The sequence below is a fragment of the Rhipicephalus microplus genome, chromosome 3 (genome assembly GCF_043290135.1).
Source record: "Rhipicephalus microplus isolate Deutch F79 chromosome 3, USDA_Rmic, whole genome shotgun sequence".
Taxonomy (NCBI): Eukaryota; Metazoa; Arthropoda; class Arachnida; order Ixodida; family Ixodidae; genus Rhipicephalus; species Rhipicephalus microplus.
The window spans coordinates 66,577,266-66,721,444 of NC_134702.1; the positions used below are offsets into that span (position 1 = coordinate 66,577,266).

Here is a 144,179-nt window from a genome sequence, read left to right on the forward strand (position 1 = left end):
TTAGCATAGCCTCCTTTAATGACCCACCTTTAACCAAGGGACGTTGTCACGCGATGACGTTATGACGTCATTGCGTGACATCGTGTTCCCTGACGTTATCACGTCATGGCATCCCTGACCTCACAACGTGGCAAATGACGCCATGATGACATCACTTATTGTAGTGATCCGCGACGTCATTACGACGTCTTATGGCTACGTCATAGCGTGAATTTTACATCACTGGTGTTGGCGCCGACCTCTGCGCTCAATCGTCCCTTTTGATGAGGCGTCTCAGGCTTTCACTCTAATAAGGCACAAGTTCACGCACACGCAAATTTGAGAAAGCAAAAATTTCTTTGTGCCTACACAGCGGCTCGACTGGAAGCCTAATGAAGTGGGATCCTTCGCTCGATGGGGCGTCGACAGATGTGGCAGATGGCGATCCGGGCGGCGCACTTGCGGCATGTTGTATGGCCGCACATGAACACCACCTGGCGGTGCCGGTTCATGCAGATGGTGCACGTCAGGGCGTCCTCCATCTCTCGAAGTTTCCGGATGAGTTCGCCGCTCGGGCCGGGATCCTCGGGATTGCCGTTCTCGGAGGCCTCGTTACTTTCTGAAAAGGCGAAAAGAATTTTTTTCTTTAGCGAAATTAATTTGTATGAGTCTTATACGGCAGTTTTTGTTCCGAAAAATTTGTGACCACTCCGTAGGTCCGATAGGACGGGTGTTTTGACGGAGCCTTTTTTTTACGCCTTTCTTGGCGTTCTCTGCAGTGCGTTACCCGAGCTGCTGTAAGAGCAAAGTGTGACGTTTGATAGAAGAGATAGATACTAGCATTGATGACCCGCGCAACGACCAGACGATGTGCAGGGCATCGTCTGGTCGTTGTAACTCAGGACCAGAGATCCCGAATTTTAGTACCACCCTCTCCCTCCACGCATACATTCAGTGTTCAGAGCAAGAGCTAAACTCTTGACAAGAAAACATAAGAGAAAATGAGAAAACTTCAACAAAAAAAAAAAACAACTCCTGTGGAAAGTTAACCACGCTTAGTACAATGTCACAGAGCTTCCTAGCCTTTACGCGATCCTCCAGCCTTCTTTCTACCATAAAAGCAACAGTAGTTCCTTGCAGTTTCAGTAGACTTGTGTTACTGTGTTACGACAATGTTATTGTAATGAAAAAGTAATTGATTAGGTTTCTGCGATTCCTCAGTTATTCTCCTGGGGCTGCGATTGGCCACTGCTGTCAAATACATCTAATGGAAGTAATGTTAATCGTAATCGATTACTTATTTTCTGTAACTTGCACAAGTCTGCCTGGGCCACAGTAACCTATACGCCATGCCGCTTTGCATTTGTCGCTATGTTACCAGCATCGACACTGCCACGGCCATGGCGGACAGTGAGGTGCCGCTCTATGGCATAATACAAGTGACATCACCCGTGATTTTTCTGTTCAGATGACGTGACCCCAAACTCTCAAGGTGCAAATAGGCTCTCCCCCCAAATAAACGTACTGACTAAAGTCAGCTGCGGGCTATACGCTCTTACAAATGACAAATAATAGTTTACAGGTTCGTTAACACAAAAGCCTAAAGGTAAATAAAACTACTTCATCATCATTATTATCATCATCATTCTGACTACGCCTACTGCATCACAAACGCCTCTCTCATGATCCACAAATCAAAACGATAGTTATAGCGCGAGAACAAAACGACGACACAGAGACAAGAAGGACACGAAAGACACGTCGTCGTTTTGTTCTCGAGCTATAACTATCATCATGCCATACCAACTAGCCCAAGCTCCACACCACCAATCAACGCTGTCTTGCGCTTTCTGCTGCCACGTTATACCTGCGAACTTTTTCATCTCATTGGACCACGTAACCTTCAGCCTCCCCTTCGTGCGTTTGACTTCCCTGGGAATCCTGTCAGTTACCCTTAATGACCAGCGGTTGATCTGCCTACGTGCTACGTGCCCGGCCCATGTCCACTACTTCTTGATTTCAACTATGATATCCTCAACACTGGTTTCTTCCCTGACCCATTCTGCCCTCTTCTCGTCTCTTAAGGTTACACCCATCATTTTCATTTCTATCACTCGCCGCGTCGTCCTCGATTCAAACTGAACCCTCTTTGTAAGCCTGTAGGTTTCTCCTTCGTAGGTAAGTACCGGCAAAAGGCAGCTGTTACATAGTTCCCCATTCAGGGTTAGTGGTAGATTCAGAATTTGAGAATGCTTGCCGAATGTGATCCACCCATCTTTATTTTTCTAGTTATTTCACTCACAGTTCGGCTCCGTGGTTATTACCTGTCATAAGTAGACATATTTCTTTACAACTGCCAGTGTCTCTCCACCTATCGCAAAGTGCTCTTTGTGCCAGCACTGTTGCACATTATATGCACACTAATTTTCAGACCTACTCTTTTGTTTCCATGTCCAGTTCAGTTACACATCAAGGCAATATTATCAGCGAATCACAGGTTACTAAGATGCTCTTTATTAACTTTAATTCCTGACTCTTGTCAATCGAAGACCCTGGAAACCTAGTGTAAATCCGTGGAAAAGAGCATTGGAGAGATCCTGTCTTCCTGCCCTACACCTTTATTTATTAGAATCCTGTCGCTTCCTTTGGGTACGTGGCTGTAAATACGCAGTAGATTTCTTCCAGTATGTAGAGTTCGTCCATAACCTGATTCCGTAGTGCCTGCATCACTGCAGACGTCTAGACTGGGTCAAATGCCTTCTCGTAGTCTGTGAAGGCTATGTATAAGGTTTGGTTGTATTCCGCTCATTCTGTACCACGTTATTGATGGTATGAATCTGGTATATTGTAGAGTAGCTTGTACAAAATACTGCTTGTTGATTTGGTTCACTAAACTCCATCACCTCAAATATCCTCTTCGTATTTGTTATGACATTGCCTTCCTTGTTTCTTAATGCATAAGTCCGATTTTTGCTATGCACAAGTTCGCTTTTGCAGATTTAAGTCTTCTGGCGCCTTTGCAGCCTGCTCAATTCTCTCCATGGGGTACCTTTTGATGTCGGCTACCTTACGCCTCTTCATTAACTTTGAAGGCTCTACTAGCTCCATTTGGTCGGTTATATTTGAGGCTTTGAGGATTTGCGTCTTTTTATGAGATTTCTTGTCTCCTGACATAGTATGCCTGAGTCCTGTCTATAGTGACTGTGCCTCCGACTTCCTTTGCACACTCTTTGATGATACTAGTAAGGTTATCGTTCGTTCTGTCAGCGCTTACGTCAGTTACTTCATTTAAAACCACAAATCTATTCTGAAGTAAAACGGTAAATTCCTGTACTTTCCCTCTCATCGATACCTTATTATTGTTTTCTGGCGTATCAGTTTACGCATTGTTTTTTTTTAATTCTGGGAGAATACGACCTCTTACCCTTCTTTGGTCACTGAATCAAATCTAGCCAAATAATGCCTTGGTGTGCACGCAGAATGAAATCTATTTCATTTCTAGTTTCGTCATTAGGACTTCCCTACGTGCACTTACGGTTAGCCTGCTTTCTGAAGAATTTATTCAAGATCTGTAAATTAGTACATTCGGCGAACTTTACCAATAACTCCCATCTGACATTTCTAAAGCCGATGCCATATTCCTCTACTGCATGGTCTCCGGCCCGCTTATTGCCTACTTTGGCATCATCGTGGCTTGATATCATCACGGCTCGTTGTAGGCGCCTAGGCTTGTGCCACCTTCACCTTTACCTTTTGTTAAACCCAATTATGATACCTGTCACCCTCTTACTGATTATGTAGTACTTTTTCACGTTGCCAGGAATATTTTAAGTGCGGATGCCCTTTATAAGCGACCCTGAATCCGTCGTCCGCGATGCGCCTCCTCCTCTCCCCTAGCAACGGCGTGAGGAGCGGAGATGAGCGTCTGTAGCAATGGCGCAGCGACGTCACACACCACGTGATTGCGCGCGCTCCCCCCTCCGCTCCATGGCTGCGCGCGCAGCCACGACTTGCTCGGAATCGGCAAGTCGTCATAGGTATGGATCCATTGCAGGCATCAACTTCGACTGCGATACCTTCAACAACGAGTACAACGCAATCGAATGCGAGCATTGCACGCGTCGCTGATGATGTGGCGCCGGTTGAAGACAAGGCAGCGCGGCGAAGGGCCCGTGATGCCGAGCGCAGGCGGGCGAAGCGGGCCGTGGACATAAACATCATTATAGTGCGAATTTACTTTCACATATACGCGTAAACTCACCAAGATTTCCCGAGAGGGTCTAATGGTTCCTGGAGATCGCAATGTGATCACACGGGGGAGTTAACGTTAACTCACTGGCGAATGCCAACGGATTTTAACTTTCCTTCCCCTCATAGCATCACCCCGTGCATTCGCACTTAACCATGTTCACCCTCGGGGAAATGCTTGTGAGTTTTTGTTCTTTTCTGCCAACTAATCTATGGCAGCATATATGACGTGTCTGTTCTTCCGCATTGTACGAGCCTCCCGTGCCCTAACTTTGTTGAGCCCTATCACATCTCATTTGACACCCTTTAATCCTTTAATTTCTCAAGTAGGAGAGCTAGACCAGCCTCACTAGGTAGTGTTCTACAGTTGAACGTAGCCAAGTTTCTAATCGTGACCTGTCTGAACCCAGAGATTCGTAGCACCCTATGCAGCGTCGCAGGTCTGACCACCACCTTGGACAGATACCTCGCAGCCACTGGGGGCTGAGGGCTTAGGGATAATCGGCACGTTCATTTGGGAGCAATTAAGTTACTATTTTCCCGTAAATAGCAATGCAGTGACTTAGTTATTTTGCAAACACGTATGTTAGGTTTCTTAAAGTGAGCAATTAAAAATTGCTTAAGTTTTTCCCAATCACTTTTGACCAAAATGTAATGTGTTCGCTACCCTTACGGCATAAAAAGTTGGCAAAAATCGAAAACAAACATTAAATGATAAATTGATCCAAGTGCCAAAACAAGGTATGAGAACCATGCAACAAAGGTTTCAGATTTCATGGCATTTGTTTTTCTATACAAAGTAAGAGTTATTGAACGAAATATAAACTTTTGTTAAACATATTTTAATGCAATTTCTTTATATGAAATACTGATAGGAATCTACTGTCCTTGCTTTCAAGAAGTTATAAATTATGACAAAATTCAATTACTTGCCCTTGAAAATATCACACCAATTTCTTGAAAAACAGGCGTGCACGTTTACTTTTACGTTTATATTTGTTTTTAGCCTGTTTAAACGTCACAAAGGCGGTATGTAAAATCTATTTTCAAAAGGCATCCCACACGTGTTACCACAACTGCGAAGTCATTTTTCTCACCCGCATGGTCGTTGCTACTCACAAGCCGAGATGACCCACTGCGCCGAGTGGTGAAGGTCCACCTGCGTCGCGGGAGCTAGAAAAAAAAAAAAGAAAGCGCATAATGCCATTTGTGTGCCTCCTAACGCATAACTTTAGCGAGAACCAGGAGATATTGAAACCAATGAAGGTGTAAGGCCATTATTGAACTGTTTTAAGCATCCTGTAATAATTGTGATATAGAGGGGAAGAAAGCAAAGTCGGCGAAAACACAACTGCCCCCGGCATGGAGCAAACCTGCAACCTTCAGGGTCAGCGAAAGAGCGGCAACGGTGCTCGGCTGCTCACCCAAAAGTCGTGAGCTGGGTCCCGTTCAGGGCAGTCGGGTTTTGATGGAGGCGAACTGATGGTAGAGGCTCGTGTAATGCGCGATGTCAGTGCGCGTTAAAGAACACTATATGATAAAAAGTCCTGGAGCCATTCACTACGGCGTCTTTCAATCGTGCCGTAGTTTTGCGACGTAAGACCCAGTATATTATTCAGCACGCGTCCAAAGTATAGGACGCATACTTGCCGAGTTCCAGCCCGTTTTTTGACAAGCAGTAGTTTTTTCGCTGTGAAAGTTGCTCTAAGCGTGTTCACGCCAAGCGTGTAACCTGGCCTGACGAAGAGGTGCAACTTCTAAAGTGTGGATTACAATAACTTCGCTCAAATTAGTGTGATACAAAGCTATGCTGACGCCGAGCCTAGCGAAACTGACGCCGTGGATCGCTGACGAGAGGAATGCAGCTCAGAAACAGGTTCCCTCTATACACGTGCGCTGCTATGGGTGGCGATGTCGCCGGTCTGCTCTACTTCCTCCTCGATGCGTTGGAGGGCATCTGATTCCTCAGCGATGAGGTATCCGAACTACGCGAAGAAAACGAGCGCCTGCGTAAGTATTAGTTTCGAAGTGTTGAGGAACCGCGCGGCCAGCGTGCCAGTGAATGCAGCTGTAGCCCTCCCAGCGCGGGAGAACGGTGAGCGGTCTTCGATTTCCAAGCAGCCTGCGTACTGCGGACAGCCTCTCTTCTTTATTCTCTCACCGTCGAATTCAACGCAAAATAAAGACACGTTTGAGCGACGCAGCGTGATTCCTGCGACCGCCTATTCTGCAGTTGTGATTCCACCTGAAAGCGCTGCAAAAAAGAAACCTGCCTCGTTTTGTGCAATGACCACTTCGGCTCTTTCTGTTGTTTAACAGTCGCAGCGGCCTCTGGCCATTTTCGTTTCGAAGCTGAGTCCGGACACGACTGCTGCTGACATCAAAGAATATTTTACTTCAATCCATCTCTCTTTCATTTGGTGCTGGCGCCTTTAAACTATATTTCAGTTATTTTTTTATTACATTGAGGTTGACGAGGAAACACTACAGTACTTGAACGACCCTCCGATGTGACCTCTGGGATGCCTCTTGAAGTTTTTTTGCGGGGTGCTGAACGACAATATGTTTCATCCTTCTGAGCTAGTGCCTATAGTATTGAAAGAGCCGTGTAACGTAGACATTCTCTAGCGAATGCCCGTGGTCTACGTAGCAAGACAAACGAATTTTTGTGATTATGTTCTTTCGTCTTCTTTTCCTATTGTCGCTATTTATGAAACCTGGCTGGGCCCTGAAATTCCCTCATCTGACTTTTTCCTTCTGATCTTTTCCACTTTCCGCAGTGACCGAGATTTCAGAACAACTAAACAGAAAGGTGGTGGCGTGCTGAATGACATTGACAGTTCGCTGGAATATGTTAGACGGAAAGACTTGGAATCTTTAGAACAATGAATTTTGGTAGAAATCAGCCTTGAACGCCTTGAAAATTGGATGATTGGATGTTTCTATCTACCACCCAGCATATTCCTTGCCGTGTTTACGATGTCATATCTTTTACTGAACATGCGATATCGTCTCATGCTGGGAACAGAATGATTTTTCTTGGTGAGGTAATTGTACATGGACTGACAAGGGAACGCGTATTTTTTCTCACTCTAATAAATTGTGAAAAAGTGAAGCCTGCTTTTGGATTTTGTGCTGTTTAATTCTCTATTCTAACCTAACACAGTCGTCCATTGCAAGGAATACGTCTTCAACCTTTGTCAGTCAAACGATCAAGCCGTTGAAGTTTCATGCCCCTACATCTCTCTTGTTCGTCCTGACAAATTTCAGAAACCACTTTATGTTAGATTATCTGTATGGGCCGAAACTACGAGCTACGGTAGTTATTTTAACCCATCTCGAAAGCTTGCTTTCAAGAGAGGGGACTAATCGGTTTTTATTATTACTTGTCAGCCGTTGATTGGTCACAGGTTACTGACAAATCAAATGTTGATGACCAAGTTGAGCAGTTTATAGAGCTTGTATTAAACGGCATGCGTAAGTTTATACCGTATACATACATAAAGATTGTAAATATTCCATCTAGTTTTCTCCCTGAACTAATTAGTGCACTGAAGCAAAAAGATCGCGTGCACAAGTGGGCTAAACGTTTTCTGTTCAACATGTGGATTGAAGAGCTCTCTGGAAACGCTTGTATAAAATGAACCACAGTATGTATTGTATGATTCAAAAATCTTTGACGAACCAGCTGAGTTTTGGAAGTATATGCGCAAACGGTTTGGCAAAAGTGGGCAGTACTCCAGGCTACTAGACTCGGATAGTGTCCAAGTGCATGCCGTCGCTGGCTGTTCTGCCACAATTTTTCATCTTCTTACAGGACCTCAGTCTATCAGACTCAAATAGTACAACAGCCCAAGACAGTTAGCACATCTAGTCGTCTCTGCTGGATGAAAAGCTGAACTAATCTTGCTCTTGCAATAAGTGGTTAAAACTATCCTTATCGTGTGACTAAGATGTCATCCTTTCCGCTATGCTTCTGGTGGTATGTTAGCCTGGTGGTATGTTAAAACTGACTACACTATCTAACAACTGTCTGAGCGCTTCCACATATCCGAGCAAGTAGAAAACTGTGCACGTTTTTTTAGTATTTAGGTCGGACTGCAACACTTGTTTCTCAATATCGCTCAATTTATCTATTGTGTGCCACATCAAATATCTTTGAGTTGGCTCTTCACAACATATTGAATTTTAGCGTGCATAACGCACTGATTCTTAATCAACACCGGTCCTTTTTTGCCTGCTCAACTACCACAGATTTTACTCGATCATGACGCAAATCAACCCACATATTTCTCAGAGAGGACAGGTTGACGTAGTCTACTGTCGCCTGAGCAAGGCTTTTGACGTAGTCAGCCACTTACTGTTTTTAGTTAAACTTTCATACTTTCATGTTGACTCGACTGTTGTGAATCTCCTGGAGAGCTATCTGCTCAATAGATCCTGTTATGTTGCCATAAATGGCCAAACGTTATTCTTGTACAAAGTGACTTGAGTATTTCTTCGAGTGTTGGTATCAGGCACACTCTCATTTTTAATTTACGTTAACAATATTTCTTTTGGAATTTGTTATTCTTTTCTCCTGTATGCTGATGACATCAACATATTTAAGTAAATGCATTCAATTAATGACTGTCACTTCCTGCAGTCAGATTTGTGCTTTCTCGGAATGGTATGATAAAAATAACATTTATGTATTTATTTGTTTATTGTACCCTCAGGGCCCCAGGGCATTACAGAGGGGAGTGGAGATATACATAACGGTAGCAATGGGAAACAGCAAGGAAAAAACTCACAGCAGATAAGTAAGTGAAACAAAGTAGGCATAAAGGACAACAATTTGATAAGAAAAAACGTATGCCAACAATAATAACCTTATATATACACACATATGTACTATATATATATATATATATATATATATATATATATATATATATATATATATATATATATATATATATGTACAAACATTTAGAGAAGATTAATATTTTTACGAAACATATTTTATATAAGCGATGTGATGGGGAAGATTATTCCAACTGACACAAGTTCTGGGTATGAATGAGTCATGAAAACATTTGGTGTGACATGATGGAACTTCAACTTTATTGCGGTGATCTATTCGAGCTGATATGTATGATGACCTTGTTAATAATTTCTGTTTCAGATAGCTGTTTGACTGAATACCTGAAATACCGAATTCGTGATTGGGTATATCTCGCAAAACATCCATCATGTCATTTTCATACTGTGTCAATACCATGTCATTATGTTAGGTTTATGAATTCGGTTATGTTGGTGCTCTTTTTGAAAACATGCTATATTTTTTTTGCTCACACTTAACGTGGTGTTATGCGTGGCCTTCGTTCTCTCGGCTGCGTTAATAGAATCTCTCAAAAATTCAGTTCTCCTACAGCCTTCCACAAACTGTACACCACAATATGTCTTGCTCCATTTGAATACGCGTGTGTGATCTAGAATGGCATTGCTAAATCTGGCATTGACGCCATTGAGTGAGCCCAGAAAAGATTCATAAGCATCCACAATCAATCATCGTTCCGCGAGAAACAACTCTGAATCTCGTTCCAACACTGCCAGATTATTATCATTGCCCTCGATTCACTGCCGACGAAATCGCGCTGACCTATTATTTCTTTACGACCTAGTTCACGGCATGATTCTTTCTCTTTTCTTCTGAGTTGTCTTAATTTTTGGATTTCGCGTGCGCGAATGATGAAATACTGCCAACAACTTTCCTGGCAACTACTGCCAAAAACCTGCCTACTACTTCGACACTCTACAGTTCCCAGAATACAAAGTCTCTGTAATGTTGAATTTTATTATCCTTTTTTTTTCACTGTCCACTGTCATTGTTTATATCTCAGCTCGGTACTGTCCTAACAAATTTTTTCACAATGTGGATATTCTTCCCTGTTCCTGCTTTCCGGAACGTTTCAACATATTTGAATATGTGCCCCTTTATTTGTGACTCCCATTCAATAATTGTTGTCTTGTCTTTTACTCTTCCCATTTTGCGCTGATTTCTGTTTGTCCAAATGTTTTTAGTCCTTTTTATTTGAATTTTCGGAAGAGCGTCTGTATTGTATAGATTATTTGTATCGTTTTATTTTCGCGCGCGCCTGCTCTAAGACTTCATGGTTGTTCTAGGAAATGGTAAATAAATGATTGAATTATTATTATTATTAATATTACATTATATTATTGATATTATTATTATTATTATTATTATTGTTATTCTATCTTCAGGTTTTGCATGTTCGGCCGCTGTCTGTGACAGCTGTTTTCTTGCCCAGTTTACCTTCTTCGCATAAACATCACATCCCAATACACTCAAAAAAGTGCAATTCACATCGCCTATACCTTCTTTCACTTCATTACCTGCTTAATTTCATTACAGTTGCGTTGAACAAATAAATTAGCGCTAAAAATTGCCTTTTTTCAGTCCTCGGGCCTAAGGTACGTGTGTAAGTATTGAAATGGTTTTCAAGTGTTATTGTTATTAGATATTTTAAAATATCTCCGTGGCACGTAGAATAGTTTTTCCTCTTGAGCGTGAATACCGTATAGGCCAGAGTAAGGTTTGTACCTTTACTCCTCAGCACCTTGAAAAGCCTGTGTATTGAGCTACTTTGTCGGCTCCCTCCGACTTTGATTCTGAAATGTGCCATATTCCGCAGTATTCCTCCGAGATCGCAAACAAACACCGAATCTTACGCAAGTCTTATCCCAATAATAATTTCTATCCGTCAGGATTGAACACGGGTTGTTATTGGAGCCGATAAGTGGTTCTATTATTTTTTCAAGGGAAAAATAAGAGAGCCCCTGTCAAAACGCTGGCTACATCAGCACTCTGCGTTAACTAATGCCTTTTCAAGTCTCAACTTTTGCCTTGTTTATTGGTTCACACACGGCGTACAATTGACCTGTCTTCGCTATCGCTGATACTCTTGCTAGCACCCGATCTTTCAGCGCAATCGTGAATTTTCTACATAACAGCTATTTGGATTCCGTCTATTTCTGTTTCAGTTTCAGTTTATTATTCACTCAAGATACAAAGGTTCGTCAATATTATTAAGCAGACAAACGTCACAAAGACCAAAGTGACTGCAGTGGGACCCTCGGTTTAGAATAAAAGAAAAAAAATTACTTCGACAGCACGTAAAAAAGAACAAAGTGCAAATGAAGAGAATGTATTGAACACTTTAGAAAACAAAAAATAAACCTTGAATGCTATACAAGTACACAAAAATTAGTTTAGATGCCTGGTGTTATATAGGTCCTGGGAGAGCATCCAGTACTAGAAATATATAATTGGTTTTCGTTTTCAGGCGGATTTTAGGGACGAAGCTCTTTAAGGCGTGTGCTGATCGTCCCGTCGTATGTAGACACCTCTCGTTAGTTCTGGAACCGGCAGTAGAGGGCGGTACTTGTACAAATAACGAAATGCATATACGTTGAAAAATGCAAATCACACTATACTAGAGGTCATTCCTTGTAGTGTGATAACTAATAAAGGTCAGTTTTATGAAACAAGGAACCACGTCACACGCACGGAAGGAAAGAGGCGATCGCACGACGACGATCGCGTGTTCTTCAGCGGCGCCGTACACCAGGTGGCGCTCTATAGTAAAATAAAGGTGACATCAGTGGTCTACAGGCTGCCGATGTAGGTTATAAAAGAAAGACTGCAGACATAGATAGAGGATGTGGGGTGCTGGGGGAACTACAGAGTGGGTTTCGGAAGCACAGGAGGTTGGAAGACAATCTGTTCTCACTGACGCAGTGCATCAAAACGGCAGAAAAAGAACACAGGCCCCTGTGGTTAGCATCTTTGGATATCAAGAGAGCGTACGATAGCGTGGTTCAAGAGGACTTGTGGGGAATACTGGACACACGAGGTGTGGAAGATAGAGTCACTAATCTTTTAAAGGATATCTATAAAGGTAACAAGGTAGTTATAAAGTGGGAAAACAGGTATCCAGGCCCACAGAGGTCAAACCGAGGCTTAGGCAGGGGTGTCCTCTGTCCCCCTTCCTATTCATGATTTACCTACAAGGATTAGAGGCCAAATTAGAGGGGAGTGGACTTGGCTTCAACCTCTCTTTCGTCAAACAAAGAAACTTCATTAAACAGGCACTACCAGCATTGATGTACGGAGATGATATAGTGCTAAGGACCGACAACAAGTAAGATTTGCAGAGATTGATGGACATCTGCGGTAATGAGGGAGATAGGTTATATTTCAGATTCAGTAAGGAAAAATCAGCAGTCATGATTTTTAATAATAATGAAGGTAGTCAGTTTAGAATACAGGAGGTCAAGCTAGAGATAACAGATAAGTAAAAATATCTGGGCGTATGGATAAGCAATGGGACCGAGTACCTAAAGGAACACGAAATATACGTGACGACTAAAGGTAACAGGAATGCAGCAGTGATGAAAAACAGGGCACTGCGGAAATACAATAGGTACGATGTTGTGAGAGGAATATAGAAAGGGGCCATGGTTCCTGGTCTGACGCTCGGCAATGCGATCTTGTGCATGAGATCACAAGTTGAAACAAGATTACAAATGAATCAATGTGGAATATGTAGGTTTGCCCTATAGGAGCTCACGGGAATACACCAAATCAGGGAGTACAAGGTGATATCGGGTGGACATCATTTGAAGACAAAGAAGCTAGCAGCAAAATAAAATTTGAGAAGCGACTGCGAGAAATGGGGGAGGAGCGTTGGGATAGGAAGGTATTCAGCTACTTGAAGTTGAGGAATGTCGATACAAAATGGAGGAAACGAACCAGCAAAATTACTGGTAAATACTTAGAAAACAGCAGGGGGACAAACCAAAAAGACTTATCGGTTAAGAAGAAGGTGAAGGTAGCTAAGACCGATATGTGGAGAATCGGCATGATTAAAAAGTCCACCCTAGAATTATATCGAACTTTCGTAGTACCGCAATCACTTCCAGCTCTAGGGCGACGCCTCCAGCCAGCGGCGACCAACGTGCTTGCTCTCTCTCTCTCATTCCACTTTCCCGCGACTTTCAAGTTTAAAGCTATAGCAGGAAATTGCCAAAGAAAGGATCTATGATAATACTCGGGGTAGTTCTTTACTGTTTGAGGCCAGGACTGGAGTATTGCGAACCAAGACATATCGGGCCAAATACGAATTGGTAGACATGGTATGCAGTGCGTGTGGAGAGTAGGAGTAAACTGCCGAACACTTGATAATGTTCTGTGAAGGGCTTCACCCTATAGTTCAGGATGATAGCGCAGAGTTTTTCAAAGCACTGGGGTTTAGAGACAGGGAAGGCAAAATAGACTTTGAGCGGGTAGAATTAAGTAGAAGGAGGTTATCTGATTGGTGGCTAAAGTCAAGGCACGAGTGAAAATTAAACCCTTTTCTGCAAAGTACCAGTCCTCAACCCCACTATTTAGAGGAAAAAAAATCTAGTTTTTGGTTCACTAAGTATTACGGCTTGGTGGCGTTAGCCACCGCCTGATCTAAATGGTACAGCCATATCAATCAATGCAATCTATCCATTCATCCAAAGTTCCGTTATGGCGCGCGCGCGCATTCAGATGGTGGGCGGATGGACAAAGCTGCTGAGCGGCATGCGCGCATGGTGGCGGCGGCTCGTGCTCAAAGAAGGTCCCAATGTGCGGGTGTGCGAAGCAAAAGCGTGCCGTGAAGCCGCACGGCGGCACCGACAAGATTCCGATGTACGAGCGCGCGAGGCCGAAGCGAAGCGGCAGCGGCGCCAGGCCGCACGAGAAGCTGTACCTGGCGCCAAATCTTCCAATCGAAGACGTCAAAAAGGTCATCCATATGAGCATATACTACAGGTCAAGACTGTTCCTGCTCGTCGGCGGCTTCAACGTCGACGTATCAGACCCGCACAAAAATTTGTTGATGCAATACATGACGAGCAGGTACGGACACAGGTGCATCTTGTTCGATAACCACTATCACAAAAAGAGCATCCGGGGAACGTGCATGGACATCGTGTTTGTAAACTTTAACGTACAACCAGTGCAAGGACCGCTCTCGGTGGATATCACCGACCATAAGGCGGTCATAATGAAAACAAAACTAAAACCGGATGTAATAAATGACATTTCAATGAAATGTTTCTCAGGAGTTTCATTTGAGGTGTGGAACGAGGTGTCTTATATATCAAGAGCTTCGCCCCACTCTTCACCAATAACCCCGTTGATATGCCGTCATTTTTTTCTAGAGTCTGGACTGCCAAGTTGGAGATGTGGTCTCCATGCCAGTCCACACGGAAATCTCCCAAGCACAAGTGTCAAGAGTAAATCAAACAAAATATATGACTACTTAATGAACTTTATCAAGTTACCTTATTGGTAATGATTTTGTAGTAGACATAGATGGGAGTGGACGACTACGGCAAAGCCCTGATGAGTGAACTTTGGCAGTCACGCGGGCGACAAAATTCCGAGCGTTATCATGTTTGTACCCTTCATTCTTTGCGCAAAAAGCCTCGCATATTCTAGCTTCCAAATCGAAACTACTTCAGTGCCTACATTGGTAGGGAGCATTATGCTATGCCGGAAGATTCTTTCCGCGCCTTCAATGCCACTGACTGAATTAACCAACTAAGTACATTACAACACCAATAGTATGCGGTATGACGATCGAGTTACTTGCCTGATTAAAGGTTTATTCGGTTCATTCTGTGCATGCGCGATTACAAATAATAATCGTGGCGAAAATACATGAAAAGTGCTTATGGGTATAGCGCACCTTGCGCGGTGGCGAGCGCGTCGACCACTCGTCGGAAGACTGGCTGCTGCTCGAGCTGCTGCTCAGGTCGCTGCTGATGGTGATGCCGCTGGTGCCTGGGGGAGAAGAACGAGCATTAGCGTGAGTGTACCTAGCCTCTCGCGCAGAATGAATGTGCGAGCCGTGTGTAACTGTTGCAGAATGTTCATAATTTCAACGGGGAAGGAACAAAGCTACTTTGCAAAATATTACAAGACAATGACGAGACAAAACGGTTTTCTAAAATTGTTCGATTCTCTGCTCATCGTATGACATCAGAGAACAAAGCAGTAATATATTACCAAACTGAAGGACCGGTCATGGGTTTTCGTGCGTTTAATAGTGTGCCAAAATTAGCGAATGTCTGAATTTATGGGCGTCGGAACATAAATACTTCAGATGTGCACCTTCGTCCTCGAAAGCATTATACAGCAATATATGCTTCAGTAATATCTATTCTTTTCCTGTTAACGTAATATGTGCTAATCTGCATTTTGCTTTACAGCTACTTAGAATCCAATGACGATACACGTGTCTTTCGGTTAAACATCTTTCCGTTTTTGTAAGTGCATAGTGATTTGTGTAATTCCGTATGGTGCCCCTTCCGTCTAGCGCCTACAGCTGACATGTAAAGACTGAAAAGCTCATCAAGTGATTTAACATTCACTGTCTTCTCTTACTTTTTACTGTTTCTATGTACAAACTGAAATGAATAATTGATAAATTGACTGTGTGTTTACGTTTTTTTAGGCAGCATCTGAAGCACACAGAAAGTCATGTATATCCAAGGTGATGTTATATTTCATTCTTAAATAAATAAATAAATGATCATCATCATCAGCGAAACTATGGCCACTGCAGGACAAAGGCCTCTCCCATGTTCGAGCAGTCAACTCGTTTCCGTGCTTGCTGCCACTTTATACCCACAAACTTCCCAATCTTATCTGCCCACCTAACATTCTGTCTCCCCATAACCCGCTTGCCTTCGCTGGGAATCCAGTCCGTTACGCTTAATGAACAGTGGTTATCCCTCCTACGCGCTACATGTTCAGCCCATGTCCATTTCCTCTTCTTGATTTCAACTATGACATCCTTATCCCCGGTTGGTTCCTTGATCCACTCCACTCTCTTCTTGTGTTTTAAGGTTACACCTATCAGTTTCCTTTCCATCGCTCGCTGTGTTGTCCTCAGTTTAAGCTGTACCTTCTTTGTAAGTCTCCGTCTTTCTGCTCCATAGCTAAGTTCAGGCAAGATGCAGCCGTTATATATCTTCCTCTTGAGAAATAGTGGCAATCTACCAGTCATGATTTGAGAGTGCTTGCCAAAGGTGCTCCACCCCATTCCTATTCTTCTAGTTACTTCCATCTCGTGGTTCGGTTCCACAGTTATTACCTGTCTTAAGTAGACAGTCTTCTACAATTTCAAGTGCACTATTAGCTATCTCGAAGCGCTGTTCTCTTCCGAGGTCGTTGTACATAACTTTAGTTTTCTGCAACTTAATTTTAAGACCTACCTTTCTGATCACCTTACCTAACTCCGTAAGCATGAGTTGCAATTCGTCTCCTCAGTTACTCAGAAACGCAATGTCATCGGCAAAGCACTTGTTACTGAGGTACTCTCTATAACTCTTATCCCTATCTCTTCCCATTATAGTCATTTGAAAACCTCCTATAAGCACGCGGTAAATAGCATCGGCGAGATTGTATCCCCCTGCCTTACACCCTTCTTGATTGGTATTGTGTTGCTTTTCTTATGGAACACTATAGTGGTAGTTGTTTTCCTGCATATTTCTTCCAGAATGTTTATATATGCTTCGTAGATGCCCTGATCCCGCGGTGTCTACACGACTGCTGACATTTCTACTGAATCAAACGCCTTGTCGTAATCTATGAAGGCTATGTGTAGTGGTTGGTTGTATTCCGAGCATTTAATACTGTGAATGAGGTCGATTGTTGAGACCATACCATTCTATGATCACTGCATCGTACTTTTCCAAGCACTTCCCCATCCTGCACAATGGCTGGGTGCACACTCAGTATAAAGTAAATTTCGCTCTTACTTTCATCAATAGGGCTCCTCCTAGTCCACTCACGTTTCCCTCTTTTTTGGGTAGCAGGTACTCAACATCCGTAAATTATTGTGTTCTGCTAATTCTACTAGTAGCTCCCATCTGGTATTTCTAGTAGCGATGCCGCAATCCCTACTGCCTGGTCTCCCGCCTGCTTCTTCCTTACCTTTGCATTGAAGTCTCCCACCAGTATTGTGTACTGTGTTTTTGCCTAATTCATTAACAATGCCACGTCGTCATAGAACCGAGTCTAAACAGGCAAGAAGCATGGGAATACCGACAGCTACAGACGAACTGCTACCCGAACCCTGTGCACCTCCACAGGAGCTACCCAAGCTTATACCTGGACAATATATGTACGCTATGTGTAACAGAAAAGGCGTCTTACAAACATATATTATGGGAATGCGCCAGCTTATCAACAAGTTCTTCTGAGGGCCTCCGGGAGCAGTGTCGACTTGTGCTGCTCAGCTCGGAGGTTCAAGACAAAAAATGGGCTATCCAGCAGGCTAGGGAGGCTGTACAGAGACAAGGTCTCCCGGTACCTCCTTGTGCGGTCTAGCCAGGACCACAAGCATGCGGGATACGAAAATAAAGTTTATTCATCATCATCTTCATAGAAGCTTTCAACTGACGCGTCAGTATGGCTGGATGTAGGCGCGCAAGCCTGTACCATTTTCATCTTGTATGTCTTATCGAGTTTAATTACAATACCTACCACCCTTTCATTTATGCTATAGTATTCTTCTATGTTGCCAGCTATATTTCTATGGATAGGGAACCCCACGCCCAGTTTTCTTCTGTCAGCCTTCTCACAATAGCAAAAAAACGAGTCCATTATTTACCACTTCATAGGTTTCATTTCTCCTCCTAGCCCCACTCAACCATATTACATCCCATTTAACACCCTCTAGCTCACTGAACAGTACAGCTAGACTTGCCTCACTAGATGAGGTTCTAGAGTTAAACATTGCCAAGCTCAGACTCCAATGGCGGCCTGTCTATAGCCAGAGATTCTTAGCACCCTGTACTACGTTGCAGATCTGACCGCCGCCGTGGTCAGTTGCTTCGCAGCCGCTGGGGTGTGAGGGCCGTGAGTTAATTGACGTATGCATGTGGGAGGTAGTGGTCAGATACTGCACCAGGGAAGCCAAACTTTTTTCTGGTGAGGGAGTGCGTTACCGGTGGTGGTCACCGGCTGGGCCGCACCCCAGGTCTCTTAATTCAGTACTAAATAAATAAAATAAATAAATAGGATATGTGGGGTTTAACGTCCCAAAACCACCATATGATTATGAGAGACGCCGTAGTGGAGGGCTCCGGAAATTGTGACCACCTGGGGTTCTTTAACGTGCACCCAAACCTGAGAACATGGGCCTACAACCTTTCCGCATCCATCGGAAATGCAGCCGCCGCAGCCGGGATTTGAACCCGCGACCTGCGGGTCAGAAGCCGAGTTGTTATAAATAAATAAATAAATAAATAAATAAATAAATAAATAAATAAATAAATAAATAAATAAATAAATAAATACTTTTGCTGCATTCGTTATGGACTAAACATTGTAAAATATTAAAGTCAATTCTGAACGCAGAAAGGATCCCTGTACAGTGCCGGGGGGACGTCTAACACTTGAATCCACAAGTGGCATAAATAAAAAAATAATAAAAGAATCGCAATGAAGGAAACGCTCAGGTACATTTGGTGCACTCACACATACAATTGCTGATATTGCATCTTTATGTCATTAGGACTTAATAGTTTTATATTGCAAGCCTGGTGTGAAGGCTTGGTTAGCGTACCTACCAGTGAACCAGTGGTGAGTGAGCACAGTGAAGAGCGTACCTACCAGCGAACCGATGGAGTGCTTGCACGAGCAGCGACCAGTGTGACTTAGCTATGGCGCTCACGATGTACCATGGATCACACACTATACCTGGAGTATTTTACAAACTTAGGTTTCATATATCGATTAGTACTACCCAACTCTATGTTACACCTTGTATGACGATACACTATATTATGTTACAATGTACTATATAATTCACTACGCACTTGATACTTGTAACTTACTGGCACTGGAAAGTGACGTGTTGGAGTGTGATGGGCCAATGGACAATATTGTGGACGTAGCGTCGCTGGCGTCGCTGCTGGAACTTTCACTGGTATTGTCCCTCTAAAGCAATAAAAGCAAATTAACAGCGAGAACATCGTGTCAGAACTACAAGAACCACAGTAAAAAATATTTTCGAAACAATCATTATAGTAAACAAGAATGCAATAAATAAGAATGATCAGGCAGCCTAAAATGTAATAAATTGCCATGGAAAATGAAGCAAAAAGATGAATCACTATTTTCAAGGATTCTCTATATCACGACCGCAAAACGTTTCTTCCACTGAATAATGATCAGCGGTAATAATAATAGTCGGAATCGACGTTCCAAAATTACCACGCGATTACTACAAAAATGCCGTAGTGGAGGTATGCGAAAAATTCAACAACGAAGTTGTTCAACGTACGCTCTAATGTAAACACATGAACGCAAAGCATTTTCGCCTCCATTGAAAAGTCGGCTGCCACGGCAGGAGTCCAAACCCGTGGCCGGCGGGTCCGCAGGGTTGAGCTATTAAGGAATAGAACTTTCTCAGCGTGCAATACTATTGGGCCAGTTATGACATCATTCGACGTGGATGCCCTCACGTTTACACCCACTGCCACATTTACGGTGAGTCTTTCTGTTTGATTTCGTTCCGTTTTCGGGGGCAAACATGCTGGGCATTCATTCGGGCGTCTGACGAGGTCGCACCACGAACCCACTGGGCTGGGACGCGGTCGGGCTCACAAACCTTGACGTGCAGTGCGCTTCGGCAACCTGTCGCCTGCAATCGGCTACTGCAGTGTTGCAGGAACTAATCCCAGGTGGCAGTGCCATCCGTACGCAGTTCTCACTGCACCGCGCCGCGCGGAGATGCTGCCGCCGTTGTTCAGTGTAGTAATCCGCCGTACCACTCGTGAATGGCGGCGCCTCCCGACAAAAGGTAAGCATACAAGACGCGTTCGTGCTAACCAGGTCATTTGCGTCAGTGGCATTGTAAAAACAAATCGCAGCATATTCACGGGGTGAATGATGGAGAGTGGGACGAAGCATAAAGCCGTCCATTCGTTCTTGCTTCCGTCCATCCATGCGTCCATCTGTGAGACCGTCCATGCGTCTATCCACCCGTCCGTGCATGCATCTGTTCGTGCGTCCGCACGTCCATCAATACATCCATCCCTGCGTTTGTCCATGCATCCACCCCTGCGTCCATCCATGCGTCCATCCGTCCGTGCAGCCATCCGTGCATCCATCCATGCATCTGTCTGTGTGTCCGTTCGTCCACCTATTCAACACTCCAAGTACCATCATCTGGCATCTTTTCATCATATATTCCGCATATAGAAGCACCGCCATCGAGCGGACATTCCAAGGACTAAACGAGAGGTGGCACACGCACACTTCCTTACGGCTTGCGCTTCGTGTCTACTTCCCACCTTTAACCACCTTGCGTTCATGGTATATACTACTTCACTGCATTCATGAAACTGTGGCCCAACGCTCGCTAAACCTTTCTAAAACCAAGGAGGTTACGCCTAGCGAGTATAATCTAGCAACCCTTTCTTGACAGATATTGCTCAATACACATGCCAATGGCTGCTAATTGAGACTGAGAGACAGGAGAATTCGGCTTTTAGTTAATGCGCACACTGCGAATTTTTCATTGTTCCACAACGCGCGGGAGTATGTATGTATGTATGTATGTATGTATGTATGTATGTATGTATGTATGTATGTATGTATGTATGTATGTATGTATGTATGTATGTATGTATGTATGTATGTATGTATGTATGTATGTATGTATGTATGTATGTATGTATGAATGTATGTATGTATGTATGTATGTATGTATGTATGTATGTATGTATGTATGTATATATGTATGTATGTATGTATGTATGTATGTATGTATGTATGTATGTAAGTAAGTAAGTAAGTAAGTAAGTAAGTATGTATGTATGTAAGTATGTACGTATGTATGTATGTATGTGTGTGTATGATTGTATGTATATATGTATGTATGTGTATGTATGCATGTGTATGTATGTATGTGTGTGTATGATTGTATGTATATATGCATGTATGTGTATGTATGTATGTGTATGTATGTATGGTAGAGATGCCGGCGAACACTGAAGTGGGTCAAGCTCTCAAGTGTTCTCCAGTGGGTCTACCCAAAAAGGACGCCGCTCGCGCTGGGAGCCCGTGCTTGGCCGTTACTGTCGCCATTTTGTATACTCGCTGTGTGCCTGCTAATAAACGCCATAACAAATTGGTGGAGAGTGCTACGATCCTCTTCGATGCCCTTGGAACTGCGCTCACGTACCCTGCAATCTACCATGTCCCACGACGCCTCTCAGCAAACGCCTCCTCCCAAGCCTCCCCCTTGTCCCGGTGTCTCCAGGATCCGAGATCCACCCATCTTTACGGGCGCCGATGGCACTTACGTGGAGGACTGGCTCGCCATTTACGAGCGCGTGAGCGTCCCAAACAAATTTGACGAGGACGGCAAGTTGACAAACTTGGTGTTCTACCTTGCGGGCGTTGCAGGCTTGTGGTACAACAACCACGCGTCCGATTTCGCAACCTGGTTCGATTTCAAGACCACTATCACCAACGTTTTTGGCCGCCCTGCCGTTCGTAAGCTGCAAGCCGAGCAGCGCTTACGCGAACTTGCTCAGCAGGCCGGTGAATCATTCACCAGTTACATAGAAGATGTCCTGGACCTGTGCAAGAAACACAACGACAGCATGTCCAAATCAGACAAGATCCGGAACGTCATGAAGGGCATAGGCGATGATGCCTTCACGATGCTGCTTGCCAAAAATCCAGGCACAGTAGCTGAGGTCATCACGCTGTGCCAGAGCTACGAGGAGCTCCGCCGGCAGCGTTCGATGACCCGTCGCTCCACACCACGAGATGCAGGGCTTGCAGGCTTGGAGGCGAGCTGTGATCAGGTGGCACTGCTGGCAGACCTCAAGTACTTCGTACGTGAGGAAATTGCGCAACAGTTCTCTCTCCTGCCCTTTGCCCACCCACCGGCTGGTCAACAATCAGCCACTACCATTCTTCCACCCATCCGCCGAGCGATTGAGCAGGAAATAGCGGAGGTCATGCCTGCGTACCAACCACAACAGCTTCCGGCCCCTGTGCCCCCAAGGTACGCCCAAGTGGTGGCCAGGCCGCCTCCAGTCGTTCAACCGCCCGCCCCACTGACTTACGCCGAAGCTGCCGCTCGACCTCCATCCTTTGCAGCGGGTATGCCGGCTACGTATGTTGACGTGACCTCTCAGACTCAGCTCCAGCACCCCCTGCAGCCTTTCCAGCCACCGTTCCGTCTATCGGCTCTTGCGTCATGGACAAGACCTACCTACCCCAGCGAACCGATGGCGCACACCCGACAACCGGCCCATCTGCTTTGCCTGCGGATACGCCGGTTAGCCGGCTTCAATTGCGCTGGACTCTCCTACACAAATGCACTCGTTTCGCCATCCGACCGTGCTTGCCGAAAGAAAGGGTTGCTAGTACCTTTCGCGACAGTGCAAATCGCGCAGAGCAATGCCGCTATTTTTGTGACCAACCCATCCCCGTACACTGTTACCTTGGTTCGAGGGGAATGTCTCGGCAGAGTGGAACCAGTGGATAACGCACAAGTCCTAGACGTACCTGATGACTCGCGTTGTCCCAGTTCGTGTACCATCAGCGCTGTTTCCACTTATGATTCATCATCTCCTGATGTTTTTGGCCCCTACATTGATGACAATCTTACGTCGGTACAGCGTTCCCAGCTTCTGGACCTGCTGCGAGAATATCATTCTTCTTTCGATGTCGGGCGAAGTTCTCTCGGTCGCGCATCCGCTGTTACACATCGTATCGACACTGGTGCCCATCCACCATTACGGCAACGTCCCTACCGCGTGTCGCCTGCTGAACTTCAGGAAATTAACGAGCAGGTTGATGATATGCTCAGACGCGACGTTATTCGGCCCTCGGACAGTCCATGGGCGTCTCCTGTTGTTCTTGTTGCGAAGAAAGATGGTTCGTTGCGGTTCTGTGTGGACTACAGACGGCTCAACAAGATCACTCGCAAGGATGTTTACCCACTGCCGCGCGTCGATGACGCAATTGACAGCCTTCACAGAGCCGAATTTTTTTCTTCTCTCGATCTGCGCTCGGGGTACTGGCAAGTACCCATGGCTGATGACGCTCCACCGAAGACTGCGTTCATCACACCCGACGGCTTGTACGAATTCAACGTCATGCCATTTGGTCTATGTAATGCACCTGCGACCTTTGAGCGCATGATGGACACCGTTCTGCGAAACTTGAACTGGCACACGTGCTTGTGTTACCTCGATGACGTTGTTGTGTTCGCCCCAGATTTCTCCACGCATCTCGAACGTCTGAAAGAAGTTTTCGCACGTGTGAGCAATGGCGGCTTGCAACTAAATCTGAAGAAGTACCGCTTTGCAGCACGGCAACTCACCATCCTAGGGTACGTCGTGTCTAAGGATGGCATTCTTCCTGACCCAGCCAAGCTTCGGGCCGTGGCTGAATTCCCCAAACTTGCGTCCGTCAAAGAACTGCGTAGTTTCGTGGGCCTGTGCTCGTACTTCCGACGCTTCATACGAAACTTTGCTACGATTATATCACCGCTGACGAAGCTCCTTGGAAGTAACGGGCCCCTCAATTCGTGGTCGTCTGAGTGCGACGACGCGTTCGCGAAGCTGCGCCATTTGCTGACGTCTCTTCCCATTCTACGCCACTACGACCCTATGGCCCCGACGGAGGTGCACACAGACGCCAGCGGCGTAGGCCTCGGCGCTTTCCTGGCACAGCGCAAACCCGGATTCCCTGAATATGTCGTAGCACATGCAAGCCGTACGCTCACGAGAGCCGAGACAAACTACACCGTCACGGAGAAAGAGTGCCTGGCGATCGTCTGGGCCCCTACAAAGTTTCGACCTTATTTGTATGGTCGCCCATTCGATGTCGTCACCGACCATCATGCACTATGCTGGCTTTCATCATTGAATGATCCCTCAGGCCGTCTCGCCCGTTGGCCTCTTCGCTTACAAAACTACGACATCCGCGTGCTGTACCGCAACGGACGCCAGCATGCTGACGCCGACGCCCTCTCGCGCTCCCCTCTGCCTGAAGGTGATGTGCTCTGCTCAGTATCCTCGGCTGCTGTTTCTGCCATTGATGTTGACATCATCGCTACCGAACAGCGAAAGGATAATTGTATCGGCCTGCTCATCGACTTGCTCTGTGATCCATCCGCAACGCCATTCACGTGTGCCTTGCGTCGTCAAGCTCGCCATTTCGCCATCCTTGATGGCCTTCTACACCGATGCAATTACGACGCCGATGGCCGGCAGTGGTTACTCGTGATACCCCGCAGTCTGCGGTTAGAGATACGTGGATTCTTCCATTCTGATCCGCAATGCGCGCACTCTGGAGTATTCAAAACCTACCATCACATTCGACAACGCTACTTCTGGCGCGGGATGTACCGCTACGTGCAGCAGTTCGTTCGCTCCTGCCTCGCTTGCCAACGCCGCAAACCGTCCTTGCCGTGAGCGTCCGTTTGGGCGCATAGGTATCGATTTGTATGGACCACTTCTTCTCACGTCGGCTGGTAACCGCTGGGCCATCGTCGCCGTAGATCATTTAACGCGATACGCCGAAACCGCCGCTATCCCTGCGGCTACTGCGCTGATGTTGCGTTGTTCCTACTGCATCGATTCATACTGCGCCATGGTCCACCTCAGGAGCTTCTCAGCGATCGAGGCCGTCTCTTCTTGTCAGAAGTCGTCGAAGCCATTCTCACGGAGTGCCATTCTGTCCACCGCAAAACAACTGCTTACCACCCGCAGACGAATGGTCTGACCGAACGCTTTAACCGCACCCTCGGCGACATGCTTTAGATGTACGTCGCCGCCAACCACACGAATTGGGATACTATACTGCCCTTCGTCACCTACGCGTTCAACACCGCCCCTCAGAGCACGACCAGTTCTTCACCTTTCTTCTTGCTGTACGGAAGGCACTCGTCACACACCATCGACACGATACTCCCGTACACGCCGGATCCATCTGAGTGTGCACCTATTTCTGAGACAGCCAGGCTTGCTGGAGAGTGTCGCGAGCTGGCCAAGACATTTACGACGCATGAGCAAGAGCAGCAAAAAAGTATTCGTGATGGCTCCGCCACTTCTGAACCCACGTTCCTTCCTGGTTTCCTTGTATGGCTCTCAATCCCGACCTCTGTAGCTGGCCTTTTTTCCAAACTACTCCCGAAATCTGAAGGTCCCTATCATGTGATCGAGCGCACATCTCCAGTCAACTATCTTGTCAAGCCAATTGAACAATCTTCGGACATGCGCTGTCGCGGGCGCGACATAGTCAACGTGAAGAGCCTAAAGGCTTACTATGATCTGCTCGTAGTGACGAGCTGTTAGGTCACCAGGCGGCTCCCTCTTCGAGCCCGGGGTAGTTGTAGAGAAGCCGCCGAACACTGAAGTGAGTCAAACTCTCAAGTGTTCTCCAGTGGGTCTACCCAAAAAGGACGCCGCTCGCACTGGGAGTCCGTGCTTGCCCGTTACTGTCGCCATTGTGTAACTCGCTGTGTGCCTGCTAATAAACGCCATAACAGTATGTATGTATGTATGTATGTATGTATGCATGTATGTATGTATGTATGTATGTATGTATGTATGTATGTATGTATGTATGTATGTATGTATGTATGTATGTATGTATGTATGTATGTATGTATGTATGTATGTATGTATGTATGTATGTATGTATGTATGTATGTATGTATGTATGTATGTATGTATGTATGTATGTATGTTTGCACATATATATATATATATATGCATGTATGTATGCATGTATATGTATGTATGTATGTATGTATGTATGTACGTATGTATGCATGTATGTATGTGTTTAGTATGTATGTATGTATATATGTATGTATGTATGCATGTGTGTATGCATGTATGCATGTATGTATGTATGTATGTATGTATGTATGTATGTATGTATGTATGTATGTATGTATGTATGTATGTATGTACGTACGTACGTATGTATGTATGTATGCATGTATGTATGTATGTATGTATGTATGTATGTATGTATGTATGTATGTATGTCAGCCAGCAAAATGCGATGATGGTCGTCTAACAAGGTACTTAGGCAAAAGTTACATGGATGAAATAAAAAAGGCACGTCTTCGGTCTTTATTAAATGTTCGTGCCCGTATAATTTCAGTGCCATTTCGTGACTCACTGTTGCACCACGGCTGATCAGTTACACACATTGCTCAACTCAGCTAGCTGGTAAGCTAAGTGTTGTGACGTGCCCATTACATGATTATTTGGCGACCCTTAGCATTGCAGTAACAGCTGATGCATGTAATAACTGGTATGCGAGCACACATTCTTACGCGACGCTGAGAAATGAATCACGTCTCACCAGGTCAGTCTCGGACCCGTCGGAGCTGTCGCTTGACTGGGCACCATCCGCTGAAAGAAGTGAGCAGGAAGTGCAAGGTTAAAATCGATAAGACAAAAACAAAGACTTCATCTACTGCTTCACTGACTCCGCCGAATAGCTGCACGCGACTGTGTCGAAGATCCACTGAATAGCCGTGAAACGAACGGTGAAGTCAGATTACAGCGCGCATGATCATGCCAAATCAACAAGTACCCCTCTAGGAACATTTTTTTCTCGGTTCCAATTCACCTGTTCTTCTTTCTCATTCCCTAAGTTTGAACTACTTTGAGTTCACAGGTGGCGCTTCACGAATATTTCGTGGTTTTTTAATTTATTTTGGCTGAAAGCATGCCCTTTAACTTTCAGATCATGACATGCAATATCGATAATATTAACGTGTAGTGGTCTTTGTTTACACCGGTAATTATACAGTTCGTAAAAACTAAGCGCACGTCATCGAAGCAGCCATATCGTGTGACCAGTCCGGCGAAAAGACGCCTTTTCTGCAAATACGCTCGTCCTAAAAATGAATATAGAATCCGTGATAAATACTACAATATTGCCACGTTCCATTTCTCAAGTTTTGTTATCGCCCCAATACATTACACATTTCTCAGCGCAAATCGCGCCTGCAGTTTTCGAGAAGCTTCAAGACTGTAGTAGATCATTTCGATAAGATCACGCCCACTCCACGAACTGTGCAGATTATTCTAGAACCTACGTCACCACCGGCGATAACGCTAGAACATTCGATGGCAAGAGTATAAATGCCGACGCACTTCGCCGCTTGTCAGTTGTTGATCGACGGCCGACGCTCCGTTCGCCGCTATCAATCCACTGCCACTGTAGTCCGACTTTCCATTTACTGGGCACAGGTTCGCCCAAATAATCAATTTATTTTTCGACTCGCAATGTGCTCCATTCGTCCACATCCCGACCCCGTGACAATATAGTGCACAGTGACAAGCCATTAATATTCTCTCTACCTCGAGCAAGAATGGTAGCAGTGGGGGGGGGGGGGGGAGGTGATCAGTTATAATAAATATTTGTGGGTTTCACGGCCCAAAACTAGTGTAATATTACAGGAGACGTCGTGGGGGAGGGGTTTGGAAATTTCGACAACCTGATGTTCTCAACATAGGCCCAACAGTTTAGTACATGGACCTCCAGCGTTTTGCCCCACTGATGTGGGTCATTGCGGCTGGGGTTCTACTACAGGCTTGGGGCCTGCTGACGACCGCCTTAAGCACTAGAACCCCACAGCGTGTTTGAGGCAAGCCGGGAATGCATAAGTGTATTAGTTTTTATAGGCGCGAATATTTTTAGGCCGGCACCCCACCATCGCCTTCGAAGCTCCCTGGGCGCACCAAGCGCGCTGAGCAAAACAACAAGTGTGCGCTTCCGGTGCGGTGGCCAAAGGCTCACGCTGAGCCGCGCGCACCACACACTCACTTGCTCAGTCGTTCCCGCCACCAAGCGCAGCAGACGCTCCTCCCACCCGCTCACCACCCTACCACCCTCATGAAGGCCAGCAGGAAGATCAGGCACATAGTCATTTAAGTGCCATTTCTAAGGGGCTTCGCTGGTCGGCTGTATTCGTACATAAAACGACTGCTTCTTTCCCTTTAATTACACGTAAAGCAAATGACACAAGAAGTAAGAGCAACAAAATTACCGGATGAAGCCGAGGTGCTCGCGCGGAGTTCTGTCACGCGCACTGTCAAACTCTCCCAGCTACCATGCGCATCCTGAAAGAAAAAAAAAGTAAATGACTCAAAGAACGCGGCTTATTAAACGTGGAGGGAAGTAATTCATCAACTCCTAATATTAACTCGAGTGTATATTAAAAGCGTAAGCATAGTAAAAATTAGTAGTTATGAGTACTATACTTTGTAAAACGTAAGTAGTTTCCGACGTGCTGCTCCGTGCCGTTTCATAGCCCAAATCCAGAAACTGTAAGCGCCTAAGAAAGCCACAAGGCTGTATTGGTTCCCCAGCTTCGTTCTTCCGAGAGCAGTTGGGGTTGGGTTCTGCATAGTGCGTCCCAAGCGTTACGCTGTTTTTAGGCGTCTGACTTCCACTTAGATCGTTTGCGTTAAAAAAGAAAAAAATACGTAAACAGGGGTTGAGTCGAGGCGACGTTTCCACACTTTGAGATGGTCTGTACTTCTCTATACAGTGTTTCACCACTGTGGTTCAACACTATCAAAGCTACGGGGTGTAAGAAAACAAAACGCTTGTGCAGCAAAACATAGTCTTTGAAGTAACTGCCTTAAAATTGATAGGTTTGGCAAGGAGTGGCGTTTGTTATGTGTGTCATAAGCCACATCAATACATGAAATGTTTATTTTTCATTGCCTATTTCGTACGCTTTTAAAAACTTTTGTCGCTTACCACCGATAACTTTGTTTACAATCAATATGTCAGCAGGCAAGCAGAAGTGATCACCTGCTTGATCCTGACTTGCTCTTGCTACACACAAACTGCGCTGACAGGAGCATAGAGTTTCCTAATATACACTAGAGGAAACTCTGGCGCTAGTGTCTATGGCAGCTGCAACGCACGGTGCTTCAGCGAGCATGGGAATGATGAGTAGTACACACATTTGTCTAATCTTCGTACTTCTGGCCTCATTTTGGCTCCGTGTGTGTTCGTGTGGCTTGGAGCTGTTTACTCACGGAACAAAAATCAGCGAATGTTCACCGATTGCGCTTCACAACCTTATTCTTTTAGACTTACCTTTCCAAATCAGGTCACGAAGCTCAAAAAGGTTGAATATTTGTTTCAAAACAAAACCGAAACACAGCAATAAACAAAGCCGCAAGTACGATTCACCGCCCGCAAGTACAAAGACTAGGCAAATGTGTGCACTACACATGATTCCCATGGTCGCTGAACGATCGCAGCGCCAAAGTCCCCTCTAGTTAATTTTAGGAAGCTCTATGAACAGGAGTAAACAAGTAGCGAAATTAGCCATTGATTTGTTTCATCTCACTCTGGGAATAAAACATCCGGTACAATTTGTCATTATTAGCGAGATTTTCTGCTTGCTTAGCCGCAAATGGTAAGCTTAAGCTCTGAGGCAGTGTTTGGACTGCGTCGCCATACCGAGGACGCTGCATCTCCGAATATCGGACATGCAACCTCGCACAGCGTTCCGTACGCGCTGGATCCTAGCTTGGTGGAAACAAAAAAAAAATCGCATATACCACGTACAGTGGGAATCGATGATATGCGAAGCACGAATGAGGAAAATTGACATGTGACTTTAAGATCAGCACAACGTTACGAGGTGGAAATAAATGATGCCCTACATGACTTCCGTGTCATGATTATGATTGATATGTGGGGTTTAACGTCCCAAAACCACTATATGATTATGAGAGACACCGTAGTGGAGGGCTCCGGAAATTTAGACCACCTGGGGTTCTTTAACGTGCAGCCAAAACTGAGCACACGGGTCTACAACATTTCCGCCTCCATCGGAAATTCAGCCGCCGCAGCCGGGATTCGAAACCGCGCCCTGCGGGTCAGCAGCCGAGTACCTTAGCCACTAGACCACCGCGGCGGGGCGTGTCATGATTATCATGTTTGGATGTGTCGCTTACCATTGTCATCTATTCACGTCACGTGATACGATATTTAGTATATGTGGAGCTAGCGAAATACCCGCGAGCACGCTATGAGCGTGTTTTGTTGTCATGTTCTTACATCACACGTGTGTCAGGATTATCATGTTTGCAACAGTCACATATTTCGTCATCCATTGACGTCCCGTAACGCCAAATTTGGTATATGTAGAACTAGAAAAACGGCCACGAGGCCATCATGGAGTCGCGCTTGACACGGTGGCATTACGTTAGCAAAAAATGGCAGCATATCCACGGAGTGAATGATGGAGAGTGGGGCGCAGCATCCGTCCGTCCATTCGTACTTGCTACCGTCTGTTTATGCGTGCGTCTACGTGGCCGCACGTGCGTCCATCCGCCCATCCGTGCGTGTGTCCGCACGTCCATCTGTGCGTCCGTCCCTGCGTTCATCCATGCATCCACTCCAGCGTCCGCGCATCCGTCCAGCCGTCCGTGTAGCCATCCGTGCATCCATCCATGCATCTGTCTGTGTGTCCGTTCGTCCACCTATTCAACACTTCAAGTACCACCATCTTGCATCTTCTCAACATATGTTTCTCATACATAAGCACCGCCATCCAGTGGACATTCCAAGGACTAAACGAGAGGAAGCACACGCACACTTTCTTACGGCTAGTGCTTCGTGTCTACTTCCCACCTTTAACTACCTCGAGCTCATGGTATATATTAGTTCACTGTATTCATGGCACTGCGGCCCAACGCTCGCTAAATATTTCTAAAACCAAGGAGGTTACGCCCAGCGAGTACAACGTAGCAACCCTTTCTTGTCAGATAGTTCTCAATGTACATGCCAATGGCAGCTAAGGGAGAATGAAGAGACAGGAAAATTCGGCTTTTAGTAAACGCGCACGCCGCGAATTTTTATTGTTCAACAACGCACAGAAGAAATCTCCCACCGGCACCACTTTGGAGGTCAAAATGTAAGACTGGTTACACACTACTACTACTACTACTACTACTACTACTACTACTACTACTACTACTACTACTACTACTACTACTACTAGGACTACGAGGGACGAAACGGTGCCGCTATAAGAAGCTTTGCCCCTAAAACGCGAGCACACTATATATTGTAACGATGTTGAAGGACTCGGGGTGTAATAAAACGTATTTATTAAAGGGCGAACCTGTGCCCACAACTAAAAGGGACTATGGTCGTAGCGCGCTACAGCAGAACACCAAAGATGTCTCCTTCTACTTCTTCAAGAAGAGTCCCAAGCGCATGGCGCACATCACCAGGGGCCAGCTGGGTACTCGTGCTATCATCATCGTCTCTGCGCAACACTAGTCAGCGCGCATGTATGTCCCTGTGCGCGTGGTGATGGGCGCGTTGTTTGAATGCAGGCACTATGTCGCGGCATAATCCCCGTCCTCATACGCATCGTACCGATGCATGAGGCAATGAATAGATTCGTGGTAGGCATCACTGGTCTTCCGGTGATCTTTCATAGTAAGGCTTCATCCGGACTACATGTACAACCTCTGTAGGGTTGCGGCGTTTTGAGCTCCCGTGTATAGCGGATCTGACTTGGTAAGTTACATCGCTTACACGATGGAGTACTTCGTAAGGCCCAAAGTAGCGGCTGAAAAGTTTTTCAGAAAGTCCACGGTGACGCACTAGGGTCCATATCCATACTTTGTCCCCTGGTTGAAAATGTGCTTCGGTACGACGCTGATTGTACCGATAGGAGTCGATACGCTGTTGGCGGCGTATTCTGTACCTCGCCATCTGTCGTGCTTTCTCGGCTCTTTGCAGGAAGTCGTCTAGGCCAGGTGGATTGCTGCTTTCATCATTCAGTGGTAACTTGGCATCCAGTGGAGTAGTCACTGTTCGGCCGAATACAAGTTCAAATGGTGTCACTCACGTTGTTTCTTGAACGGCTGTATTATATGCGAACGTGATGTAGGGAAATATTTCATCCCACAGCTTATGTTCGACGTCGACATACGTTGAAAGCATATCAGTCAGAGTTCTGTTCAGGCGCTCCGTTAGGCCATTTGTTTGAGGATGGTATGCTGTAGTTCTTCTGTGGTCTGTATGTGTCATTCGCATCAGACATTTCATTAGGTCTGCGGTAAAAGCTGGGCCAGGATCTGTAATTACGACGCTGGGTGTACCATGTCTGTGGACTATGTTGTTGATGAAGAACTTGGCAACTTCAAGAGCTGTTGCAGTGTACAGCGAGTCAGTCTCAGCGTAACGAGTGAGATATTCCGAGGCTACGACTATCCACTTCTTGCGTGCAGTCGATGTCGGAAACGGGCCTAGGAGATCCATACCGAGTTGTTAGAATGGGGCATGTGGTGGATCTATTGGCTGGAGGAGGCCTGCAGGTTTCAAGGATGGAGTTTTTCATCTTTTACACTCACGGCAAGTTTTCACATAACACTGAACTGATGATAACAGTTTTGGCCAGTAGAATTTTAGGTGAATTCTGGCGAATGTACGGCTGACACCCACGTGTCCAGATGTTGGCTCATCATGACATGCGTGCAGAATCTCGTTTCGTAAAGGTGCAGGTACAACGAGAAAAAACTTGTCACCATGAGGCTTGAAGTTGCTCTTGTAAAGGACCCCTTCTCGAAGACAGAACGAAGGGAGCCCTCTGGATAAAGTGCGCGGGACTTTAACGTTGAGTCCTTGCAGACGCTGTATAAGCGGCAGCAAATCGGGGTCATTTTGTTGTTGTTGAGCAATTTCTGATGCCTGGACGACGCCTAGAAACGGGAAGTCTTCTTCCTCCGCCTCATTTGTCTCCACTGGTGCACGTGACAGGCAGTCGGCATCGCTGTGCTTTTTCCCAGATTTGTATACCACGGTAACATCATACTCTTGTAGCCTAAGGCTCCATTTTGCTAGTCGGCCAGAGGAATCCTTCAGATTCGCCAGCCAACACATGCAATGGTGGTCACTACTGCTCGGAATGGTCTACCTTAGAGGTACGGCCGAAATTTAATTATGGCCCAGATGACCGCGAGACACCATTTTTCGGTTGCAGTGTAATTTGTCCCAGCTTTCGAAAGCTTGCGGCTGGCATACGCTAGCACTTTTTCTTGGCCGTTTTGCCGCTGGACTAGAATGGCTCCGAGGCCGACGTTAGTCGCATCAGTGTGAACTTCAGTTTCGGCAGTCTCATCAAAGTGGGCGAGGATTGGAGAGGCTTGCAGGCGTGTTCTTAACTCATCAAATGCTTCCTGTTGGTCAGTTTCCCACATAAAGGGCACCTTGTCTTTTGTTAGATTAGTAAGTGGTTCAGCAATGATCGAAAAATGTTCCACAAATCGCCGATAGTACGCGCATAAACCCAGGAAGCGACGTACCGACTTCTTGTCCTTGGGTGTTGGGAACTTCGATATGGCAGCTGTCTTTTCGGGATCTGGCCGAATGCCGTTGGAGCTGATGACGTGTCCGAGGAATCGAAGCTCTTCAAAAGTGAAGTGGCATTTTTCTGGCTTGATGGGCAAGTCTGCTCAACGAATGGCTTCTAATACAGTGCGGAGTCGCTCTAGATGTTGGTCGAATGTAGCGGAAAATACGACAACGTCATCCAAGTACACCAAGCAGGACTGCCATTTCAGTCCCGCGAGGACAGCGTCCGTCATTCTCTGAAACGTAGCTGGCGCTGTGAACAGGCCGAATGGAAGCGCTTTCAATTCGTAGAGGCCGTCTGGGATTATGAATGCCATCTTTTCACGGTAGCGCTCATCCACCTCAAATTGCCAATATCCGCTCTTGACATCAAGGGAGGAGAAGTATTTCGCACTCCGTAGTCGATCGAGTGTATCATCGATACGCGGCAGAGGGTATACACCCCGTTTCGTTACGCTGTTCAGTTTCCGATAGTCGACGCAGAATCGAAGGCTGTTATCTTTATTTTTAACAAGCACTACGGGAGACGCCCATGGACTGCTGGAAGGCTGGATCACGTCACCTGAAAGCATCTCCTCCACTTGTTTCTTGATTACGTCTCTTTCCTTTTGCGATACTCGATATGGGTGTTGGTAAATCGGTCTCATGGCTTCTTCTGTTATAATCCTGTGTTTTGCAATAACCGTGCGTCGCAACTTAGAGGACGTTGAAAAGCAGTCTGAAAACTCTTTTATAAGGGTGAACAATCGTTTCTTTGGATAATCTGGGAGCGTATGGTTAACGTTAACTGATGCGTCGACGTTGCAGGTCTCTTGTGGAGTGGTTGGCGTTGTCGCTAAACTGCATAGATCAGTCTCCATGCAGAACTCGTGTAAATAGGCGATAGCCATACCTTGCGCGATGTGCTGACATTCATTCCCTAAATTCATAAGGAGAACATCTGAGCGGCCCCTCCTTAAGTGCACAACACCCCTCGCCACGCTAATTCCTTTGTTTAAAAAGAGCTCTACGTTTCCATCCGCTATTCCTTCGTGGTCACAAAATGCCTTATTTTCAACAAGCACCATTACACTACAGCGTGGTGGCACAATGACGTCATCATCAACAACGCGCAAAGCAGTAAGACGTCGCTTTTCCGATTCCTTCACCGGCATAGCTTGTTCAGTCGAAAGCGTTACACAGGATCTGCGCAGATTAATTATGGCTCCATTGGCTTGCAGAAAATCCATTCCTAGTATAAGCTCCCTTGAACAGTCCGGCAATACGATGAAGTCAGAAACGTAAATAAAGCCTCTTATTTCGAGCCTTGAGGTGCATCTGCCAAGTGGTGTAATAGTGTGGCCACCTGCCGTGCGTATCTGTGCCCCACTTCATTTTGTCACAACCTTTTTCAGTTTCTTTGCCAATTTGTGATTCATTACCGAATAATCAGCGCCGGTGTCAGCTAAAGCATTTAGCTCGTATCCATCTATTTTCAACCGCAAATCTGAAGTAATCTTCGCACTGTTGCGCTTATCCTCTGTAAACATAGCATCGTCACCTTGAAACCGTAATGGAGGATCTTCGCAACTGTAGTTATCAGCGGCCTCACCTCCACAGGTCGCTTGCTTCAGTTTTCGCGGTGTTGGCTTGTAGAACGATGCCCAGACCGTGCGGAAGAAGCACGTGGGCTGGGTGATCGGTAACGCCTGGACAACGGCGATCTTGGCTGATGTTGGCGTGGAGTGAGTGTGCTCTGGCGCGCGGACAAGTACTCTTCGATCTCCTTTGGCCGTTCACCGTTTCGAGGGCATGGTGCGCACAACGGAAAGCCCCTTAATCCTGCCTGTCGGTAAGGGCAGAACCTATAGAGGTGCCCTGCTTGCCTACAATGGAAACACAAAGGCATGCGCTCATGGTCACGACAGATGTAACTTTTCCGGGGCCTTTGATTCACGTAGCGAGCTACACCACGGGCTCGTGGCAGGTAGGTAGCCGTCGGTTCCAGTGGACGAGGTGCGCTGCGTACCGTCTGTGGGCAAGGAGGGGCCATCGCAACTGCTGCATTGGTGTGCGCCGCGGGTTGTCTGAGTATTTCAGAGTACGTTGAGATGCGTTGGATCGGCTGTGGCGCACGCTCCGGCTCACGTATCATCTGCCTCAGTTCATCTCGTACTACGTCGACAACAGACAGTATTGCTGCAGCGTGAGGTGCTTGCAACTTGCTGAGCTCTTCCCTGATCACCGAGCTGATGAGTTCTCGCAGGGCGTCCATGTCACTTTGCTGGCGTCCAGAGAAGGCATTGACAGGTGCGTAGTTTATGTCTCGATTGTACTGTCGAGCCCGCTGTTTTAGCGTTTTCTCGAGGGCTGTCGCTTCCGTATGAAACGCCGACACTGTTCGTGGTGGGATTCGGACGAAAACAGCTACGCCACCTCATGCGTGTGGTGAAGCTCTTGCTTCACCACACGCATGAGGTGGCGTAGCTTTTTGTCTTCAGTCATATGGGAATCTGCGCGCTTGAACAGGCGTATCATGTCCTCAATATACATTGCGACACTTTCGTTGGTGAGTTGGTTCCTGGATTCCAGCGCAGCCTGCGCCTTTTCTTTGCGATCCGCGCTGGCATAGGTCACCAGAGCTTGTCACTAAAATTCATTCCAGGTCGTAAACGAGGTTTCATGGTTCTCATATCACGTCTTTGCGAAGTCTTCCAAAGCAAAGTTTACGCGGCGGAGCTTCTCTCTCTCGTCCCAACCGTTGAAACGTGCCACTCTCTCAAAGAGGTTCAGCCAATCTTCTACGTCTTCATACGAGTCGCCATGAAATACTGGTGGCTGGTGAGGCTGATTTATCACCACTTGGGCTGGTGTTACATGACTTGTCATGGTCGCGGCGTCCATTGACTGAGTTCCCCTTGGCGTGAAGTGGAGTGGACTGAATTTCGGTGAATCACCTCGAAGACGGCGACTGGTCCTCTGATGCACAGGTGTCAGCTCCCCAGGATCAACTCGCAGGTGGTCGGGGCTACGCTGTCTTGCGTTCGTAGGGCTCGGATTCATTCCCCAGCACGTCCACCAGAAGTTTAACGATGTTGAAGGACTCGGGGTGTAATATAACGTATTTATTAAAGGGCGAACCTGTGCCCACAACTCAAAGGGACTATGGTCGTAGCACGTTACAGCAGAACAATAAAGATGTCTCCTTCTTCTACTTCTTCAAGAAGAGTCCCAAGCGCGTGGCGCACATCAGCAAGGGCCAGCTGGGTTCTCGTGCTTTCATCATCGTCTCTGCGCAACACTAGACGACGCGCATGTATGTCCCTGTGAGCGCGGTGATGGGCGCGTTGTTTGAATGCAGGCACTATGTCGCGGCAATAGAGTCTGACGCCAGGCGCGACCGGCTCGACCAGCGTCCGTCGGCGCGGGCCGAGGGCAACCGACGCAAAATGCGACATGCTGCGTTTCGTGCTGATGCGTTACCCAGACAACACAGCGTCTCCCTTTTTTCGTGATGGAGGAGTGACGGACGCACTGAAATGCGCATGAGTCAAAGCAACGCAGCGCGGTGCGTGCCTGCGAGTATATGGCGGGGCCGGAGCGGGCGTCGCAACGCCGGCGTGACGCGTAGAAATGAACGCCGGCGAGAAAGCGCACCACGTAACGTCGAATTGTATTGGTGCATTGACTGTGTCATGTAGTCCTGTTAGGGGCGAAGCTCCTTATAGCGGCACCCGTTCGTCCCTCGTAGTCGTAGTAGGAGTGTGCAAGCAGTCTTGCATTTTGACCAACAAGGTGGAGCCGGTGGGAGATTTCTTCTGTGCGTTGTTGAACAATAAAAAAATTCGCAGCGTGCGCGTTGACTAAAAGCCGAATTCTCCTGTCTCTCATTCCCCCTTAGCAGCCATTGGCATGTACATTGAGCACTATCTGACTAGAAAGGGTTGCTACGTTATACTCGCTGGGCGTAACCTCCTAGGTTTTAAAAAAATGCCGCCATATCCACGAAGTGAATGATGATGAGTGGGCGAAGCTCCGGAGGTAAACCTGGTAAACCATGAATCCTCCGTACATTTTGCCCACTCGATTTTATTGCAACGCTCCCCCTAGCGTACGTCGCCGCACGATATCGAACGATGACACGCGCCATATGTGGCATCATTCCTATTTTATAACACCTCGAATCTTTCATAATCAACTACACGTACCGCCGTCTAGTTTATAACATCTTGCATCTTTTGGACGGACGGACGGATGGATGGATGGACGGTTGGATGGACGGACGGACGGATGGACGGATGGATGGATGAACGGATGGATGGATGGACGGATGGACGGATGAATGGATGGATGGATGGATGGATGGATGGATGAATGGATGGATGGATGGATGGATGGATGGATGGATGGATGGATGGATGGACGGACGGATGGACGGATGGATATGGCTGTACCCTTTAGATCGGGCGGTGGCTAGCGTAATACTTAGAGCTGAACGAGAGGTGGCTACATACAGGGGACGCACAGCCCACGCCTTAAGGAACTTCGCTCCTAAAAGCTTAGCGAGCGTTGGGCCGCAGTGCTATGAATACAGTAAACTAGTATATACCATGAACTCGAGGTGGTTAAAGGCGGGAAGTAGACACAAAGCGCAAGCCGTAAGAAAGTGTGCGTGTGCCTCCTCTCGTTCAGTGCTTGGAATGTTCGCTGGATGGCGGTGCTTCTATATGAGGAATATATGATGAAAAGATGCAAAATGGTGGTACTTGGATTGTTGAATAGGTGGACTAACGGACACACAGACAGATGCATGGACGAACGCACGGATGGCTGCACGGACGGATGGACGCATGGATAGACGCAGGAGCGGATGCATGGACGAACGCAGGGATGGACGAACGGACGGGCGGATGGACGCATGGGCGGCCACACAGACGCACGCATGGACGAATGGAAGCAAGAACAAATGAATGGACGGATGCTTCGCACCACTCTCCATCATTCACTTGGCGGATATGCTGCCATTTTGTTTTCTCACATGACACACATCTCATGATTATCATGTTTGCACCAGTCCCATATTTTCGTCATCCATTCACGTCACGTAATACCAAATTTGACATCTGTGAAGCATGTGAAAAGGCCGCGAGGCCATCCTGAGTGTGGCATATAGTCATGTTCTTACATAGCTCGCATTTCGTTATCATGTTTGTATGTGTCCTTTACCTATGTCGTCCGTTCGCGTCGCGTAATACCGAGTTTGGTACATGTGAAGCAACGAAACGGCCGTGAGCGCATCATGAGCTTGGGATGTAGTCATGTTGTTACTTGACACGCATCTCATGATTTTCATGTTAGGGTGTCGCTTGCGTTCGCCATGCAATCATGTAATACTATACCACTTTTGCAACATGCAATGTGAACGAAACCACCGCAAGGACTGCAGGACTATGAAAGGTATATCATGACATTCATGACATCCATGCCATAATTTTCATGTTATGACTAGTCAAATATGTTGTTCAAACAGTCATGTTATGCCACACCAGGTTTGGTACTGATATTATTACCGAAACGCCCAGGAGAGCTAAAAGTCATAGGCGGCTCTAAAGATAGATAGATAGATTAGTTAGATAGGTTAGATAGATAGATAGGTAGATAGATAGATAGATAGATAGGTAGATAGATAGATAGATAGATAGATAGATAGATACAGTCAAAGTCGCCGAAGTTCACTCAGAAATGCTTCGCATTTAATATATATTCCACGATTTGAGTACGATCTACTCGACTATGGGATAGTGGAAACTCTCCCTCGGAAAATACCTTAGATTTGTAAAGGTTTGTCTAACCCACGGTGGAAGAAATATTTACGAGGTGAAACTGCCGTTAGAATGAATGCAGTGGAAGTACTTTATAGAATTATTCGAAGAACTGTAGTACGTGCGTCCACAGGTGTCCACAACGTCGCGAAAATAGAAAAGTAACTTGCTCCGAGGGAAACATTTCAGCTGGTGGGGCCTTGCGACGCAGGCCGCAACCACAAAAAAAAAAAAAAACAGAAAAAGAAAACGCAACCGCTCGATCGTGGTCGAACGCGTTCCGCGCCCGCGCTTTGTGACTGCGGCGGAATGCGAGCAACGCAAGTGACAGGTTCGCTCAGAAACCGAAGCGTTCAAAATTCTCTTTTCTGCCGCAAGACTGCACCAGCATGAGTGGTGTTGCATCTTCTAAATGTTTGTTCATCCGTGGTCTAAGCACAGGACAGTTCCTCGGCTGATGACCCGAAGGTTACAGGTTCTATCCCAGCGCAGTGATTACATTTCGATGGAAGGCGAACTGGTAAAGGTTCGTTTGCTGCGCGATGTGAGTGCACGTTAACGGACCCCACAGGGTCTTTACTTACGGAGCACTGTCCCAAGGTGCGCCTCCAGTCTTACCATAGTTTTCACATGAAAAACCCGGGTAATATTGTGGCGCGGCAGTAGTTACGCCGACGCGGTTGGCGGGCACACCATAGTCCACGACATCACTCATCCCCAGAGCACCTAAAAAGAGGTACGCCCACCTGAATGGTTTGTCGCCAGATAGCAAAACGCGTTATATATACAATGCAATTTTGCAGCTAGTCTAGCAGACGCAGCCACTACACACTGTGGCGTTGTCCACCGCCGCCTGACATCCTATCACGTGAAATGAAATCGTAACCAGAAACACAACGCAACAATCACATTATCGCAGAACAGTTGATTCGGGGCGACCCGAAGCGAGTTGAAGAGACGCCGCGCGAGCCTTTCATTTACGCGGTAACGGTAGATTCCGTAGGCTTAACAAGGTGCTTTCCCACGTTCAGGTTGTTCGAGATTATTAGAGGAAAAGCCCGAAGGCAAAAACTTACTCGAGTCACCCGTACGGCCGTCGACACAGCAACGAATGGAGCCGAGGAGCTCGAGTGGTCTCCATTCGTCGACATAAGGCCACGCTGAGCCGAAGGAGTGAAGAAAAGGTTCCCCATAAGAGTTGCGCGTGCTCCGCGAGTCTTTGACGTTTTCCTCGTCTATCTTTCTTGGCACTGGTGGAACCTGGTTGTACTCCAAAACGCTTCGCCGCACTGGAACGCTGCCTATTTCACACTGAAGATCACTGAAAAAGTAACAATCGGGCAGGTCGACTTCACACAAATGCAGGGAGTGCCTCGACACACGTTTTCTCAACTTTGTGACATCGGTGGCGTCTACTGCGGCGCAGCTGACGACAGCGACTCGTCGGCGTCTCTCCGCTCTACGGCGGCTCTAGTGAGAAGTATGGGACGCGGGGCAAAATATCAAGTCGTGGCGGCATCACCCCTTTCAAAGCATGGCAACATCCTAAAGAGAAGCGCATGCATTGAGGCAAAATACTAAAGCAGAAAGAAGCAGCGAAAAGTGATGTTGATTATTCCCTCCTCGATTATCTTACCGCAGCATAAATATACTCCCGATCTTTTTACTTCAACGATTTCGTCCTGCCTATTGTGCACGCCTAATTGATAGAGGCGTTCTGTGCTAGAAATCATAGAAGAGTATTTAAAGCTTTATTGAGCCTAGGCATTCGGGCACGTACGTTACAGGGTCCCCGCATTACCCACTGCGTTAACCGTTCATGAGTTCATGTACTTTAACATGAATTGGTGGGAATATCGAGCACCCCTTTAAAGCTTTTCCGAATGGGAGTGTTTGGCTTATTTTATGTCGAAGCTGCACCAGTTGTGCATGGCAGCTACGTAGATGATGATTATTAAGGTGCAGGTAAGGTAATACAATGCAGTAGAGTTTAAAACATCAAACTTTATCTGCGGGGTTGGGGGTCATTTTACTCGATGTACCAGCCCTTGGAAACATTTCATACTTGTCGGAATGATCGAACTTCTTATACAATAATGCAAAGTAGAAGATTAAAGCAGTGTTTGCGTTTTGTGCATTCGGTTACGCCGAGGTGGCTATTATTGTGCCATTGTAGTTCGCACATTGCTCAATTTATGGTAGGACCCAGCGTGCAACTTTTTACTGCAACACACGTTTTGTCGCTACTAGTGTCATACCTTTATATTGCTATGGGGCTCTTGTCAATGCCGTTACCACCATCTTGGATAGTAATCGTCATTGCCGTCACCATTACAACACTGTCTTCAGGCCATTACTACTGTTGTGATTGTATTCATGTCGAGCGTACTCTGTCTCAGGCGCCCAACGTTGGGCGTTTACTCACAGGTGACGTAGCCTTGCACGGGGATGTGTGCGCCATCGATTTATGCATCCATACATCCATTCACTCTGCCCTCTTCTTGTCTCCTAAGGTTACACCTACCATTTTTCTTTCCATTGCTCGCTGCGTCATCCTCAATTTAGGCTGAACCCTCTTTGTAAGTCTCCAGGTTTCTGCTCCGTAGCTAAGTACCGGCAAGATATAGCTGTTATATACCTTCCTCTTGAGGGATAGTGGCTATCTACCTGTCATAATTTGAGAGTGCTTGCCGAATGTACTCCACCGCATTCTTATTCTTCTAGTTACTTCAACCTCGTGGTTAGGCTCTGCAATTATTACCTTCCCTAAGTAGACATAGTCTTTTACAACTTCAAGTGCACTATTACCTATCTCGAAGCGCTGCTCCTTTACGAGGTTGTTGTACATTACTTTCGTTTTCTGCAGATTAATTTTAAGACTCACCTTTCTGCTCTCCTTGTCTAACTCCCTAATCATGAGTTGCGATTCGTCCCCTGAGTTACTCAGCAATGCAATGTCATCGGCGAAGCGCAGGTTACTAAGGTATTCTCCATTACCTCTTATCCCTAACTGTTCCCATTCTAGGCTTCTGAAAACCTCCTGTAAGCACGCGGTAAATAGCATTGGGGAGATTGTGTCCCCCTGCTTTACACCCTTCTTGATTGGTATTCTGTTGCTTTTTTCATGAAGCACTACGGTAGCAGTTGATCCCCTGTAGATTTCTTCCAGAATGTTTATATATACTTCATCTACGTCCTGATTCCGCAGTGTCTGCATGACGGCTGATATTTCTACTGAATCAAACGCCTTCTCGTAATCTATGAAGGCTATGTATAGTGGTTGGTTATACTCTGAGCATTTCTCTATTACCTGATTGTTAGTATGAATGTGGTCAATTGTTGAGTAGCCTGTTCGAAATCCTGCTTCTTCCTTTGGTTGATTGAATTCTAATGTTTACTTTACTCTGTTAGCAATTACCTTTGTAAATAGCTTGTATACTACAGAGAACAAGCTGATCGGTCTGTAATTCTTCAAGCCCTTGTCATCTCCTTTCTTATTATGTATTAAGATGATGTTAGCGTTCTTCCAAGACTCTGGTACTCTTTCCGTCAGGAGACACCTCGTAAACAGGGTGGCTAGTTTTTCTAACGCAATCTGTCCTCCATCTTTCAGCAGATCTGATGAATTATTAAGTTATTATGCGTAAAATGTCTTCGTGACGACATTTTCGCTCCATTCGTAAAGTTTGCTGCTCTATACATGCCAGGATTTCATTTAAAAAAGTTTTAAGCACTGGCGACCGCAGCAGGCGACTGTATGGTGGTGGCTTCCAGCACACCAATGGCGTCTTACTGTGGCTTCAACCACGCGCACTCGATGCGCCATCCTGCTCCCCCTAGTATAAATCAGTGCGGCAATCCCGCTCGCAGGGAGCACGCATTTGTTTTCCTCGGCTCGATTGGACGGTTCAGGAAGCTTCGATGGCGATGGCTGAATGCGGGAATAAAGGAGCTTCGCTCTTCAAAAAGTTTTTGCAATACGTGGTTCTTTAGTGCACTTTGCGGGCGGGGCGTGATTCATATTTAGGCGAAGCTTAGTGAGTTATATAGTGAGGTGACTTAGTGAGGTGACTTAGTGACTGATTTAGTGACTTAGTGAGTTATTTAGTGAGGTATATAGTCGGTCGGTCGGTCGGTCGGTCGGTCGGTCGGTCGGTCGGTCGGTCGGTCGGTCGGTCGGTCGGTCGGTCGGTCGGTCGGTCGGTCGGTCGGTCGGTCGGAGGGCCAGACCCAGCGTAACATTATTTTTGTACCTTGTAAATGTTTCATTTTTCTCTGCTTTTTTTCTCCACTTGCATTAGAAGTAGTGTTGGCGCAGGTCAAGTTGTAACCTTGGTACAGCAATTTTTTCGCTACGCTGTGTAAAAACAACTTGCCGCATGCACTCTCACCCTTAGAATTTCATGACTTCATGAAGGTATCCAACGGAGATGCTCGGCTTTCCTGCCAATGTGAGACTAGCCCGCTCCGTGCTCAAGCACACCTTATAGGATTTAGGGGCGAAGCTCCTGAAGCTGTCGGTTTTTCCCTCCTAGGTCGTCGTGGTACATGACCGCCTAGTTCGATGACTCACTCAGGAGGTGCAGACGGGCGGACAGACAGACAGACAGACAGACAGACAGACAGACAGACAGACAGACAGACAGACAGACAGACAGACAGACAGACGGATGGGCAGACTAAGACGATTGAACGGACGAACGCACAGATCAATGGACAGACGGATGGATGCACGGACACATGCACGGATGGACGAAAGAATGGACTGTAACGGGGTGTAACGAAGCCCAAAGGCGGCGGCTGCAATTTAATGAAAAATAAATTCCAGGGACCCGTACACGTATATTTAGGCACACGATAAAGAAACCCAGGTTGTCTCATTTGAGAGACGTCACAGTGAAGAGGTGTATCATGTTTTCGAGACGCAGAACCACAACTATTACTGTATGCCGGCTTTCTGTCTGCCTTCCTTCCCCTCGCATTCAGCGCCGTCATTCGAACAAACTTGACTGTGGGCTTTCTCACATAGAGACACTTACTGCGGCGAAGGACGCTTTACAACAGGGCACTTCGTAGCTATTTGTTATAGTTCGCGGCCCTTCCGTATTTTTTGGGTAGCACAATCGTTGGCGCAGAATATTCAAGTTGTACTTGTATGCACGAGCCTGACTAGAAGTGTAGTTACTTTGAGGGCTCAAATTTGTGTCCTATAAACCGTGTTCAAGTTGTTCTCGCTGAACTGGGCTGTTCGGTATCTCTAGCATTTGCTCGCCTGTACTATAGCGTGGTAGACAGGTGCAGAGAACTCGTGTGATTGTCTCACCTTAGTCACATGGGCCAAAAGCAAAACCATTGGCGGCTCCAACGTAAAATCAGTACGATCAGGCAATGGTGGTGCTCAGCAATGACTGAATGAACGTGCTTCATCCACAACTTCCTGATTATCGCTTTAAATAGGAGGGCACCGAAAAGAGGCTAAGCTACACAATGCAGGCTTTAGCCACTTTATATTATGCGAGCAAACCAGTGCCTGATGCTTAACCAAGTCATTTGAAGCTCAACTGTAATTTACATTTTAATTTATGCACTCAAATGAGCTTCTGCTACAGTGACGTTGTACGCGCAGTGAAACATGCCCACTTGTAGTCGTTAATTTCGAACGCATATTCTGCAAGAACCATTTGTTTTTCGAAATGGAGCACTGGTTTTTATTCGAGCTACACAACATATCAGAAAAAAATGAAGGTTGAAGGGCTTGCATTTTTTGTCACATACAGCATTCATGAGAGCCAATGAATGATCACCTAGGGAAAGTGTATTGATATTTATATTTGTGGTTTTAATTTCTGGTAGGACGCTGGGTCCTACCAGAAATTGAGCAATGTGCGAACTACTATGGCACCATAATAGCCACCTCAGCGTAACCGAATGCACAAAACGCAAACACTGCTTTAATCTGCCACTTTGCATAATTGTATAAAAAGTTCGATCATTCCGACAAGTATGAGATGTTTCCAAGGGCTGGTACAGCGAGCAAAAGTACCCCCAACCCCGAAGATAAAGTTTGATGTTTTAAACTCTAATGCATTGTATTGTAATGTAGTATAAGTTATCTGCAGTCGTTGTGGTGCCTAGAAAAGTTGGTCATCTTTTGTGGTGTGCATTCGTACAAACAGGAACAGTATTCTAGTAAAACAGCCAGATAACAATGTTTTTTTAAGTCTGTCTTTCTTCCCGTCAATGACTGCTCAGTGGAAGGCTCTAGAGGCACGCACTGTTGGAACTGACAATTCAGGAATATTCCAATCATCGCTTACCAGTGGACTGTTAAAATCTCACTGTCTTTGTCCTCTGGTCATAGCGCCTGCTCTTCTAAGTTGCTTTAACGAAGTTTTATGGGTATTTTTGCTTTTCTCGCGTTTTCTGCATCTTATTCCTTTTCTAGTGTCTTTTCCTCAGAAGTTTCATAAATGAAGTTGTATTGGTGCAGTAGCTTTTCTTTTTTGTTTTATGCATCTTATGCTACTGTTGTTTGATAATATTCTTTGCATAACTGCCCATTGTAACCAACTCAAATTCTTTACTGAACTCAGCAGTATTGGTTAATAAATGAAGGAATAAAAACACATTCATACAGGTCTGTGATATTCAGCGTGAGCAGGACCTGACACCACACCGTAGGACTTTTTACGACTTTAGGGAGGAAAAGAAAGAACAAGGAAATAGAATAAAGCACTCTGTTACGACTGTAGCATGCCTAGACAATGCTTGCTTTTGAGAGCCGCAACGAACGGAAATGTCTAACGCTTTTCTTATATGAAAGTGACGAATTCGAAAAAACTAAACACCCACACACACACACACACGCACGCACACACACACACACACACACACACACACACACACACACACACACACACACACACACACACACACACACACACACACACACACACACACACACACACACACACTCGGGGGGCAACCATCACTACCCCTGGGAAGATTCTCTGCCAGTATCAGCAATCATTGTGCAAGCTAGGACAAGTGAAATCATTGGGACATGTTGGCCATCTCTCGGCTGGTGCCAAAGAGAAGCATTCGTTGTTACAATTTTTTCTGTTAGAAGGCGCCACATTGATGCTTTGTGCCTGGCAGGTTCTCTGAGGGGCCACGCTTAATGTCCTCGAGTAGAGCTAGGCAAGAATGAGACAGTACAAATTATTTACCATATTCTGAATGCCAAATTATAGGATATAAAGTGTGAAGACAAAAAGAAATAGTAGAGGACATTCCGTCATGCTGGCACCAGCCTCTCCGACCTGACATAGCATGAAGATAAAGCTTGGCTTTCGCTTATTTCCTCTTGAAAGTTGTCAAACGGAGATAAGAAACTTGTCAAGTAATGACAAATGATGGCTTGCATCAGCGTTGCCAATTGCTACCGAAAAAAACTAGCGAATAATGGCAAATGAAGCCCCCAAATTGTAGACAATATTTTGAAAGAAAGCCCAGATGAAACGGAAAGGTAATGATTTATTTCAATTCTTGAAAATACTTTTTTAAAAAGTCAAACTGCCATTCCCTTGAAATTGAGCGAAAATTGTAAGGAAAATGCACATCTACTCTTTAAAATTGTCTGAAGGGTAGTCTTCATTCGGCTGAACTCACGTCTTCGAGTGCATAATTAAAATTATTTGTTCATTGCCCTATCGAATGTTTGGCTTCAACATTCTACTCGAAATCGTAAACAAATGAGCTGCTTGTGACCATGATGACTCCCGAGATAACTATATATTATACAGTTGATAATAACTTTAAATTATCTCGCAGGGTAGGTTACGCATTCGCACAAGAAGACTGGAAAGCCAAAGCCACCTTTTTTATCTCTGTCAATGTATTCATATTTCCCCGGCCTGCACCCACCTGGAACCTCTCCGTACCTAACATGGCTTTACACTGCTCTCGCGTTAGGCGGCATTGCGAGGCTTCTGGAAGCCACCTGCTTTAGCATAGCTTCCTTGAATGACCCACCTTTAACCAAGCGACGTTGTCACTTGGTTAAAGGTGGGTCATACGTCATCGCGTGACAACATCGCTTGGTTGAAGGTGGGTCATACGTCATCGCGTGACAACATCGCTTGGTTAAAGGTGGGTCATTCAAGGAAGCTATGCTAAAGCAGGTGGCTTGCAGAAGCTATGACGTCATCGCGTGACATCGTCGTGTTCCCTGACGTTATCACGTTATGGCATCCCTCACCTCACAACGTGGCATCAAAGACACCATGATGACATTCCTAATTGTAGTGATTCGTGACACCTATACGACGTCATTAGTGACGTCATCGCGCGAATTTTGCATCCCTGGTGTTGGCGCCGACCCCTGCGCTCAATTGTCACTTTTGATGAGGCGTCACAGGCTTTCGCTCTAATAAGGCACAAGTTCACGCACACGCAAATTTAACAAAGCAAAAATTTCTTTGTGCCTACACAGCGGCTCGACTGGAAGCCTAATGAAGTGGGATCCTTCGCTCGATGGGGCGTCGACAGATGTGGCAGATGTCGATCCGGGCGGCGCAATTGCGGCACGTTGTATGGCCGCACATGAACACCACCTGGCGGTGCCGGTTCATGCAGATGGTGCACGTCAGGGCATCCTCCATCTCTCGAAGTTTCCGGATGATTTCACCGCTCGTTCCGGGAACCTCGAGATTGCCGTTCTCGGATGCCTCGTTACCTTCTGAAAAGGCGAAAAGAATTTTTTTCTTTTGCGAAATTAAGTTGTATCAGTCTTATACGGCAGTTTTTGTTCCGAAAAATTTGTGACCACTCCGTAGGTCTGATAGAACGGGGGTTTTGACGGACCCTTTTTTTGCGCCTCTTTCTTGGCGTTCTCTGAAGTGCTCCCGAGCTGCTGTAGGAGCCAAGTGTGACGTTTGATAGAAGAGATGAATACCAGCATCGATGCCCCGCGTAACGACCAGACGATGTGCGGGGCATCGTCTGGTCGTTGTAACTCAGGACCAGAGATACCGAGTTATAATACCACCCTCTCCCTCTACGCATGCATTGAGTGTTCAGAGCAAGAGCTAAACTCTTGACAAGAAAACATAAGAGAAAATGAGAAAACTTCAAAAAAAGAATCAACTCCTGTGGAAAGTTAACTACGCTTAGTACAATGTCACAGAGCTTCCTAGCCTTTACGCGATCCTCTAGCCTTCTTTCTACCATAAAAGCAACAGTAGTTCCTCGCAGTTTCAGTACACTTGTTTTACTGTGTTACGACAATGTTATTTTGAAATATTGTAATGAAAAAGTAATTGATTGGGTTTTTGCGATTGCTCAGCTATTCTCCTGGGGCTGCGATTGGCCACTGCCGTCAAATAGATCTAATGGAAGTAGTGTTGATCGTAATCGATTACTTTGTTTCAGTAACTTGCACAAGTCTGCCTGGGCCACAGTTACCCATACGCCATGTTGCTTTGCATTTGTTGCTATGTTACCAGCATCGACACTGCCACGGCCAAGGCGGACAGTGAGGTGCCGCTCTATGGCATGATGCAAGTGACATCACACGTGATTTGTTTGTTCAGATGACGTGACCCCAAGCTCTCGAGGTGCAAATAGGTTCTCCCACCCAATAGGATCTCCCACCCAACGTGTGGTGCTCTCTCTAAACTTCGACAGATACTTCCAGCAAACATTAAACTTTTACTCTATAATACGTTGTTTTCATCTCACATAAACTATGGTAGTATAGTGTGGGCAGGTACATCTAAACCAAATTGGAACAAAATATTTTTACTGCAGAAAAAAGCGATTCGTCATATTGCAAACGTACCATGCGACGCACATACAAGTCATTTATCCAGAAAATATAACATTTTACCAATCGATCACATACGCAGCTTCAACCTCATTATGAAATACAAACAAAGCTTCCTATTAAACAACGCTTGTTTTCCTAAACTGTGTAACCTCATAAAAATACACAATCCCATTACGACATTCGGAAAAGGCCTTCCTGGTTCGTTCCTTATTCGTGAAGTAATCATGGTTTGAGAAGACTTGAACGCTGTATTCCTGCTTGTTTTACCATATTTGAAAATATGGTAAAATATGGTCCGGCTAAAATACGAAATGTAAATGAAACACCCTATAATAGTGCTCGTGTGTAACATGGCATCCTACGAAGTTTGCTTTCTTTGACATTTTTTTCGTTGCTTTTTTTTACGAGTAAAACATACAACATTTCACTCGTCAGTGTTGCCCTCGTGCATCAAAACTTGTGCTTTTCGCATACCCAGTGTTGTAAACGTCGTATAATCATTTTGTAATACTTTGGTAGCCGTTTAGCAACGTGTGAATTGTTTCATGATTGACCGTACGCTGTTTTCTTTTTTCATTCGTTGTTTTTCTCTCCTTGTGGTTTGCTTATTTTATGTAAACCTGAAACTGATGTAATTTTGATGCATTTTCTTTTTATTTCCTAATTTCTTGAAGTTTTTAAAATCGACGTCAAATTGTTTTTTCATGTTTGTGCTCTGCGGATTTTGTAATGCCAAGTGAAAAGGGGTAGGAGCCTTGTCAAGCTGCTAGCATAGCAGCTTTTTGCTCTTATCCTTGCGTTTTCTTTTTCGCAACTCTGTGAAGAAAATGCTCAATAAAACTGAAACTGAAACTGAAACGTACTGACTAAAGTCGGCTGCTGGCTATACGCCCTTACAAATGTCAAATAATAGTTTACAGGTTCAGTAACACAAAAGCCTAAAGGTAAATAAAACTACATCATCATCATCAACATCATCATCATTATTCTGACTACGCCTACTGCATCACAAACGCCTCTCCCATGATCCACCAATCAAGGCGATAGTTATAGCGCGAGAACAAAACGACGACACAAAGACAAGAAGGACACGAAGGACACGTCGTCGTTTTGTTCTCGCGCTATAACTATCGTCATGCCATACCTACTAGCCCAAGCTCCACACCACCAATCAACCCTGTCTTGTGCTTTCTGCTGCCACGTTATACTTGCGAACTTTTAAATCTCATTGGCCCACGTAACCTTCAGCCTCCCCTTCGTGCGTTTGACTTCCATGGGAATCCTGTCAGTTACCCTTAATGGCCAGCGGTTTATCTGCCTACGTGCTACGTGCCCGGCCCATGTCCACTACTTGTTGATTCCAACTATGATATCCTTAACACTGGTTTCTTCCCTGTCCCACTCTGCCCTCTTCTCGTCTCTTAAGGTTACACCTATCACTTTTATTTCTATCACTCGCCGCGTCGTCCTCAATTCAAACTGAACTCTCTTTGTAAGCCTCCAGGTTTCTCCTTCGTAGGTAAGTACCGGCAAAAGGCAGCTGTTACATGGTTACCCCTTCAGGGTTAGTGGCAGATTCAGAATTTGAGAATGCTTGCCGAATGTGATCCATCCATCTTTAATTTTTTAGTTATTTCACTCACAGTTCGGCTCCGTGGTTATCACCTGTCATAAGTAGACATATTTCTTTACAACTGCCAGTGTCTCTCCACCTATCATAAAGTGCTCTTTCTGCCAGGACTGTTGCATATTAGTTTATGCATAGTAATTTTCAGACCTACTCTTTTGCTTTCCATGTCCAGTTCAGTTACACATCAAGGCGATGTTATCAGCCAATCACAGGTTACTAAGATGCTATCTATTAACTTTAATTCCTGACTCTTGTCAATCGAGGACCCTGAAAACCTCGTGTAAATCCGTGGAAAAGAGCATTGGAGAGATCCTGTCTTCCTGCCCTACGGCTTTCTTTATTAGAATCCTGTCGCTTCCTTTGGGTACGTGGCTGTAAATACGCAGTAGATTTCTTCCAGTATGTAGGGTTCATCCATAACCTGATTCCGTAGCGTCTGCATCACTGCAGACGTCTAGACTGGGTCAAATACCTTCTCGTAGTCTGTGAGGGCTATGTATAGGGTTTGGTTGTATTCCGCTCATTTCTGTACCACGTTATTGTTGGTATGAATGTGGTATATTGTCGAGTAGCTTGTACAAAATACTGCTTGCTGATTCGGTTTATTCAACTCTAATGTCGCCTTAATCCCATTAGCTAATATTTCTGTAAATAGTTTGTAGAGAAAAGACAGTAAGCTCATCGGTCTGTAATTCTTGAAGTTTTTGAGGTCTCCTTTTTTATGGCATAAAAATGTTCTCGTTCTTCCAAGATTCTGGTACAACTCCAGTCAAAAAACAATATAAAGTGGCCAGCTTTTCTTACAAAATCACTTCGACATCCTTGAGCAGGTTCGTTGTTACGTTATCTTCCCCAGCGGCTTTCCCTCTTTGCATTCCTTTAGGGCCTTTCCTACTTTCCTTATAGTTATCGCTTTAGGGCCTTTCCTACTTTCCTTATAGTTATCGGTAGGATGTAGAATTGCTGTGAGCAATTATTGCTTCTGACAATATCACATTGGTTATTGTGTCTTCTGTGCAGCTCTTTGTAGAAATCCTCCATCACCTCAAATATCCTTTTCCTATTTGTTATGACATCGCCTCCCTTGTTTCTTAATTCATAGGTCAGATTTTTGCTATGAACAAGTTCGCTTTTGCAGATTTAGGTCTTCTGGCGCCTTTGCAGCCTGCTCAATTCTCTCCATGGGATACCTTTTGGTGACGGCTACCTTAAGCCTCTTCATTAACTTTGAAGGCTCCAATAGCTCCCTTAGGTCAGTTATATTTGAGGCTTTGAGGATTTGTCGTCTTTTTATGAGATTTCTTGTCTCCTGACATAGTATGCGTGAGTCCTGTCTATAGTGACTGTGGCTCCGACTTCCTTTGCACACTCCTTGATGATACCAGTAAGGTTATCGTTCGTTCTGTCAACGCTTATGTCGGTTACCTCATTTAGAACCACGAATCTATTCTGAAGTGAAATTGTAAATTCCTGTACTTTCTCATCGATACCTTATTATTGTCTTCTGGCGTATCAGTTTACGCATTGTTTTTTTAATTCTAGGAGAATACGAGCTCTTACCCTTCTATGGTCACTGAATCAAATCTAGCCAAATAATGCCTTGGTGTGCACACAGAACGAAATCTATTTCATTTTTAGTTTCTTCATTAGGACTTCACTACGTCCACTTACGGTTAGCCTGCTTTCTGAAGAATGTATTCAAGATCTGTAAATTATTACATTCGGCGAACTTCACCAATAACTCCCATCTGGCATTTCTAAAGCCGATGCTATATTCCTCTACTGCATGGTCTCCGGCCCGTTTATTGCCTACTTTGGCATCATCATGACTCGATATAATCACGGCTCGATGTAGGCGCCTAGGCTTGTGCGACCTTCACCTTTACCTTTTGTTAAACCCAATTATGATACCTGCCACCCTCTCACTGATTCTGTAGTATTTTTTTCACGTTGCCAGGAATATTTTAAGTGCGAATGCCCTTTATAAGCGACCCTGAATATGTCGTCCGCGATGCGCCTCCTCCTCTCCCCTAGCAACGGCGCGAGGAGCGGAAAAGAGCGTCTGTAGCAACGGCGCAGCGACGTCACACACCACGTGATTGCGCGCGCTCCACCCTCCACTCCGTGGCAGCGCGCGCAGCCGCGACTTGCTCGAGATCGGCAAGTCGTCATAGGTATGGATCCATCGCAGGCATCAACCTCGACTGCGATACCTTCAACAACGAGTACAACGCAATCGAATGCGAGCATTGCACGCGTCGCTGAAGATGTGGCGCCGGTTGAAGACAAGGCAGCGCGGCGAAGGGCCCGTGATGCCGAGCGCAGGCGGGCGAAGCAGGCCGCGGACATAAACATCATTATAGTGCGAATTTACTCTCACATATACGCGTAAACTCACCAAGATTTTCCGAGAGGGTCTAATGGTTCCTGGAGATCGCAATGTGATCACACGGGGGAGCTTACAATAACTCATTGGCGAATGCCAACGGAGTTCAACGTAGCCAAGTTTATAATGGTGGCCTGTCTGGACCCAGAGATTCTTAGCACCCTATAATGTGTCGAAGGTCTGAGAACCACCTTGGGACAGTTACTTCGCAGCCACTGGGCGCTGAGGGCTTAGGGATAATCGGTACGTTCATTTGGGAGCAATTACTATTTTGCCGTAACGAGCAATGCCGTGACTTAATTCTTTTGCAAACTCGTATGTTAGGTTGCTTAAAGTGAGTAATTAAAAATTGCTTAAGTTTTTTACAATCACTTTTGACCAAAATGTAACGTGTTCGCTACCCTTACGGCATAAAAAGTTAGCCAAAATTGAAAACAAACATTAAACGATAAATTGATCCAAGTGCAAAACAAGGTATGAGAACCATGAAACGAAGGTTTCAGATTTCATGGCATTTGATTTGTATACAAAGTAAGAGTTGTTCAACGAAATATAAACTTTCGTTAAAGGTATTTTAATGTAATTCCTTTATTTTAAATAGTGATAGGAATGTACTGTCCTTGCTTTCAAGAAGTTATAAATTGTGACAAAATTCAATTACTTGCCCTTGAAAATATCACACCAATTTCTTGAAAAACAGGGGTGCACGTTTACTTTTACGTTTATATCTGTCTTTAGCCTGTTTGGACGTCACAAAGGTGGTATGTAAAATCCATTTTCGAAAGGCATCCCACACGTGTTATCACAATTGCGAAGTCATTTTTCTCACCCGCATGGTCGTTGCTACTCACAAGCTGAGATGACCCACTGCGCCGAGTGGTGAAGGTCCACCTGCGTCGCGGGAGCTAGAAAGAAGAAAAAAAGAAAGCGCATAATGCCATTTGTGTGCCTCCTAACGCATAAATTCAGCGAGAACCAGGAGATACTGAAGCCAATGAAGGTGTAAGGCTCATCTTGCTAAGAAGCGCAGCCACTATTACACAGAACACACTACACAAGCGCTTGTGTTGTGTGTTCTGTGTAATAGTGGCTCTGCTTCCTAGCAAGATGGATCCTTACCAACTGGCCCGATACAATTGTTTATTGGGTGTAAGATCATTATTGTACTCTTTTAGGCGTATTTTAGGCGTACTAGGCGTACTCTTTTAGGCGTATTTGAATTTTCGGAAGTGCGTCTGTATTGTATAGTTTATTTGTATCGATTTATTTTTGCGCGCGCCTGCCCTAGAACTTCATGGTTGTTCCAGGACATGTTAAATAAATTATTGATTGAATTATTATTATTATTATTATTATTATTATTATAATTATTATTATTATTATTATTATTATTATTATTATTCAATCTTCAGGTTGAGCATGTTCGGTCGCTGTTTGCGACAGCTGTTTTCTTGCCCGTTTTACCTTCTTCGCATAAATATCACATCCCAATACACTAAAAAAAGTGCGATTCATGTCGCCTATACCATCTTTCGCTTCATTACCTGCTTGTTTTCATTACAGTTGCGTTGAACAAATAAATAAGCGCTAAAAGTTACCTTTTTTCCGTCCTCGCGCCTAAGGTACACGTGTAAGTATTGAAATGGTTTTCAAGTGTTATTGTTATTAGATATTTTAAAAATATCTCCGTGGCATGTAGAATAGTTTTCCCTCTTGAGCTCGAATACCGTATAGGCTCGAGTAAGGTTTGTGCCTTTACTCCTCAGCACCTTGAAAACCTGTGTGTTGAGCAATTTTGTCGGCTCCCTCTGACTTTGATTCTGAAATGTGCCATATTCCGCAGTATTCCTCCGAGATCGCAAACAAACACCGAAGCTTACGCAAGTCTTATCTTAATAATTTTTATCTGTCAGGATTGGACACGGGTTGTTATTGGAGCCGATAAGTGGTTTTATTATTTTTTCAAGGGACAAATGAGAGAGCCCCTGTCAAAACGCTGGCTACATAGGCACTCTGCGTTAACTAATACCTTTTGAAGACTTAACTTTTGCGTTGTTCATTGGTTCAGGCACGGCGCACAATTGACCTGTCTTCGCTATAGCTGATACTCCTGCTAGCACCCAATCTTTCAGCGCAATCGGGAATTCCGTAGATAACAGCTATGTGGATTCCGTCTATTTCTGTTTCAGTTTCAGTTTATTATTCATTCAAGATACAAAGGTTCGTCACTATTATTAAGCAGACAAACGTCATAAAGACCAAAGCGACTGCGGTGGGACTCTCGGTTAAGAATAAAAGAAAAAAAAATTACTTAGACAGCATGTAAAAAAAAACAAAGTGCAAATGGAGAGAATTTATCGAACACTTTAGAAAAAAAAAAAAAACCTCGAATGCTAGACAAGTGCACAAAAAATTAGTTTAGATGCCTGTTGTTATATAGGTCCTGGGAGAGCGTGTTGCACTAAAAATAGATTATTGGTTTTCGTTTTCAGGTGGATTTCAGGGACGAGGCTCTTTAAGGCGTGGGCTGAGCGTCGCGTCGTATGTAGACACCTCTCGTTAGTTCTGGAACTGACAGTAGAGGGCGGTACTTGTACAAATAACAAAGGCAGCTTTTCCTGCGCCGCGCGGCGCAGCAGCCAGCCCCACACAGAAGGGGCTCCTGCGCCGAATGGAAGTGACGTCACTTTAAAAATTATTACCTAAAGATAGTTAATTGTGTAAATTATTCATGTATATTGCGTTAAACCTACAAAAATTTTACTATGCAGGTGTTTAACGAGTCAACTAGCCTAGGTTTGTTATATAAATACATATTACAAGTATTTTGAATACAGGGGGCGCCGTGGGCGCTGTGGCTGCGAAAGGTAACTACTGCAAGATGGTAGCCGCCTGCGATGTGTTAGGTGGTGAGAACTTCGATGAAATTATGTGGCCATGGCCTAGGCCACTCCCAAGGAGGACTGGAGCGTCGTCGCTCCTTCATGTGATTGCTGGATGCTTAGTTGAACCTGGTGGTTGGAGCTAGCGCGGCCGTCCACCGCGCCGCAGCTTCATCTGAGTGTGTGCGCCATAAAGTTTCTCAGTATGATGTGCGGATTACAGTTGTTGGACGTACTTCATTTTCTAGATTGCAATGCCAAGCGTGGTGTTGTCAAAGGTGAAAGTGTTCTTGCTGCCGAGTTTTGCTTGTCGTGAAGGACAAGGTCGACGATGAAATAAATGCTTTCTCACAGTTCACGTGTGACTAACCGGACGCACATGCATGAAACCCCAGTGCGTCGGCGAAGTGTTCATACGGTGGATGGAAACTACTTTATTGTACTGTTCTTACGAAGCCTGTGATCTACGAAGGCCAGAGCTTCTGCATTGCCGTCTGTTTTGTCAAGTACGAACACATACGGCCGTTCTCATCCGTTGCTACGTGCATGCTCCCGTGCTGTCACAGGCCGCGCGTGTTATTGAGAAAGGCAGACAAGCTGTTTAGTAGTTAGATGGGCTAACGCCGTTGGCACTTGCTCTTCGGCATTGTTTATCAAGTGCTGAACGCCTAGAACATTGCAGTGACACGTCAGCATTTTTAAAGAAAGCGGCCTGCCGGTTACCTCGTCAGGTGATGGCACACTGAGCGACATAAAAAAAGTTGCCCGAGACTACGTTGCAGTGCACCTTTCTGTCATCAAAGCTTTGATAAACCGTGGAAATCAACATTCCTTACACCTGTGCCGAAAAAACCAATGCAGCCAGCTGCATTCGAGTTTTTTGTGTCTTCTTGCGTCTCGCCGATTAAGAGCACTAATTCGCAAAACACTTTATCATAATGAATATAGTCAATCGTGCAAGAGTTATCGAAGATCCAATTTTAAAGAGCCTGTGGACGGGACCGTCACCAGCAGCAAGTTGGGCTGAGAAGGAGGCGCAATACATGCGTAAACAAAAAAAAAAAAGAGAAAGTATCGATAACTGCAATGGGACTTGAACCAGCTATCTCATCAGTTGATGTGTTGCTTTGAACAACTACGCCACAGCTGCCGACCAGCTTGACAAGGCAAACAAACCGGTTTTGTATTGTTGTCACGCTAAACCTAACTAACATTTTCGTTCAGGTTTTCGTTTGGACGTAATTTTAACTGCTTTTGTAGTTATGTCTAGACGTACCGCTAGACACTCCCGACTATTCAAACAAAGCGCCTAACCAAAAAATGCATGACGTCACTTCCGTGCGGCGCAGCAGCCGTTCCCTTGTGGGGGTGGCTCGTGCGCCGCGCGGCGCACCAGTCTCTGCCAATAACGAAATGCATATACGCTGAAAAGTGCAAATTACACTATACTAGCGGTCATTCCTTGTAGTGTGATAACTAATAAAGGTCAGTTTTATGAAAACAGGAATCACGTCACGCGCACGGAAGGAAAGAGGCGATCTCACGACGACAAAAGCGTGTTCTTCAGCGGCGTCGTACACCAGATGGCGCTCTATAATAAAATAAAGGTGACATCAGTGGTCTACAGGCTGGCGATGCAGGTTATAAAGGAAAGACTGCAGACATGGATAGAGGATCTGGGGGTGCTGGGGGAACTACAGAGTGTGTTTCGGAAGCACAGGAGGTTGGAAGAAAATCTGTTCTCACTGACGCAGTGCGTCGAAACAGCAGAAAAGGAACACAGGATCCTGTAGTTAGCATCTTTGGATATCAAGGGAGCGTACGATAGCGTGGTTCAAGAGGACTTGTGGGGAATACTGGACACACAAGGTGTGGTAGATAGAGTTATTAATGTTTTAAAGGATATCTATAAAAGTAACAAGGTAGTTATAAAGTGGGAAAAACAGGTATCCAGGCCCGCAGAGGTAAAACGGGGGCTTAGGCAGGGGTGTCCTCTGTCACCCTTGCTATTCATAATGTACCTACAAGATTTAGAGGCCTACTCAGATTTGGGTGCACGTTAAAGAACCCCAGGTGGTCAAAATTTCCGGAGCCCTCCACTACGGCGTCTCTCATAATCATATGGTGGTTTTGGGACGTAAACCCCACATATCAATCAAGATTTAGAGGCCAAATTAGAGGGGAGTGGAATTGGCTTCAACTTCTCTTTCGTCTAACAAGGAAAATTCATTGAACAGGCACTACCAGCATTGATGTACGCAGATGATATAGTGCTGATTACCGACAACAAGTAAGATTTGCAGAGATTGATGGACATCTGCGGTAATGAGGGAGATAGGTTAGATTTCAGATTCAGTGAGGAAAAATCAGCAGTCATGATTTTTAATAATAATGAAGGTAGTTAGTTTAGAATACAGGAGGTCACGCTAGAGATAACAGATATGTATAAATATCGGGGCGTATAGATAAGCATTGGAACCGAGTAACTAAATGAACACGAAATATACGGGATGACCAAAGGTAACAGGAATGCAGCAGTGATGAAAAACAGGGCACTGTGGAATTACAATATGTATAATGTTTTGAGAGGAATATTCAAACAGGCCATCGTTCCTGGTCTGACGTTCGGCGATGCGATCTTGCGCATGAGATCAGAAGTTCAAGCAAGATTACAAATAAAGCAATGTGGAATATGTAGGTTTGCCTTATAGGAGCTCACGAGAATACACCAAATCAGGGAGTACAAGGTGATATGGGGTGGACATCATTTGAAGGCAAAGAAGCTAGCAGCAAGATAAAATTTGAGAAGGGACTGAGAGAATTGGGGGAAGAGCGTTGGGCTAGGAAGGTATTCAGCTACTTGTAGTTGAAGAATGTTGGTACAAAATGGAGGAAACGAACCAGCAAAATTACTGGTAAATACTTAGAAAACAGCAGGAAGCCAAACCAAAAAGACTTATCGGTTAAGAAGAAGGTGAAGGTAGCTAAGACCGATATGTGGAGAATCGGCATGATCAAGAAGTCCACTCTGAAGTTATATCAAATTTTTAAGCAGGAAATTGCAAAAGAAAGGATCTATATGATAATTCTCAGTGTAGTTCTTTACTGTTTGAGGCCAGGACGGGAGTATTGCGAACCAAGACATATCGGGCCAAATACGAATTGGTAGACATGGTATGCAGTGCGTGTGGAGAGTAGGAGGAAACTGCCGAACACTTGATAATGTTCTGTAAAGGGCTTCACCCTATATTTCAGTATGATAGCGCAGAGTTTTTCAATGCACTGGGGTTTAGGGACAGGGAAGGCAAAATAGTCTTTAAGCGGGTAGAATTAAGTAGAAGGAGGTTATCTGATTGGTGCCTAAATTCAAGGCACGAGTGAAAGTTAAACACTTTTCTGCAAAGTAGCTGTCCTCAACCTCACTATTTAAAGGACAAAAAATCTAGTTTTTGATTCACTAAGTATTACGGCTTGGTGGCGTTAGCTACCGCCTGATCTAAAGGGTACAGCCATATCAATCCATCCAATCTTTTCATTCATATAAAGCGCCGTTATGGCGCGCGCGCGCGTTCAGATGGTAAGCGGATGGACAAGGCTGCTGAGCGGCGTGCGCGCATGCAGGCGGCGGCTCGTGCTCAAAGAAGGAACCCAGATGTGCAGGTGTGCGAAGCAGAAGCATGCCGTGAATCCGCATGGCGGCACTGACAAGATACCGACGTACGAGCGCGCGATGCCGAAGCAAAGCGGAAGCGGCGCCAGGCCGCACGAGAAGCTGCACGTGGCGCCAAATCTTCCAATCGAAGACGTCAAAAAGTTCTTCCATATGAGCCTATACGACAGGTCGAGACCGTTCCTGCTCGTCGGCGGCTTCAACGTCGACGTATCGGACCCGCACAAACATTGGTTAATGCAATACATGACGAGCAGGTACGGACTCAGGTGCATCTTGTTCGATTACCCCGATCACAAGACGACCATCAGGGGAACGTGCATTGACGTCATGTTTGTAAACTTTAACGTACAACCAGTGCAAGGACCGCTCTCGGTGGATTTCACCGACCATAAGGCGGTCATATCGAAAGCAAAACTAAAACCGGAAGTAACAAACGACATTGTTCAATGAAATGTTACTCAGGAGTTTCATTTGAGGTGTGGAACGAGGTGTCTTTTATATCAAGAGCTTCGCCCCACTCTTCACCATTAACCCCGTTGATATGCCGTAATTTTTTCCTAGAGTCTGGACTGCCAAGTTGGAGGTGTGGTCTTTATGCCAGTCCACACGGAAATCTCCCAAGCACAAGTGTCAAGAGAAATCAAACGAAATATGTGACTACTGAATGAATTTTCGCAAGTTACCTTGTTGGTAATGACTTTGTAGTAGACATAGATGGGAGTGGACGACTACGACAAAGCCCTGATGAGTGAACATTGGCAGTCACGCGGGTGACAAAATTGCGAGCGTTATCATGGTTGTACCCTTCATTCTTTGCGCAAAAAGCCTCGCCTATTCTAGCTTCCAAATCGAAACTACTTCAGTGCCTACATTGGTAGGGAGCATTATGCCATGCCGGAAGATTCTTTCCGCACCTCCAATGCCACTGACTGAATTAACCACCAAAGTACATTACAACACCAATAGTATGCGATACCACGATCAAGTTACTTGCCTGATTAAAGGTTTATTCGATTCATTCTGTGTATGCGCGATTACAAATATTAATCATGGCGAAAATACATGAAACGTTCTTATGAGTATAGCGCACCTTGCGCGGTGGCGAGCGCGTCGACCACTCGTCGGAAGACTGGCTGCTGCTCGAGCTGCTGCTCAGGTCACTGCTGATATTGATGCCGCTGGTGCCTGGGGGAGAAAAACGAGCATTAGCGTGAGTGTACCTATCGTCTCACGCAGAATGAATGTGCGAACCATGTGTAACGGTTGCAGAATTGTCATAATTTCCACGGTGAAGAAACAAAGCTACATTGCAAAATAGTACAACACAATGACGAGACAAAACGGTTTTCTCAAATTGTTCGATTCTCCCCTCATCGTATGACATCAGAGAACAAAGCAGTAATATATTACCAAACTGAAGGGCCAGTCATGGCTTTTCGTGCATTTAGTAGTGTGCCAAAATTAGCGAATGTCCGAATTTATGGGCGTCAGAACATAAATATTTCAGATGTGCACCTTCGTCCTCAAAAGCATTATACAGCAATATATGCTTCAGTAATATCTATTCTTTTCCTGTTAACGTAATATGTGCTAATCTGCATTTTGCTTTACAGCTACTTAGTATCCAATGACGATACACGTGTTTTTCGGTTAAACATCTTTCCGTTTGTGTAAGTGCATATTGATTTGTGCAATTCTGTATGGTGCCCCTTCCGTCTAGTGCCTACAGCTGATATGTGAAGACTGTAAAGCTCATCAAGTGATTTAACATTTACTGTCTTCTCTTACTTTCTACTGTTTCTATGTACAAACTGGAATGAATAATTAATAAATTGTCTATGTGTTCACGTTTCCTTAGGCTGCATGTGAAGCACACAGAAAGTCATGTATATCCCCGGTGGTGTGATATTTCATTCTTAAAAGAATTAAATAAATAAATAATCATCATCATCAGCGAAACTACGGCCACTGCAGGACAAAGGCCTCTCCCAAGTTTGAGCAGTCAACTGGGTTCCGTGCTTGCTGCCACTTTATACCCACAAACTTCCTAATCTCATCTGCCCACCTAACATTCTGTCTCCCCATAACCCGCTTGCCTTCGCTGGGAATCAAGTCAGTTACGCTTAATGACAGTGGTTATCCTGCCTACGCGTGACATGTCCGGCCCATGTCCATTTCCTCTTCTTGATTTCAACTATGACATCCTTAACCCCGGTTGGTTCCCTGATCTACTCCGCTCTCTTCTTGGGTCTTAAGGTTACACCTATCAGTTTCCTTTCCATCGCTCGCTGTCTTGTCCTCAATTTAAGCTGAACCTTCTTTGTAAGTCTCCATGTTTCTGCTCCATAGCAAAGTTCCGGCAAGATTCAGCTGTTATATACCTTCCTCTTGAGGGATAGTGGCAATCTACCTGTCATGATTTGAGAGTGCTTGCCAAATGTGCTCCACCCCATTCTTATTCTTCTAGTTACTTCCATCTCGTGGTTCGGTTCCACAGGTATTACCTGTCTTATGTAGACAGTCTTCTACAATTTCAAGTGCACTATTAACTATCTCGAAGCGCTGCTCTTTTCCGAAGTTGTTGTGCACTACTTTCGTTTTCTGCCGGTTAATTTTAAGACCAACCTTTCTGCTTTCCTTGTCTAACGCCGTAATCATGAGTTGCGATTTGTCCCCTAAGTTACTCAGCAATGCAATGTCACCGGCAAAGCGCAGGTTACTAAGGTACTCTCCATTAACTCTTATTTTTAACTGTTCCCATTCTAGGCTTCTGAAAACCTCCTGTAAGCACGTGGTAAATAGGATTGGCGAGATTGTATCCCCTTGCCTTACACCCCTTCTTGATTGGTATTTTGTTGCTTTTCTTATGAAGCACTATGGTGGCAGTTGATTTCCTGTATATTTCTTCCAGAATGTTTATATATGCTTTGTAGACGCCCTGATTCCGCCCTGATTATGTATGACCGCTGACATTTTTACTGAATCGAACGCCCTCTCGTAATATATGAAGGGTATGTGTAGTAGTTGGTTGTATTCTGAGCATTTGATAGTATGAATGTGGTCGATTGTTGAGTGGTCGATTGTTGAGACCGTACCATTCTATGATCTCTGCATCGTACCTTTCCAAGCACTTTTAGAACCTGCACAATGTCTGGGTGCACACTCAGTGTAAAGTATATTCCGCTCTTACTTCGCGCCTCGACATTTGGTAGAATGACTCGTGTAAACTATGTAGCATGAGACGCGCCACCCTAGAGCATATGTTATGGGAATGCACATAGATAAAGGACGCCAATGCAGTCTACCCAGAACAGCTTCGGGCGCGGTGGAGAGCCGCGCTGATCAGCTCAGATCGGACAGATCAAATATGGGCCATCCAGCGAGCACGGGAGGCGGCTGAGAGACGGGGTCTCTCCACCGCCCCTGGCGCGGCTTAGGCCCACGCCTCAATCCGCTGGTTAAATAAAGTTTGATCACTCACTCACTCTTACTTTCGCCATTAGGGCTCCTCCTAGTCCACTTATGGTTCCCTCCTTTTTGGGTAGAAGGTATTCAAGATACGTAAACTATTGCGTTCTGCAAATTCTACTAGTAGCTCCCTTCTCGCAATTTTAGTACCGATGCCGTAATCTCCTACTGCGTGGTCCCCAGCTTTCTTTTTTTCTACCTTTGCATTGAAGTCTCCCACCAGCATTGTGTATTGTGTTTTTGACTAATTCATTGACAATTCCACGTCTCCATAGACGCTTTCAACTGACGCGTCATTATGGCTAGATGTAGGCACGCGAGCCTGTACCACCTTTATTTTGTATCTCTTATCGAGTTTAATTACGATACCTACCACCCTTTCATTTATGCTATAGACTTCCTCTATGTTGCCAGCTATATTTCTGTAGATAGGGAACCCCACGCCCAGTTATCTTCTTTCAGCCAGCCAACTATAGCAAACAACGAGCTCATTATTTAGCACTGCATAGGCTTCATCTGTCCTCCTAGCCTCACTCAAACATATTACATCTAATTTAACACCCTCTAGCTCACCGAACAGTATAGCTAGACCTGCCTCACTAGATGAGGTTTTAGAGTTGAACGTTGCCAAGCTCAGACTCCAATGGCGGCCTGTCTATAGCCAGAGTTTCTTAGCACCCTGTGCTACGTTGCAGATCTGACCGCCGCCGTGGTCAGTTGCTTCGCAGCAGCTGGGGAGTGAGGGCCGTGAGTTAATTGACGTATGCATGTGGGAGGTAGTGGTCAGATACTGCACCAGGGTGGCCAATCTTTTTTCTGGTGAGGGAGTGCGTTACCGGCGGTGGTCACCGGTGAGGCCGCACCTCAGGCCTCTTAATGCAGTAATAAATAAATAAATAAATAAATAAATAAATAAATAAATAAATAAATAAATAAATAAATAAATAAATAAATAAATAAATAAATAAAAATAAATAAATAAATAAATAAATCTTTTTGCTGCATCTGTTATGGAGTAGAACGTTGTGAAATATTAAAGTCAATTTTGAACGCAGAAAGGATCCCTGTACAGTACCTGGGGGGACGTCTAACACTTGAATTCACAAGTGGCCTAAATAAAAATAATGAAAGAATTACAATGAAGGAAAAGCTCAGGTACATTTGGTGCACTCACACATACAATTGCTGATATTGCATCTTTATGTCATGAGGACTTAATTGTTTTATAATGCGAGCCTGATGTGAAGGCTTTGTGAGCGTGAGTGAGCACAGTGGTGAGCGTATCTACCAGCGAACCAATGGAATGGTTGCACGAGCAGTGACCAGTGTGACTCTGCTATGGCGCTCACCATGTACTATGAATCACACAATATACCTGGAATATTTTACAAGTTTAGGTTTCATATATTGATTAGTACTACCCTACACTATGTTACACCTCGTATGACGATACACTATATTATGTTACAATGTACTATAAAATTTACCACGCACTTGGTACTCGTAACTTACTGGCACTGGAAAGCGACGTGTTGGAGTGTGATGAGGCAATAGACAATGTTGTGGACGAAGTGTCGCTGGCGTCGCTGCTGGAACTTTCACTGATATTGTCCCACTAAAACGATAAAAACAAATTAACAGCGAAAACGTCGTGTCAAAACTACAAGAACCACAGCAATTAAAATACTTTAGAAACAATCACTAGAGTAAACAAAAATGCAATTAATAAGAATGTTCAGGCAGCCTGAAATGGAATAAATGGCCATGGAAAATGAAGCAAAAAGATGAATGAAGCAGAAAGATGAAAAGATGACGCGGTCGGGTTCACAAACCTTGACGTGCACTGCGCTTGGGCAACCTGTCACCTGCAATCGGCTACTGCAGTGTTGCAGGAACTAATCATAGGGGGAAGTGCCATCCATACGCAGTTCTCACTGCACCGCGCCGTGCGGAGACGCTGCCGCAGTTGTTGAGTGTAGTAATCTCCCATACCACTCGTGAATGGTGGCGCCTCCCGACAAAAAGGGAAGCATACAAGACGCGTTCGTGCTAACCAGGCCATTTGCGTCAGTGGCATTGTAAAAACAAATTGCAGCATATTCACGGGGTGAATGATGGAGAGTGGGGCGAAGCATCCGTCCGTCCATGCGTCCATATGTGTGACCATCCATGCGTCCATCCACTCGTCCATGCATGCATCTGTTCATGCGTCCACACGTCCATCCATGCGTTCGTCCCTGCATCCGCCCCTGCATCCGCCCCTGCGTCTGTCCATGTGTCCATCCGTCCGTGCAGCTATCCGTCCGTCCGTCCATGCATCTGTCTGTGTGCCCGTTCGTCCACCTAGTCAACACTCCAAGTACCACCACTTCGCATCTTTTCGCATCTTCGCACCACCATCCAGCGGAAATTCCAAGGACTAAATGAGAGGTGGCACATGCACACTTTCTTACGGCTTGCGCTTCGTGTCTACTTTCCACCTTTAACCACGTAGAGTTCATGGTATATACTAGTTCACTGTATTCATGGCACTGCGGCCCAACGCTCGCTAAACCTTTCTAAAACCAAGCAGGTTACGCTCAGCGGGTGTAACCTAGCAACCCTTTCTTGTCAGATAGGGCTGAATGTACATGCCCATGGCTGCTAATTGGGAATGAGAGACAGGAGAATTAGGCTTTTAGTTGACGTGCATGCTGCCAATTTTTTATTGTTCAACAACGCACGGGAGAAATCTCCCACCGGCACCACCATACAGGTCAAAGCGTAAGACTGGTTACGCACTAGGACGAGGGAGAAACGGGTGCCACTTTAAGATTAAAGCTTCGCCTTTTAAAATAAAATGAATTATGTCGTAGTAGCACATCCAGCTTCTGCGCTCCGTGGAGGTTTGAATACACGTTCGGTCAAGGCCTGATTTTGTTTGAATTTTCTTTAAGCTACCTGTTTATTGATATCAGTGTGATGACGAAAATGGCATGTGTTGGTTCTTCGTGGGTATACGTCAAGATAACGCATGAGAACTGTAAGAAGAATGATAATAAGGGCAGGCAACTTACTCGTATAGGGAGGCGCGAGGCCAAATTGAAAAAAAAAGAGACGAAAAAAAATTGCCCGCAGCTTCCCTCGGGGGAACACTGAGGAGGATGCGGAGCATACAATTGGTTAACGGGGTGTTAAAGTGCGACTTACTTGGGTCGATGGCTAAATTGGTTAACGTGGTTGTGAAATGGGGTGTTAAATTGCGACTTACTTGGGTCGCTGGCTAAATTGGTTAACGTGGTTGTAGGAAGGGTGTTAAATGAGTGAACACGTACGACACGTATGCGAAAGGGCGGTGTTTAATTATTGCGACGAACTTTGAGCACGATGGCTTTTTTAGTCGGTAAAGTGAAGAGTGAGTGGATCGGGCTGCAGCGGTCGTAGGTCGAAATTTGCAAAGACGTGGTCGATGCAGGTTCCGCGAATGGTGGTCGGCTGGTGGTGTTTGCAGTCGTCGTGCGTTGCGCGTTTCAGCGAGTGTCGCGACGCCATGTATTCGACTATCCAATCGTCCTTGTCGTACACCAACGTACGGCTGACGGCATTCAGGGCAATGGCAGCCTGCATGGGGTCGTCCAAGTCGATGATTTCGGGAAGAGCTTCGATTTCGTCGTCGTAATAGGTGCCTACTGCATTGTCATCGTCGAAACGTTCGAGTCGGCTCCAGTCTATGTGAACGTTGAGGTGTTTGTACAGCGGAGTGTTTTCCAAGTGTTTAAGCGAAGCGTGTATGTTGCTGCGCTTGACCAAACCGTGCTTATACGTCGACTTGCTCACCAATTTTCGTTTGATGTGAACGTCGATGGCCGCGTCGTCGGGGATGTTGCGAGGCAAGCACCTAACGACAGTGGGAACTTGGATGGGAACGTTCACGATCTGGCCCTTGATTCCGTACTGTCCGTTGCCGTGAGTCAAGCGCCGTATACTCATGAACGGGAGTCGAGGAGCGATAAGTCGTTCTTCAACCGCGTTCAACTCGGGTAGATGTTCGGGTCGGGGCGGGTAGCGGTAGCCGTAACTCACGCTAGCCGAGGGAACTCGACCGGCAATCAACGACTGCTTGCACGTAGCACACACGACGTAGTCGGCATAGTCGGTGCCCTTTCCAAACGTATCGCAAAGAACCGACAACGCTTTGGAGTTGTTCTGAATGTTGCCTATCCGAGTTAAGTTGTTATCGAACCAAAGACGATCACACACCTTGCAGGTGTGGCCGAAGCTTCGGTCGAGGAAGTCGCGCTTGAAGCGAGTGTTGGGCGTGGCACATTGCTTGGCGCGCCACGCCGCTACCTCGGCGCGCTTGCGCTCGCGGGCGGCATCGGGATCGGCCTCTCGTCGCCGACGCTTGCACTCGGCTTCCCGTTTTCGAAAGTCCGGGTCCTCTTGTCGACGCTTACGTTTCAAAGCGGCCGAATCCGGTGCTGCTGCTCGACGCTGACGTCTCTCAGCGGCTTCACGTTCTCTGAGTTGAGCATCTTCCGCTCGACGCCGACGTTTACGTTCGGCGTCGCGAGCTCTTCTCCGCGCTGCCTTGTCTTCGGTCGACGACTTGATTGCGGTTCCGCCAACACTTTGGCCGGCGCAGGTCGAAGGGACGTCGATCATTGCGACCTCGGACGTCGACGCGCCGTACAAACCAACCGACGAGCGGCAACTGAGCGAGCGAGCACCGACCTTGAGTATATATACAGCGCGACGGCGCATGCACTGTCAGCTGTCGAATGTTCGAGAAGGGGGAGAATCGCAACGGCGCATGCGCGCGCGTCAGCTGCCGATGTTCTCGAAGCGTGACGGCGCATGCGCGCTACATTATACAGCTAGCGAATGTTCGTGAAGAGGAGAAGCGCACGCGGTGTGTAGAGGAGGAAGGGATGCACAGATGGTGGAAGAAGGAGGAGGAAGCTTGCGGACGGCGCCGCACTACAAGCCTCGAGTATTAGATGCTCCGCATCTAGAAGGATTTGTAGCAATGTGTAAAAATGGTTTGTGAGTACGCCAATATTCAAAAATCTTGCTTTGAGTGGTATGTATGTATGTTGATTGATTGATATGTGGGGTTTAACATCGCGAAACCACCGTATGATTATGAGAGACGCTGTAGTATAGGGCTCCGGAAATTTTGACCACCTGCTGTTCTTTAACGTGCACCCATATCTGAGCACATGGGCCTACAGAATTTTCGCCTCCATCGAAAATGCAGCTGCCGAAGCCGGGATTCGACCTCGCGACCGGCGGGTCAGCAGCCGAGTACCTTAGCCACTGGACCACCATGATGGGGCGTATGTATGTATGTATGTATGTATGTATGTATGTATGTATGTATGTATGTATGTATGTATGTATGTATGTATGTATGTATGTATGTATGTATGTATGTATGTATGTATGTATGTATGTATGTATGTATGTATGTATGTGTGTATGTATGTGTGTATGTATGTATGTATGTATGTATGTATGTATGTATGTATGTATGTATATATGTATGTATGGGTGTGCGTGTGTATGTATGTATGTATGTATGTATGTATGTATGTATGTATGTATGTATGTATGTATGTATGTATGTATGTATGTATGTATGTATGTATGTATGTATGTATGTATGTATGTATGTATGTATGTATGTATGTATGGGTGTGCGTGTGTGTATGTATGTATGTATGTATGTATGTATGTATGTATGTATGTATGTATGTATGTATGGGTGTGCGTGTGTATGTATGTATGTATGTATGTATGTATGTATGTATGTATGTATGTATGTATGTATGTATGTATGTATGTATGTATGTATGTATGTATGTATGTATGTATGGGTGTGCGTGTGTATGTATGTATGTATGTATGTATGTATGTATGTATGTATGTATGTATGTATGTATGTATGTATGTATGTATGTATGTATGTATGTATGTATGTAGGTATGTATGTATGTATGTATGGGTGTGCGTGTGTGTGTATGTATGTATGTATGTATGTATGTATGTATGTATGTATGTATGTATGTATGTATGTATGTATGTATGTATGTATGTATGTATGTATGTATGTATGGGTGTGCGTGTGTGTGTATGTATGTATGTATGTATGTATGTATGTATTGCCGCCAGCACGTAGTGGGTTGACAGCAAGAGCGGCTCAAAATCTGGAGGAAAAAAGAAGATCGCGTTCTTCTTTGCTCGAGAGCCAGCCACGACTGACGCATCGTCCTAGTGCTAGCTACGTGGTGGTTTAATAAATCCCCCAGTACTTGTCACTCATCGTGACAAACTGGTGGAAGTGCTGGGTAGTCTCACGGATGCTGCAGACCCCCCCAGGAAGCCGCGATACGAGTCCAGTGCCAGTCAATACTCCCGTGCATCAGACCAGCCGCCGAATCAGGGGATTGCCTCCGGAAGCCGACGATACTGCTCCCACCACGTCGACAAACATGACCAGCGCTTTGGTGCAAACCTCGGCAACCGGCACAGGAAGCACGACGTCGAACCGCTACACGTTGGAAAGCCCACGCGCACCGGCGACGTTCCATGGCTCGGAGCACGAGGACGTTGAGGACGGTTGGCGGATTTCGAGCGCGTAGCCACCTTGAATCAGTGGGACGACGCGGCGAAACTGGGTCGTGTCTAGTTCTATCTCGAAGACGGGCCACGTACGTGGTATCAAAACCGAGAGGAACAGCTGACGACGTGGCCCGAATTCTCTCGTAGACTTCTGCAGACGTATGCCAGTGCTGATCGCCAAGAACGAGCTGAACGAGCTATTCTCGCTCGCGTCCAGCTGCCAAACGAAACTGTTACCACGTTCGTCGAAGACATGACGCGCCTCTTCCGACGGGCCGATTCAAGAATGACGGAGGACAAGAAGTTGCGTCACTTGATGCGCGGTGTCAAGGACCAGCTTTTTGCCGGCCTCGTGCGAAGTCCTCCGAAGACGGTCGCGGAGTTCTTGTCCGAGGCCGTGACAATGGAAAAAATGCTGCAGCAGCGATCCAACCAATACGACAGGCAAGTCAGTGGCATGTCTACTGCCGACATTTTCACCGCCACTAGAACCAACAACGACTGTCTACGTGAACTCATCCGTGACATAGTACGTGAAGAGTTACAAAAGGCTGGTGTAACACCTCATCCTACAGTCAACTCTATTGCAACTGTGATCAAGGATGAGCTGCACCAGGCCCTCCGGGACACCTTGCCTCATGATACAGCTGTGCCAGCTCCTGCTGAATACCGCCGTGAGACAACCTACGCGGAAGCCTTAAAACGCCCTGCTGCAACGCCGCCACTATTCGTCCATCCTGTTCCTGCTGTTTCACTACAGTCAGCGCAGCACATACCGTACTACGAAGGCACGTACACGCCATCACCGTTGGCCTTTGTCCCTGGTGCTTCTGTCGCCCATCGTTCAGTGCAACCAGTTCAGTACATCGACGATCGGCGCACGTCTCCTCGAAAGTCTGATGTTTGGCGCACACCTGATTGCCGGCCTCTGTGCTTTCACTGCGGAGAAGCTGATCACTTGTACCGCCAGTGCCCATATCGCCGTCTTGGGCTTCGCGGCTTCTCTGCGTACTCACCGCCACCCCGTTACGGCCAGAGACCGCGCGACATCGAAAACTACCTCTCCCAGCAGCATGCACCACCATCTGCCGGGCGCCAGTCGCGCTCGCCATCACCGAGGCGATTTTCATCAACGCCCCAGCGGTATTCTACCACACGGTCTCCCAGCCCCCGCCGGGAAAACTAGCCAAAGTGACCTCTGGGGGCGGGGTCGCTGAACGTCGAAGCGCTGAAGACCTCCTATTGACGCAGAACTGTACAGAAACCGGTCCGACATCACATACTGCTGCAAAGAATGGCCGACTTTCACTCGACATAGCAGTGACAATTGATGGTTGTGCAGTTAATGCATTAGTGGACACCGGCGCAGACTATTCCATACTGAGCAGGAAACTGACAACGCAGCTGAAGAAAGTCATCACGCCGTGGCATAACTCGCAGATTCGGACAGCTGGTGGCCACGTCGTTACTCCACTGGGTGCCTGCACAACTAGAGTACAGATTCAAGGGTACACATTCGTAGCAAGCTGCCTTGTTCTACGCGAATGTTCACGTGACGTCATTCTGGGAGTTGACTTTCTACAAGAAACTGGAGCTATCATTGATCTACAAGAGCGCCGCGTCACGTTCTCAGCCCAGCGAGCAATCAACGTGCAGGATGGTGGAAGGCGTGTCGACGTACTCCGTATTTCTGAACAGAGTGTGACGCTTCCTCCACGAACAAGTGTTCTAGTCGACGTAACATGCTGTGGTTTGGGCGATGGCGATGTGGTGGCTGAGACAAATTTAGAACACCTCCTGCAGCAAGGCATTTGTGTAGCTAGAAGTGTAATACACCTTCGTGACGGTCGATCTGAATTGCTCGTAACCAAATTTAGCAACGAGCATCGACATATTTTCCGTGGCACTTCGATAGCGTTTGCCCACGAAGTAGCAAACGTCACCAACTGTTTCACGTAGGAAATAGTGGATACTGCCGACATGTCAATGAGTAATATTGACATCAATCCTGATCTGTCCACCGTTAACCAGACTGCACTACGAGCGCTCTTGTTCGAGTTCAGGTCTTGCTTCGCAACTTGCTCAAAGATCCGCCAGACGTCCATCACTCAACACAGGATCATCACGTACGAGGACGCACGTCCGATACACCAGAACCCCTACCGCGTGTCGGCTAAAGAACGTGAAGCAATACGTACGCAAGTCAACGAGATGCTTGACGATGGCGTTATTGAACCATCTAACAGCCCGTGGTCATCTCCAGTCGTACTTGTGAAAAAGAAGGACGGGTCGCTACGCTTCTGCGTCGACTACCGAAAGCTTAACAACGTGACGAAAAAGGACGTGTATCCGCTGCCACGTATCGACGATTCGCTGGATAGACTTCGTCGTGCCCATTATTTCACTTCTCTCGATCTCAAAAGCGGGTATTGGCAAATCGAAGTAGATCAGCGAGACCGTGAGAAAACAGCCTTTGTGACTCCAGACGGCCTATACCAATTTCGAGTGCTCCCTTTTGGCTTGTGTTCAGCACCGGCAACTTTCCAGCGAATGATGGACACTGTCCTCACAGGGCTCAAGTGGCAGACTTGTCTTGTCTACCTTGATGATGTGGTGGTCTTCTCTACCACGTTTGAGCAGCACCTTCACCGCCTGCGCAGCGTGCTGGAGGCTATCCGATCGGCGGACCTCACACTAAAGCCACAGAAGTGCCACTTCGGCTATAAAGAACTAAAATTTCTTGGACATGTAGTTAGCGCCGAAGGAATCCGTCCCGATCCGGACAAGCTTGCCGCTGTTGCCGAATTACCAGCTCCTGTCGGTAAGAAAGCCGTCCGGCGCTTCCTTGGTTTGTGCGCCTACTATCGCCGATTCATTCATGGCTTTTCACAGATAGCAGAACCTCTGACTCGTCTTACAAGGGACGGCACGCCGTTTGTCTGGGAAAACGAGCAACAAGCAGCTTTTGATGAGCTGCGACAGCGCATGCAATCAGCGCCCGTTCTCGCTCATTTCGACGATGATGCTGACATGGAGGTCCATACCGACGCTAGTAACATTGGGCTCGGTGCAGTGCTCGTTCAGCGTCAAGAGGACATCGAAAGAGTGATAGATTACGCCAGCCGCTCTCTATCCCGTGCCGAGGCGAATTATTCCACTACGGAGAAAGAGTGCCTCGCAGTCGTGTGGGCAATCACCAAGTTCCGCCCGTACCTTTATGGTCGTCCCTTCAAGATAGTGACGGACCATCACGCGCTCTGTTGGTTGGCAAGCCTGCGTGACCCTTCAGGTCGGCTAGCACGGTGGAGTTTGCGGCTGCAGGAATTTGATGTCACCATCGTCCATAAGTCCGGCCGTAAGCATGAAGACGCTGACACACTGTCACGCGCACCCCTTCATGTCGTCAGTCAGGAAGCAGAGGAAGACAAAGGCTTTCTGGGCGCCGTTAGTGCATCAGACTTGAGCAAACGACAGCGAGAGGATGCAGAGATTCGTCCAATCATTGATCATTTAGAGGGCCAGGGCGCAATCATACCTCGTCATTTATCCCGCTCGTTGACGTCGTTCTGCCTACGAGACGGTGTGCTGTACAAGAAGAACGCTCGTTCGAACAATCGTGCTTACCTCCTGGTGGTTCCTCGAGACATGCGAGACGACGTCCTCTTCGCTTGCCATGACGAACCCACATCCGGTCATCTGGGCGACTCAAGGACACTTGCCAGAGTGAGTGAGAGGTACTATTGGCCAGGACTTTCAGCAAGCGTAAAGAAGTACGTAAAGAGCTGTCGGGAATGTCAGCGCCGAAAGCAACCATCTGTTAAGCCAGCTGGTTTGCTTCAGCCCATTGAAGCACCCTGCACGCCGTTCGACCAAGTCGGAATGGACATTCTCGGGCCATTTCCTATGTCTGCGGACAGCAACAAATGGGTGATCGTCGCGACCGACTATTTGACACGCTATGCGGAAACCCAGGCGATCCCACGAGCCACGGCTTCTGAGGTAGCACAATTTTTCATGCGCCACATCGTGTTACGACACGGTGCTCCTTCCAGTGTAATAACGGACAGAGGGACGGCATTCACGGCGCAGCTTACGGACGAAGTTTTCAAACTCAGCAACACCAGACACCGAAGGACAACTGCGTACCACCCGCAAACCAACGGACTTACTGAACGACTGAATAAGACCCTCGCAGACATGATCTCAATAAACATCGACGTACAGCACAAAACATGGGACCGGATCTTGCCATACGTGACCTTCGCGTATAATACCGCCGTGCAAGAGACCACGCGATTCACGCCATTTCGGCTTCTCTACGGCCGCGAAGTGCAGACCATGCTAGACTCAATGCTACCGTGTCAGGACGAAGACGAGTTGGCAACAGACGCCGAAGAATTCGCAGAGCGTGCCGAGGAAGCCCGGCAGCTCGCGCGACTACACATCGGCCAGCAACAGCAGGCAGACGCACGACGCTATAATACCCGCCACAGAGAAGTGTTTTACAGCCCCGGAGATCAAGTTTGGGTGTGGACGCCCGTCCGCCGCCGTGGCCTTAGTGAAAAGTTGCTGAGCCGGTACTTTGGCCCATATAAAGTGTTACGCCGCGTCAGTGACGTGAACTACGAAGTGGTTCCGGACTCAACACCCCATGCACGGAGCAGGACACGGCTGAGGCCGGACGTCGTTCATGTGTTGCGCATGAAGCCATTTATTGCGCGTTGTTCGTAACTTTTCCTTTACCGTACAGCGTTCTTTGTGTTTTTTGTTTATTTTGTGAACTTACTTTCTCGTTCATTGCGTTTCCTATGTTGGCACGCTCTTCAATTTTTACTTTCACTTCATCCGAATTTCCATTTTTTTTCACGTGCCTATGTAGTAGCATCGCGGTGCTGCTATGTACTTTCCTTTCCTCTTTTTGGTACTTGTTTTTTTTCTTTTCGGAAGGGGGGATAATGCCGCCAGCACGTAGAGGGTTGACAGCAAGAGCGGCTCAATATCTGGAGGAAAAAAGAAGATCGCGTTCTTCTTTGCTCGAGAGCCAGCCACGACTGACGCATCGTCCTAGTGCTAGCTACCTGGTGGTTTAATAAATCCCCCAGTACTTGTGACTCATCGTGACAGTATGTATGTATGTATGTATGTATGTATGTATGTATGTATGTATGTATGTATGTATGTATGTATGTATGTATGTATGTATGTATGTATGTATGTATGTATGTATGTATGTATGTATGTATGTATGGGTGTGCGTGTGTGTATGTATGTATGTATGTATGTATGTATGTATGTATGTATGTATGTATGTATGTATGTATGTATGTATGTATGTATGTATGTATGTATGTATGTATGGGTGTGCGTGTGTATGTATGTATGTATGTATGGGTGTGCGTGTGTAGGTATGTATGTATGTATGTATGTATGTATGTATGTATGTATGTATGTATGTATGTATGTATGTATGTATGTATGTATGTATGTATGTATGTATGTATGTATGTATGTAATTGATTGATTGATATGTGGGGTTTAACGTCCCAAAACCACTATATGATTATGAGAGACGCCGCAGTGGAGGGCTCCGGAAATTTAGACCACCTGGGGTTCTTTAACGTGCACCCAAATCTGAGCACACGGGCCTACAACATTTCCGCCTCCATCGGAAATGCAGCCGCCACAGCCGGGATTCGAACCCATGTATGTATGTATGTATGTATGTATGTATGTATGTATGTATGTATGTATGTATGTATGTATGTATGTATGTATGTATGTATGTATGTATGTATGTATGTATGTATGTATGTATGTATTATGTATGTATGTATGTATGTATGTATGTATGTATGTATGTATGTATGTATGTATGTATGTATGTATGTATGTATGTATGTATGTATGTATGTATGTATTTATGTATGTATGTATGTATGTATGTATGTGTCAGCCAGCAAAATGCGATGTTGGCCATCAAACGAGGTACTTAGGCAAAAGATACATGGATGAAATAAAAAAGGCACGTCTTCGGTCCTTAATGTCCGTGCCCGTATAGTTTCAGTGCCATTTCATGACTCACTGTTGCACCACGGCTGATCAGTTACACACATTGCACAACTCAGCTAGCTGGTAAGCTAAGTGTTGCGACGTGCCCATTACACGATTATTTGGCGACCCTTAGCATTGCAGTAGCAGCTGATGCATGTCATAACTGGTATGCGAGCACACATTCTTACGCGACGCTGAGAAATGAATCACGTCTCACCAGGTCAGTCTCGGACCCATCGGATGTGTCGCTTGACGGGGCAGCGTCCGCTGAAAGAAGCAAGCAGGAAGTGCAAAGTTGAACTCGAAAAGACAAAAACAAACACTTCACCAACTGTTTCACTGACTCCAACGAATAGCTGCACGCGATTGCGTCGAAGATCCACTGAATAGCCGTGAAACGAAAGGTGAAGTCAGATTGCAGCGCGCATGATCATGCCAAATAAACAAGAACCCCCCTTGGAACATTTTTTTCGTCAGTTCCAAATCACCTGCTCTGTCTTATCCCCTAAGCTTGAACTAGTTTGAACTCACAGGTGGTGCTTCACGAATATTTCATGGTTTTTCAATTTGTTCTGGCTGAAAACGTGCGCTTTAACTTTCAGATCATGGCATGCAATATCAACGTGTAGTTGTCTTTGTTTACGCCGGTAAATATACAGTACCTAAAAACTAAGCGCACGTTAGGCTGCACATATAGTACAGGGAGTACACACCGACGTCATCGAAGCAGCCATATCGTGTGGCCAGTCCGGCCAAAAGACACCCTTTCTGCTAATACGCTCGTCCCAAAAATGAATATGGGATCTGTGATGAATATTACAATATAGTGCACAGTGACAAGCCGTTAATTTCCTCTCATCCTCGAGCGAAAATGGTGGCAGTGGGGGCGGGAGGTGATCAGTTATAATAAATATTTTTGGGTTTCACGGCCCAAAACCAGTGTAATATTACAGGAGACGTTGTGGGGGAAGGGTGCGGAAATTTCGACAACCTGAGGTTTTGAACGTAGGCCCAAAAGTTTAGTACATGAACCTCCAGCATTTCGCTTCCGCTGATGTGGGTCACCGCGGCCGGGATTCTACTACGGCCTTGGGGCCTGCTGACGACCGCCTTAAGCACTAGAACCCCACACCGTGTTCGAGCCAAGCCGGGAATGCATAAGTGTATTAGTTTTTATAGGCGCGAATATTTTTAGGCCGGCACTCACCGTCACCGTCGAATCTCCCTGCGCGCGCCAAGCGCGCTGAGCAAAACAACAAGTGTGCGCTTCCGGTGTGGTGGCCAAAGGCTCACGCTGAGCCGCGCGCACCACACACTCACTTGCTCAGTCGTTCCCGCCACCAAGCGCAGCAGACGCTCCTCCCACCCGCTCACCACCCTACCACCCTCATGAAGGCCAGCAGGAAGACCAGGCACATAGTCATTTAAGTCCTATTTCTAAGGGGCGTCGCTGGGCGGTTGTATTGTACATAAAACGACTGCTTGTTAACCTTTAATTACACGTAAAGCATATGACACAAGGAGTAAGAGCAACAAAATTACCGGAAGAAGCCGAGATGCTCGTGTGGAATTCTGTCACGTGCACTGTCAAGCTCTCCCAGCTACCATGGGCATCCTGAAAGAAAAAAAAAGTGAATGACTCAAAGAACACGGCTCATTGAACGTGGATTGAAGTACTTAATGAACTTTTAATAATAACTCAAGTATGTATAAAATCTTAAGCATAGTAAAAATGAGCAGTTTTGAGTCTTATACTTTGTAAAACGTAAGTAGTTTCCGATGTGCTGCTCCTTGCCGTTTCATAGCCCAAATCCAGAAACTGTAAGCGTCTAAGAAAGCCACAAGGCTGTATTGGTTCCCCAGCTTCGTTCTTCCGGGAGCAGTTGTGGTCGGGCTCTGCATAGTGCGTCCGAGACGTTACGCTGTTTTTAGGTGTCCGACTTCCACATAGATGGTTTGCGTTAAAAAAGAAACAATACGTAAACAGGGGTTGAGTAGAGTCGACGTTTTCACACTTCGAGATGGTTTGTACTTCTCTATACAGTGTTTCACCACTGTGGTTCAACACTATCACAGCTACGGGGTGTAAGAAAACAAAACGCTTGCGCAGCAAAACATAGTCTTTGAAGTAAGTGCCTTAAAATTTATAGGGTTGGCAAGGAGTGGCGTTTGTTATGCGTGCCATAAGCCACATCGATACATGAAATGTTTATTTTTCTTTGCATTTATTTCGTACGCTTTTAAATACTTGTGTCGCTTACCACCGATAACTTTCTTTACAAATCAATATGTCAGCAGGCAAGCAGAAGTAACCGCCTGATTTTGATCCTGCCTTGCTCTTGCTGCACACCAACTGCGCTGACAGGAGCATAGAGTTTCCTAATATACACTAGAGAGAACCCTGGCGCTAGTGTCTATGGCAGCTGCGACGCACGGCGCTTCAGCGAGCGTGGGAATGATGAGTAGTACACACATTTGTCTAATCTTCGTACTTATGGTCTGATTTTGGCTCCGTGTGTGTTCGTGTGGCTTGTAGCTGTTTACTCACGGAACAAAAATCAGCGAATGTTCAGCGATTTCGCTTCACAGCCTTATTCTTTTAGACTTACCTTTCCAAATCAGGTAACGAAGTTCAAAAAGGTTGAATATTTCTTTGAAAAGAAAAACCGAAACACAGCAACAAACAAAGCCGTGGGTATGATTCACCGCCCGAAAGTACAAAGACTAGGCGAATGTGTGCACTACCCATCATTCCCATGGTCGCTAAACAATCGCCGCACCAGAGTCCCCTCTAGTAAATTCTCTATGAACAGGAGTAAACAAGTAGCAAAATCAGCCATTGATAAGTTTCATCTCACTCTGGGAATAAAACATCCGGTACGTTTTGTCATTATTAGCGGGATATCCTCCTTGCTTAGCCACGAATGCTAAGCCTAACCTCTGTGGCAGTGTTTGGACTGCGTCGCCATACCGAGGACACTGCATCTTCAAATATCGGACATGCAACTTCGCACAGTGTTCCGTGCGCGTTGGATCTATGCTTGGTGGAAACAAAAAAAAATCGCATATCTTACGTAGAGTGGGAATCGATGATATGTGAAGTACGAATGAGGAAGGTTGATTTGTCCCTTCAAAATCAGCACACGTTTACGAGATGGAGGTAAATTATGCCGCACATGACTTCCGTGTCATGATTGTCATGCTTGAATGTGTCGTTTACCTTCGTCATCTATTGACGTCACAAGATACCAAATTTAGTAAATGTGCACCCACTTCGTCATCCATTGACGTCAAGTAACACCTAATTGCCTCTTTTTGTGACGGAGGGACGCCGCAAGCACTGAAGCACGCAATCGTCAAAGCAACACAGTGCGGCGCGCGCCTGCGAGTATATGGCAGGACCAGCACCTGGCATAGCAACGCCGGCGTGACGCGTCGAAACCAACGCCGGGTCACGTCGAAATGTATTGGCGCCTTGACTGCGGCATGTAGTCACGTTCTTACATGACGCGCGTCTTATGACTATCGTGCTTGCACCAGTCACATACCTTAGTCATCCATTGACGTCATGTAGTAACAAATTTGGCATATGTGAAGCTTGCGAAACGGCCGCGAACGCATCATGAGCGTAGCGTGTAGTCATGTTGTTACATGACACGCATGTCATGATTTTCAAGTTATAAGGATCTGTCACTTGTGTTCGCCACGCAGTCATATCATACCACACAAGTTTTGCTACGTGCCATGTGAACGAAACCACCGCAAGAACAACAGGACCATGAAATGTAAATCATGACATTCATGGCATACTTATCATGATTTTCATGTTATGACTAGTCAAATATGTTCCCCATGCAGTCATGTTATGCCATACCAAGTTTGGTAGCAATACAATTATCTAAACGGTGAGGAGAGCTAAATGTCGTAGGCGGCAAATAAATAGATCGATAGATAGATAGATAGATAGATAGATAGATAGATAGATAGATAGATAGATAGATAGATAGATAGAGAAAACACTGCGTCTCCTTCTTTTCGTGATGGAGGAGTGCCGGACGCACTAAAACGCGCACGTATCAAAGCAACGCAGCACGGCACGCGCCTGCGATTATATGGCAGGACCAGTGCCTGGCGTGGCAACGCTGGCGTGACCCGATAAAATGAACGCCGGTGAGCACGCGCACCGCGTCACGTCGAATTGTATTGGTGCCTTGACTGTGGCATGTAGTCCTGTTCTCACATGAAACACATCTCGCGATTATCATGTTTGCACCAGTCCCATGTTTTCGTCATCCATTGAGGTCACGTAATACCAAATTTGACATCTGTGAAGCTAGCGAAAGGCCGCGAGCTACTCATGAGTGTGGCATGGAGTCATGTTGTTACACGACACGCATGTAGTTATATCATGTTTTATGTGTCATTTACCTATGTCGTCCATTAGCGTCGCGTAATACCGAGTTTGGTACATGTGAAGCTAGCGAAACATCCGTGAGCGCATTATGAGCGTAGCATGTAGTCATATTGTTACATAACACGCATCTCATATTTCTCTTTCTCGCACAAGTATCATACCTTCGTCATCCATTCACGTTCCATAATACCAAATTCGGCATAAGTGGAGCTAGCGAAACAGCCGCGAGCGCATCATGAGCTTAGGATGCAGTCATGTTGTTTCATGACACGCATCTCATGATTTTCATGTGAGAGTGTCGCTTGCGTTCGCCATGCAATCATGTAATACCATACCAATTTCGCAACATGCAATGTGAACGAAACCACTGCGAGGACTGCAGGACTTTGAAATGCAAGTCGACATTCACGATATGCATGTCGTAATTTTATTGTTATGACTAGTCAAATATGTTGTTCATACAGTCATGTTATGCAATACCAAGTTTGGTATTGATATTATCACCGAAATGGCAGGGAGAACTAAATGTCATAGGCGGCTGGATAGACAGATATAGATAGATAGATAGATAGATAGATAGATAGATAGATAGATAGATAGATAGATAGATAGATAGATAGATACGCTCAAAGTCACCGAAGTTCGCTAAGAAGTGCTTCGCATTTAATGTATTTTTCACGATTTGAGTACGAGCTACTCGACTTTGGGAGAGTGGCAGCTGTCCCTCGGAAAATATTTGAGGTTTGTAAACGTATGTCTAACCCACGGTGGAAGAAACATTTTTGAGGTGAAACTGCCATTAGAAGGAATGCAGTGCAAGTATTTTATAGAATTACTCGATGATGATGATTTGTGAGGTTTAACGTCCCAAAACCACCATATGATTATGAGAGACGCCGTAGTGGAGGGCTCAGGAAATTTCGACCACCTGGGGTTCTTTAACGTGCACCCAAATCTGATCACACGGGCCTACAATATTTCCGCCTCCATCGGAAATGCAGCCGCCGCAGCCGGGATTCGATACCGCGACCTGCGGGTCAGCAGCCGAGTATCTTAGCCACTAGACCACCGCGGCGGGGCTTATAGAATTACTCGAAGAACTGTAGAACGCGTGTGCACAGGTGTCCACAACGTCGCGAAAGTAGAAAAGTAACATGCTCCGAGGGAGACATTTCAGCTTGTGGTGCCTTGAGACGCAAGCCGTAACCACACACACACACACACACACACACACACACACACACACACACACACACGCACACACACACACACACACACACACACACACACACACGCACACGCACACGCACACGCACACACACACACACACACACACACACACACACACACACACACACACACACACACACACAAAAGAAAACGCTACCGCTCGATCGTAGCCAAACGCGCTCCGCGTCCCCGCTTAGTGAATGCGGCGGAATGCGCAAGTGACCGGTTCGCTCGGAAGCCGAAACGTTGGAAATTCTCTTTTCTGTCACAAGACGGCACACGCAACACCGTGAGCGGTTTCGCATCTTCTAAATGTTTGTTTATTCGCGGTCTAACCACAGGACAGTTGCTCGGCGGCTGATGACCCAAAGGTTACGGGTTCGATCCTGGCTACAGTAATTACATTTCGATGGAAGACGAATTGGTAAAGGTTCGTTTGCTGCGCGATGTGAGTGCACGTTAACGGACACCACAGGGTCTTTACTTACGGAACACTGTCCTAAGGTGCGCCTCAAGTCTTATTATAGTTTTCACATGAAAACCCCGGGTAATATTGTGGCGCGGCAGTGGTTACGCCGACACGGTTGGCGGGCACACCATAGTCCACGACATCACTCATCCCCTGAGCGCCTAAAAAGAGGCGCCTAAAAAGCACCTGAACGGTTCGTTGCCAACTCATAGAACGCGTCATATTTACAATGCAGCTTTGCAGCTCGTCTAGCTAGCGTAGCCACTACACACGATGGCGCGGTCCACCGCCGCCTGACATCCTATCACGTGAAATGAAACCGTAACCAGAAACACAGCGCAACAATTACATTATCGCAGAACAGTTGATTCGGGGGGACCCGAAGCGAGTCGAAGAGACGGCGCTAATGGTAACAGCAGATTACGTAGGCCTAACGAGGTGCTTTCCCACGTTCAGGTTGTTCGAGATTATTAGAGGAAAAACCCGAAGGCGAACACTTACACGGGTCACCTGTACGGCCGTCGACACAGTAACGAGTGGAGTCGATGAGCTCGAACGGTCTCCGTTCGTCGACATATGGCCGCGCTGAGCCGAAGGATTGGAGAAAAGGCTCCCCATAAAAGCCAGCCAATGGAATTTGCGCGTGCTGAGTGAGTGACGTTTTCCTCGTCTATCTGCCTGTGCCACTGGGGGAGACCGGCAGGAGGCGCCAAGCCGTGAAGACATGTTCACACTGCGCTCCGCTTTCTCGAAGCTTTTCTAAGAGCAATTTCACGCAAACAAATCTAACAATCTTATAGTGTGCTTTGTGAAGTTCTCCTGATACCATTGATACTTAAAACTTGGGCCAGGATGAACTTTACGAGAAAAAAACATCGCAGGCAGATTGGGTGACCTTGTGGAGACGCTCACCTTAACGACCACGGCCAGCGTCGCGCGTCCCGGAAAGCACTCCGACGTGCGGAACACGACGGCGTTGTGTGTTTGTGGGAGCACGGACTAGCAGATAGTGAACTTTGGACACTTGCTTTGCTGCCACGGGACAAAGGTCGAAGGTGAGCGATGTTTACCTCACTTTCTTGACCTGTTTGTGACACGAGAAAATGCCGGCGGGAAAGTTCTATCAGCCTAAGCGCTCAGACTAACTTGGCTGGAGCGGTGGTCACTCTTCCTTTGTTCTGCCAAGCATGCCTGACCGGGGCTAATCGCCTTTTCTCACCATATGGAAGTCGACGAAGCTTATCCCGGCCCTTCTCGGGCACCGGAATCACTTACTGCTGACACGGACGCGAGTGGCGTCTCGTCTCGGCAGGCAAAGGATGACGAACCAGCGTCTGTTGACGCGACTCTCAGAAACGAGACTGGCGACGCGACTTGTTCGGAACGCCATGGATGGACTGAGGATGCCTGGCCTACCGTTTTATCGCGCAGGCAAAAGAAAAAGCAGTTTAAACAAGCATTTCCCCGGGGGTGAACATGGTTAAGCGCGAATACACGGGGTGATGCTATGAGGGGTATTTATTAATTCGCACTATTATATTTATTAATCACACTATGGTGCCTTTATGGTGTAATGGTTCCTGGGAATCACAATTTGATCACACGGGGGAGTTTACGTTAACCCACTGGCGAATGCCAACGAATTTTAACTTTTCTCCCCCTCACGACCTGCTCTCAATGGGAGACTGAGAGAGAAGGTGGGCGCGCGAGAGAGAGGGGTGCGCGCGCAGCTGCAGCGAGCGAGGAGAGCGGAGGAGCGAGCGAAGGGGGAGGGGTATAAGGCGCGTTACTGACACCGATATCAGCGTCGCGTCCGTGGCTTATTTGGTAGAGCATCGCGCTGCGGCCCGCTAAGCCCTCTTTATTTTAAAGATAGAGAGAAGACTGCGGACGCCGCCGACGGCGGTGGATGGTTTGGGGTCGCCTATAAAGTGTATTCACACTTAAAAGCAGCAATCTCAGATGGAGAAGGCTGTGAACGCGAACGAGAAACTTGAAAGCGATCCGCCCACCGAAAAACAAAAACGTGAAGCCACGCAGGGTTTCAGACGGAGAAAGCGACGCGGCCCACCTCCCCTACCGAAAGAGGACATCAAGATTATTCTGAGGCCACATAAGGGTCTCTGGGTTAAAAACATATTGGGACTGGAACTCTCCAGGGCTGTGATAGATGCCTGCCAACGAAGTTTCAATGGCAATGACTTCTGTTGCGGGTTCACCCAGGATCGAACATTGTAATCCTATCTACGCCAAGTGTGGAGGTAGCGAGTAGGTTGCGAGGTATCAGTCAACTAAAGTTCAGGGGACAAATCCACGCTTTCAATGCATACGTGGCCGACCCCGGAGGCGTCTTGCGGGGAATTGTACATGGGCTGGGGCTTCGCAAGATGAACTAGTGGAGAACCTACGTGTTCGAACTCAAGGGGTAAGTATTGAGAGAGCAAGAATGTTGGGCTCGTCTAAAACGGCGATTATCACATTCACGGGCAATGTGCTGCCGAGGAGCGTATACATAATGGGTGCCGAGTTAATATGCTACCCATACAAGCCAACAGTACAGGTGTGCAAGATATGCCTCCAAACTGGACACCGTACGGACGTCTGTCCAACTCCAAATGTCAATGTATGCCTCAAGTGCGGGGCAAGAGAACCAATGCAAGGACACGACTGAATCCCCAAGTGTGTCATCTGTGACGGTGAACACCCCACAGGAGATAGTCTGTGCAAGGGAAAACTCAACAACGTCGCTCCTCCCAAGAAATTGAGAACAGATCAGCCAAAAGACTGGGTTAGCGAACCTGAATGTACCGGCGATGCCAAGTCGTCCGAAGAATTCCCTCCGCTAAGGCTGGACATGCCTCGATGGTTCAGCTCGGACCCGCAGGAACAGCGTCAGTCAAGGTCAAGTTCAAGATCCCGATCGAGATCCCAGTCAAGGTCACGATCGAGATCTCGTTCAAGGAGGGACAGACAACATCACACTAACACGGCACCTCTGGCCCCTGGGAAATCCCGCTTAAAGAACCAACGAAAGCATCGTGGACCTCCGGCCGAGATGGGTTCCTGCGAGGAATCACAAGACGCCCTAGCCGCCGGCCGGACAAACATAAATCAGGTGAGCTTTGCGGGGGCAGTGTCTTCCAATGCTCCTATAACAGAAAATCTACAATACAAGAAAATATTGGAAGAAAATAAGAGATCGACTCAAGAGGTCAAACAGTTAAAAAAGAACAAATGGTCGAAGAGCAAAATAACTTACAGGCAGCAATATCTTCATTAGAGAGACGGCTAGAGGCTAAACTACGACCACAAAACCCGACAGGAAGAGCTGGAGGATGTAGTCAGAAAATGACAGAAAACCCTTTCGGAGGGCAGCACGGCGTCGGCTGAAGTTGAGGAAGGGATGGTGTACGCAGGTACAACCATCCCTACCCCAAGCACGACAGTAAAAAACCACGACCAAATAACGCAGCAAATACAGGCGCAGTTAGACAAAAACAGGGAAGGTATAGCTAACGTTAATAAACTGCTAGTCGATTTCATGAATGAGATAAAATCTTTCGTCGGCGAGGAATTAGAAACTCAAAGGCAGTACGTGCATGACGCTGTGAGCAGCTTGCAAAGGGCGATAAACAAGTGCTCTCGCTCGACCTCTGCTAGAAATAGCAAACAATCTAAGGGGAATCGCGACGACGTGTAAGCACCCATGCATCATGGCCAAAAATAACCTAAGAAGTGTGGAACAATTAAAGATCTGGCAGTGGAATTGTCGCACTTTTCGCAGACGCGCTGCAGCACTCCAGAGTTATATCAATGTGGCACCAATTAAACCCGACGTTATATGCTTGCAAGAAATCGGTGCCAGAATAATGAAGCTTCAGGGTTATTATTTTTTTTCAGACCCCAAATTATCCCCGCGTAGCGACGCTGGTGAGCAAGATGATTGCGGCAACAAATGAGTACATAGGAACGCTGCAGATCAATCACCAAATTATCAGTTTATTCACCCAAAAGAGAGGCCAAGCGAATACTATAATAGTGAACCTGTACAGTCCTCCAAAAGACAAAGGCAAAGACTTCAATGAGCTCCTTGCTGAGACATGCAGTTAAAATCGCAGGCAACAAGGACTGCCTATTGGTTTTGGGTGATTTTAACGCACCCAGCACCACATGGGGTTACCTAAAAGACTCGCCGAAGGGAATGCGTCTCGAACATGCAGCGTCTAGGCTGGGCCTGAGTTTAACAACTCTCCCAATCGCGCCCACGCGAGTGGGCAACAGCGTATGTAGAAACACGTTTCCGGAACTCACTTTCACCTTCAACCTCAAAGACGCATTCTGGACAAACCTGGAGGAAAATCTAGGAAGCGACCATTACATTATAAGCGTCTCCATATCGACACCCAAAATGCGCAGATTGATAGGCGACGCAGAAATCACAGATTGGACTGAGTTTAGGAAACGAGATCTTCCACCCGACTCTGTACCGAACTCAATAGAGGCATGGTCGGAGTACATAAAGTCGGTACACGCCATCACTACGAAGAAAATAGCCAGAACCGTAGAGACGCCAGCAGTAGACAGCCGTCTGGTACACCTATGGGAGAGCAGGCGCAGCCTACTAAAGCATTGGAAACGTCAACGCCTGAATAGGACACTACTGCGTAGGATCGCTGCTCTTGCAGAAGAAGCAAACGACTATGCAAGTGAATGGGCTACCGAGGGATTGGTCAAGTTCTGCAGTTCACTTCAGAACACACTGAGCACCGCGAAAACTTGGTCCATCCTAAGAAATATTCTTGATCCAGACAAGTCCAAATCCACGACAAGCAGAACACCGCAGGAAATCGCAGAAACATTTGCGGGCATGGACGACGACCTCGTGAAAGCCCTCAAGGAGAGACATATTGGCCATAGTCCACCAAGTAATTCGGCTAATCACATGAGTTACAGTGGAGCTAGAAATGAGAAACTAGACGAGGCGATAACAAAGAAGGAGGTCTTTGCGGCAGCTCAGGCAGCCAAGAGGAACACAGCCCCCGGTGAAGACCAAATTACGAATGCGATGATAAGAAACCTTAGCGACAAAGCCATCGAAGGCATAACAAAACAATTCAATGAACACCACTGGCTCAAAGGGAAGGTCCCTGCAAAATGGAAAACCGCCAAAATTATAATCATTTCGAAACCCGGAAAAAAGCCTTCCCTGCAGGCGCTCAGACCTAAATCACTTACGTCATGTATGGGGAAGCTTTTCGAACGGGTCGTTCACACCAGACTTCAGGATTTCATAGAGGACAGGGGGCTGTTTCCGGCCACCATCTGGGCTTCCGCAGTGGTCTCTCAACACAGGACGCTTTCCTCCTGATACAAGAAGAGGTCCTCAAGGGCGTTCCCAAAGATGGAGAGCATTTGCTGCTTGCTCTAGACTTAAAGGGAGCATTTGACTATATCTCTCATGAAGCTATACTCTCAGAGCTAAGTATAATTGGTTGCGGGGAAAAGATATATAACTATATAAAAGATTTTCTCACCGATCGGGAGGCGACAATTGGTATCTCAAGCGTTAGGTCTGAGAAAGGCCGCCTCCCATCAAACATTTGAAAATTTTTAGGCGGCGGATTGAGCAACACTTATAGGTTGGTCTGGTGCCCTGGACATGCAGGCATACAGGGTAACGAGAGGGCGGACGCTCTAGCTCGAGCGCTCACGAACCGAGCGGAGCAGCAGCTGTTACCACCACCCAGCAACGACGGCTTTCGCGAGGAGGAGGAAAACGACCCGGCTCGGATGGCTCCGTGAGAGCTTCTTGCTCACCAGCGATGCACGCCGCAGAAATATGGCGCCCCCCTCAAATCTCTTAAAGGGGAAGACGCCATAGACCTCCGTAAAATTCAAATGGGAGTTTATCCACATTTATTACGACTGCACAAAATTCATCCAACTTTGTATGAGCGCGATTGCCCGTGGTGTCGTGACTCGCCACCGACCCTTCACCATATCTCGTGGAGTTGTGCTAAACGGCCAAATGAACTTGATCGCTTACAGTGTATGTATAGAATGGATAACTCTTTGGAGCAGTGGGAGGCACTCCTCGCTAGCTCGGACCTGGAGGTGCAACTAGCACTCCTGGACCACGTCCAGCAGGCGGCGCAAGCCAGTGGAGCCTTGGACATGGGGCCTCACCCATCTAGCTCCTAAACCCCTTATTTTTCAACCAAATAAAGTTATTTCTCTCTCTCTCTCTCTGTCTGTGCCACTGGTGGCCACTGGTTGTGCTTCAAAACGCTTCGCCGCACTTGAACGCTGCCTGTTTCACACTGAAGATGACTGAAAAAGTGACAATCGTGGAGGTCGACTTCACACAAATGCATGGGGTGCCTCGACGCATGTTTTCTCAACTTTATGACATCGGCGGCGTCTACAGCGGCGCAGCTGCCAACGGCGTCTCGTCGGCGTCTCTCCGCTCTACGGCGGCTCTAGTGAGAAGCGTGGGACGCGGGGCAAAATACCAAGTCGTGGCGGCATCACCTCTCTCAAAGAATGGCAACATACTGAAGAGGGGCGCATGCATTGAGGCAAAATACTAAAGCAGAAAGAAGTAGCGAAAAGCGATATGGATGATTCCCTCCTCGATTATCTTACCGCAGTATAAATATACTCCCGATCTCTTCACTTCGATGATTTCGTCCTGCCTATTGTGCACGCCTAATTGATAGAGGCGTTTTGCGCTAGAAATCATAGAAGAGCATTTAAAGCTTTATTGAGCCTAGGCATTCGGGCACGTACGTTACAGGGTCCCCGCATTACCCCACTGCGTTAACCGTTCATGAGTTCATGTACTTTAACACGAATTCGTGGTAATATCGAGCACCCCTCTGAAGCTGTTCCGAATGGGAGTGTTTGGCTTATTTTATCTCGAAGCTGCACCAGTTGTGCATGGCAGCTATGTAGATGATGATTATTAGGGTGCTACAAAATGATTGGAATGTGAATTTCGCTTTGATGCATTGACTATTACCAGTGACTTCAGATTATTACCAGTGACTTCAGCGACACTGTGCGCAAGTTGCTCCCGCTTATCGCCTTTTGAAGGCTTCACATAACAGGAATCTCAAATGACACGCATCGAAGAGCTCAACTACAGGGAGTTCACAACAGATGGCGTTAAATACTTGACGACAGTAAATCTGACAGCGTATTGCTGTTTGACGCCCGACCAGGCTTCCCGTGTAGAAAATACTCCCAGCAAATTAAATCCCGGAATCTACGTGACCCATTGGGCTGGAATGTATGCACATTAACTCCCCCTGGGAAGCCCACCAATTATAGGGGAGCTGGGATTCAAAGTGTCTGGAATTATAACGAAGGAATCCTTGGATGCCTCATCAAACGGGAAATTTAATGCGTAGGTGGCGTCTCGCATCCCGCGGTCGTCGGGCACCAGTCCTGTGTAAGATCATCAAGAGATGACGCTGCCGTCTAACGTCACGATGACGCCACAGATTGCCCAAATTGGTCACATCATCATGACGTCAGCCCGACGTTACTGTGACGTCCCGTGACGTAACGTCACATGGTGACATGATCATACGCATTGTAGCTTGGTCAAAGGTGCTCTGATACGGGAAAAATGCGAAACCGGGTGAGGTGCCTCCGATCTTGGTGGTAGTAAACTTTCAAATGGTGCCGGAGCAGTATCAACACATCGCTTCATGGGGTCGCTTTAACTTGAGATGAGCAGAAACATTTTTACAGCGTTCGTGGAAAGTATCGGGGATGCGATGTGTAGTATCGCGCGTCGGACGCGACGCACGGAGAACACAGGGCATGGCGCTAAAGCGCCGGCCGTCAAGAAGTATGCAGCAGCTGGTAGCCAGGCAGGAACTCCTTTATTAGATACAATGTCGCACATATATACACAGGATAGCACCCCCTAAGTGCGAAAATACTTTGCATGAAACCGAAACTAGCTAACACACCACATCACGCCCCCCCTCCCCTAGATTGAAAAGGACATGTGGCTCTAGGATCCTTATACAAGGAATAATGCAGATTATCATTATTTTGAATTATTATTATAATTATTATTGGCACACAAGTAACTTGTATAACGTTATACAATTTTTATAGAAGGAGTGGTATGACACACAGAACTTGTGCAACCTTAAACTACTGTATTGACAACCTTAACACCCCCCCTCCTTTTGTTGTAAAGTAACCAATTGAAGAAGAGAAAAGTGGCATGAGAAGGGAAAAAAACATAGCTATGTACACAGCGCACCATGGCTGAAAACACTTATACAAACAAAATAGAAAAAAAACACTGCTTACCAAAGTACCAAGCGGCAGACAACCCTTATAAAATAAATAAGTGCACAACATCGGGCTAAGGTGCAGCAGCAACAGGATGATGTTTAATAGTTGCTTGCTTTTCATGCAGTGTTTCGCTGGTCTTGCTGATCTCAACTTCTGGGATGTTACGAGCTCTGACATCGGTTCGCATGGTTCTGCCCAGTCATTTCTGGCTGGGCACGTGGACGTCACCGAGTGTTTGCCATGGGACTGCCATATCAGTCCGCTATGGAACGGCGCCTGCGCATCAGCCTTCAAGCTGCCGCAATTCAACGATCGTGGCCACCCTCTACTTGACCAGCCATTAATCGACAACTGCGGGACCGTGACGTCATTCACCACAAGAATTATAAAGCCACTACCCGAGGATCGTCTCTTCAGTGGGCTAAGGTGCAGCAGCAACAGCACGATGTTTAATCGTCGCTTGCTTTTCATGCAGTGTTTCACTGGTCTTGCTGATCTCAACTTCTGGGACGTCACGAGCTCTGACACCGGTTCGCATGGTTCTGCCCAGTCGTTTCTGGCTGGGCATGTGGACGTCACCGAGTGTTTGCCATGGGACTGCCATGGGACTGCCAGTGGGCACGGGAGCAGCGCCAACGGTGTCGCATTCACCCGTGTTGTTTTCACCATGCAGGCTTTGCTTGCATTGCTCGTGTCATGGCTGCCCGTGGTATCGTGGTGCTCCGATTGCTCGTACGCACTCCCGCAAAACGTGGTTGGAAACAGCCACTACGCCTGCGTGCAGCTCCTAGGAAGACCTGACAACGCAACTTTCATCGACCCCGACACGTAGATGGAACTCGACCTTCGGTTCCCAGCCCAATCTTCAGCGACATCATCTTCCCCAGCACACATATACGAGCTGCCCCCCCCCCCCCCCCGGCAGGCTTCAGTGGGCACGGGAGCAGCGCCAACGGCGTCGCATTCACCCGTGTTGTTTTCACCATGCAGGTGTGTAACAAGTATTCATTGCATGCTAGAAAAAATGATGATCGATTCCTATTGCTGTTCCCGTGCCCACGGGTGTTGTGCGAGACCGTTGCTGAGTGTTTTTCTATGGCCTCATTACTGCTGTGTTCAGGTGACGTAGAAGAGAATCCCGGGCCTACTACTCGCTCTGAATCATTGTTAGATGTTGAGTCATTGCCTGATAACCCCGCTGAACAAATGAAAATTGTGTTTCAACTGCTGAAAGACATTCATTTACGCTCATCTCAAAGTTCGAAGAGTCAAGCTGAATTAGTAACAGAAGTAAAAACGATTAGGACCGGCCAAAAAGGAATCGAAACAACAATGACAAATATACAAAGCCGATTAGATCAAATTGAAAGCAAGTTAAAGGATCTCGATGCTTAAGTGATCGACTATCTACCGCCGAGAAATCTGTAGAAGAACTAACCACTGAAAATAACCTTTTGCAGTTGCGTCTAAACGAACTAGAAGACCGGTCTCGCCGTAACAACTTAATATTTCACGGTATCCCTGACGCCAAAGAACCCTGGAAAGAAACTGAGTCGAAGTTAAATACCTTACTAGCCGATGCAGATATGTCTCTCCCCAGTAACGCCATCGAACGGGCCCACCGTCTCGGTACATACTCCCCTAACAAGTGTCGCCCTGTCATAGCAAAACTTGCCAGTTTCAAAACAAAAGAGCTTATTCTCTCGAAGCGAAAACATTTCAAAGAAAGTGACATATCTGTATCCGAAGATTATTCACCCTGCACTCGAATTGCTCGTAAAAGTTAATTGAATTTGGCAAAAGCTACCCCGGATCCCCCGATTTTCAACTGCGCTACACTAAATTGCATCTCAACCGCAAAATCTACATTTATAATGCAGCTAGCAATAGCATCGAACAACTTCCGTCAAGTAGCCGAAGCTCTGGTCCAACCAACGACACTTTGCTACGAACGTCACCGTAGGTAAACGCAAGGGGCAGTGGCCGACAGACTACGCCTCGTGTTTCTGTACTTTTTACTAACATAAGAAGCATTCTAAACAAACACAACTCATTATCAAGCGCAATAGACTCATGTTCTGCCCACATAATCGCATTAACTGAAACTTGGCTTCCTGAACACGTGCATGATTCGGAAACTTTTGTAAATGCGTCACATTTTACAGTCTATCGATGTGACAGAACGGAGCGCCGAGGTGGCGGAGTGTTGCTAGCTGTTTCGCGAGACATTCCTTCATCTCCCATTCATGTGAACAGTAACCTAGAAATATTTTTCTCGTTATTAACGCTCGGTCATCTCAAAGTAATCATAGGTGTGTGCTACCGCTCACCATCTTCGTCCTCTACGTTCGTTAACGAATTGCATGATTCTGTCAATATTATTATCAGTCGATTTCCATCGTATCCATTGTTCCTTCTTGGTGATTTTAACTTCCCAAATATCAAATGGCATACCTCCCCTCCGGTTTTATCACCCTCTTCAGCGCTTTATAAAGATTTCCTAGATTTTGTTCTGTCTTCTCTTTGTCACAGTTAGTTACCGAACCCACCCGAGTATCATTTACTACGACAAATACTCTTGATTTGATTTTAACCACCCATCCAGACTTTGTTTCAACTATTACCTGTTTACCAGGTATTAGTGACCACTCATTGCTCACCTTTGACTTACACGCTACCCCTCCTAAAAGCACCAGAATGAAAAAAACTATTTGCGATTACAAAAAAGCTAACTTCGATGCTATCAATCGTGAATTATCTGAATTTACCGACGTCTTTCTGACCGATTTTAACAACCGTTCCGTTCAGTCTAACTGGGACATGTTTGCTGCCGAAGTTCATCGCCTCACCGTGAAGCACATACCAACCTACACTATTGCTAGTCACTCACAATCGCCATGGTACAATACCACTATCAAACGCCTGTCTAACAAGAAAAAACGCCTTTATCGTTCAGCTAAGCGCTCGCCAACTAACGAACGATGGGCCGCTTATAATACCGCATCTAGTATTTACGTCAGGGCACTCAAACAAGCTAAAGATAACTTCGTCTCTAATGTATTGCCGTCAATGTTAAAAACAAATGTAAAAAAGTTCTGGCGCGTTATCAATCCCCCAAAAGATAATTACATCTTATTGCAAGACTCATCTGGTGACTCAGTTCCCATCAATCAGTGTGCAACAGCCCTCAACAACACATTTGCTGCCCAGTTTACAAAAACATCTGATGTTCCACTTCCTTCCACCTTATGCTACAATCACCTCCCCATGCCACCAATTTTAGTAGACATTTCTGGTATCGCTTCCCTTATCAACAAATTAGGCAACCATTCTTCCCCTGGTTATGATTCGATTAATAGTAAATTTTTAAGAAATACTGTAGAAATTAGTTCTATCATATTAGCCAAGATATTCCAGCAATCACTCGACACTTCTACTCTCCCATCTGAATGGAAAATCGGGAAAGTAGTTCCTATTCATAAATCTGGTAGTAAAAGTTCCCCTGCTATTTATCGTCCCATTTCCCTTACCAGTACGTGCTGTAAGCTATTAGAGCACATCATATTCACAAACCTTGTAAATTTTCTTGAAAGTAATTCCTTCTTCACGTCATCTCAGCACGGCTTTCGTAAATCATACTCCCGTGACACACAACTGGTATCATTTACTAACAGATTACACCGCATTTTGGACAACTCATCACAAGCTGATTGCATCTTTTTAAATTTTTCCAAAGCATTTGATAAGGTATGTCATAAACTTTTACTTCACAAACTAAGCCAACTGAAACTTGATCATAACGTGTTTAAATGGATTGAATGTTTTCTCACAAATCGCTCACAATTTGTTTACGCTAACGGGTATAATTCTTGTTTTACTGAAGTACACTCCGGCGTTCCTCAGGGATCGGTAATTGGGCCTCTCTTATTTCTAATTTATATTAATGACCTCCCCTGCCACATTAAATCCAGAATTCATTTATTTGCTGATGATCGCGTTATTTTTCGTGAGGTAAATAACATAACCGATTCGTGTACTCTTCAATCAGACCTTAACACTGTTGATAACTGGTGCCGTACATGGTTAATGGAATTGAACATAAACAAATGTAAAGTCATGCGCATGTCCCGCAGTGTTTGCAGTCAATTTACTTACTATTTAAACGACATACCTCTTGAATCTACTAACTCGTACAAGTACTTAGGCGTCCACATAACATCCAATCTCTCTTGGGCAATGCACGTCGAACAAATAATCAACAAAGCTAACCGTACGCTTGGGTACCTACGCCGTAACTTTTCCAAAGCTCCATCTTCATTGAAATTAGCCCTGTACAAAACATTAATACGACCTAAACTAGAATATGCTTCTTCGATTTGGGATCCCAGCCACATTAACTTAATTACATCGCTTGAGCTAGTTCAGAATAATTCCACACGCTTCATATTATCGAACTACAATCGCACTGCCAGTATATCAGCAATGAAAAATAATCTGTCCCTGCCTACCCTGTCACTTCGAAGAAAAGTTTCCCGCCTATCAACTTTTCATAAATTGTATCACCACCCCATCTTGCGCGACGAACTTATTTTGCAACCCCAGTATTTTTCCAACCGTGTCGATCACCGTCACAGGGTTGGAATTATCACTTATCGTACTAACACAGCTGCGCAGTCGTTCCTGCCTCGTTCTTCTCGCGAGTGGAACCACCTTCCTCCTGACATTGTTGCTATTAACGACAACCATCTTTTTCGTGATACCGTAGCTAACATTGTATACGCAGGACCTATTTAATGTATTTGTGTTTGTACGCTGACTTTTGCTTATATTCGTACTAACGCTGTATTTTTCCCTCCCCACCATGTACCATGTGTTATTCAATGTAATCCACTCCCCTCTGTAATGCCATTTGGCCCTGAGGGTATTATAAATAAATAAATAAATAAATAAATATCAGTCCGCTCTGGAACGGCGCCTGCGCATCAGCCTTCAAGCTGCCGCAATTCAACGATCGTGGCCACCTTCTACTTGACCAGCCATTAATCGACAACTGCGGGACCGTGACGTCATTCACCACAAGAAGTATAAAGCCACTACCCGAGGATCGTCTCTTCAGTGGGCTAAGGTGCAGTAGCAACAGCACGATGTTTAATCGTTGCTTGCTTTTCATGCAGTGTTTCGCTGGTCTTGCTGATCTCAACTTCTGGGACGTCACGAGCTCTGACACCGGTTCGCATGGTTCTGCCCAGTCATTTCTGGCTGGGCACGTGGACGTCACCGAGTGTTTGCCATGGGACTGCCATATCAGTCCGCTATGGAACGGCGCCTGCGCATCAGCCTTCAAGCTGCCGTAACTCAACGATCGTGGCCACCCTCTACTTGATCAGCCGTTCATCGACAACAGCGGGACCGTGACGTCATTCACCACAAGAAGTATAAAGCCACTACCCGAGGATCATCTCTTCAGTGGGCTAAGGTGCATCGGACGCGACGCACGATGTTTAATCGTATCTTGCTTTTCATGCAGGTATGTTACCTTTCCAATGCTGAATGCATTCGATCCGATGATCACTTTCTGTTGCTGCTGCCTTGCCCACGTAGACTTGTATTTTTATGCCACGTGTTATATTGCAAAAGTCGTCTCGTTCTGAGTAGTGATGTGGAACTAAATACGGGGCCTTTGAATAAGTCGGTGAATACCAGTAAAGGCAATACTTCTGGTAATAGACCTGTAACCCGAAATGCAGCTGGTTCCAATGCTCTCGACGAGGTTACTCATGCACCTTTTACTTCCGTACCTGTTGACACTGGCACTCCATCTATCTCTGAAATGTTATCTATACTTTTGGAGGGGCAAACTAAGCTAGCTCGTGATATTGCCGACACCAAGTCATTTCAACAGACGGTCGCCTGCCGTTTTGATGATTTAGAATCACGTGTTGATGCATTAGAATGGGCTGCCAAATCTAATGAGCATAATTCTGTGAGTAAATTCCGTTCTTAAATAAATTGCTTAACTTCTAAGATTAACGAACTGGTCTTAAAAAACGATGTCTTAGAAAATCGTTCAAGGCGTAATAATCTGATAATACACGGTATTTCAGAAGATCCGAATGAAAACGTTAGCACCCTGTTGGGCAGCGTTACTTCTGTATTCACTAATAGCCTGAAAATTGCCTGCCCTCAAATCGAGCGCGTACACAGAATTGATAAACCACGTACTGGCTACACACGACCCATTATTCTGAAGCTTTCGAACTTTGGTGAAAAATTCGCTGTCCTAAAGAATGCATCTAAACTCAAAGGCTCAAACGTGTTTATTACAGAAGACTTCTCTTCGCGGATTAGACACATTCGGAAAAGAATTTGGGAGGCATCACTTCCCTTTCGCAACGATGGCTCTGTGGTGAAGTTAAAATACGATCACGCGTTCATTGACAAGGTTCGTTACAACTGGGACGACGCCTCAAACACACTAGTGAAAGTCTCAGGTCAACCCCGTGGCCCTCGTTCTTCTGTCCCCACGTCCTCAAATGCCTCTTCATCCACTCCCTGACCTCGTTATAACCGTCAGGAACACCTTGTAGTTCTAAACGGTAATGCTCGTAGCATAGTTAAGAAACTTCCAGATCTATTGTTTCTTGTTGCAACGTATTCCCCTCGTGTTGTTGTCATTACTGAGTCTTGGTTACATAGTAACGTTTACGATTCTGAGTTTACTCCGCCCGGCTCTATTGCCATACGTAATGACAAGGCACATGGCATTGGCAGTGGCGTCGCTCTACTTATCCGCTCAGATATCCGCTTCTCGGTGTTGCCATCACCTCCAGAGACTGAATCCCTGTGGTGCAAAATTTATCTAAATGATCAATGTATTGTAGTTAGTGTTATGTATCGCCCACCTTGATTCTCCCTTGATGTTCTTCATGCTCTTTGCGATTTCATGTGCGATATTAATGTAGCATCATCAAGGTTGATCTGTATGGGTGATTTTATTGCTCCTGATATTGATTGGCCTTCCCTGATTGTAACGGGTCATGATGCTGCTATCTGTCATGAATTAATAAATATTTCTTTATCTTTTGGGCTTACTCAAGTCGTTTCATGTGCGACTAGGTTTAATTCTATTCTAGACTTAGTTTTCCTAAGTACAGATTTAGCTGATAATAACTTTTCTTGCGAGGTAATTGACGGATTATCAGACCATAAAGTTGTCTTGTTAGCACTTTGTTGTCCCACGTCCAAATCACCCTATACGTTTACTAGTTTCCCTGATTTCACTCGTGCGGATGACACTTCCATTACTGATATTCTAGCTGATCATTTTGAAACGTTTTGTGCACTTTCTGACAGGCAGGATATAGATTACCTCGTTAATTACTTTGAGGATCTTGTTAAGTCATGTGTCCGTAGATTTGTGCCACTTAAGACAAAGAAAAGCAATACTAATCTTCCTTGGATTACTCGTGACATCTTACATTTCTCTCGCCGTGTCCGTCGACTTAGGCGCTCCAGAAGAACTCACGATCCCGTTAGCCTAGACAAATTTCAGAACACGAAAAGTTAACTTAATTCTAAAATGAGAACGGCGAAAGATTTCTTTTTTCGCGTCCAGTTGCCGGGCATGTTAAGCACGAACCCACGCAAATTTTGGTATTCGATTTCGCCTCATTATGCCACACCTTCTTCTTTCAGAATTGATAATGATGTTATTAGTGACCCGTCAGCAATATCGAAGGCTTTTAATAACTATTTACAGTCTGTGTTTGTTTCTGACAATACCTCCATACCTTTTCTGACAGGCATAACTCGTTCTGAACCAATCGGTGACATTGAAACAACGAGTGAAGGCATTCTGAACCTTATCTTAAAATTAGACGTAAAAAAATGCACTGGTCCTGACGGGATACACAATGCATTCTTAGTTCGCTACTCCATTTGGTCATCCAGATATCTGACGATCATATTCAACAAATCTTTATCTTCTGGCACTGTTCCATCCTCATGGAAGATACCAAAGGTACTCCCTCTTTACAAATCTGGCAACAAGCAGTCTCTATTGAATTATAGACCGATATCATTGACTTCTCAATCATGCAAGATGTTAGAACATATCATTCATAAACACATTATGCTCTTCTTGGAATTGCACCAACTACTATCAAACATGCAGCATGGGTTTAGGCGTGGTTTCAGTACCACAACTCAATTTGTCGAATTCACGCATATTTTTTTGAACCTTGATCTTGGCTACCAGGTTGACGCTATATTTATTGAATTCTCAAAGGCCTTCGATACAGTACTGCATTCTAAACTTCTCGCTAAACTCGGTGTCATAATAAACAATCTTCAATTGGTTAGTTGGATCTCTAGCTTTTTGTCATCTCGCTCTCAGTTCGTTTCTTACAGGTCAACCAACTCTACTGCCATTGATGTAACATCTGGAGTGCCCCAAGGGTCCGTTCTTGGGCCTCTTCTTTTTTTTAATTTACTTAATTGATTTGCCTGTGTGCATCTCCTCTTCCATTCGTTTTTACGCCGATGATTGCGTTTTATATGAGGTATTTAAAACACACGCTGACCAATACCGCTAGCAAGAGTCATTTGCTGGTTTTTGCGATTGGTGCAGAACCTGGCAAATGAACATTAACTTTAAAAAAAACCGTACTTATGTCCTTTTGTAATAAATCTCCTTCTGCTTTTGATTACTCTTTCGATAACCGTGCAGTAAATAGGGTTCTTGGTTACAAGTATTTAGGGGTCATTTTTACTCATAATATGACATGGTCTAAGCACATTGACTACGTATGTAACAAAGCATTAAAAAAACTAGGCTATCTAAGTCACACTCTATCTAAATCTCCGAAGGAAACTAAGTTTCTCTTATTTAAACCACTCATTCTCCCAAGCTACGCATCTGTCGTTTGGAACCCGTACAAGCAGCGCGAGATTAATAGGTTAGAAGCAATTCAGAAAAAAGCTGTGAGATTCATATGTCATCGCTATGACCGCAACTTTTCACCCTCTTCTACTCTTTCTTCACTGAACTTAACTTCGCTCTCTTCGCGTCGCCGAATAGAGTCATTAAAATTCTTGCATAGCATTGTGACGTCTTTGGTTAAACTTTCAAATGACAAGGACTACATAAACTTTGCACCCCAGTCAACGACAAGAAGCTATCACAACTTAACTTAACGCCTCACTATGCTCGAACTAACGTGTTCAAGTTCAGTTTTTTCCCCCGTTCTATTGAAGACTGGAATTCGTTACCTGGTACTATTCGTTCACGCCCATCATCCAATTTTCAAGCCGACATCCATGACATGCGTCTGTAACATACCCTCATCTATTTGCCATTGGTGTTAGCTCTTGAGTTGCATTGTTTCTGTATTCTATTTTCATTCATGTTAATCACATGTTTGTGCACTTTTGACCTTGTATAACCACACATCTGTATTATGTTACCTGTTTACATAAATTTCATTACTGTCTGTTAAAATTCTGCGTATTTTGTACACCCACTCCTGCCATAGCGCACTTAGCGCTGCAGTATGTGTAAATAAATAAATAAATAAATAAAAATACACACAACAATGCACACGTATACTACAGACTCCAACATACGAGTAAAAAGAATAATTTAGGACACAAAGTCCTTAAATCTGGATGGTTTCTTACGTGAACGTTTAGGACGCCGAAGCTTATAGCACTCTGAAGTAGTCCCTTGCGGGCAGCAAGTTCTGTATGAGAGGATAAGCCTACTGGCTCGCTTACGCGCTGCTTAGCACAGTTGAGAACTTAGAGGAACAACTAAAGTCCGACGATTGGCTTAAGCGTCCCTCAGCTGTAGCTGGTGACGGAGAATCCTGACGCGAAACATAGAAACCGAAAGGTTCGGAAACATATTTATTAGTGTTAGGAAGGATACTGGCATGGACACTGGGCTCGTCAGTCAAGTATTGATACGGAGCCTAAAAAGAGTCCGAGGGCTCTGAAGCGTGCTCGGTATACGGTAAAACTTGATGGCGGCTGGGCATCACAACCGCACTTGAAACCGGCGCCTGAATACCATTTTCCCCAGGGAAAGATGGTGATGCTGTAGGCATAGAGATAGAAACCAATCGTGGAACCGAGGCAGAGTATTGCAACTGGTTCTGCGAAGGTATCGGAGAGTGCAGCCGTGAAGGTGGTTCCCGTTCGGAATGGGCGATTACAAGTTTAGAAGCATTCCAAACCGGTCCATCAATGAGCCTGGGATACCACCGCAGGCATAACCTTAAACGGACCTCTATACTTGTGTTTTCTTCCCTGGAACACGTACTTTGACTCTTTGGCCAACCTGAATGACTGAAGGTTTGGCTCCTTGCTTTTGATCGACATAATTCTTAATGTACTTCTGCCTATGAAAAACTCGCGTCCTTATGATGTTGTCCGAAAAGGACTGAAAAGTAGAAGGCAACGGCAGATCAGTTATGTCAACTGCTGTGCGAGGTTGACGCTTATGAAGGAACATGACGGCAGACGATCGCGTAGTTGCCTGAGAATAAAAATGGTAAGTACCCAAGTACTCTGCAGTTGCCTTTTTTAGAGGACATTGTTATATTTGGGCTAGTTGACTGTACGATATAAGTACCCTGTTGAACCACTCAACCTGCCCATTGCCCTGAAGATAGTAGTTGGAAGAACAGAGGTGTTGAATACCTCGTTCGGAAAAAAAAGTATCAAACTGAAAAGACTTCAACTGGGGACCATTGTCTGTTACTAAGCATGCTGGAAAACCTTCACGGCAGAAGACAGAAGTAAAGAAGGTGACGACTGTATCAGACGTAACGTCTCGAACGAGACAGACCTATGCTATTCGGAGTAATAGTCAAATAAAATGATCGATTGATTCGTGGGGTTTAACGTCACGAAACCACCATATGATTATGAGAGACGCCGTAGTGAAGGGCTCCGGAAATTTAGACTACTTGGGGTTCTTCAACGTGCACCCAAATCTGAATACATGGGACTACAACACTTCCACCTCTATCGGAAATGCAGCCGCCACAGCCGGGATTCGATCCCGCGACCTGTGGGTAAGCAGACGAGTACCTTAAGCACTAGACCACCGTGGCGGGGTGCTTATAGTCTATTAAAGTGACTGCAAAGCGAGAATCTGTGGGAAAATTTGAAAGAGGACCAATATTGTCCATGCCTAACTTCTCCCACGGTTTCTCAGGAAAAGAAACTGGTTGTAGGTGTGCAAAGACAGGTTTCGCCGATTCGTCGGCAGCCTGACAATTGTAAAAGTGTCAAACCACACTTTCCAGTTGTTTGTTAAGACACAGCCACCAATACCTGTCACGAAGCAGCTGTTTTGTACGAATTATGCCTGGATGATTTTTATGGGCTATCTAAATTGGTTGCCCCATGCAAGTTTCTTGAACTATAACACGTTCCCCACGGAAAATGAGCCCATCGGCATAACACAGTTCGTATTTCACTACAAAGTAAGGTACAAGTACTCAAGTCATATGCTTCTTTGAAGGAAAACCTTCAGCAATGTATTGAATAAGCTGCTGGAAGATACTATCATTAGCTATGGCTGCCTGTAGGACGTCCTTAATTAAGGATGCAGCAACCAAAGAAATTATCTCTTTTTCAAGCGCCTGTGCTGACAGAAGCTGGACTGGTAGCCAAGATAACGAGCCCACTACGACATTATCGGCACCTTTGCAATATTGTACAGAAAAGTTATATTATAAAAGCCGGGTGCACCATCGATAAATTCGCAAGGGGCGTCGTCCCACCGCGCCAGCAGGCAGCAGAGTAGATAGCGCCTGGTGGTCAGTACGTAATGTAAAACGCCACCCCAAAGATACACATGCCATTTTTCTACCGCGAATAAACAAACAAGAGCTTCGCGTTCCCGGCTGAATACCGGCGTTCCGCCGGGAACAATGTTCTAAATGCAAAAGCAACAGTTAGCAGCTGATCTCCTCTCTGTTCTTGAAGCACTGCTCCGATGGCGACATTGGATGCATCAGTGGTAACAATCACCGGAAGATTGTTATCAGACATATTTATGACCGGGCGGTCAGCTAGTAGTTCTTTAACTTGGTTGAAACAGGCACTGACCTCAGTAGACCATTTAAAACTCTGACCTTGCCGGAGCATGCGGCGCAGATGCATCAGCCTAATGTGGTAGAAACTTTGCATAATATCCAACTAACCCCTAGAAGAATTGAAGTGTTTGAACATCAGTAGGGACAGGGGCATAAAGAATCGAAGTGACCTTAGACTCAAGCGGCAATAAAGCGAGAACACCTCTATTATGACCTAAGAAGGCAGTTTCAGTAGCAGCAAATACACACTTGTTATTAAGATTTATGCCACAGGAATCTATTTTAGACAAGACACTTTTCAAGTGCACATCATGCTCCTCCTGATTACGGCTCCAAAATAAAATGTCGTCTAAGTAACAGACAAAACCTGGGCATCACTTCTGTACATCGCTCATCATTTTTTGGAAAACAGCTGGCGCAGATGGCAGCCCGAAGCACACTCTGCGAAATCTGTAAATCCCTTGATGCGTTACAAAAGTAGTAAGATCATGACTTTCCTCCGCTAACTTAACCTGGTGGTATGCGGATGCAACATCAAGGTTAGAAAAAAACTTAGCACCTAGTAAATGTTGTAAGAGTTCTTCGATGTGAGGTAGAGGGAATCCGTTCACCACAATAGCCTTGTTCGGTTCACGGAGATCGACCCACATTCGGGTGGAATCCCAGCTCCACGTATAGTATTGACGTAGTTCCTTGCCAGGTTTGTTTAAAGTTTTCTCTCACCGCAGGTCACATCACAATATTTTGTATCAGTGTCACATGGGCATTTTTAATCGCAATTAGGGCCGATCTGGGTTAACCACGATCCGGATTAGGTGCTGCTACACGGTCACTTTAAATCACAATCAGGTTCGATCAGAATCAAGACTATCGCGATCCGCGCACCACGATCTTGCTAAGAGATTGCGATTTGAATTCTGTCTGCATCTCCTGATCGAGCTTGTTGAAAGCAAAAAAAAAACAACCACAAGAGAGACAAGCATAGTTCTGTAAAAACAGGATTAAAAAGCTAGGTATTTTTATTTAAAAATTGTAAACTGTTTCAAAAGAGAAGAACATCTGTAATGTTTCGTATTTTAAGATTCATATTGATCCCGCGTAGTTATGGGAGAAGCAGACAATTAGTGGACGACAAGTTTAACTCTTGCATCGTCGTAGCAGTTGGAGTACATCCAATCAAATGGCTTATGAGTGCCGCCAGCTTTTTGACAAGGTCACAGTGTACGCGCCCTTCGTGGTCGAATGAGGAGACCTTTGCAGTAATTGACCGCTGGCAGGAGCATGTGGGAGGCTTCAGGCACCAGATGTGAAACTCTGGCATGTACGACGAGATCGCAGTTTTGCTGCGACTGAACGGCTACAAGCGGCCGCCATCAGAAATAAAAGTCGGGATTAAAGTTGTCGCATAGCAATACAGGTAAGTGCGAAGAAAACTATATCGAATGATGGATTTGTGATAAACACAAAGTTTTTGACGTTTCAGCAGTTCTTGTACGAATAACATATTGCTAACAAATGGCTCTACTGAAATATCGCACGATGAGTTTTGTCAATGACAAGTTTTACGGGCACGCAAGTACCACCTGGTGCATCTTACCTGACCAAAGCTCAAACCGGATTAGCTTGGGCTGTGTAGGTAGCAGCGGCCACACGTTCATCACGATAAAGGAAACTGATCCGGATCACCCTGATCGCGATTAAAAGTGCCCGTGTGACACTAGCATTAGAGTACGTAGTCTATCCTTGAGGCATGCACAAATGCACGCACATACACGTGCACGTGGATAAACGAGCATTAATGACGGGGCCATCAAATACTGTGCATTGACTTCTAAATCCCTATCTGAGAGTGACAAAACGCGCAAGGACGGGAAAGGAAATAAAAAAAAGCACACACAGCGCCGACTGTCAAACGAATCTTTTTGATACTGCTCAACAAGCGATAAATCACTTTTGTTTAATGACATCACGCCCAGTCTGTGTTCATTCTGTGGTTTTATCTTTTCACGCTGTTTCACACCCAAATATGGCGTGTGCGCGCGAAACGCTGCGCAATTGACACTTTGCCCTCACGAGCTCTGTTATCTCTTCGGTGACAACGAACCGACTCGGTTGCTTATCTAACCCGTCGAAGAGGCGGCCCTGATAACAGGCGGCGGACGCGTTCGCATCCGGCCTGCCCGCGAACCACGCAGAGAACACACAGCTACAGCAGGCGTTGTTTCTCGGCATTGGTTCTGTCGCACTGAGACCGAAGACGTATTTTGGTGAAAAGGTTGCAAAACGCGACGCAGTCACGTCGACAAAATTGAGCTACATACTTCGCGACTGACCTTGGTTTCACCGAGTTGGTGCCTGTGATGCTACAGTCACGTTTGGAGATAAGAACACGACCACTACAGATGAGATCTGTTTCTTCGACGCTAACTTCGTGTAGCAACGTTTGACGGCTATCCATCACTCCGCGCGCGGAAACCACGTGAGTAGTTGTTTACAAACTTTTTTTTCGGCGCCATACAGATAAAACGGGGAACTGTGTGTGTTTTGTAGAAACACGCGTTACATACCCCGACTTACGACAGCCCGGGGAGATGCGATTGACCACACAAGTTGTCGAGTTAGCTGAGAAACTCGTCCCTCATACCATTCAATTTACGTGGATGTTACGGTGTGCAGTATTGTTGCCGTATTCATAACCGCTCAAGCATTTTTTTTTCAGTTCTTTTGCGTGCGAACGGCACTGGGGACCAGTTTCAGAAGCTGTTGTATGTAGAAAATGCTTCCAACCAATTGACCTCTCTTAAATAGAATAATTGTCGGGGTTTTACGTTTCAAAACCATGATGTAATTTTGAGGCACCCCACAGCAGACGGCCCTGGAAATTTATATAGCATAGTTTTCTTTAACAGACATTGCGCGGCAGACGGGTCCTTAACATTCCGCCTTCATCGAAACGCAACCGAAATTGGCAGGATCAAACCTGAGGCTTTCGGGTTGGAAACGGAGCTCCGTAACCACTATATCCCAGCGGCGGACAACTCGCCCTCAAGAATGAGCTTGACGGTTGTTGCTTGATGTCGTGGGCGAACTTGAGATTGTGCTATAAACACCGTTGGGTGGCAATTCGCCTTATATTTTCAAAATGTCTCCTCATCATTACTACCAAGATTTGTTTGTACGCGAATAGTAACACTATCTGGGATTTTACGTCCCAAAACCACGGTATGTGAAGCACGTCCCAGTAGCGGGTTACGGGAATCTGGACTACCCGGGGTTATTCAAGGCCATCGACGTTGCATGGTAAACGCGGCCTTTTAGCATTTCCCTGCAATCGCGATGTAAAAAGGACTTCGCATGTCCATGGTGCACGCGGAAGTTCTATTCACCCGATATGTAATATTAACACCTAGGTTTTACGTCCAAAAACAACAACAAAACATGGTATGATTACAAGCGATGCCTAAAGTGGAGGGTTCCGGAAATTTAGAACATCTGGTATTTTTTTAACGTACACTGACGTCTCTCTTCCGAACTTTCTGGATGAACTCATTGTGTTGTGAGGAGCGCGTTGCGTAAAACTGCTGCAATGTGTGTGATACAGGATGTTGCCATGCCGAGTGATCGGGGCAACGCGAATGTCAACTAACATCTGTGACGTCACGTCGAATTCATCTATCGTGAATCCAGGTCAACTATACCTAAACTTTCTGTCGGTCTGTGTTGCAAAATAATAGCGCGCAAGCTCGGTCCCGTGCCTTCTTTTTTGCGGGCTTTCTTCAAGTGACCAAAATGGCTAAAGCTTGATCCTCCTCCCAACAAAAAAACAACGACAAAAAAAAACTTCAGTGGTTGGGTGTCTTGAAAACAGCGTGATCAAACGAAGAGAGAAGGAGAGATAGAGAGAATAAGGTTGCCTGAAAGGCAGGGAGGTTAATCAGAAGAAAATTTCCGGTTTGCTACTCTGCACTGGGGAAAGGGTTGCACGAAAACACGTTAGGAACAAACAGAACCAAGGGTTGAAAATCAACAATGCAGTTTTTTGCGTGCGTACAAGCTCATAAGAGCTTTGCACTGGATAGGAGGTAAACAGGATTTTGAAAAGGCGTATGAGTCTTACCCCGCCTAGAATATGAGTAGCTTAATAGCGCAAATAGTTTATTTCTTTTTCGGTGTACGTTATTGACAACAACAGGCTCACTAATAATAATTGTTAGACTTCAACGGTCTAAAACCATGGCTACGAGAAACGCCGTAGCTGAGGGTCCGGAAATTTTTGACCAACCAGGTTTCTTCAACGTGCTCCCAAATCTAAGTATGCACGGTTCTCAAGTGTTTTAGCTTCCATAGAAACTGCGCCTACCGGGATAAAATCCCGCTACCTTCGGGTCAGCAGTCGGGCGTCTTAACCACTAAACCACCGTGCCGGTTTTAAGGCTCATTTCAAAACTTTTAAAGTGTGACTGCTTGCACCTGAACACCTGCTACAAGGCGACTATTTGTCGTTGGGATTTACAATGAAGAACATTGAAGTAATTAATAATATTTTAAGTTAACTAATAAGGCATGTTGCGAGAGCACTTTACATAACCAAGCAAGGCCACACAGTTTTGACATTGATGTTGCTCTTATCTTGTTCATCCACGTTCAGTTCAAACTGGCACGGTGGATGAACGTGGTTTTAAAGCGCTCCCAATCGACTGCACAGATAAGTGGTTTTGAATGTTTGAGCTTGCTTTTATAATTAATAAGGCAGCACCTTTGTAGCACTTATTACATTGTACGGCTTTTTCGGGGCTCATAAACCAGGTATTTACTAGTTTGTGTGTGTGTGCTTGTTGTTTGTGTTTTTTTCGCCTGTCACCCCGTGGGGAATGTGCACGTACACGAAACACGCGCATTTTTGCAGTTGAGCTTAGACTTTCTTTTTTTTGTATGGCAGGGTTTTTTGTACGCCGTGTTTTGTAATTATCGAGTGGGACAATTTATAAGGACAATTGCTGTCTAAAAGACATGGTTAAATAGACTGTAAAATGTTAAGGATGTGGGGTGGGTTTGAAATTAGACCCAAGTGCAGACGCGACTGGAGAGGAGGCTGACGCCAAGTGTAGGCAATGTGAGGTCGAGGAAAAAATGAAGAAAATGTTAGTTGCCCAGAGTGAACTGCTGATGATAGTGACCGATCTGGAGACTGTGTTGGCGACAGAGCAAGAGAAAACGAGGGCTATGGGAGAAAGACTGAGGTCCGCCGAGGAGGCACTGGCGAAGGGAAAAAAGAAGCGGCCGACGGAGAGAACGGTAGGGCACCGGCAACCAGAACGGCGGAGAAGATAGAGCAAGCAAGTTCGGAAAAACATGTTCAGCCGGTTCAATGGTCGCAAGAACCAGCTTCAGCGAAGTAGTGGTGGGGCTGGGAGGAGACAAAGCAGCCAGCGTCACAGGTGCAAGTAACCCATAGGTGCAGGACGCTCCAGCTGAAAAGTCACAGCACGTGATAATCGCCGGGGACTCGAATTTAAGTCGATGCGCAGAAGCAGTCAAAGAGAAGGTAAGAGGTAACAAGAGGGTTGCAGTAGGGACGTTCACGGGATGCAAGCCGGAAGCAGTCATGAGGGAAGCGAGCGCAAAACTTAAAACTACAGCTGATGAACGAAACCTCGTGATTATTTCAGGCAGTTTAAACAATGTCTTAAAGGAAGTTACGGCTGGACTAGCGAACACACTGGCCAAAGAGGTCGAAGACATGCGCGCCATTTCTCCTCAGGTACAGATAGTGATATTCACGATACCGGAGGTACCGGTGCGTGATGGCAACCTGCAAAGAGCGGTTGTCAATGGAAACGAAGAGATATGGCGGATGAGCTGAGAGAAAGGTTTTGAGGTGGTGGAAATAAACAGAGGTGCATAGGTGGGGTGGTTCTCAACGAGACAGAATTCACTTCGATGGGCGGCTAGGTCATGAGGTGGGTTGGCGACTTGCAGGACGCGCAGTAGCTTTTTTGGGGGGAAATCGGGCCCTTCGGGGTGCAGGATAACTAGTAACGAGGAAAACAACCAGGGAGACTCTTTGACAGGTGACATGGACAGATACGATTCCAAAGTGGCACCAGTACCTAAGATAGGTAGAGTCCGGGGCAGAAATAGACGTAGCCACGAGCGCCGAGCCAATTCAGACATAGGGTATATTAACATGCAGGGTGGCAGGAACAGACTGAAGTGGGAAGAGATAGAAGAACAGCTAAGGCAGGAGAGGCCGATGGTATACGGTTTTATAGAAGCACATCTTAGGGACAAGGAACAACCTCCAAACAATACGGACTACGCTTGGGAATATTGTAATGGAACAGAAGACAGCAGAAAGGGGGGTGGTATTGGGGCATTCATTAATAAAAGTGCAGACTGGCAGATGCTCAAGAAGGAGTGCAAGGAACATTTATGGCTAAAAGGGAAAGTGGCAGGGCAAATGACGCTCCTAGAGTTTGTATACTTGTGGACAGGGGCAATAGCCACAGAAAAAAATCAACAAATGGTGCAGTGCATAGGAAGTGACATTGACAAACTAGGAGAAGGATGCGAGGTAATTATATTAGTAGATATGAATGCGCACATAGAAGATATGGATGGATATTTTGACCCAACAGGCAGAATGCTAATGGATATGTGTGAAAGGCATGATTTAATCATTTGCAACAGCACCGAGATATGCGAAGGGCAGATAACATGGGATGTGGGAAGGCTGCAGTCGACGATAGATTACACAATAATGTCGCATAGGATGCATGATCGGCTAAGGGTGATTAACATAGATTAATATGGGTCCAGAAGCTTAGGTAGTGATCACAAACGTATCAAGCTGAGTTTTGGAAAAGAAATGAAATAGGAAAGGTGGCATTACAAGCAACCACACGGTAATATTTATTCAGAAAGGAAAGAAAAATAGCAACTAAAGAGATTAAGAAAATAATCACCGAGGATACTAAAACAGAGTGGACGTACACAAATCTAACTCGATTGTTTGAGTTAGAGCTTGCTATGGAACGAGTCAAATCAACCGAGAAAAGCAGACACAAGCCCAAGAGCCGGTGGGATGAGGAAGTTCAGGAAGCCACAGTAAGAAGTCAGAAAGCCTCCAGAGAACACAGGTATGCTAAACAGAGGGGTGAACCGGAAGATGATGTCAAAATAAAATGGGATAACGTTTTTAGCTGCAGAAGGGAAGCGTCCAATTTGATCAGTGAAAAGATTAGAAGAAAGGGGGCCCAATGAATGGCGGAAGCAAACAAAAAAGATAGAAATGTAGCTGCAAGATTTTGGAACCAACTCAATTCTCCGATAATAAGAGAAGCATGAAACATAGCTTTATAACGACAGTTCAAGGGGTCTGACTGTAAGGGTATCAGGCGATAGAATATAAACAAACAATGATGACAGCAAGATTTAAACACCAAAAAAGCACTGCATGCACCGTACCAGATTAGGATGAACCAATTAGCTCAGTGACTCCACTTGGACAGAGAGAGTGGGAAAGGGAAGAGAAAATAGTTCCTAATAGCGCATCAACAGGCCCTGATGGCATCCCAATCATGCTAATAAAGAAACTAGGACCAAACTCTAAGCAAACGTTAAGAGAGGCAGCAAGAAAAGTAATAATGGATGGTGAAGCTCCCAATGGATGGAAACTAAGCAGTGTGAGCATGATCTGTAAAGGAAAGAGGGGCAAAGCCGATATAAACAACTACCGTCTTATAACAGTGACATCAGTAGTTTACAGGCTGGTGATACAGATAGTAAAGGAAATATTATAGACAGGGGTGGAGAATGAGGGGGTGCTGGGAGAACTACAAAACGGGTTCCGTAAACAAAGGAGGTTGGAAAACAACCCGTTTTCATTGATGCAGTGTAATGAAATCGCAGAAAAAGAACACAGGCCCCTGTGGCTGGCATTTCTTGATATCAAGGGAGCTTACGATAGTGTGATTCAAGAAGACTTGTGGGGAATACTGGACACACTACATGTGGAAGATGGAATAACTAATCTTCTGAACGATATCTATAAAAGTAACAAGGTAGTTGTCAAATGGGAAGAACAGGTATCTGAGTCTATAAAGATACAACGCTGGCTTCGACATGGATTTCCCTTGTCACCTTTGTTATTTATGCTTTATGTCCAGGGACTAGCAGCCAAAGAAGAGGGGAGTGGACTCGGGTTGAGCCTCTGTTTTGCCAAGCAAGGAAAACTCAATGAACAGTTATTACCAGCATTGATGTATGCAGATGATATAGTAATAATAGCCGACAACAAGGAAGATCTGCAGGGATTGACAGACATCTGTGGTAATGAGCGAGATAGGTTAAATTTGAAGTTGAGCACGGAAAAATCGGCATTCATGATTTTCAATGATAACAAAGGCAGTGAGCATTAGATACAGGATTGGAAATTAAACAACGTGGCATAGGTAGACTTGCTTTTGGAGCACACGGGAATACCCCAAATCAGGGGGTACAAGGAGACATGGGATGGACATCGTTTGAGTGCAGGGAAGCTAGCAGCAAGATAGAATTTGAGGAGCGATTGAGAAAAATGGGAGAGGAGCGTTGGGCTAGGAAAGTTTTAGTTACTTGTACATGAAGAATGTCGATACCAAATGGAGGAAACGAACTCGACAATTGTCAAGCAAGTATTTAGACAACAGCAGAATACCAAGCCAAAAGGAAACATTGGTTAGAAAGACGGTGAAGAAAGCAGAGAGAAACAAGTGGAAGATGCGAATTCTTACGAAATCATCACTGGAAACCTACCGAACGTTGAAGCAGGAAATTGCAAGGGAAAGATTGATGATAATTCGAGGGTAGTTGTCTGTTCTTCGAGGCTAGAACGGGAGTATTGCGGACCAAGACGTACCGAGCAAAATATGGAGGCACAGACATGGCATGTGGTGCGTGTGGAGAGGAGAGGAAAATGGCTGAAAATTTGATAACGTTCTGTAAAGGGCTCCACCCTATAGTCGAAGATAATGGCGCCGAATTTCTCAAAGCATTGGATTTTAGGGACTGTTAAGGCAAAATAGACTTTGAACGGGTAGAAATAACCAGGAGGGGGCTAACTGATTAGTGGCTACAGTCGAGGCGCGAGTGAAATTCAATCCTTAAACACACAGTGATAGTAGTTAACTTCATGCCACCACCCGATCCAAAGCAACCACCCGATCTAAAGGGCTTTGCCGGATTCATTCATCCATACATCAATTCTTAAACACACAGTGATAGTAGTTAACTTTATGGCTATAGGTGGCGTGAGCCACCACCCGATCTAAAGGGCACTTCCGGATCCGTCCGTCCGTCCGTCCGTCCGTCCACCCACCCACCCACCCACCCACCCACCCACCCGCCCGCCCGCCCGTCCGTTCGCCCGCCCGTCCGTTCGCCCGCCCGTCCGTCCGTCCGTCCGTCCGTCCATCCGTCCATCCATCCATCCATCCATCCATCCATCCATCCACCCACCCACCCACCCACCCACCCACCCACCCTTCCTTCCTTCCTTCCTTCCTTCCTTCCTTCCTTCCTTCCTTCCTTCCTTCCTTCCTTCCTTCCTTCCTTCCTTCCTCCCTCCCTCCCTTCCTTCCTTCCTTCCTTCCTTCCTTCCTTCCTTCCTTCCTTCCTTCCTTCCTTCCTTTTTAAAATCCTTGGTTCAGTTTCCGCAGAACACCAGTAGCGTTGGTGGGCTCTGAAGTTTACCGAGATATTTTTCGGCAGCTACTGATACATAACTTTTCAAACTATTATTATGCAGATATTAGCATTGTTCATCACCTGGCTTGCTATATTCAGGTGTCAGGTTTTAAGCACAGTTTATAGAATGATCCCGTATACCAACATAATACACGTATCGTCAAGCACAGACATTTACAAACGTGGTATATGAGTAGCCTATGATCACTTTATGCATGTAAGCTAGTGGAATAACGTTTTCTCCTTTAAACGCTTGAATTCACACTTATTTTTGCCACACGCTGGCTTATCCCGAGTTATGATCGGGAGTTGATCTTTGCTGTTCCCTTCCTGTTTCTCACGTATTCTCTAGGCGGGCTCGGTGTGGCCTGTCTTCGGAGCAATCCTAGGCTTGTAATAACAGTCGTCATTGCTTGGGTCTCCCGTCCTGAAACCATGATGTAATTGTGAGGAATGCCATGGGCTAGTGAAGTTCGACTACTGGGAGTTCTTTAACGTGCACATAAATATAAGTTCACAGGCCTCATGCATTTAACCCCTATTGAAATGCATCAGTTGCGGTTTGGATTCCATCCCTCGACCATCGATTCCGCAGCCGAGCTCCACCGGAAATAAACCACCGTGGCAGATTTCGTGGCTCGTAAAGAATCCTTGACAGGGAAATGCATAAAAACTAATGGGCCCGCGCGACGGCCTACTGATGTGAAGTCAATGTTCAGGGTCACAACCTTTCTTTTCGTAGTCTGTTTCATCACTCCTACAGGCAGAATTTCATAGAAGACCTTATCTGGTACTCCCTGTCCAAATAATGAAACTTACTTACGATGGCATGTGTTCTCGAGAAGTGGGTATGCCAAGAGACGAAAGATAGGTTGCGTCAGTAGAGCCTATGACGTGAGAGCAGCTTCGATAAGGCTCCATTTTCGGTCAGTGGAACGTTATGATACTTTCACAAAATTTTCACAAAATTTGAGGCATCAGATTAGCAAAGGAGACTTAACGAACGTGTTCGCAAACGCAAACGCTTAAACCAAGAAGAATTCGAGAAAGGTGGTGTTGTTTGATAAGTGACCAGGAGTGGTTTCATCGTGCTGCGTGAACAATCAACACCGTGAAGAGCTCAGCGTTATCTCGGTTGGCTTATCTCGTACAGTATTGTGCAAAATAGTGTAGAAAGGACGACCCAACTATTGGTTGGAGATGCTCAACCTGTGTATCAACTCGCCGAAGGACAAGAACTTTGAGCGTGACGCACTCTGTGATGCTTGCTCTCCGGTTAACCTTCCTGCCTTCCTTCATTCTATATAATAATAATAATAATAATAATAATAATAATAATAATAATAATAATAATAATAATAATAATAATAATAATAATAATAATAATAATAATAATAATAATAATAATAATAATAATAATAATAATAATTGCTATAATTTGGTATCAAAACCAGGATGACTATAAGAGACACCGTAGTAGAGGGTTCCCGAAATTCGGAGTAATCAGTGCTCTCTAACGCACGTCTAAATAAAAGTACATGGGTTTCCAGCAATTCACTGCCATATATATGCGGCCGTTGCATCAGGTATTCAATCCTGCGACCTTCAGAGGTGTCTATCAAGAATTCTTTCATTCTTTAAACGTAAGTCGTTTCACTTCTGGCATTTAGCGTACCCACGCAACAATGCGATTACGAATAATGCAGTAGTGAGATACTCGAGATCAACGTTTGGTGACTGGTGTTCGTTATACATTGAGTCAAATATGAATCTATGTACAGTTCTCCCGTCTTAAAATAGGATAATTTAGGGCTAAGTAACGAACATAATTTTGTTTGTACTGTCTTCAAGTCCGGTTATATTAGAATAATTTTGACCCGAACGCCCAGATGAGAAACAATATTATCTTTAGAGACCAGATGCGTCGTGGCAGCGCGTGGTTACCTCAAGGTTTCGCACACCCCAGTTGTGTTACTGAAAAAAATCGACGCAGCGTTTGAATCTGGGAATACTTTACGTGATTATTTTGCCATTTCGTTGACATCAAAATGCGACTTCAAAATCTGGGAGGTGGGTGGGGTGGGGGCCATACCATACCACGGAATACGTAATACCATTCTATTTCTTTGAATAGTCATGCTTGCTGCCACACGTGGGGGAGGTAGGGCTTGACGTATTCGAAACGACCAATGGACATAGTATTCTGTGGTACCGCATATCCTAATTTACGGGTGGGTTTGAGTGGCCGCCATATTGGGCTATTTGTGTTTAGATATCTTAATTCCCGAGTAGGTTTGAGTTGCCGCCATGTTTGGCGATTTGTGTGTGGATCTTTAACAAATAAACAAACTATTACTGGTAGATGCATACGCAGGGAAACGGTTGGGCTGGTGCATAGGATGCTTCGTGGCCTTATCGATGGAGGCCACAAAATACAACGTAAGAAAACATTAGTTTAACAGTGCAAGATAAGCATGCCCAGATATATTACAGAAAAGTGTATAGATTCGGTGTGGTCGGAGCCCTCTCACTCGCGTATACCGGGTGTTCAAAATTAAGCTTTATGATTTTTTTAAAATTAGGCGCTCGAAGGCACGTGAGAACCACTTGTGCAAATAAGTTAAGCGGCCAGGGGGACAGAAAGTTAGATGATAATTATCGCTGTCAGCAGCCCAATTAACTAAAATTTAATAATTAACTTTTTACTGGCTGCGGTAAGTTGGCATGTTTATATTGAAAAAATGTAGGCAGTGGTGTTTGTACACAGTTTCAGTTGGAAGATTTTTTCTAGCACGCCTGTGTTCCGAGATATCCGGCTCCAAAGTTTAATTGTCTTTCGCACGATTACGCATGCAAGAGGGTGAGGGTCCGCGCAAAGCTCCTCCCTAAAGTGACGCATCTGTTGCGTGTGGTGTTTAGTGTGTGAAGAGGGTGGAAGCGTAGGCATAGGTGATAGCAATTACCCTTGCCCTCTTCGGCCGGCGAAATCAAAATGTGACAGCGCGGTGCGCCATGAGCCTTACGCATGATCCTGATGAACGCGATAACAGGAGACCATTTTTCGCGACGTTTTTTCGTGACTTTAGATCACACTGAGACATCTTCTTGTGAACGCGTTAGCAGGACCGTCCTGCACTAGGGTGCCTCCGGTTAGAGCACAGCGTCTCTGCATTGAAGGTCTACCAAGGAAATCCACGTGGAGTCCTTTCGAGCTAATATGGCTGCTTCTGGCGTGAGGTATTCTACCAAAGTAAAAGTAGACGTGGTGCTTGCAATGGCTGAAATGAATGGCAACGCTTCGTTAGCAATGGAGCTTTACGCGTCTCGCCACCCACACCGTCCCCTTCCAACAAGGCCCACTTTCACAAACCTGTTTCGACGCTTCTGCACAACAGGCTCTGTCCACCTTCCGAGACGGACCAGGAAGGCAATCGTCGATGAAGACTTTGAAATCGACGTTGTCGCGTGCGTAACCTCGATGCCAGAGCTCAGCATCCGACAGATTGCCGATCAGTGCGGTCGCAGCATCGGAACAGTCACAAATGTTTTAAGAAAGCACAAGTTCCATCCATATCACGTTTACCTTCATCAGGACCTAAATGAGGCGGACTTTGAAAGGCGAGTTGACTTCTGCAATTGGGGCCTCATCAAAACTGATCAAGAAAATGACTTTTTGCACAGAATAATTTGGACTGATGAAGCTCGGTTTTGCCGAAATGGAAGTGTTAATCTTCACAACGCCCATTATTGGGCACAAGAAAACCCACACTGGCTGAGGCAGCACAAGCATCAAGTTCGCTGGAGTGTGAATGTGTGGTGCGGCATACTCGGGGACAGGATCATCGGACCTCACTTTTTTGAGGACAACTTGAACGGAAAGATGTACACAGAAGAAATATTAGGTGTTGTCATTGATGATCTTGTCTGCAGTCTTTCCCTGAATGACCTGCGCCAAGTATGGTTTCAGCACGATGGAGCACCACCACATTTTTCTACCAGGGCGAAGAACTGGTTGGACAGACGTTTTCCACAACAGTGGATTGGGCGCGCAGGAGCGATGTTTTGGCCACCAAGATCACCTGACCTTTCTCCGCTCGACTTTTTCCTTTGGGGCTACGTTAAAGATCGAGTTTACGTAACAGAGCCCAGCGATGTTAATGACATGAAGGACAGGATAACATCTGCCTGTGCGAGTATTCCTGCAGAAGTACTGCGCCGAGTCATCGAGTCGACGCGACAGCGGTTCATGCTTTGCGTTGCTGCCGAAGGCAGGCATTTTGAACACTTTTTGGGGCATTGACGTCTTGAGAGGTGAAGAGTTTCGATGAGATTTGTGCATGACCGAAATATGCTTATGTAGCAGCAGGAAATATGCGTTAGCAAGGATAAAACTGTTTCAGTTATTATTGGTGGAGTTGTTGCTCTTGTTTCAATAAAAGTTACAGTACTCGGACATCAGCAGTCACGCTATTCGCGTAGCCCAGGCAACGACCACGCATGCTTCTCTAGTGATTATTACGCACGCGCACTGGCATCCAGATTCTCCGCTCGCACCATTATCTCGGCATGGTATCTGCCACTATCGTTAGAGGCTCTGCAGTTGCGTGTTACGACACTGGTTGCAAGCGTTCTTCGATTTTTGATTTCGCCGGCCGAAGAGGGCAAGGGTAATTGCTATCACCTATGCCTACGCTTCCACCCTCTTCACACACTAAACACCACACGCAACAGATGCGTCACTTTAGGGAGGAGCTTTGCGCGGACCCTCACCCTCTTGCATGCGTAATCGTGCGAAAGACAATTAAACTTTGGAGCCGGATATCTCGGAACACAGGCGTGCTAGAAAAAATCTTCCAACTGAAACTGTGTACAAACACCACTGCCTACATTTTTTCAATATAAACATGCCAACTTACCGCAGCCAGTAAAAAGTTAATTATTAAATTTTAGTTAATTGGGCTGCTGACAGCGATAATTATCATCTAACTTTCTGTCCCCCTGGCCGCTTAACTTATTTGCACAAGTGGTTCTCACGTGCCTTCGAGCGCCTAATTTTAAAAAAATCATAAAGCTTAATTTTGAACACCCGGTATAAGAATGTGTTGCTTTCACCGATAAGGCCTCACGACCTCATGGCGCTTATCTTTTTTGAGTTGCCACACCGTCAAAGTAAGCCGAATGCAGTATGTATTAACCGGTCTAAGTACAATTACACTTAGAAGCAATACACTATGTAGCGCAATCTGAAGCTATGCAGTCCGAGATTGTATTTTATCTTTATTTTTGTATCCCATTATTGCTCGAGTATGGTCACTGAGCGGACACAGTGAACTCATCTACTTGACACAACATGTTGATAAGTCTACTTGACACTACATATTGATATTGTGTATGTGTGTCTCTATCACTACTGTGTGGCATTGACTACATTGGCAGCTACGGCTAGTATATACGTTTAGCCGCAATCATGGATAGTATCAACTGTCGGTTACAACGTAATAATAAGTGTAAGCTCCGCCCACAGCTGTCACCAACCCACCCAGGCAGACTTAGCATAAATGTGTTTAGAAAGATTGTCAAAGTATTTAGAGTAGGACGTACTCCACTATAACAGGAGAACACTAGCCTGTCCGTAATACGTAGGCTAGAACACCGTCATATACGTGACGTCAGGTAGTTTTCGCAGATTTCAGGCACATCACTTGTCCGCACAGGCTCTTGGTAGTTCGCCAGATTTCGGTCAAAAAATTTTCTTCTTGGCAATTTTCATAGAAAATTGCGACTTGACTGCTCTACGAAACATAACGTTTTAACAAGGACGAACATTTAATTTTTTTAACAAGCGTGGCGTTTGAATTACCAGCGAAAATCTGCTTATGCTTAGAACGTAAATTGCCAATAATTTTTCTGTTGCACAGATGAAAGAAAGACAGGCGTACTGCAGTACGGGGGGCAGGAGCGTGTATTTATTCTCAGGTTGTAACCATGGTTGTAACCGACTGTAGACATTAGTAAAGAACCTCGTGTTTCGCGACGAAACTATTATAGGCAGAATTTAGAAAGTGAATCAGCTGCGACTATGTCTGCAGCACACAGGAGGCGATACAGTGAAACATGAGTAAACCACCTCGAGCAAGGACAAAATGCGGGAAGCTGTAAACTAAAACGTTGTAACTTTTCACGAAATGCGAATGTGGTGATAGCTTGAATGAGAGAAGATTCCAACGGTGTATTTTGTTATCTGTATTCCATCCAATTTATTCGTAGCGTATGATGTTCCCCAAGATTCAATGTCATGCCTAATGTAAGTGTGCCCGAAGGAACTTTACGATGTGATCAATGTGTGGCCGTGAAAAACGAATTGCCTCTAGGTGAAGCTCTTGTCATAAAATAAAACCACTCTTCAAATTGATGTACTGTGATCAGGAAACTTTCAGCGAGAGTGAAATACGACAAATTAAACACGTGATGATTTAGATACTCCCAAATACGAAATTTGATCGCAATATGATGTAGCCATTGGAGGTGCTGAACCATTGCTCAGACAGGTTGTCTAGTAGCAGTGGTAGACGATGCACTTGCGCGGGTTGCGCCCTAACCGAGCCGACGTGCAATGTCCTTCCAACTGTGTCTTGCAAGAGTTCAGAGAGAACATGAAAAGCAAAGGGAAGGTAAACCAGAATCACGTCCGGTATTAACCCGATGGGAGACATTAGTACGCGCTGCAGTGGTTTAAGAGCTATGCTGCCTAACTGCCGACTCGAAGGTTGCTGGACCGAATCCCTGCCTCGGGAACCGCGTTTAGGTCAGAATTTTCGGAGGCCCTGACTTCGGTGTCTCTCATGAAATACTGTGGTAGGAGAATGTAAACTCTAAGCCCAAATCGATTACGTTTAAGCAAACTGCAATTGTTAAACCAACGGACTAACGGCTCGTCCAGCAGGGAGTAAATGCGGAACAGTGCATGTCGTGTGCAAACGCCCAGCAATGAAGGGACCAACTGCACGCCGGTCGTCTGCTCTCGCACTGCACTGCTTGGCTCTGTCGGCTATCACGAATACGAGTTATACCGGCTGTACGCCACAGTGAAAGCGAATCACTATTAAACGAATCATGGTTGTTATGAGAAAAAAACTTCAACTCGCTCCAGTGCAGCGAGCGAGCGCACTCGGTCACACTTTGCCCGTAATCCAGCTTCTGGCACGAATGGTCCTAAACAAGTTCTAGCCTCCGAGCCCGGTCAACGCGGATAAGTCGTTTTAATCTGCTGAATTCGGAAGAACAACGAAGAACACTGACAACGCTAACAAAAGTAAGCTATTCGTCTCTGGTCGTGTTCCCGCAGAGTTACTGGCCGCAACGTCGAAGTGATCGATATACGAAGTTGGCTTCGTACGTCGTCGACATTAAGCCGGACGGCGGCCGGTGTCAGTGCGTTGCTGGTGCTGAGGAAAGAAACGTGGCATATAAGTTGTTTCACAGAAAATAATGTCTCCTGGATATTGTTAGAACTGTCTTTCTATATTGTTAGAACTGTCTTTCTATTCATGCGACAATCGTTGGCAAACATCTAGCGCGAAGGCGAGCGCGATACGAGTCATCGTGACGCCGGCGGTGCACAGCGCGTGACATACGAGCACGGTGAAACAACCATGCCTGCGAGCGGTCTCGTTGTTGTAGTGCACATATGTCAACATCACTCCGCAATACACTGTGGACAGTGAAGACCTACCTATTTTAGATGCGGAGCATCTAATACTCGAGGCTTGTAGTGCGGCGCCGTCCGCAAGCTTCCTCCTCCTTCTTCCACCATCTGTGCATCCCTTCCTCCTCTACACACCGCACGCGCTTCACTCCTCCACCATCTGTGCACCCTTCTTCCTCTACACACCGCGTGCGCTTCTCCTCTTCACGAACGTTCGCTAGCTGTATAATGTAGCGCGCATGCGCCGTCACGCTTCGAGAACATTGGCAGCTGACGCGCGCGCATGCGCCGTCGCGCTTCGAGAACATCGGCAGCTGACGCGCGCGCATGCGCCGTTGCGCTTCTCCCCCTTCTCGAACATTCGACAGCTGACAGTACATGCGCCGTCGCGCTGTATATATACTCAAGGTCGGTGCTCGCTCGCTCAGTTGCCGCTCGTCGGTTGGTTTGTACGGCGCGTCGACGTCCGAGGTCGCAATGATCGACGTCCCTTCGACCAGCGCCGGCCAAAGTGTTGGCGGAACCGCAACCAAGTCGTCGTCTGAAGACAAGGCAGCGCGGAGATGAGCTCGCGACGCCGAACGTAAACGTCGGCGTCGAGCGGAAGATGCTCAACTTAAAGAACGTGAAGCCGCTGAGAGACGTCAGTGTCGAGCAGCAGCACCGGATTCGGCCGCTTTGAAACGTAAGCGTCGACAAGAGGACCCGGACTTTCGAAAACGGGATACGTGTCGCACGTGTTCACTCATTTAACACCCCTCCTACAACCACGTTAACCAATTTAGCCAGCGACCCAAGTAAGTCGCAATTTAGCACCCCATTTCACAACCACGTTAACCAATTTAGCCATCGACCCAAGTAAGTCGCACTTTAACACCCCGTTAACCAATTATATGCTCCGCATCCTCCTCAGTGTTCCCCCGAGGGAAGCTGCGGGCAATTTTTTTTCACCTGGGTCTAAATTATTGACGACTGAAATTCCACAGTAAACGCATGTTGTGACTGCCAGTACTCCTTTCAGCGGGCTCCAAGTGAGACTAGGAACGCTGTCAGCTTGCCGCCAATGCGGAGTGCCCTACTGCTTCACCGGCCTTGCTGCGTAAGCGCCGCTGCTATGTTTATGTACTCGTGCACCAGCGCGGCTAACGCTGGTTCGGCTGACACGATAGGGTACCAGCTGATAATTCCTATTGGCTGGCTGAGTGAATGTGAAGATTAGGTGAAGGTGGTGATATCTTTATTTCTACCAAAAAGAAAACAAAATGAAGGGGACGAGTACAGAGACTGGTTGCGCTATTTCAGAGGAGGTCGGCGGGGATCCCTTGAGATACCGCAGTCTCCACCGCGTACTGGATGAGCCGGCGTTAGTCTACTGGCTCGGAGGCACGCAAGGGGGACTCCCACAACTATGGGGTGCTTGTGTTGTGTGTGTTGTAATTCGGGCACGTCCACATCTTATCTATTAGTGTTGCCGGATATGAGCAATGTTTGCACCTTGGCGCTCTGTCTGCCGGGCTGTAAATATTGTATATAGTGTTTATCCGTGAAGATTTGGAGGATTTGTATAAAAAGATCGGTGCGCTTTGGTGCTACGAATGAGCCCAAGTATGTTTCATGTACTATGCTGCCAATGTTTATTGTTTTATTACGTTTAGATGAATTCTCCTATCGGCACTAGATGGAGGTCAAGATACTGTGCTTATATATACCCGATGCTTAATTTTTTGCAGCGTAGCGCTGTCGGCCAGTGTTTGCGGTATTTTATAATGAAATAGTAGTGTGTGTATATATGGGCTGCGGTCCTATTTCCTAAGTTATTCAATGCTGGCTAAATCGGATTTACCATGAAGTATGTCTGAGGAGTGAAGGGTCATCAATTTTTTTTCGCATACGTCCAGACGGTTCAACTGCTAGTGCCACCGGCGCATTTGGCGAGGACCAACATTGAAACTATGTGGAGCTAGGGGGTAACAGTTGAGCGCTTGCAGTTACTACCGCCGTTAGTACAAAATTGGTGGAAAATGTGGGGCAGCCCTATTGATACCCTGGAGGACAAATGACATACCTCACTTTAGTCATTTTGCTTAGAGTCTCTGATAAATATATTATTACTAGGTGATTGTAGCAGGAGGGTAAGCTTGTGAGAACGCTTGTCAAAGACACGACGCTGCACTGGTAGGTCCCGTGCGATGTTTTTCTTGTGGCGAGAGCCATATATGCGAATTCAGACATTTTTTTTTAAATAAATGTATGTAAGGAGAGGTTGGTGCTAATGCAGCTCAGACATTCTGCTATTTACAAGCTGCCCGTACTGATCGCTGCCTTTCGTTCTCTACTGGCCCTTAATGCGGTGGAAAATAAAAGGAATACCCCTGAGCTCAAACCTAAGTGCTGATATCTAAAATAAGCTTGGCCATTGTTACATCGAAGGTAGCACGGCCAGCTAGCATTTTTGTAAATTCTAAATCCAACTCCAGTGCTCACTTACAAGGGATACGAAAATGTCACGCAAGTGACTGTTGTAATTCGAACGCCCGTTATACTTTTGGTACGGGCAGGGGTACTTTTATTTATTTATTTTTTATTTTTGCCCCACAATAAACGTATGCATCTTGTAATCTGAATGCCAAGGGTTCGGTCTCTATCGAAGGCTTTGTTTCATTTTCATTCATGTTATAATTACTACACAAGAGTTGCATCAAATGCTGACTACGCTAGGAACTGTTAAATGCGAAGCATTTCTTAGCGAACTTTGGCGACATTGAGCATATCTATCTATATATATAGCCGCTTGCGTCTGGGTGCTCTCATGGTCACCCCTTAACTTGGCGTGAACCAAAATCAGCATGCGAGGGTAAGATGCTTTGACGAATACGACGGGCTGGCCAAGACATCAATAATGTCACAATCCCGTCGCGCACGTCGCCAAACACTTCCCGCCAGACTGGCGCATACCATGGGCGGATATGTGCCACTGGTATGCGGGTATGTGCCACAAGTGATTTACACTTTTCAGGAACGTCGAGAACACACATGGGCAATTTTAACGCGTGAGCGTTAAGAAATACCCGGCATCGGTAGCGTAGACCCGGCAAATGTGTAGAATAAATGTCAGAGTTCCAGCTGGAATTGAACCCAAGCATTCTGCGTGGCAATGAAGCATTTTACCACAGAGCTACGCCACGTCTTGGAACTACTTTTTAAATGGATGCGAAAATTCATGAAACGTCAATAGTGGTTGAAGTGCTGCCTACTCAATTTTATAAACATTACATATGCACTCCTTTGATACAGCCGTCAAGCCGGGTTAACCTCAATTGTGGCTAGTTGCCGTGCCCTGAAGTTGATTTATCTAGCAGTGCCCAAGGTCAGCATCCTCGCGAGCATCAGCACTTCATATCAGCTTCTGGTGTCGCTGATACGCATGCACCAGTTGGCATCGTTGCGCAAGTGCAAACAACTGGTTTTATAAGCTTTCGAAACTCATCAACATATATCTGCGCATGCAACTTTTGCACGTATATTTAGCGCCTATTCATGACGGGTCAATCATTAAAAAAATTGCAACACGGTCACTTTCCATACACATGCTCCGCATGACGTCGATTCCCAGGTACGTGGAATCTGCCGATTTTTTCTCTTCTGATTTTCTTCGCTTCGTTTGTCTAACAAAGAGAAGGAGCCTCTAGGATCATTTTCTTCATTTCACTCTCTCAAATTTGCAGAGGGAGCACAAGTTTCTTTTCAGAGTTCTACACTGGCTTCCGAGTTTTCATAATTTTTCTTTTACGAAGCGTCCTCCGGCACCACAGGAAAATTACCGTGATTTTTATGGGGAACTACCGGTCTGAGACTTACAGACCGAGCATCGAACGTCGAGGACGATAAAACACAGGCACAAGCGCAATAGAGACAAGCACTCTATTACCGCCCAAGCTTACACTCTTGGGCTGTATGCGTAAGACTGACACCCAGTAGTCCTAACAGCCGTATTCCACGAATATGTAGTTATTTTTGCGTCTTTGAGAGTATACGTGCTTGTGCAAACGCCTCTTACTGCAGTCAGAGGCGTTTGTGTGTGGCTGAAAAATTTTGTGCGTGACCGAAAAATGTAGAAAGATGTAAATAAATGAATACTATTTTCCGCTTTCTTGCTCTCCACTCTCAAGACAAGAAGACAAATTTTTCTTTTTCATTCCCTAGAACAGGCCAACGTACCACACTTTCTTCTGCTCAATGTCTTTTAAACAGGTACCATGTGCGTTTATTTTATCTGCGTGATGTTAACTTACTAACCTGTTATGGTAGGAAAGACCTCCACAGAACCATGGGTCTCCCAGCACGACAATCAGCGCAGTGTTTAGAATGTATACTTGAGATGAATTTCTTCTTGGCGTAGTTGGTATTGCTTACTGAATATCATTCTGCCGCCATAAAACACACACACACACACACACACACACACACACACACACACACACACACACACACACACACACACACACACACACAACACACACACATGAACATGAACATGTCGTCGTGTTCATGTGTCTTTTTTGGGTGTTTTTAGTAGCGCCAGAATGCCATTAACTTTAATATGTAGTATATTTTTGGTGCCTGATTTTGTCTTTTTGTGCAGTGTTCTAAAACATGGGAAAAGAGCAGTCCAGGGCCGCATGCACTTCAAAAGGTGAGAAATGTACATTTTTTGCTACTCTGTGGATCGCAAACAGCGATATTGTTGTTGTTAGGAAATTTCTGGTATTTTAATTATAATGAGTTTGCTTACAAAGAAGTGGATAACAAGTACATTATTGTGTTCAGTGTACTTGCCATTTTTCGGACTTTTTATCGGACTTACACTAGATATTTTTGTCGCACCTACATTGCATGCCCATAAAGGAATTTATTTTGGACTTCGTTCTTATAGATTTACTCGAAATTTGTGTTGTAAGCAGTGATTTTCTCGTCAGCGACTGAATTTATGCTATCACTGCGTTGGAGAATATTCTCGTCATCACTATAATAATTTTCGAAGCACTAAACTAACGAGATATTTTATTCGTACTATGAACTTTAATTAATCATTTCACTCTTTATGACCATTGTTCGTAAGGTTAAGTTTCGTTGCATATTGTGTATGTCAAGCTTTTCAGACATTCTAACTTAGCTTAGCGTTCGCTGTGGCTTTCTTTAATATTTGAGCACAAAGCCTTCGTGAACATAGGGGGGCACATTTTTCGCACGCCAAAATCTCTCGTACCATTCCACTGACGAATCATGTTTTTTTTACTGGCGAAAAGGTTGACCTTTAGCTGAACTTTCACCAGGAAAAGTTACCAAGCTACTCGTTGAGGTGTTTAGTATGATGGTATATATGATTTGCTTCACCGAACAAAAATTGAAAATGGTCACACCACGCAGCTTTTTACCTTTAAATGTTCGCATACCGCTTGTTCCGCACTGTATCAAAAAGAAGCCATACTCTGATAAATGATTTCCGTTCTGGAAACCTGGACAGTTCACCCTAGAGTTGCGCTGAGCTCTTCAGTGCCCCTTAAATGAACAGTGCTGGAACATTTGGTACGCGCAAGCCACTTCTATCGCCAACGACAACTGTACCCTCGAGTCTGGTGCGAAAATGAATCATTCACTAAATGCCATTAGTGACAAGCATGATGGGTTGTCTTTGCTCTCTTTTCTTCGTTATAGCTTTACGCACTCTAGAAAATAAAACAAGGACCTCGAAGTAGTTAAACAGTAATCAGAAGAGCATTTCAATTAAAAAAAGAGTACCTGGTTATTCTGATTTTTGTATTTCATAGCATGGAATTTTTAACATCCCTGGAGAATAACATAACAGCAATGTTATGGTTGTAATTTAAAATACTTAACGTACGCAAGTAACGTACGCAAGTTATGCACAAAAAAAATGGCACGCTGCTTGGAGATACGATGCCGTATCTCAATATATGTATTGCTACGTAGCTATCGCATGAAGGGTAAACCATTCTGTGATTAGAAGACGACGAAGAGGACTGGTTTGCTCACTTTGTGTGCTGCGATCCAAATTTATTGGTGTAAATACTGGCAAATAGTCCCGTCCCGTCTCATTTTACGTAAAGTATTTGTGGTGGACGTGCTGGTGCTTCCCTGTACACATCACGAAGCTCCGCAGCGGCCGCATCATCACGGGTCATACAATGTCATAAGTTCAAGGTACATCGTCTTCACCACCCGCCTCTTCTGTGACTCCTACCTACGTTGTCCTACCTCCTGCTCGTGATCTTGGTGTATTTTCTGGACAGGATGGCCTTGACATCGACAAGTGGCTGAACGTGTATGAACGGATAAGCGCGAGCTTTAGGTGGGACCCAACGCTCATGCTTGCCAACGTGCTTTTTTACCTTGATTGCCCTCCGCACGTGTGGTTCGAGACGCACGAAGCCAACATTACCAGCTGAGACACTTTCAATGAGAAGATCCGTGACCTTTTCGGGAACACCGCTTCACGACAGATAACTGCGCGAAATCAGTTGGCTACTCGGGCACAGACATCTACCGAATCCTACGTCGCGTATATTCACGACGCCATTGCCCTTTGCCACCAGGTTGACGAATACATGCCCGAGCCTGAGAAGGTATGAAATGTGCTTAAAGGAATCGCCGACAATGCCTTCAACCTGCTTGTATACACTAACGTCACCACCATTGACGAAATCATCAAAGAGTGCCGGCGGTTTGAACACGCCAAGAGCCGCAGTATCACGCAGAGATTCACACGACTGCCCAAGACGGCCGCAACTTTATTGTGTGAAGCCACTCGCCAACCACCTACCTATGACCATGTCAACCGAATTGTTCGTCGGCAGCTTGAAGCTGCCTGTTCAGCTCCCATTCAACAGCCTATTTTTACAGCTCAAGCCACTGACCCATTACACCCACCGGTAGCCTTAATTCAAGCTGGGGTAAGGCAGGAGTTCGCTAATCTCGGTCTTCCGTCAGCGTGTCCCGTGACTCACCCTGAAGTACGCCCATACCCCTCTGGTAACGCTCGCCGTTCTCCTCCATCATTGCCCCTCCGGAACCGTACGCAATGGCGAACCCCTGATGAACAGCCTATCTGCTTTTCCTGTCATCAACCTGGACATATTTCTCGTTATTGCCGTCGCCGCTGGTCCAACCCACCACGTCAGAGCTACCCTACTTATATACACCCTACCACTTCTGAACGTCCAGCCGCTACACCGTCCAACTTCTACTCGCCGCTTCCTCATGAGCCTCTCCCCACTGACGCCCCTTCTTCCGGTCACCTCTACTCCCGCTCCCCGTCGCCTCCAATCCCGCTCTCCGCCGCCTCGGCGCTTTTACTCGCCGAGATTCTCTGTGCGATCGCAGCAGGAAAACTATATATTGCAGCTTATGGAGGTGAAGCTGCAATACCAACGACGCGCGGAAACCCTCTATTGACGCTGCTCACACACCCCAGTCTCATTGAAGTAAATGTCGACAATGTTCCTGTTACTGCCTTTGTTGACAATGGCGCCCACCTATCTATTATGAGCGCACATCTACGCCGCCGTTTGCAGAAGATCATGACGCCCTCTACGACTCAAGCCACACGTATTGCCGATGGTGGCGCTGTAGAAGTCGTCGGAATGTGCACGGCTCGTGTTAACATTGCTGGTCGTCACGCCATAGTCCTTTCTGCCGTTCTAGATCGTTGCCCTCATAACCTCATACTAGGCCTTGATTTCCTCTCGGCACACTCGGCTTTAATTGACTGTTCTTCTGGCATGCTCAGCCTCGACCTTCTCCTGCTTTCTGATGCCTGTGAAAAGTCCGTCAGCCGCTTGGGTCCAACCACTTTTGTTCACTTGCCGCCTCGAGCTGTGACATACGTCTGTCTATCATCGACCCTCCACTTCCCGACGGAGACTACATCGTTACACCGACAACAGACGCATGACTTACGCGCAGTGTTACAGTGCCGCATACCATCGCCCCTATAGTGGACAACTGTCTGTTTCTTCCACTCCCAAATTTCGGCCTCATTCCTCAAGCGTTGCCCTACATGATGCCGCTTGCTCAACTCACTGCCGTAAGAGATGATGACATAAACGTTGTCGCTGCAACTGTTCCGGACCAAGCCGAAGTCTCACGATTACCCGGTTCTGCCGAGGCCATCTTTCGAAGTATGATTGGACCAAACCTTTCGCCTGATCAGGCCGACGCTCTCTGCCACGTTTTAGCCTCCTACGGTGACATTTTTGATATGTGTGATCGTCCCTTGAGCCAGACTAATATTGCCAAGCACCAAATCAATACCGGTGAAGGTGCCCCCATCCACCGTCGGCTTTACCGCGTGTCCACATTAGAACGAGCTGTTATTCAGAAGTAAGTGGACAACATGCTACCGAAAGACATCATCAAACCATCGTCAAGCCCTTGGGCCTCCCCAGTGGTCTTGGCAAAGAAGAAAGACGGCTCCTGGAGTTTCTGTATTGATTATTGGCACCTCAACCAAATAACCAAGAAAGAGGTGTATGCTCTTTCACGTATTAACGACGCACTTAACTGTCTTCATGGCGCCACCTTTTTTCCATCTCTCGACCTCCGATCTGGCTATTCGCAAATTGCTGTAGGCGAAATGGATTGTGACAAAACTGCATTCGTTACCCCCGACGGCTTTTACCAATTAAAGGTCATGCCGTTTGGTCTCCAACGCCCCAGCAACCTTCGAGAGAATGATGGAGATGCTGCTTGAAGGATTTAATTGGGCGACGTGCTTGTGTTACTTAGATGACGTGATAATCTTCTCACCCACCTTCGCAACACACCTTGAACGCCTTTCGACCATTCTATCAACATTCCCCAGACAACACTCGATGTCCTGAGGTCGTCCTGATATGGTAAAATTGTCCTCGCACAGCTCACATTGACCTTAGTACTTACTGAGGACGACACAAGCTGGTTTGACCCAGAAACGTCTTTTCGAGTGCTTTTAGAGGACAACAATTTATCCTGAAAAAGTACTTTTAAGGACGTTTTGGAGAGGACAAAAGCAACACGTGAGCGCCGGTTCAAACGTTTTTTCGAGTGCTCTCTGAGGACAACAATTGGTCTGGAAAAGGTTCTGTCAAGGACCTTTTCAGGATGACAGACTTAGATATAATTCCTCAAGACCCTTGCGCACTTAGATATAATTCCTCAAGACCCTTGCGTACCATTTCATATGACGCATTTCATATGTGAAAACTTTCGTCACACGTTCATTTCATACAGTCATAAAGTTATTGTATATTTTCGCCTCGTTTGTTTCTTTTTTGGCAGAAAATTTTCAAAATATGCATTTCGCTTAATGAGACACGCGTAAATAATTGGCTTAGGTATCGAACCTGGTATTGCGAAATGTCAATTTGAAACAGTGTGTTCACAAATGTCACCGCCTTAAATTAGTCATTATACGCCACTGTAGCGCGTAATAACAAACTAGCAGCTGGCAACCATTGACTATGCAGCACCATTTTAGATAGTCGAGTAGCCAAGCCATTCCAAGCCAACTGACTGTCAAAATGGCAGCGGTGGCCCTGTCAGGGAAGGTGGAGTGTACTAGTGGAAGTTCGTGGCCTTTGTTGTTTGTGTGGATGGTTAAAAGTGAGATATGTGTGTGTCGTAGGTGATGACGCCTGGTAAATTGTCGTGTTGATGGGTGCACTGGGCTGCACAACGTTCAGACTGATCATGGATGCATTGTCACCAGCCGACCGCGGCGAGGTGTGGTTCGAAGCAGCCTGGAACACCAGATATCAATTGTGCTTCTAAACAGCATGGTCCCAACGTGGAAGGATCTACTTCTGCATCTGACACATAGCCTGACCTCGGGCTAGTCAAGTCAACGCCCGTTTCAAGTGTATTGATAGGCTGTCAGAGCGGAGCCTCTAACACTAATGAGTGCATTGGGCGCGATACACGTGGTGATGAAGACATTGTGTCAAACTTTCGAGGAACCCAGTCAAAAATATTCAATGGGTCCAACTGGAAAATTTCCATTTAAAATCAATGGGTGTTGGACCAGTAGGATTTTCGCCACCCATTGAACATTATCCCGTTCGAATCAATGGGTAAACCCTTATATTCCAAAGGGGGATCCAAGTGGCTCACCACTTCAATGCAACTGGTTCAACAGGGGACCCCATTGGCTACCAGTTAAGTGTGGCTGGTGCTGAGCAATTGCCAGTTAGTTGCAATGGTGCGCACCATTTGAAATTGGTTGGTGACAAACTGGTAGCCCCTTTGGCCTCACATGGCCAGCCCATGAAAACGAAATGGTACGCTGGTGGTTGTCCAATTGGTGTGAATTGGCTAACCCGTTGAATCTAACTGGTGGTCAATTAAATATCCCGTTGATTTCAAATGGTCAACCCATTAAGACTAAATGGTACGCAGGTGGTTGTCCACCTGGTGTGAATTGGCTGACCTGTTGAAGCTAACTGGTGGTCAATTGGAAACCCCATTGACCTCAAATGGTCAACCCATTAATACTAAATGGTATGCAGGTGGTTGTCCACCTGGTGTGAATTGGCTGACCTGTTGAAGCTAACTGGTGGTCAATAGGAAACCCCATTGACCTAAAATGGTCAACCCATTTATACTAAATGGTATACTGGTGGTTGTCCACTTGGTGTGAATAGGCTGACCTGTTGAAGCCAACTGGTGGTGAATAGAAAACCCGTTGACCTGAAATGGTCAACCCATTGAAAATTAATGGTAGGCACGTGGTTGCCCGGCAGGTCTCAGTAGACTAACCCGTTGAAGCTAACTGGTAATCCTGTGGTTCCAGATGTTTGGCCCACTGATCGTAACTGGCATTCCAAACAGCCCCCAATTCATTCTAGTTGGTAAGCAAATTCAATGTGGCTGGTAACCACATGACTTCCCACATTGTTGCAAATGGTCAGCACTTTGATGGTAATTGAGACTCCAATGATTCCATATGTTTCAATAAAAGGTTGAGTTGGGCTAGTTGATACATACTTGGATACATGCAGCGCGAACTTAGACAAAGAACACAGACAAGCGCTCGTCTGCGTTGTGACTCTCTGGTCTTCGACCAAGCTGCACTGCATGTATCCAGATGATTGGCCCAGTGACAAAAGCTGGTGTTTAGCCAGTCACCATTCTACCTGGTAAGCCAATTTAATATGGCTGGCCATTAGTTTCTGGTAAGCACTTGGTTGACGCTAAATTGCTAACTGCATTTCAGCCAGCCAGTGGTTGGTATACAGAGAGAGCCAACTGAAGCTAAGTAGTAGTGTAGTAATTGCAGTCTCTTGGCTGACCTATAAACATGATTATCACATTTCTGCGGATGCAAGTAGAAAATGACAATCCTGTAGAAGGCTGGCTGTCATCACACTGCACTTCATTAATTGCAATTTCACAACACAGTGGAAACAGCACAGGCTGGATTACCTAGTGTGAATGTGACATTAATGCACACTCAAATGCATGCACATACAAGATAAAAACAATGGTAGAGAAAAAAAAAATATGAAAGAATGAAAATTTATTCACACATTCCATAATATTTACACTATTTAGAAAATGCACCAATGGTCCTCCTCTGTTAAACTTCCGCAACGCCCTGGTTGTCCTTCGCCCTGCAAATGTTTTGCAGAATTTATACATTTAGTCAGCCACACAATGGCTTACATTCTTCCAAGTCTAGATGTGATTTAACATAAAAACATTAACATAAAAATAGCTATGCATGTTGAAGGGGTACAACAGCTGTGCCAATTACGCGAATTTGATACAATTCCCCGCTTTTGCGCCGAGCTGCCAAAACCATATTGCGCCACGCTGCGCCAAAATGCCAGACGAGCCTCCAAATTTTCTCAGTCTCTTTCTGTACATGCATGTTGCAAGCAGATGAATATGGCCAAGTTTCTCTTAAAAAAAGGGGGGGGGGGGAGTCCTTTGACACAAAGAACACACTTATCTTACCGCTTGGCAAGCTTCTCAATATCTGAAAGCTTCTCAACAATGAAGTGGTTCATCTGTTTGACTGCCAACGGCAGTACTCCTGCAGGCACGCCTTGATGCTCCAGACGTGCTCTGTAGCAGTCTGAAACAACAAAAATTATCAATAAATAGCCTTGAAGAAACCAGCTGCTTAAAGAACTAATAGCATCGATATTACTTTAAGAACACAAAAGTTCAAAATTGAACTTTTAGTCATATTTCTTGATGCAATGAAGTGTTATATGCTGAATGGCCTAGAATATGCCTTAGCAGCACAGGCTTGAACAATACAGAAAGCATTCTCCAGTTAGCAAAAGTGTTCCGTTCCAGCATTTATTAGAAAAAGGAAACTGCGAACTTAGCGTGCACATGCACAAAAATAATCTAAAAAAGTAACATTTCACAGCTCTCCACTCGCACCATGTAACTGTGTGGATTTATATAGTGCAGGAAGAAAGCAGAGAACACTATTTCTTTTTTTGTCATTTTTTATGAAAGAGATATAAGTTATGATGAAAAAAATGCTGGCAGTCTACACACTAGCTCTATTGTTGGCTTTTCTTTTTTTCGACTATCTTTTTGAACTACCAGTGCATTTAAGAGACTTAAGACTTTCACCTGCCTGCACTCCTGACTAAAACAAATGAATTTAATAGTAAGTAAGAGGCAAGGTGTTGGGTCACATTTTTACAACTACATAGTTTATGTAAAATTGTGTTCATAACTGAAGTCAAAGCAGACAGTAAAGTTTGTAGTGGCTTCAAAATAGACTCAATTGCAACCGAGCTTTGCTGTGATTTCATGTACTAAGAATAAGATTGGTTCAATATGCATTCCAAGAGACTGTCTGCACACTTACCACGCATTACGTCCAACTTCCACGGTGTTAGGGGAGCCTTGCGTGGACGGTTAGGGTACCGTGGACAATGTTTTCCTGCATAACAGATATCCACAACAACGAATTCCCCCGTTACCAACTGACACACACTATGCTTTTGTATTATAACCAACCATGCAGGGAGCGCTCCTTAAGGTTGTCTTTCGACCAGATGGTGACTAGCAGGTCCTTGACAAATAAGGAATCCTTATGATGGGACTGCACATGTTCCCATGCACCTTTCTTGACCATAAGCCCTCGTCCAATGTCCACCTGCACGGAACATATGCATTCTGAAGGCATCCATGTGCAGTGCAACCTGTATTGCATATCATAAACAACAAAGGTCTATTCATTTCACCAGCACTTTGTCAGCCAGTTTTGTGGTGCTGCACTCTAGCATTCTTTCTATGAACTGCACATGGTGGTGTCAGCACCACAGTATTCATTGAGAGAAAGTGCAGCCTTTGTGCAAGACCAGTTTACAAAGTGCCTGCACCTTCTCAGTGAGGTTGTGCTGAATCCGCGCAGCACGAGATGGCTAAAACAGCAGCAGACAAGGCCAAGTGTATTCCTTAATATTTCTGTCCAACAAGTACGTTAGTGAAGTTGTTTTAGTAAGTTGTGTTGCTGACAACGAAATTCATTTTTTTTGGTTGTTCATAAGTTCTGCTTAAAATTTACACATATCTATAATGATCACTGAACTCTTTTTGGAATGTCTTGCTCAGCTGTGCAGAGACAAACTTCTATGACAAGTAATCTATAATGCTCAATCTTGCTTTATATTATTTTAACATGCTTTCAAAAGAACAGTTGTTTGTAATTTGGACAGCTGCACATTATTGACATTCCAGATAGAATACCATTGTTTCACTGTCATTCGGTTGCGGATTGGATGAACCTGGGCGAAGGGCTCGCTCTGTCAAGGTGTCTTGTAGATCCTCAGACACGGAGGGGCTCGACTGGCTGCCATCCATGATCCTTTTCATAATTCTGCAGCCTGCATTTATACATGAGGTGCCGTGCTGTTTGCATTGCCCAGAGAGGAAAAAGAGCTGACAAAATATTTTCATTAAATTTCATCAAACAGCTGTAAACAATAGCCATTTGCAGTCTAAACTCGAAATATCTTCACTTAAAGACTGCCGAACGTTTTATGGTAACAAGCTGTACACACTGCTAAATGTCAGAAGAATGGCATTAATGCTTTCACAGCACAAAATCAGTACAATGAAGACATTTTCTGCTTCATACCTTTCATGTCTTCCAGTGCAGAAATAACCTTGTCCTGAAGCTCCATGTTCAGTCTTCTGAGTTGAGCCATCTCCCTGTCTTTTTCTTCATTTTGTTTTCGCAGTTGGCGAATGATGGTAGATTTTTTCTCTACCTGCTCTTCAAGGTTATCAATGGTTTCATGAGCCCCCTGAAGGCGCCCACTGTCCATTGCTTCTTTGTGGTGCTTTTTAGAATGTGGCCCATCTTGATTTTTCGCCTGCCTCTTCATATTTTCTTTCTTGCTTTTTAAAAGCTGAAGCAGGCGTGCCTCTGCACCACTTGTTGTTTTGTTTTTCGTTTTTTCTTTGATAGGGCTCTGGGCGAAAATAGAAAATAACTTGTTACACACTGTTTACACAAGTGTTGACAGGACCTTTTGTAGGAGGTTTAGATAATAATTTACCTCCGCTTCATTCTCGTAGTCCGAAGACGCCGGCGAATAAACCCTCTTCGGAATACGCGTTCTCTCTCTGGCCTCTGTCTCCGCGAAGTCCTCCGATTCTGGAAAACGTGAGGGCGGATTGCAACATTAACATTTACTGAGTTAGTGTCACATCATCCTCTGACGCGTGCACATTTCACGATCTCTAGCATGCACTTTTATTAGTTTTATTGCATTGTAAATTAACCATCGAACCTCGTGTGAATGCTTAAGTACCGTTGTAACACAACGTCATATGCCGCGAGCGAAATAGTAGCGTATAGACCTTGTCATTAGGTATAAAAGCTGCAGTGCCACAAACAAAGGCGCGTCCTACCGCAAAAGGGCCTTATATACTCCAGGCTGATATACCCGACGCTGTTGGTATCTCTCTGCGGCCAGGTAAATACCAGCGTCATCTCCGTAGAGTTTTCAGGTATATGCATAAATTAATAATGACACCATACTTATTTGCGATTGCACGCGGTAAATTAACAAAATGAACTATGCTAGTGGAGATTATCGATAAAATACTTTGTAGTTACTAACGGTGAACAGTGCTTAGCAGTCAGCCAGGCCAAAGAGAATGCATTTCGCCGGCAACATATCAAACAAAAGCAGGCTTACCTCCCAGTGCCAGAATCCGGGCCCTATAGTAATCGCTGTCTCCACTGTCGTCCGTCCATTTGACTAAATAGAGGGATTTGGACTTGAAGTCTTGCTGGTGACGGGGGAAGAAATCTTTAACGTCTTCTATTGGCACCGTTCCAATTTTTTTATCATCTTCGTACCGGACTCGAACGTGGGTAATCATCTTGCAATGCTGAAGAAAACATCTACACACGTGCGCTACAGCTGGTCAAACGCTGGTCGCACACAGCAAGCAACAAGGGTCGACCGCAGCTGCGGATCTGATAGTTTGTCAATGAAAATGTTATTCTTCATTATAAGTAAACAAAAAATCAGAATAATTTTAAAAGTATTTTTTTACTTTTATAATGTTTGTTTAACGCTACGCTGTTTCAATCAATTCACATGCAGACTGCTGGCTGCAGGGTGTCTATGCAATATGGCAGCCGCTGTGGCCGCAGGCAGCCGGTGCACATTGTCCTATCGCTTACATCGCCGTTTCTGTACTTCGTGTCCCGGAGTGAAATAAGCCGTCTTGTTGCTTCAAGACCTCGCGATGGAGCGCGGTCCGAAGAAAAGAAAGAGAGGACCCTACAAGACTTATTTAAATCCCAAGTCTCAGTTCCAGCTACCAAGGAGCACCGCACGCGCTTGCCCGCCGACCGTAAGTTCTGATCATTTTCAACATGGATGGGCACTTTCGATCGGGGTTTTAGCTTGATCCGGGCCCTGCTGGTATCAGATCAGCGGTTGTCCACAACATTAATCTGCATGTTGCTCAACGACTTCGATCGTTGCGCCGTGTTTTACGGTCTTCCTTTTTACCACCCTTTATAGTTCTGCCCGCGAATGATCGAATGTGCTCGGCCGTGTTAAATTGCTATTTTTTATCAGTGCATTTTCTTTTTCATTAATTTAGCGCAGCAATTTAAGTCCAAATCTCATTATTTTCTTCTAGGGTGCCAGCCCTAGCATGCCTTCTTCGAGTGATGAGGCAGACAGCGACACTGAAAGGGCAGATCCACCAAGTCGAACAACATCACTGAAGAGCCGGAATAGTCACATAGCTAGTCCGGGCTCCGAACGTCCGGAAAGTGAAGAAGATTTCCCCGAGTCCGATAATGAGCCGGTAAATTGAGCTGGTAGTAGAATGCTACGAGAACTATTGTTTCTATACGATAAACCGTTTACTATATCGGCGCACTTGTTCTATCACAGGTAACGTCAAGTGGAGGCCGGTTAGGCTCGTCAGCTGGCAGTGCTATGGAAGCTCCTGCTGCAGCCCCTGAAGCACAAGAGCAGAGGAACAGCGCTGATCCGTCACAGAAATTTCCTGCACGCGAGCCTCACGCCCCAGCAGATGAAGTTATTTTACTAAGGCTTATCAGTTAATTAGTAAGCATACACATGCTATTTTATGCTTATGTATTACGATGGGAAATTATAAATTTTGGTTGGTTTTTTTTAGGACTCTCCACTTCAAGACGGCATTGCAAGCCTTTCTGACGCAGATGATTCGTCACTGTTTGATAAGGATGAAGAGGTAACTTTTACACACTAGTTGCACTCTACAAATATGTGCAGCTGGAAGATTCACATCCACTAGAATAGCCTTGAGCAAGTGCATTGGCACTGTGGTTTTCTCTTGCATAATCAGTTCAAGACGAGTTATCACTTGGGACAATAAACTCTGGGAACAACCTGCAACAGGTTTTCAGACCATGTTCTTAACACTGTCTGTTGTCATGTAATTTACGTGCTATGAGTGAACTAGCACAGCTAACTAGAATAGGCAGATTGGGTTACTGTGGCACTAAATGCTTCTTTTTTTTTTTCTTCACAGGAAGCTTTTTCAAGTGACCATGCTTCACAGCAAGGTTTCCCTGGAGATTTTCTCACATTAGATGATGACATGGTGTGTTTGTTTTCACTGGAAATAACTAGATTTATGGTCAGGTTTTAAGGGCACTACTTTCACAGGCTCTTTTATGTACTGGAAAATGTCTGTGTAAATTGGGCACTGTTAAGAGGGACACGTAGCGGTGATTTGGTGAATGATTCATTTCAAGATCACTGGCTCTTTCATTTTAAAGAATATCTCACCAGTTGGTCTGTAAAAAGTTATCAGCCTAGCAGGCATGATATTTTGTACTGATCAATAACAGAGTTGTTTGCTCATATTCATTGGGCTTATCACGGTTCACTATAACTGAATTCTGTGATAGCTTCATTGACGAAAGCTTTTTTTTTTTTTACTTTCAGCAGCCTGCTGCAGATCCAGTGACAGAGCCTGATCCATCTTGCAAGGCACGCTTTGGAGACCTTTTTACACAACTTGTCACTGAGAAAGTGGTTCTTTCGAAGGGAGATATTCTCCTAATGGCACTAAAGCATGCTGTGAAGAATAATTTGACTCTTTTGGGTTTAACTAGCTTAATAGATTTAATTAACAGAATTTTTGATAAACCTATATTACCTCACTCACAGTATCACCTACATAAACTTTTTAGCGAAACTGGCACCACTATGACTTTTTTCTTTTTTTGTCCGAGATGCTTTTCGCATATTGGCAGTCTTGAGACAAATTCTTACTTGAAATGCTCGAAGTGCAGTCACACAACTTTTGTGTCTTCCCTTTCGGATGCCCCCTTTTTTGTCACTCTCGATGTGGAGTCGCAACTTCAAAGGCTACTTAAGGACTGTGATCTTCTTGATTTAACAAAGCCCCTTCCGACGAATGGGACATTTTCAGACATCTGGGATGGTACAATGTATCGTACTTTTGTAGCCGAATCTCAACACTGTGGACCAAGAATCAGTTTCTCGTTGAATGCAGATGGGACCCCGCTTTTCAAATCAAGTGGGACATCAATTTGGCCCATCCAGCTAATTGTTAATGAGCTCCCTCCACAGCAAAGAATGTCCAAATTGGTCCTGGCCGCATTGTGGTTCTGGAAAGAAAAGCCAAACATGGCACTTTTCCAAGGTACTTTTGTTGAGAAAATGAACGAGCTGTGTGAGAATGGCGTTGAATTACAACGTCAAGGAAGGGTTGAAAAATATAAGGTCTATTGTATCTGTTCAAGTGTAGATTCTGTTGCTAGGGCACCGATGCAAGGTGTAACCCAATTTAATGGGTATTTTGGATGTAATTGGTGTCTCCAAAGAGGTGAGAGAGCTGGCGGGGCAACTAAATACCCAGTTGAGGAAGTTGAACCCACAGAAAGAAGTGAGCTCCAAATGCTAAATGACATGGAGATTGCTTTGAAAGGGGGGGTGCCTGTGCAAGGAGTCAAAACAGTGTCACCGTTGATAAACCTGCCCCATTTTAACATAGTGTGGAGCTTTGTGCCAGACTATATGCACTGTGTCTTGCTGGGGGTAGCGCGCCAGTTCCTAGAATTGTGGTTCAATTCTGATAGTGCCTGTTCAATAAGCCGACATCAGCACATAGTGGACCGCAGGCTTATGTCTATTAAGCCACCAATGGATGTGAAGCGATTGCCGAGGCCGACAAAAGAGCGGAAATGGTGGAAGGCCAAGGAACTTGAGAGCTGGCTACTTTGTTACAGTGTCCCTGTTTTGCATGGCATTCTTGAGAAGCCATACATGCAACACTGGGCTTGCCTAGTTGAAGCCTTGCACATAATGTTGCAGCGTGCAATCAGCCCAACTGAGCTCACCATTGCCGAGGGGCTATTGTTGGAGTTTCATGTGCGTGCAGAACTGCTGTTTGGCAAGTCAGTCATGACATTCAACATGCACCAACTGACTCATATAGCAAAGAGTGTGCGCCACTGGGGACCACTTTGGGCACACAGTGCGTTCCCATTTGAAGCTGGGAACGGCAGCCTAAAAAAAGCTGTAAAAGCAGCTAACGGAATTCCCCATCAAGTCTGCCGAGTCCTACAGATGGAAAGCATGGTAGTAGAACTTCAACGGCAGGCTATCAGTCCAAGTGTAGCAGAGTACTGCTCGTCTTTTGATGGCACAAAAACGCAAAAAAGCGTACTTAGTAGTGGTGGCTACCGTTTTTTCGGACACGGTTCCCGACGTGCATCAGCAGGTTTGCAGCCATCTTTACATGACACTACCCTTGAGTTCACCAAATACAGAAGAATGTTGGCGAAGGGATCAATTATCACTGATAGCATGTATGCATCTAACAAGAGGACCAATAGCTCTGTTGTTGAACTTCAAAATGGGCATTTTGTTATTGTTGAAGAAATATACCATGGCAGCGACAACAAAGCATATATATCTGCAAGGAAATTAAGCTGCAGTCCAGTGATGTACAACTTGGTGGCCATGTCACATGTGCTGAAAGTAAATCACAAGGCAGCGAATACATCACTGGTCGAATGCTCTGAAATCAGAAAGGTGGTTGTGTTTGTGGAACTCGAAAGAGCTTCCTATGTATGCTTCCCTCCAAGTTCCTTTACATTGTAATGTATTTGAAGTGAAGAACCTATGCTGTGTAAGTTTTAAAGGAACCCTGTTTAGTGCACACTATGCCTCAAAACATGAGCGTTTTTTTATGTGAGTGGCCCTTGAAATGCCTTGAGGCGATCGACGTGAAATCGCCACCCGTGACTAGTTAGCTCTTCTAGTAGGCAAGATGTTTGTCATGATGACTCATACCATTGAAACAATTCCGTTTGAGTATATATAATGTATATAGTTCATCAAAAAGTATATAGTGAATCCAAATGTAAATTAATAAACATTGAGTATGTTATGTATATATAACATTGCCACGTCTATATATGGTAATAGAAGATTTGTACGGAGGATTCGCGGGTGACCTGATCATCTCCAAGCAAGCTCACCTAACATCATTCACTTTCTGGATATGGTGATGATTTTTTGTTTCACGATTATGTTTCAATGCATGGTGACAACATGGTGTACCTCATAAAAATTGTTCTTTAGAGCAGTCATGCCTGTGTAGCTCATGAACATACCAAGAAAATGTTTTTAAATGTGCAGTGAAAATGGTTATGTGTGGGCCCGCACATGAGAGCCTCCCCGGCTGCATATTTGAGACCACTGATATAGAGGGATTTATCGTGCTGTGCAGATTAAATTGATTGACCACATGGCTGTGACAAATTGTGAAATATCTGTCTGTAAGCCAGCTTGCTCTCTAGGTTTGATTGTTTTTGGAAATATTTTTTTTTCGTTAAAGTCTAGTGTTTTGCATATTGTATTAGGTATCTGAATATTACCGAAAAGAGATCGGTGGGTCTGAATTTCTTTAAATTTATTATGTCTCTTTTTGTGTGTATTAATGTTTTATATTTGCATTGTGTACTGAATGTTTTCCTATATTTATTCAGTGGGTGCTGTATTTTTTTTATTCTTACTGCTATTGTATTCTTTATTTTAGTGTGTGTGTCGGGGTACTGCAATATTACATGACGCTTTTTATTCTTTTTCATACAAGTTCAGTCTTGTACACTATGCATAGAATGTGTGCTTGTCATTCATACATAATTCATTGTGCCACTGTGAGCATCCTTAAAGGCCAACTCCAGCGATTTTTCGACCATGTCAAGGTAATGGTGTTTCTGTGTTCCTGAGACACTCTTGTCACGAGCCCAATAGCTGAAATGCTCAGGAAATTCGAAAACAATTTTTAATAAGCAAAAAGGTGCAAAACCGAAACCCGACCGGGCGCCCGGTCTGCATATGATGTACTATTTGTTAAGAACTGGAGGCCGTATACTGGTTCTGCCGGCACGTAGTATGAAAACTGTGAAAGCCAGACCAGCGAAGCACCGGCAAAACACCACAGAGGAAGGAAGAAAGCTCTCCCGTGCTATGGTCGTGCCAAACACCACCGCTGTCGTCTTGGGGCCAGCACAATAAACAATGTAGGGGCCAAAGTAGCGATGCCATCGCCTGCGTCACTTTCGTTGACATGACAAACTTGACATCGCACTGACAGTGTTGCCAATAATTCTGGCAAGCGAGGCGAGTTTTTCGAGGCAATCTTTAAAATTCATTTGCAAATAATCTGCGCATCTCTCAAGCCTGTAATTGGCATAAATGACAGGAATGTGCGTAAGAGTGTACCCAGCGAATTTGATTGAGATTCGTTGACCTCGAAAAACCACCGGAGTTGACCTTTAAGCATCCTTAAATAAGTAAAGACATGCTGTTCACGTGTAAACTGTTAACCTGTATGAAACCTGTTTCTCAGTGCTTTACTGAAATGCCAGTTGTATGGCAATGCCTTTTTCCTCCTTTGGAACTAAAATTCCTTTTATTGTGATTCAATTTACTGTTATAAGTATTTGTAATATTTGAAGTATCTTGTACGCCTTGTGTTGCAGCACTGGCCAAGAAATTTTTTTACACCAAAATATGTTCTGTGCTATTTAAATCCTGTTTGCCTTGAAATAAAATTCTTTTTTTTTCAATGTTATTGTTGCCTTTCATACCTTCTTTCGGATATCTTGTTAGTGAGAACATCTAATTGTTTTCTCTTAGTTGCATAACCTTTTCTATCGTATGAATATTAAAAAAATTCAGTCATATCCTGCAGCAGCATTATATGCAGTGACAGGTAGCCCATAAACACGTGACATCAGGTGCTCACTGGTAGTTAGCCATATTCCCTAGTTTGGGAATAAGACATCGTTGGTACATTGTGATGCTGCAAACAGTAGAAGGTGCGGTTCCAATGTGTACTAGTACTTTAACTGCTGCATTTTCATGATGCATATATGGAAAGCTTAATCAGATGCCCTGATACAGTGGTTGTTTGTAAACCAGGCAAGTGTTGTAAACAAGCTTAATTTAATCCAAGGTTTAAGTAAGTGACCGAGCTCAGGGATTCCAAGCTGAAGCACTAGCTCGAATTCTGTTTGGGTAACACACATAAATGAATTGCTTTATATGGAGGGTTGGATGCATCACCGTAGATTTCCATTTATGACTTTCAATACTGCTCAGGTAGAGAATTGTAAAAAATAAACTTCAAAGTTATGCATGTACTGCAATTGGGGTGTCCTATTGGACTCTCCCATTGCAGCTTGGGTCCCATTGACGTCCATTTGAGTCCCATTGCAACCAACTGGAACCACCTATCATGACAGCAGGTCATCCTGTTAGAACTTCAAATATGCAGAGTTGGTTAAAATGTTAGAAGCCACTACATGGGAAGTCCAATTGGACAGTCCCATTGCAGCATGCACTTCCAATTGGGCACCAGTTAGACACCATTTGAACCCCACTTAGCCCCCTTTGCCACCCATTGCTCCTAACTGGAACATCCAGTTGGACCCATTAACTATTTTTGACTGGGAAGATAACAAACGTACTTGATTGACCTGTGTTGACTGCCTTGATACTGCTTTTCTTTTTTCAGACTATACGCGTACTCGAATGCCTGACAAAACTGTCAGTTGTGATTAATTACTGTTAAATAAATTTCAGTCAACAAGTTTTGTTTGTTTTGTCACCTGTCTATTGACTAATACAGTATATATACACGAGACCTCGCAGGTGCTTTTCTTTTGATGTATGGAAATACCATGAAAAGAAGTAAATCCTAAGTAGTATCACTGCCCACAGTACCGAACCGGCCACACTATTGTTGTTCTGAAAAGATACTGAAAAAGTCCTGAAGTGTTGTATTGAAGATGTGCTGAGGTTGTTATGTGTACGGACAAGGAGACGGGATTAGTGCCATTCTAGTACCATAAGAGGACATTCTGAGGGCGTCATATTGTCCTCACGAACGCATACTGAGGACGTCCTGAGGTTGTGTTTGTGTTGTCTGGGTCCGACATGCCGGCCTCCAGCTGAAATATTTGAAGTGCCACTTCGGTCTTCGTCAAATCACTGTGTTGGGCCACCTTCTTGACGCTTCCGGTCTACGACCAGACCCGGCAAAAGTACGCACAGTAACAAACTTTCCCATTCCGCGCTCTATCCATGGTGTCCGCGATTTCGTGGGCCTATGCTCTTACTTCCGCCGGTTCGTAAAAGACTTTGCAGCACTCGCACGCCACTCACAATCCTTCTCAAACACGACATCCTGTTTTGTTCTGGACCTCTACAAGCTAACGCTTTCTCTCGACTAATCACCGCTCTAACGACACCACCGATACTTGCACATTTCGACCCAGATGCTCCTACAGAAGTGTGGACAGATGCTAACGGTCACGGCATCGGCGCAGTCTTGGTCCAAACTCAGCGGGGCACTGGTCGTGTAATTGCATACGCAAGTCGTCTCCTTTCAAAGTCAGAGCGTAACTACTATATAACAGAACGAGAATGCCTTGCCCTTGTCTGGGCTGTTTCGAAATTTCGCTCTTGTATGGCCGCCCGTTCCTTGTCGTCACAGATCATCACGCCCTCTGTTGGCTTTCTTCACTGGGGGATACTTCTGGACTAATTGGTCGTAGGGCGTTGCGTCTTCAGGAGTACTCCTACTCAGTTGCCTACAAGTCTGGACGCCTCCATCTGGACGCCGATTGCTTGTACAGCTACCCATTTGACCAACCAGATGAATTGGTCGGCGATCCTGGCCCCAGCGTCGTGTCCATGTCTAGGTTTCGTCAGATTGGTGACGAACAGCGTCGCGATCCTTTCTTGCGGTCACTCATTGCCTGTCTATAATCTCACCCTAACGACGTGTCACTCCGCATGTTCATTCTCCTAAATGGCACGCTGTACCCTCGTAGCGTCCAGCCAGATGGCCCTGAGGTACTTCTAGACGTGCCTAACCATCTACGTTCAGCGGTCCTTCATGAGCTTCACCACGAACCAACTGCTGGCCACATGGGCCTATTTCGCACGTACGACCGCGTCCGGCGCCGCTTCTTTTGGCATGGTCTCGCGCGGTCTGTTCGACGCTACGTGGCCTCCTGTGATAAATTCTAACGCCGAAAAAGACCTGCCGCAA

At 45.6% G+C, this 144,179-nt stretch overlaps 6 protein-coding genes across 13 annotated transcripts in view; 2 read left to right on the plus strand and 4 right to left on the minus strand.

Annotated features, from left to right (window-relative positions):
- Window positions 1-313: 313 nt before the first annotated feature.
- On the minus strand, window positions 314-40,809 carry LOC142803223 (uncharacterized). Of its 2 annotated transcripts, XM_075888326.1 has the most exons (8): window positions 40,611-40,700; window positions 40,153-40,260; window positions 28,386-28,458; window positions 26,690-26,739; window positions 19,174-19,276; window positions 15,015-15,109; window positions 5,325-5,400; window positions 314-598 (listed from the first exon to the last, which is right to left on the minus strand). In XM_075888326.1, exons 2-8 carry the CDS (start codon window positions 40,153-40,155, stop codon window positions 369-371), a joined length of 630 nt encoding a protein of 209 aa, XP_075744441.1. In that variant the 5' UTR covers window positions 40,156-40,260; window positions 40,611-40,700; the 3' UTR covers window positions 314-368. The 2 variants fall into 2 exon arrangements, with proteins under 2 accessions (XP_075744441.1, XP_075744440.1); XM_075888325.1 differs by lacking the exon at window positions 40,153-40,260 and having other exon boundaries at window positions 40,611-40,809.
- On the minus strand, window positions 40,728-82,807 carry LOC142803224 (uncharacterized). 2 transcript variants are annotated; one of them, XM_075888328.1, is made up of 8 exons: window positions 82,671-82,807; window positions 77,599-77,671; window positions 76,274-76,323; window positions 64,915-65,017; window positions 61,025-61,119; window positions 54,209-54,284; window positions 48,025-48,274; window positions 40,728-40,855 (listed from the first exon to the last, which is right to left on the minus strand). In XM_075888328.1, the coding sequence occupies exons 1-7, from the start codon at window positions 82,785-82,787 to the stop codon at window positions 48,045-48,047; spliced, it is 744 nt and encodes a 247-aa protein (XP_075744443.1). In that variant the 5' UTR covers window positions 82,788-82,807; the 3' UTR covers window positions 40,728-40,855; window positions 48,025-48,044. The 2 variants fall into 2 exon arrangements, with proteins under 2 accessions (XP_075744443.1, XP_075744442.1); XM_075888327.1 differs by lacking the exon at window positions 40,728-40,855 and having other exon boundaries at window positions 47,990-48,274.
- LOC142802635 (uncharacterized) lies at window positions 65,138-71,987 on the minus strand. Its single transcript, XM_075887618.1, has 4 exons — window positions 71,953-71,987; window positions 67,771-68,011; window positions 66,982-67,710; window positions 65,138-65,146 (listed from the first exon to the last, which is right to left on the minus strand). Exons 1-4 carry the CDS (start codon window positions 71,985-71,987, stop codon window positions 65,138-65,140), a joined length of 1,014 nt encoding a protein of 337 aa, XP_075743733.1.
- Window positions 82,808-104,747: 21,940 nt separating the features above from the next.
- The window catches only part of LOC119161288 (E3 ubiquitin-protein ligase MIB2), a 102,142-nt gene continuing 62,710 nt past the window's right edge, over window positions 104,748-144,179 (plus strand). For all 3 annotated transcript variants that reach the window (XM_075889699.1, XM_075889701.1, XM_075889700.1), the window contains exons 1-2: window positions 104,748-105,074; window positions 124,669-124,719. In XM_075889699.1, the coding sequence (XP_075745814.1) occupies window positions 124,680-124,719 (40 nt within the window). In that variant the 5' untranslated portion in view covers window positions 104,748-105,074; window positions 124,669-124,679. The remainder of the gene's footprint in view (window positions 105,075-124,668; window positions 124,720-144,179) is intronic.
- Window positions 131,582-135,578, minus strand: LOC119172528 (uncharacterized). The gene is made up of 8 exons (XM_037423676.2): window positions 135,260-135,578; window positions 134,615-134,712; window positions 134,191-134,527; window positions 133,800-133,936; window positions 133,068-133,206; window positions 132,916-132,990; window positions 132,039-132,159; window positions 131,582-131,692 (listed from the first exon to the last, which is right to left on the minus strand). Exons 1-8 carry the CDS (start codon window positions 135,444-135,446, stop codon window positions 131,659-131,661), a joined length of 1,128 nt encoding a protein of 375 aa, XP_037279573.1. The 5' UTR covers window positions 135,447-135,578; the 3' UTR covers window positions 131,582-131,658.
- Window positions 135,670-140,489, plus strand: LOC119162980 (uncharacterized). Of its 4 annotated transcripts, none has more exons than XM_037414865.2 (6): window positions 135,670-135,926; window positions 136,221-136,391; window positions 136,481-136,657; window positions 136,731-136,805; window positions 137,106-137,177; window positions 137,525-140,489. In XM_037414865.2, the coding sequence occupies exons 5-6, from the start codon at window positions 137,175-137,177 to the stop codon at window positions 139,709-139,711; spliced, it is 2,190 nt and encodes a 729-aa protein (XP_037270762.1). In that variant the 5' UTR covers window positions 135,670-135,926; window positions 136,221-136,391; window positions 136,481-136,657; window positions 136,731-136,805; window positions 137,106-137,174; the 3' UTR covers window positions 139,712-140,489. The 4 variants fall into 4 exon arrangements, 3 of the variants coding, with proteins under 3 accessions (XP_037270762.1, XP_037270763.1, XP_075745813.1); XM_037414866.2 differs by having other exon boundaries at window positions 137,528-140,489; XR_012894274.1 differs by lacking the exon at window positions 137,106-137,177 and having other exon boundaries at window positions 135,675-135,926; window positions 137,525-137,690.

Coding starts and splice junctions, on each gene's coding strand:
- LOC142803223 (XM_075888325.1), bottom strand. CDS start 40,727: ATGGGGAACCTTTTCTTCACTCCTTCGGCTCAGCGTGGCCTTATGTCG. Junction 26,740..28,385: donor GAGCACCTCGGCTTCATCCG/GTAATTTTGTTG, acceptor CACTTCTTTCAG/CGGATGGTGCCCAGTCAAGC. Junction 5,401..15,014: donor CGCGCTCGCCACCGCGCAAG/GTGCGCTATACC, acceptor TTTTTTTTCTAG/CTCCCGCGACGCAGGTGGAC.
- LOC142802635 (XM_075887618.1), bottom strand. CDS start 71,987: ATGTCGGCAGTATCCACTATTTCCTACGTGAAACA. Junction 68,012..71,952: donor ACTATTTCCTACGTGAAACA/GTTGGTGACGTT, acceptor CGCCGGCCAAAG/TGTTGGCGGAACCGCAATCA. Junction 67,711..67,770: donor GCAAGCGTCGGCGACGAGAG/GCCGATCCCGAT, acceptor TGGCGCGCCAAG/CAATGTGCCACGCCCAACAC.
- LOC142803224 (XM_075888328.1), bottom strand. CDS start 82,787: ATGGGGAGCCTTTTCTCCAATCCTTCGGCTCAGCGCGGCCATATGTCG. Junction 77,672..82,670: donor CGGCCGTACAGGTGACCCGT/GTAAGTGTTCGC, acceptor TTTTTCTTTCAG/GATGCCCATGGTAGCTGGGA. Junction 61,120..64,914: donor CACGTCGCTTTCCAGTGCCA/GTAAGTTACGAG, acceptor TTTCTCCCCCAG/GCACCAGCGGCATCAATATC.
- LOC119172528 (XM_037423676.2), bottom strand. CDS start 135,446: ATGATTACCCACGTTCGAGTCCGGTACGAAGATGATAAAAAAATTGGA. Junction 134,713..135,259: donor CCGGATTCTGGCACTGGGAG/GTAAGCCTGCTT, acceptor CACGTTTTCCAG/AATCGGAGGACTTCGCGGAG. Junction 134,528..134,614: donor ACTACGAGAATGAAGCGGAG/GTAAATTATTAT, acceptor ATTTTCGCCCAG/AGCCCTATCAAAGAAAAAAC.